The 111,204-nt window shown below is 38.9% G+C and overlaps 3 protein-coding genes across 9 annotated transcripts in view; 2 read left to right on the top strand and 1 right to left on the bottom strand.

The window, feature by feature from the left end:
* Window positions 1-7,809: 7,809 nt before the first annotated feature.
* Window positions 7,810-61,442, top strand: LOC308257801 (uncharacterized protein; the record flags this gene model as incomplete). Its single annotated transcript, XM_080687867.1, is given in 21 exon segments — window positions 7,810-7,917; window positions 8,751-8,868; window positions 10,946-11,144; window positions 13,369-13,478; window positions 16,260-16,396; window positions 18,116-18,262; window positions 19,952-20,023; window positions 20,592-20,663; window positions 24,158-24,383; window positions 25,065-25,148; window positions 41,331-41,405; window positions 41,408-41,467; window positions 41,470-41,588; window positions 44,144-44,261; window positions 49,452-49,650; window positions 50,513-50,622; window positions 53,536-53,672; window positions 53,812-53,958; window positions 55,255-55,326; window positions 56,462-56,533; window positions 61,173-61,442. Coding segments are annotated over 21 exon segments (2,652 nt in total).
* Window positions 61,443-63,659: 2,217 nt separating this feature from the next.
* Window positions 63,660-79,870, bottom strand: ANKRD22 (ankyrin repeat domain 22). 2 transcript variants are annotated; one of them, XM_080643107.1, is made up of 6 exons: window positions 79,499-79,870; window positions 71,076-71,267; window positions 67,613-67,720; window positions 67,211-67,288; window positions 64,871-64,969; window positions 63,660-64,630 (listed from the first exon to the last, which is right to left on the bottom strand). In XM_080643107.1, exons 1-6 carry the CDS (start codon window positions 79,517-79,519, stop codon window positions 64,553-64,555), a joined length of 576 nt encoding a protein of 191 aa, XP_080499233.1. In that variant the 5' UTR covers window positions 79,520-79,870; the 3' UTR covers window positions 63,660-64,552. The 2 variants fall into 2 exon arrangements, with proteins under 2 accessions (XP_080499233.1, XP_080499232.1); XM_080643106.1 differs by having other exon boundaries at window positions 79,740-79,839.
* A 26,813-nt stretch (window positions 79,871-106,683) lies between these two features.
* STAMBPL1 (STAM binding protein like 1) overlaps window positions 106,684-111,204 on the top strand; it is a 45,566-nt gene continuing 41,045 nt past the window's right edge. The window contains exons 1-2 of one of the 6 annotated variants that reach the window (XM_080687724.1): window positions 106,684-106,792; window positions 106,918-107,116. The gene's annotated coding sequence lies outside the window, so the exon portion shown is untranslated. Of the gene's footprint in view, window positions 107,117-111,204 lie in introns of all 6 variants that reach the window. The other 5 variants (XM_080687723.1, XM_080687721.1, XM_080687722.1 and 2 more) reach the window with 5 other exon arrangements.

Genomic DNA, 111,204 nt, shown 5'->3' with positions numbered 1-111,204 from the left:
ATCCTTTCTTTATAGATCAGGAAACTAAAGTTTGGAAATATTGGGCAATTTGCCACAAAATAACAGTTCTCTAATCTCTGAAATCTTGACTTTAGATACCAAGCTCTTAATCTTTATGCTATAATATTGTATCTATTATGAACTAGCTGGACATTCAGAAAACAAAGAGTAATAAGATTCCTGCCCAAGTGGAACTTACAGACTAATGAAAAAGGCAGACACTCTACAGCTGCTTCCTCACAGAGTTAAATCTTTAACTGTAATTGTGCCGAATCCACCGATATGAAGTGCATCCTCATCAGGGTGGACAGAAAAGTCTTCTCTGAGGAAATGAATTTTTGGCTGAGATCTGTAAAATCTGACAGATATTACAGGCAGGGGAATAGCTCAGGTGGCAAGGAGCTAGGCTTACTGAAGAGAATTTAATAAACACAGGGCCCTAACTGGTTTGGCTCAGTAGGGGGAGGGAGGGGGTCCCAGGTTCGATTCCGGTCAAGGGCATGTACCTTGGTTGCGGGCACATCCCCAGTAGGGGGTGTGCAGGAGACAGCTGATCGATGTTTCTCTCTCATCAATGTTTCTAACTCTCTATCCCTCTCCCTTCCTCTCTGTAAAAAATCAATAAAATATATATATATATATATATATATATATATATATATATATATTTTTATTAAACATATTTTATTGATATTTTACAGAGAGGAAGGGAGAGGGATAGAGAGCTAGAAACATCGATGAGAGAGAAACATCGATCAGCTGCCTCCTGCACACCTCCCACTGGGGATGTGCCAGCAACCCAGGTACATGCCCTTGACCGGAATCGAACCCGGGACCCCTGAGTCTGCAGGCCGACGCTGTATCCACTGAGCCAAACCGGTTTTGGCAATAAAATATATTTTTAAAAAATTAAAGAAACACAGGGAGCCAGGGAGTGATGAGCTTGATGAGGTAGGCAGAGCCTGGTTTGTAGGCCTCCCTAACCACTCACAGCATTTTGAATGCAAAGCCATTAAAGAGTTTTAATCTCAAGAGTGCTTAAAACTGAATTAAGTCAGATATGTGATTTAAAACAATGATAATATGTGCCTTGTTGAGAATAAATGAGATGGGTACAGGAAATCTAGTTCGAAGGTTGCTGTGGTTCAGCTAGAGATGAAGGCAGTTTAGGCGATTTGGAACCACAAAGCCAGCCATGGATGTTTTCTCAGTTCTACATTAAGGACTCAGTCCTCTTAGAGACCAGTGATGAATTTGTGCTGATACCCATAGTCTCAAGAAAGTCGCTATGTTAATTATACACGTATGGAACCATAATTGCGTATTCAACCAACACTTAGATCCAGGAAGCTGTCCAACTTGTTAATGATTTTAAATGCTAACATAATCATTTTGGTGACATTTTCTCTATCAGAAAATTTTAAATCATTAAGGAAAACTTTTAAATGATAGTTGGCATTTGTTGTTGGAGTAGAGTCAATATAATAATCTTTTCTTCTAGATTTGCTGACCTTGAGATCATTGATGGATATTGTGCTTTTGAAAAAAGATTGTAGCTAACTAGTTGTACCCCTGTGTTTTTTGCTAAGTAGATATACAGAAAGCTCAATAGAGGAACAGAGGCCAAGCACTTTCGAAGATATGTTTGATGATTCAGGTAGTAGGAAGTTTGGTAGGCAGAGATATTCAATTCAGGTCAAATGTATGATATAAAGTATGTCTTTGGGGTGAGTACTATATGAAGAAATAATCTGGTTGAAGAAATGTTTTAGAAAAAAAATCAAGACTGATAGTACAGCCACTAGTCAAATGTAGCTATCAAGCACTTAAAATGTGATTAGTCTTAATGAGTATGCTGTAAGTATATCATAATCATCATATTTCAAAGACTTAGTACAAAAAAAGGAAAGTCTCTCAATAATAATATTGATTACATGTTGAAATGATAATATTTTGAATTTATTAGTTTAAATGAAATATAATAAAAATTGATTTTACTTGTTTCTTTATACTTTTAAAAATGTGGCAATAAGTAAATTATATATGTAGTTCACATTATATTTTTATTGGACAGCACTGGTATAGAGAACCAAGAGTAAGGTTATTATTGCCTAAGAAATCTGTTTTTTGTAGAAAAACTTGAATAATTCTTCATTTATAAATTTTGTTTTAATGTATGAAGAAATAAGAGAATATAGAGTGTATGGAAGATCAGGTTGTGCCATAGTAGTCAAGTTTGAAGATAATTAGAAGGCTGAACAGCAGAAAAACAATTATTGAATAGTAATTTTTGGTATTGTATTACTGTACAATGCAATGTAAGAATAATATTAAGCCTATTCCAATGAAATACAAAAACAAAATAAGATTGATTTTTCCTATGAATTTACTTTCCTCTATTAAATTTACATTAAAAAGTATTAAGAAATAATGTCCTTGGAAACATACAGAAGAGCAAATGTCCATTAGAATTTATGGCCAAGCTGGTAACAAACATTATTACTATTCTTCAGCAATTAAGCAATTACTCTATTTGTAGAGTTGTTCATTCATTCGTTTATTAATTCACTCAGCAAACAGTTTTAACATTGATAAGGAGAGAGATAAAATCAAGATACTGTGATACTAAAAAAAAAAAAGCCATCTACCCATTTTCAGGCATGCTGGGAAGATTTGAAGGTGATTTAACAGTAACTTAACAATGCAGACAATTAACTCTGGAAAGAAACGGGAGCATATATCAAAACAGCCATTGTTACCTCTTTACACATTCCAATCACCCGGTATTTACCTTTGCAAATTGATAAGACTGTATCTCAGATTAGATCCAACTTGAATTTCTGGCTGTGTACTGCATGTGGTTTTTCAAAAAAGAATCCCTGTTTGAATATACCTCCTACAGGAATTCAAATACAAAATGCTCTAGCAAATACCATGCCACCCATTAAGTAAGCAGTTAGGCAGGTAAACCGGCTTGGAGGAATGGATGGTATAAATTTCCTCCCATTGGATGGTATGGTCCTTCCTCTTCATGCTCACAAAGCTTTGACCTTTGCCACTGGTCATGTCCTGATCCTGCCGCTCCAGGTTGTGGATGTCATCACAAGCAATAACCAGCACTCTTGGTAATAACTTCTCTTTAAATGTAAGTGATCTTTCTTTTGAGCATTTTGGTTTGGTGTAGATAAATATTCAATTAGTTTATTACGGCCTCTTTTCAAAAACTTTCAATATTTCACTCATTTATGATAGATAGAATTTTTTGTCATTTCTCTCTTCTACTTCTTTATCATAGCTGTACTCTATTTGAAGATGGGTCTAGTATAGTGGAGCAGAAACTGAGATGCATTGATACCAACCCTAAAGAGAACATGCTCCACTCCAATAGATAATCTCAAAAACAACACTGTTTCTTATAGATATCATGAACATTGAAAACTTTGCTTTATGGGTAAAGAAATAAAAATTTGAAATATAACTTAAAGTGCCTTTCCTAATGCCAAAATGTGCTAATCAATCATTTTACACACATACACACACACACTTATGGCTTTATTGCATCCTATTTGAATTTTAGGATGCATAAAGAATTAGATAAGTTATCTAGTTAGCTGGCAACAAATTCTGTGGTCCTGTTCATACAAAGTCTTTTCCTCCAAGGCAAAATTTGTCTCAATTTGTAAGGTTTCAAATTATTCCTTTTTCCAAATACTTAATTAGTGTCTATTTTGTTGGTTATGCCTAATTTTTTTTTAAAACTTTGAGTGGTGTGCAAGGGAAAATTATGCCCCCTTTGAAATAGTCATGTGTTAATAAAAGGCAGTCTTTGGGGGAAAAGAAGCAAACAAACAGACAAAAAGATGATACTTAATACCAAATATATTTTGAATTAGAACATTGGAAGAAAAATAAGAACTACTTTCACAGATAGATACCAAGTTCAAAGATCTATGTTCAACCATGTATTTTCAGCCATCTTGATAATTAACTGGGCAGCCATCATTAAACAATTGCTGAGGCTGTGATATGATCCTTGGGTCAAGATATCAGAAATACCACAGGACTTCTGAAAGGCTGCCCCTTAATCTACATTTTGGCCAACATTCTTTTCCAGCTCTAATACCATCTAACTTTATGAAAAACAAACAACAACAAAAACAAAGCAAAAAACAACAACACACACATGGGAAATTTGAGCTTCTAGAGAGTAGGAGCCATCATTTGATATTTCACAAAGCCAAGGAAGAAGTTTTAATGTATTTCGTTTTAATTCATTTCAGTATATTAAATCATTACTAAAGTAGCAAGCTTACATTGTAAGAAGAATGTGAAAACATTGTGGAAAAATAAGCTTTATTTATTTGATATGGCCTTGTATCTGTCAAATAAAAGAATTGGAAGAATTCTCCAGATTACTTAAATAATCCTCAGGTAATCTTCAGAGTTGAGGAAGGAATATAAAGAGGCAATAGTGTTGAAATTCTTCTGAGATTTAAGCTGATCTACAATTTGTAAAAACCTGAGCAGTTTAACTATATTCATGCTATTTCCACATTAAGTCATAGCAACAAATCAACATTAGTAATAATAATAATAATAATGTGCTTCCTAGAACTCTGCAAAGAATCCATTGAAGTTTTGTTGGAAAGGGTCATTTTAGAGTTATAACCCATGAGAGATTCCCGACAAGTCTACACATTTCTGCCATTGTACTGTCCACAATGGCAAAGCATGGTTGAGTCCTTCATCAAATACTGAGTATGGGCTGGTACATAATCTTTCCACTTAGTCCATAATCTTTCACACCACATTTGTTTAAATGGCATAAAATTTCTCACACAGTGGAACAGATCTTAGGATTTGGACAAATATTAATAATATCTTTGTTTTTTTAAAGTACTTGAGAATGAGTCCAAACTAATAAAATTGAAACTCCTGTATCATGCTCAGTAGCAACTTAAGCCTTCTTCTTGTTGGAAAATGAACAAAATGTAATGATTGTGTGGACAATACAGGCATGCAAAGTGAAGTAAAAAATTAAATCACATACCCCTCCATTATCTAGTATTTCAGGTGGGGCATAAAGCTAAATGGCCTTTATTCTCCTCAGGTCTCCAACTCTACCTGTTTAAGGCAGAGTCTAACTGGTTTGTAGGTTAGCTCCCACAGTGGTCACTGCCAAGACTGGCAACAGGTTGAATCCCTTCAGCAATCTGGGTCTGTTTTCTCTGCCACACTGCTAGTTCCAAACTTTTCCTGGACTCAAGAGTTAGGAGTCAGGATGGCCTCACCTTGTCAGTTTAGGTATAATCAATCACATCCCTGCACACTAGATCAGTTATTTCAACTTTTTCATCTCATGGCACACATAAACTAATTACTAAAATTCTGCGACACACCCAAAAATATATTTTTGCCAATCTGACAAAAAATAAGTATAATTTTTATTTATTTACAAAAAATGTATTAGTAATAACCTGTTCTTTCTGCTTCAGAGTGACTAAAAACTCAGGTGCCTATACATATATACTATATGGATCTCTAGTACCAAGAATTAACCAGTCAGAGACAACCTTATTATGTGATGTGACCAATAAGATGCAACTCTGTTAAATGTCCTAAATATTTATGGTTCAAGATAGGGCATTCATACCAGATGGCTATTGTTGTGTACATGGCTGTTGTCTTTTTTTAATTTGACAGTGTATGAAAAGTGAGGTCAGTGTCCTGACTGACTAGTGAGATATTGTGTGTTTTAAAAATTCTTAAGGCACACAAGTTGAAAATCGCTGCACTAGATGGTTGACATCAGTACTGTCGCATACAGTTGACCCTTGAACAATAAGGGAGTTAAGGGTGCTGAACTCTTACCTAGTCAAAAATCTATCACTTGACTCCCCAAAAACTTAACTACTAATAGCCTACTGATGGCAGGAAACCTTACCGATAACATAAACATTGATTAGTACATATTTTGCACATTAGAGGCATTATATACTATATTTTTACTATAAAGTAAGCTAGAGAAAAGAAAATGTTATTAAGAAAGAGAAAATGCATTTACAATATTTATTGAAAAATATCCGCATATAGGTGGACCCACCCAATTCAAACCCATGTTGTTCACGGGTCAACTATACATTGCGTCATTTGATCCTCACAGTAATGCTGTGGGGTTGAGGAGGTAGTTATTATTATGTCTGATTTTATGTATTAGGATCCTGAATACATTTTACTTCCCCATTTGACTCATTGGTTTCAAAATGTTGCTGAACCCTCCCAACAGCGATAGACACTCAATGGAAACATGAGGATTCAGTCAAACTGGTTATTTGGCATCATATAGACCATTATTTCCCAATCCACAAGTGCATTGTGGCATTTGGTGAGTTGGGAAGACGCCCTGGGTGTGTATCATAGTCCAAGGTTTCTCCATTTCCCCGTGTTTCCTGTCTCTCATCTGTTTGGCTTCTAACTATCAGTGCAATCATATCTCATTCTTCAGCCTGATGTCACATGCCGAAGATCAGAAGTTCCTAATCCATAGGAGGCCTCAGCAGCAGGTAAAATCAAGATTTATCACAACCAGGAGGCAGTTGGCTTGAAAATCAGGTTTTGTAAGGGCTCTTCAGTGAGGCTGTCTGCGTTCTTGTAGTTCTGTCACCTGTTGGCCCTGTGACCTTGGGCAGATCTTAAACTTCTTTCAGCCTTTGTTTTTTTCATTGATAAAATGAGGATAACAGTAGTTACCTCATGGAGTTTCTTTGAGGTTTAAATAACAAATGAGAAGTGATTAGAACAGTGCCTGGCACAAGCCAAACATTCAATAGATATTAGCTATTATAATTTCAAAAATGTTTTAAATTATATACCATTTAGAGATATAAAATTGTTTTAACCAGATAGCAAGTGTATGGAAAGTTATTTAATTTCAAAAGTAAATTCTAAATTTCTAGAAGTCGGTCATTAATTTGTTATAGCCAAGGCTCTCTGCTATTTCTCTCTCACTCATTCTTACATTAAGTGGTAAAAGCGCTTACACTGTACTTAGTGTTTTAGATGTCACTTAATCCTCTCTCTAACCCTGTAATCTTCCTTATAATCATGTAACATTATTATCCTCACTCTATCATCAAGGAAACCAAGAGAAAAAACCACTAAAAATAACTTGCCCAAGGTTAGGAATCTTGTGTGTCGTGAGACTGGACTTCCATCTCAAGCCATTGAAGTTCTCATATAATGAGTGCTTACACTGAGATGATGTTGTCCTACTTTGAAAAGACATGATTTAAGCAATGCCAAGAGGATAAATTGCACATTTATTTAAAGGTTGCCGTTGGGTGTCCACAGAAAAATAGTCACACCAGTAGAAACTTATTGCCAGCTTGTTTGGTTGGAGCTTCAGTTCTTGATGGCTTTGTGGAATGTTGCCAGACTATAGGTTATCTCCACTTTTAGATTTGCCAGGGTGTAGAAATATGTCCTCTGAGTCTCTAGGTGTTCTGGCAAATCGCAGGTAAGCAAAGACTTAAAATAATTGAAAATTTTTTCATTAAAATAAAAGATAAAAATAAGTCTTCACACTAGACTAAATTCATTTTATTTTCAGAAGTGGGCTATTTCAAGGTAGTTTTTGTGTGAAAAAATTAGTTTGATAATGCTCAGAGTTAGGTCACTGTACTTGTTCTCTTCCACACTTTCTCAGGATGTTAGTCACATTTTTATTAGGACACTATTTTCATTTCATTAATCAACTCTGATGTATAAAATTAATCTGTAATTATTAAATGTTTTATATCAGGCATTCCAATGATGTGGCTGTTTTTAACAACAACCTGTTTGATCTGTGGAACTTTAAATGCTAATAAACTCTTTAATTTGGAAAAAGAAGCGAATCCTGAAGTGTGGATGAATACTGTAAGTCATGAAAAATTCCAAAGAACACCAAATAAAGCAGATAATAGGTTATGAAATTATTAAAAGTCCTGCTAGAGCTGAAAATCTATGATAAGAAAACAGAGAAAACAGGCTATTTTTAAAATATATTTTTTTATTAATTTCAGAGAGGAATGGAGAGGGAAAGAAATAGAAACATCAATGATGAGAGCAGATCATTGATCTGCTGCCCCCTTCATGGCCCCTACTGGGGACCAAGCCTGCAACCCGGGCAGGTGCCCTTGACTGGAATTGAACTCAGGACCCTTCAGTCCACAGGCTGATACTCTATCCACTGAGCCAAACCAGCTAGGGCTAAAACAGGTGATTTTTAATATTTCTCCAAAAGTCAAGCTAGGTTGGTCTGCTCTTTTGGCTGAATAAATAATACTTTCTAGTCATGCAAAGCAGAACTGTATTTTTACAGACAACTTATATTTTTAATAATATTAAGAATTTATATTTTAAGCCACCTGGATGATATTTATAACTGCCCTCTATTGGGCTATGATCTTATTATCTTTAAACCAAGAAGGATCTCAAAGACAATTGACTTGAGAATATAGTTTGTCAAAAGAATGGATCAATGCTAAATATTATCTCCCCCCACTAAAGAAATGTCAATAGTAGACATTTTCTAATATTCTGCTTATTTTTTATCAATACTTTATTTAATAAATTAATTTTACAGTTACCTGGGGCTACAGGTTACAGATAATTCACCCTGATAAGCTTACAACAGATACATTGTTCTAGTTTCTTTTGATACCCATTCTAGAACATGTTTAGCTAATGCCTGTGTTTTCACTGGCCAGAGTGAAGTCATCGCCTATAATGGCTACCCCAGTGAAGAGTATGAAGTTGTCACTCAAGATGGGTACATCCTCAGCATCAACAGAATTCCTCACGGGCGAAGGGATACTAGGAGTGCAGGTACAAGTTGTGCCCCTCCCGATAAGGATTGGATATGACTAAAATTCAGTGCTGGCTTTTCTTTAAGAGAGTGGCTGATATATCAAGCATGTTTTGAATTTTGCATTAGTCTTTAAATGATTAGCAGGGAGTCTCATTCTTTCTAATTCTCAGAAGACTGCCAAGAACCTGAAAATACAAAGGGCGAGACTGATCTTGACAGCAACTAGGCTTGCCTGTTAGGGTGTAAAGGCAAAGGTGGATCCTGCATTTTGTAAGCTCATTACTGATTTTCCAGGTGATAAACTCCTGTATTCCAAGAAAGTGGATTTCTTCAGTGTTGGAGAGGGATTTGCTGGGTTGTATAAAGTTGGTTGTGGGGTGCCCCAAAAAAGTATCTCTGGCCCTCACTAGAATCAACAGACCACCCTCTTCATGATAAAAGTTCAACTTAAATGATTGGCATTTCTGAAACTTCTTCCAGGAAAGAAAACTTTAACATTCACACATGCTCTGATCTAAGAGACTGATGGTTTGTGGAATGAAAGAGCATGGTGTTAATATGGCCTCGTTCTAGAATGAGGAGCCAGCTCTGCACAAGCAGAGGGGGAGCCAGAACTGCAAAACCTCTGAAGAGGGAGAGAGAAGAGCAAGCAAAATCTCTGCAAAGCCTCAGTGACCTCTCTGCATCAGCTCTCCCACCGTACACATTTAAGAGCAGCTATAATCATGTTGTTCGATACTTTCTCCCTCTCAGAAAGAAATTTGTAATTCAAGAGTTTTTTTTAAAGTGGGGGGAGTGTTATGTGAGTGGGATTACCTGACAAAACATGAGACACCTAAAGTTGAATTTCATAAACAACAAGCAGGCTTTCTTATATGTCTCACTTGAGTATATAGAACTCAGATGGAAAAGTTATTCATTGTTTTATTCAAATTTAATAGGGCCCCCGGGTCTTTTTCTTTATCATTTTTGTTTGTTTGTTTGTTTGTTTTTTGCTAAATCTGGCAACCAAATCTCCCTCAGGAGTGGGGAAGAGGGGACTATGAAATACAAAAGGAGAAAACTTTTTCAAGGAAAGGTTTTGCTTCAGGAGGGAGAATTTGGGAAGATTTGGAATTAAACGTCATTTATCAGGCATATCGTTCCTAGCAAACCTATGAGGTCAATACTATTAATCATTATTTTACCGATGATGAAACTAAGGCAAGCATGATATGAAATAGACTTGAAGTCACACAAATAGCAAGTGACAGAACCAGGATCCAACCCCAGGCCACCTGACTCCAGAGCCCGTGCTCCTAACAATTAAATTATAGCGCTTTTGGAAACATTTCACCCTGGTCCTTCTCATCTCCCCCAATGAATACTCTATGCATTGGGAATTTGAGAGTTGGCAGAGGGGTGTTGAGCTGATTTTACTATTATAATTTTCAAATGTTCTCCTGCAGGAGGAGGCTGGGTGTTTGGTTAGAAGCTTGGTGAGAAATTAGTGATTGTCTATTTACACTCACCCCCTCTTCCTCCCTAAAGGAAGGACTGGAAGAGGCATAGGACTCCATTAAGTGTCATCACTTCCATGTCACTGTAAGCCATACCCAGAAGATATGTAAATATGAAATCATAGAGCATAGCAGTTACAAGCACATGCTTTGGCATGAAACAGAACCCAGCTTGAGTCCTGACACAGTACCTTGTTAGCTGGGTGACCCCTTGGGAAAGTTACTTAATTATCTTAAGTCTTAGTTTCCACACCTGTGCAATGAGAATCCTCAAAATAGTAACTAATTTATAGAGTTATTGTAAGAATTTAATAGGCTCAAGCATGTCAGTCAATGGCCATAACACCAGGTACAAAGTATTGCTCAAGAAATTTGCTCTGTGATCATAAAGTTCTACACTAATGACAGGGAAAAAGTGAATAGTGTTTTTGCTTTTTGCTTTTTCTGGTGTGGTGTGTGTATGTGTGTGTATGTGTGTGTGTGTGTGTGTACGCATGCACATTTCTATCATGTTCCTGAGATGCTCTATTTATCATAAAGTATTTTCTCATTATCTACCTATCACTGTTCTCTCTCTTTCCCTCCCTCACTTCAGGTCCCCGGCCAGTAGTGTACATGCAGCATGCCCTGTTTATAGACAATTCCTCCTGGCTTAAGAATTATGCCAATGGAAGCCTTGGATTCATTCTCGCAGATGCAGGTTATGATGTCTGGATGGGGAACAGTCGAGGAAACCTTTGGTCAAGAAAACACAAAACACTGCCAGTGACTGAAGAAGAATACTGGGCCTTTAGGTAAACTGTGTCAAGTTTGAGACAATTTTGAATATAATAGTGTGAATGATATTAATAATAATCTATGATCTTTGAAGCCACAGTTCCTTGTAGTTCCTACTAACATCTCAAAAGTCAGAAACAGCAAGAAGCTTTGATTTCCACTGTTTCTCCCATAGTCAAATTACATCATTTTAACAAAATTACTTTAACATCCAATGCTATACATTAAAAGTACAGGAATTCTTATGACCAATGTATGCAGTCAATCCATATTTATTTAGTGCCTAATATAGGCTCTAAGCATTCAAAAGGGAACAATGCCCCTGACCTCACAAATCTTCTATTCATTCTAGTGCTGCTAATACAAGTCCTTTCTCTTGGACAGCCAATCAGTTTCACAATGATGTGTATCAGTACTAGATTATTTTTAGAGGAACTACGGTTGAATTTTATAGAATACTATTTTTTTGTTTTGTTTTTAAATATATTTTTATGAATTTCTGAGAAGGAAGAGAGAGAGAAAGAGAAACATCAATGATAACAGAGAATCATTGATTGACTGCCTTCTGCCCTACCTTGACTGGGGATTGGGCCCACAACCCAGGCATGTGCCCTGACCACCAGGAATTGAACTGTGACCCCCAGGTTCATAGGTTGATTTTCAATCACTGAGCCATGCAGGCCAGGCTAGAATACCATTTTAGAAAATTCTAATTTGAGATCTTTAAAACTTTGTTAATGGGCAATAGAGAAGAATCTTTTGATATGCTGAGTGTTTCTTTTAGTGAAAGTGTTTCTGGGGTCACCAGAGGACAAGCTGGTGCCACAGTAGGCTTTCTTCATGGGCCTAAGCTCACTGTCATATGCAAAGTAATGAAATACTCAGAATCCACTGGCAGGTTGAGAAGAAAGTAAGGATAGAATAAATTGTTAGAGTCAGAGTTTTCAAGCAGTGTGGCGAACATTGGGAAATATTTTGTGTCACTGGTCCTTGGCTGGGAGCTAGGATCTTGTTTACTGTAAGGTATCACAACTCCCATACTTGGGAGTATCAACCTAGATATTTCCTCACATGTTGTCTATTAAAACAGTCCTCTAAATCATGGAGTACATGACTCAACTAAATGTTATATACCAATTATTCTCCTGTATCAATACTAGCTGAACTGGTACTGTAAGATTTTGGTATATGTTGAATATACACTGAGTGACCAGATTATTATGATCTCTGAACGCATAATATCTGGCCACTCAGTGTGTGTGTGTGTGTGTGTGTGTGTGTGTGTATATATATATATATATATATATATATATATATATATATATATATATAGAAGATTTGTGAGGTCAGGGGCATTGTTCCCTTTTGAATGCTTAGAGCCTATATTAGGCACTAAATAAATATGGATTGACTGCATACATTGGTCATAAGAATTCCTGTACTTTTAATGTATATATGTATATATATATTAGAGGCCCAGTGCATGAATTCATTGTGCATGGGTGGGGTCCGGCTAGCCTGGCCAGGGGGAGGGGACATGGGCGGTTGGCCAGCCTGCCTGCTGGTTGAACTCCTGGTTGAGGGGACAATTTGCATATTAGCCTTTTATTATATAGGATATACAGTGAGTGGCCAGATTATTATGTGTTCAGAGATCATAATCATCTGGCCACTCAGTGTATATTTCTTTATATGACAGAAATGTTAATAACAGCAACAACTATTTGTAGCCAGAGTCATTTCTTTAATACTATCCAACCTTATGACTTCCTTATAGCAAGTGCTATCATGTTCATTTCACAGATAAGAAAACTCAAGCTTAGAGAATTTATGTAACTGATCAAAAGCTAGTACATGCGAGAATCGTGATTTACAACCAATTCTGTTTCCAAAGTGGGGCATTCAAATGGCCCTGAGAGTCTTAAGTTCCCTGGGGGAGTCCAAAGGAGTGGCATGCAAACTAGATTGGGGGGTGGCGGAAGGGAAGTGAAGCAAATACAATGGAAGAGAGTGAAGAGGAGAAATGATAAGACTGAACTTCAGATACTATACACAAGTCTTGAAATCATTCCTGTTATTAGAAAGTAACCCATGTGAATGCAGTAAACTAAAGCTACACTAGCCTACATGTAACTGGATAAATAATGAAATATACACCAAATAAGTGTAAAAAATGTGATCAAATGATCCGAGTTTCAAACTTAGTTGGGAGTATTTATAAGACCCTGTTTTATTTTGCAGTTTTGATGAAATGGCCAAATATGATCTCCCGAGCATAATAGACTTCATTGTAAATAAAACTGGGCAGGAGAAGTTGTATTTTGTTGGACATTCACTTGGCACTACAATAGGTATGTTTACAAAGGTCAATGTTTTACAAGGGTCAGAGTCTTGTAAGAGTTCACCTTTAAACTGGAACAGAGTCACTGCCATTAATAATGTCTTTAATTCTCTGTCCTGTTCTTAGCACATAATTCCAGTGACCTAAATGGCTATAAACCTGAATTTCAGAGAGTGTACGTAGGCCAGATCTTTCCTTCATTTCTGATCATAACTACATATTTGTAATGGTGATGTAATTTCCCAGAATAACATGTACCCCAAATCCAAAGAAATATCCAAAGAATAAGTTTCTAGACTCCCTCTGAGCTGAAAATGTAAAGCCTAATGACATAAAATAATCCCTGAAGAATATAATCATACCTTCCTCACAACCCACATGGGATTTTTAAAAATAAATAAAAGGGAGGAGCTTATATTTATATTTGAACAAATTAAAAAGATATGATCATTTTTTGAGTTGGAACATGAAAGCTTACTATAATAAATCAAGGGGGCTTATCTATTTAGTGTATAATATAATATGGAATATCAATTAAATGTAAGAACTATGTAGAATGTTTTTTAAAAGTCCCTGCTCTTTGAAAACATACTTTTTAATCATTTCCTATCTTTTTTGGGGGTGGGGAGGGGGATCAATAATCTAGTTCCAAATAAAAATGTAGAGGGATCAATATAGTTAAAAATGTGAATTTGCTAGTGATCTTCCACTGAAGTTTTCTATTTTAAGAGATCAAGTTACATTAAAACTATTTAAGTATAGGTGAAACTGTGCAAGAAACAGTAAACATTCTTACAGTAGTCTCCATTATTATCAACAGAAAATATATATTTATCAGTGCTTTATATTGATCAGCAGCTTACAAGCTTAGAACAGGCAGTGAGCATCAGAGGGCATTCTACAGGGGTATCAAAGAACTAATCAGAGACTCGCTTCTCCCCCCGCCCCAAAAAAAGCAACAACTGCCAGTAACAAGTAAATAATTATACTATCAAAGCTAACATTTATTAAGCATTTACTAGGTTTAGGACGCTGTGTTTAGGAACTTCCCCAAAATCTCTCTCTTTAAAACTTTCTATTATTATTTCTATCTCCCAGAAGAGGAAACATAAATTCAAAGAGATTAAGTGGATTGCTCGGGGCCTCTGAGCACGTAAGAGGCAGAACACAGATTCAAACCAGTCAGTTAGACTTCATCCATGAGGTGCTAGGCTTTGAGTGAGTCTGGAAAAGTGCGTAGGACTTTCATAGGATATGCTCTTCTATGTGCTCTTCAAAGAAAACAGAAAATTTGATCATCTGTCATCTGCATTGCATTCAGGGCATAAAATTTTTTAGTGAGTATTATTTGCATACTGGGCAGAGCAATTTTTATTTGTGGGAAGGCCCGCTGTTTGCAAGGCACTTAGCTACCAAGGCCCCAACTCATCTATAATAATAAAAGGGTAATATGCTAATTAGACCAGATGTCTTCCAGACATCATTCAGAGGTCCTTCCTGACCAAGCCGGGGCAGAGGGAAGACAGCCAGTCCCGGGTGCCAGCGGGAAGCCGATGCCGGCAGCTGGGGGAAGGAAAGCTTACTCTTGCACGAATCAAATTTTTGTGCATCGGGCATCTAGTTAAGTGATGATAAGGCTCCCGAGTCAGTATGGCCAACAAAAAAACCTACAGAAATCTTCTAGGGGGAAGTATTATGGCTGTTTCAGAGTCTTTGTATCAACTGATACAAAGTCAGCTCTTTTTTTTTTTTTTTTTTTTTTTTTTTGTCCAGGACAGTTTCAATAAGAATCAGGGGGGAATAAAAAAGCTTCTGCTATGGAAACACACATACACACACACACACACACACACACACACAAAATGGAGGGGGGCCAAGAAGGCACCTTGAAGAACAAAAATACACAGAAACTCCACAGAGCTTCATATATATGATTGATTTTTTACAGAGAGGAAGGAAGAGAGATAGAGAGCTAGAAACATGGATCAGTTGCTTCCTGCACACCCCCTACTGGGGAGGTGCCCGCAACCAAGGTACATGCCCTTGACCGGAATCGAACCTGGGACCTTTCAGTCCACAGGCCAACGCTCTATCCACTGAGCCAAACCGGTCAAGGCCACAGAGCTTCTTCTGTGTAGTGCTGATCTCCTCATCCTCACAGGGCTAGCAATGGGTGCAGTGCTATTACTTAAAGATCAGAGCAAATGGACACACCTGGTTCTTCCTGGGACCACAGTGGACCGAGGAAAATCCCCTTCTCTCTTGAAAGCAGGAAACAAATTCTGGAGGGTTGGTAAGCATCTGGTGAAGCAGTGGGAGCAATGAAATCTCATTCCATTGTGAGAAAGAAAAACTGGAATAACTCGATGATACTGCTTAGAAAGGCCTTCTTCATGAGTCACCTCCCAGGAACTGATTCTTTACTTCTGGAAGCTGTGGACTCATTCTAGCACCTCAGTGTTGGGGCAAAATGACAATATTGCCAGCAGTTCCTCCAGGCTTTGAAAGTGAGGTTGTCCATAGTCACTTGCCAGTAGCAGCTTATCCCTCACTTTCCCCAACCCAGTTACACTGTCCAGGATTTAAAAAAAAAAAGATAAAGAAAAAAGGAGAATGAGAGCAGAGAGGACTGAAGGCAGATTCTCTTTGCAGAATAACTCGGAAGAGTCTCTCAATTCATTCCCAAGATCATGGCAATAGAAGGATAAAAATGATGAGTCCCTACTTTTCTTTATAGAGACATTGTGTGTTTCTCATTTTTACAAGAGTGTCTTGTCTCTTGTTCTCTCAGGGTTTGCAGCCTTTTCCACCATGCCTGAAGTGGCTCGGAGAATCAAAATGAATTTTGCCTTGAGTCCTGTGGCCTCATTCAAATATCCCAAGGGTATTTTTACCAGTTTTTTTCTACTTCCAAGTTCTGCAATCAAGGTAGGCTCCTCATTTCACCAAAATGTATTTGAGGGTCTCATTTTGGATCATAGACCTCATTATTTTAAAGTCTGTGATGAAGTAAAAGTAGGAAGTTTAGATGAAATCTGTGGAAACCAGAATCTGCAACCAAGTACTTATTTGTGTGTATGTAAGTCTGTGCCACACTATCTACAGCTGTCATATACAAGTTACTTTACTCAGTCATTAACAGACCTGACTATATATATCAGAACTGCTAGCTGTGCTGAGTGCTATGTCAACTTAAAGTCCATTCATGTTTTCTTGTTCCACTGGGCAGGTCAATGGACTTGCAATGTCCAAATGAAAGACATTTTTCTAGTTTCATATGGTCACTGACATCCTGACTTCGATGTGAAACGTGAATAAAATAATCCTTCCTATATGGCAACTTGTTCTAATTTACTAAAACTATGATTATAAAGCCTAATTGTCTCACAACTCAATTATTTCTTCAAATATTTATTGGTTATTTTCCAAGGATTGGAAAAGCAGTTTGATTGCTAATTGTGAATTTGGAATTTTATCCATTGAAATTATTTTTCTATTTGCTTTTTGTCTCTTTGAAAAGGTCACTGGCACAATGAACATAGTATTTTACCAAGATTGCACCTTAAATTTGAGGTGAAGGATAAAATCAATTTTGGTCAAAGTGAAGTCAAGGAGACCAATCAGGGTATCTCAGTAATTCATATATAAGAGGAGGCCCTGGTTTATGGTGGAGTAATAGATATGGAAAACCATTGTTTGTTGAGCTAAGACAAGGAAGAATTTTCATAGGGCCTAATGATTGGTTTGATAATAGTTTGATTGTATTATCTACTTGAGCTCAAGTGATGTAACTTCCCTTATGTGTGGTTGATAGTTCTACTGCAAAGTGTATTGATATCAGTGTTGGATATTTCCTACATTTGGACAGATTGAGCAGACAAATTTGTTAAAATCAGAGATAGACACATCTATCACCAGTTTTGCATATCTATTGCTTTGCCTACAAAGATTGGATCTGAGGCAAATATTGTCCCTGGCTTATCTATTTCATATCCCCTACTGTCGAGTTTCCTGCCACTGTACGTCCCATTCCCTGACCTCACCTGCCACTTGATAATATCTGTTGCCCAGAGAAGCTCCAGTCCTCTCATCAGAGATTCCCCACTCAATCTTATTTTCCCAAGCCCTAGACGTTTTAACATGCCACCTCCCTTTCTGTCCAGTGGCACCCTTTCTTTGGTACACCATTCTCTACTTTTCAGCATAAGAGTTAGCTAATCTGGGACACTCCTAGAAAAACAATGTGCACATGGGTAATAGGGAAAATCCTACTTTTCCTTCTTATTCAAGGCAATATTTAACCTTAAGAAGAAATATTCTGCCTTCCTTGCCAATTAATGAGATATTAAAAATGAAGTCAATTACTGATTTACAGACTACAATGAGAGAATACAGAGAAGCTTCACCATGAAGAAGCGAATTTGGGGTTGAGGGTCCTTACTGCAATCTCCTTATAAATTACATCTGGTGATCCATCTGTGTGCAGATGGATTCATAAGTATCGTAGTTCCTTTGCCAGAATGACTTGGTCTCCTTGACTGCAACAGCAAATAATTGATCCTCAAGAATCCTTAGTTCTGGGATGATGAGAAAGACAAAAAGTTTGAAAACAATTCTTAAAAGAATCTTTTTTTTTAATTTTTACAGAAATTGTTTGGTACCAAAGGTGTCTTTTTAGCAAGTAAATCAGAGAAGCCAGCTTTTGTCACAATCTGCAACAATAAAATATTATGGGTGCTATGTCGTGAAGTAATGGGCTTATGGGCAGGATTCATCAGGAACAATCTGAATATGGTATGTATAAGGATTATAGGACCATTGGATGTTTTGAGAAATTCCAGCTTTCCTTTGATTTAGTTTGATGTATCTATTACTCTGCATAAATTAATATGGAATTCTAAGCCCTTAAATTCAGAGATTTGCTATGCATAGATTAGGAATTCAATAGACCATGAATGTCAAGACTGGGAAAAAGAATAAATAGGCGGCTTCAACCTTCCATCCCTGATCAAGCTTAGGAAAAAGAATGTTCCACAATAGGTAGTTAGTTTCACATGTTCATAATCAGCCACCACTTACTACAGTGAGTTTGATCTTACAATTAATATAGTGCATTAAAAATAAAATCCTAGAATAAAACTGAAACTCATAGACACAGACAGACAACAAACAGCATGATGGTTACCAGAGGGAAGGGGGAAGGAGGGGTAGTAAAGGGTAAAGGGGGTCAAATATATGGTGACAAAAGATGATTTGACTTTGGGTGGTGGGCACACAATGCAACATACAGGTCATGTATCCTAGAAATGTACATTTGAAACCTATTTGACCCTATTACCCAATATCACGTCAATAAATTTAATAAACATTTTAAAAATAAAAATAAAATTCTCGAAAAGAAGTGAAGCACATATAAGCATTGAACTTATTTTGTGTGTGCCCTCACATGTTGGATGACTCTGGCTTCAAGTAAAACTCATCACTTGACTTAGAACTTAAAAGACAGAATGGAATGGAAAAGGAATCCCTTTTCTATGAAGAAGCAGCAGTCCTGTTTCATCAACTTTTTGTTGCCTGTTATTGAGAATTCAAGGAGGAGGAGGAGTTGGCATCTGCAGAGGAGTGTGGTTGGATAGTTATCTCTGTCATATTCCGACAGCAGCCAAATGAGACTGTGACAGTAAAGCTAGTCCCAAACACTTGTCTATCAACCCACCCTACTCCTATTTGTTAAGAAGCTAAGTTGTGTTAGACCAAAAACCATGAGGAACCATTGTTCAAAGCCTACTTATTCAAAAGTAAAGATTTTTAATAGTTCCCTTGATTAGTTTTATGATATTCTCAGATATAAAATTATGATTACTATTGTATCTCTATAATGTCATCTTTATCATGTTTACAAAGATTGAAGTACAGTGCACATAGAAATGATTGTTTATTAGCTTTTCTTTTATAATATTTTATTTTATCTTCACAAGAGCCCACCAAATTGGTAGCATGATTTTCATTATCTTCATTTAGTAGATGACAATACAGAAACTCAGAGATGTTAAGTAACTTGCCCAAAGTCGCAAAGATTATAATTAACAGAGTTAGATGCTGAAGTCCAGGTGTTTTTGATCTACTGATCTGCAATAGCGTGTCTAGGCACATGCACCTACCACCACTTCCATTTGCACATTGCACCTTTCCTCCGTGATGTCCATTCTTGCCTCTTCTACTTCAAAGTAAACAAATTATCTTATACTTTCAGAGCTGATGCACGTTTGCTCTCAAGCAACCTATGCCACTGATCAGCCCATAGTTCACTCATGTTCAAGTGCCTGACAAAAATTCAGACTTATCTAGATGATTCACATAGATATTTTCAAAACCCCCAGTATTTGTTTACTAAGTTTTAGCTGAACTGTTTTTTGTGTTTGAAAGGCATAGTTTATTTCTGTGGGTGATTCTTGCTGTAACATGTGGTTTATTTGCCTTCAGAGTCGGATGGATGTGTACATGTCACACTCTCCCACTGGATCGTCAATACAGAACATCCTGCACATAAAGCAGGTAGTGACTCTGTCATGGAAAACCATTCTCCTCCCTATTTTCATTATATGTGAAAGGACAGAGTTAACAGGCCTCCTCTAAGAACCTTACCAGCTGGCTTCCATTTTGTCCTTGTCACCATCTTAAATGGTCTGATTTCCCTGGGTTTTAAGAGAAATGACAAAATATGGTGCAGAACAAGTAGGTAATATAAATAATTCCCATCTTAAATCAGAGCTTGTAAGAGAGGCCCTGAGCTAAAGCAAGAAGTAAGCTGGGAAAATCTCAGGAATCTGAGCCTTCCTGGGAGAGAGAAACATGACTTCTCCCTAATGAGTTTTGGTTTTCCATTAGCTTATCCTACAAACCACGGGAGATCACCTCTCTCTCTCTCTCTCTCTCTCTCTCTCTCTCTCTCTCTCGTCCTTGTTTTTCACAGTAAATATCTATTTCCATCTTTTTACTGGTCTGGAAGCCTTATTTTCTTTCCAGTGTACAGTGTTTTTCTAAGATTTGCTGTTAACATTAATGATTTTTATTCTGAATATTATATTACAAAAAAAAACCTACACACACACATTTATTTCAGCTTTACCGATCTGATGAATTCAGAGCTTATGACTGGGGAAGTGAAGCTGAGAACATGCGTCACTACAATCAGGTGAGTTATTCAGAACGCCCCCAGAAGGGTGGTTTTGAGACATTGTAAAAATAAATTAATTGAGAGTGAAAAGAATCCTGCCTGGCAATTGATGGTATTCACATGAATAGATAGAGCTTTTTGAAAATTTTGTGATTTTAATATGTATTCATTGTGAAAAATCTAGGAAAAAATTGAAGCATATGCTAAGGAAATTAAATAATTTATAATCCCTCCACCCAGAGATAACTAGATATATCAATATTTTGTTGCATTCATTCCAGTCTTCTCAGCATCACTGATCTTATACAACTTTTAGTATTTCTTTTATTTATGGTTATAGCAAGACATAACCAATGTTACTGAGGTGTTTTTTTTTTTTAACATAATCTTAATGGCTGCATAATAGTGAAAATTGTTTTTACAAAAATCTACACAAATTTACAGAGTAAATGAATACACATTTCTTGATACTAACAGCAAGAATTGGGATACAACATGAACATTAAAAGAGTATTATCCACCATGAAGCCTTGTCTTAAGGTATCTTTCTTCTTCTAACTTTACACATCCAAATTTATAAATTCCTTTAGCCCTCCTATGCTTTAACCAATGTTGTTGCCATCATTTCTTTTCTCAAAGTCAGGGGCTGGGCTTCTCTGTTTGAACTAAATCCATTAAATTAAAATTTCCCAATGTTTTCCAAGACTGACATATTTAAAGCTATTCTGAGTGCAAACCCACATTAATTAGGTTGTTTCTGAGCATCAAAACAGTCAATCAGACCAGTTATTTCTCAATAATATATTGAATTGTTAGAGAAATGATTCTCCTAGCTTTTAAGACAACTATAAGAGCTATGCACATTTTTATTATTTTTATCTGCTTGATTATGGTGTTATTTACATACAGTAAAATTCACTGATTTTACAAGTGCAATTCAATGAACTTTGACAAATATATTCATTTGTGTAACCACAGCACAATCAAGATACTATAGAACATTTCCATTACCCAAAAACTTTTCTCCTACCACTCAAACTATGTATATTCACAAATGCTTAGAAAAGGGTCAGAAAAAAAACTACCTAACAAATGTTAAAGTTATTATCCTCAGAGAGGGGAGGAAAGAAAGGGTGAAGTTAATGGACATGATGGAGTAAAGGGGGCTCTATTTTGGATTTTACATACTTCTGCTGTCATCCATTATTTTTATTAATCGGGTTATATATTGTTTATTTTTTAATATCTATTTTTATTGATTTCAGAGAGGAAGTGAGAGGGAGAGAGAGATAGAAACATCAGTTATGAGAGAATCATTGATTGGCTGCCTCTTTCATGCACCCCACTCGGGATCAGGCCTACAACCTGAGCATGTGCCCTGATTGGGAATCTAACTGTGACCTCCTGGTTCATAGGTCGATGCTCAACCACTGAGTCATGCCAGGCGGGTTATATTGTTTACTTTTAAAAGAAAGTGGAACAAAATATATCACAAGTTCTTTTTTTCAGCTTTATTAAGTTCTTTTTTTCAGCTTTATTAATGTAAAATCAGCAAATGAAATTTTAAGACTGAAGTGTACAACGTGATAAGTATGTGATAGTGTAAATGTCCTTAGAATTTATCCAGGCTGATCCTCTTTCATTTGTGTGTGATTTTAGATCATTTTGAAATAGGAATTTTAGGGGTAAATAGGACAGGTTTAGGAAATTTTAGAAATTTTGGAAACTAAGGGGACCATGGAGGAAGCACAGGGTTGCAGAGCAGCAGAAGGTATATTTCCATAGAATGAGGAAGCTGGGAACAGCAAAAAGGTCTATATTTATAAAATAAAGAGAAGGAAGCCCTTCATCCAGAAGCAGAAGAAGAAAGCCCAGTGGGAATAGGAAAACAATAAGGAAGGGAAGGGGGCGGATTTCACATGTCCCATGTGAGGTTCAACCTTTGAGCCCAGGAGTTATTATAGTAACCAGTCTAGGGGAACAGTGGCCAATCAGAGGGGATACCAAGGCACCAGGATCTGCAGCCTTCATAAGCCATAGGGAAAAGGAACTCAGTGGGACCCTTTCCCCTTCCCTACGTCGGAGTCCATTCTGTGGGACTCTTTCCCCCTCCCCATGTGGGAGTCTGTACTTGTTCTTCAATAAATCTCCACCTTTGCTATACCACTTTCTGTCCATGGATTCATCCTTCGATTCCGGTGGACAAAGAATCTGGGTTCCAGTCCAAAAATTCCGTTTCAATTTGAAGTCAATTTTTATTACATTCTAATTTCATCAGTTTGCCCTCTTAAGTTTCCAGCACAGTCTCTGTGCCTACTCTATGTTTTTTCAAGAATAAGAGGATTAACCCATGTAAGCCCCATGAGGGTAGGGATTACCTTCTCTTTTGTTCACCAATGTTTTCTCACCTAGCAGAGTACCTGACGTTTACGGGGCCCTCAATATTTATTTGTTGCATGAATAAATTTTCTTAACCTCCCTCTTACCACCTGAAAATATTTCTGTCCCCTTGATTCTAGCCTTCTTTTCTCTCTCAGAAAATGAAGATCCTCTTATTTTCCAAGTTCACCTGCATGTGCCCTTGACCCTCATCTCTTTTCATCGCTTCTTCACTCTTACTCCTTTTATTCTCTTAAAGGGGCTCCTGTACCTCATGAAAAACAAACAGTTACTATAGTTTCCTTGCAACTTACTCCCCTAACTTGGACTTTGTGATGCAATGATCTCTGATTTTTTTTTTTCTTTCCCTTTATGTTTGCTCTCTTTGTCCTCTACACTGGCCACTCTCTGTTTCCCCAAGATTCTTAACATCACTATACTAGTATCTCTCTTCCTTGAAGAATTTAGCCCTCTCCAGAACTTTAACTATCTCCATCCATATTGCTTGACTAGAGTTTTTCAGGAACTATCCTTTCTTCAAGTCATTTCACAAACTCATGTTCATACAGCCCTCTTAAGACAGAGCTCTGAGAAATGAACCTGCTTTGTCCCCAGAACTTCTGAAACATGTCCAAATACCCTAGCCTGGCATTTAGAGCTTGACTGTCTGTCTCCAATCTTATATCCTACAATATTCTTTCAAATATTTTCTTCTCTGGGTATACACTGGACAGCTTGCCATTCCTGACCATGGCATACAGGCTCTTCCTGCCTCCTAGGAAGCCCTCCTTCCTATCTGTCAAATTCCAACCATCACTCAAGAGTCATCTCAAATGACTTCTTTGTATATGAAGCCTCCAACTGGAAATAACTTCTTTGTCTTCACTTTGATTGTCTTTACAGTGTTTTATAGCATTTAACATACCCTATTTTGCATACAGATGTTTGTTTGGTTATCTTGCCTTGTTTCTTCAAACTCCTGAAGATAAGAAGCATTGCATGTTTCCTTCCTAATTCCCTCAGTGAACAATTGACTTGGTAGATACTGATTTGGTAGCTTCTCTACTTATTTGAATTCAGTTGTTTCTGTGAGGAGCTTCCTCTCATGAATGTCCTTTCTTTCTCCCCCATAGAGTCGTCCCCCACTGTATGACTTGACTGCCATGACAGTGCCTACTGCTATTTGGGTTGGTGGAAATGATGTCCTTGTAACAATCCAGGATGTGGCCAGGATACTCCCCCAAATCAGGAATCTCCATTACTTCCAGCTATTGCCAGATTGGAACCACGTTGATTTCATCTGGGGCCTTGATGCTCCTGAACGGGTGTACAGTAAAATCCTAGATTTGATGAAGACATGTTCCTAACTACAATACATCCACTTTTTCATTAAAGCTTGCTTTCAACCCCAGGAGGCTTTGGGAAAAAGAATAAACAGCAGTGAGGTCTATTCCAGCATCCTCCACATTGTTGATGTTGCTGAATGTTCCCTTGTCAAGGAGTCTCAAGGAGAACATCCCCCAATCAATGATATCCCACAGATTTTCCACTAGTGATTTTCATTCTTCATGAACAGGGAGGAAGATCTTTCTTTCTGTCTTGCTGATTCACCCACATACAGAACCAAACAAGAGACAGAAAGGAAAATTCCTCAAGACAAGCCTCATGTAGTGCTAAGCATGGAGCAGAATGATCACTAAACATCCCCATTCTTCCCTAATTGTAAGTAGGTTGGTGTTCTCCCAAACTGTAGTAATTCACATTCCTTACTTACCTGTGCCATGTCTGCATGCCACCTATGATACTGCTTATTTACAAGTCTCAAACTCAATTTGCTTATTTATATTTTAAAAAAACCTTTTTGGAGCTACTATAAATGGCAGGAAAAGGTACTATTTACCTTAACTTGAAGATAAACATAAACTGTAACAATGAAAAGCAGATAATTGATAATAAAATTCCTAGATGCCATGACTAGTCAAGACCCCAGAGTTTTAGAACTGCCTTCTTTTTGTTAAACGCGTCCTCTTGATTTGAAAGGGAGATTGGCAAGTGCTAGAAACAAAGACATAAACCAGAGTTCGGCTTTCTCCTTGCGCTCAGAAGGTTTAAAGAAATTTGCCAGTGAGTTTTTGGTAGGATGTATCATGGCCCCCCAAAGATGTCCATGTCCTAATTCAAGAAACTAACCCTAACCCTTATATAACAAAAGAGACGTTGCAGATGTGACTAAGTTAAGGTAGTTACGAAACCTAAGGTGAGAAGTGGGCTCAAAGTAATTACAGGGGTCCCCATAAGAGGGAGGCAGGAAAGTCAAAAGTCAGAAAATATGACAATGAAACAACAAGAAGCTGGAGTGATGCACTGAGTCAAGGAATGCAGGCCGCCTCTGGAATCTGGAAAAGGGGAGGAAACAGATTCTCCCAGAAGTTTCCATAAAGAATGCAACCCTACACCTTGATCTTAGGTTTCTGATCTTCAGAACTGTAAGAGAATAAACTTATATGATTTTTAATCCACTAAGTTTCTGGTAATTTGTTACAGCAGCCATAGCAAACTAGTACAGGGACTAACTCTCATACTATGTGATTCAATGCTATTTAACATCATACTTGTGTATCAGCTAAAATATCTCCTAGCCCCTGTGGTGCATAGCCTACACTTGGGGAAACATTGGCCAACAAACTCACAAGGTCATCATGGAAAATGGTATACCCACACACTAAAGCAACTGCAGAAGGGTTTAGGCCTGAGGCAGTGAAGCTGGTTGCTAAGCTGATGGTTGATTATAGGGGAAGCTCTGTGTGGTCAGTGTCCTGCTTCCTCCTCCACCTTGACCTCCCTTTATACTGTGGCATCCGAGCTGAGACACCATTCCTGAATCAGCCCTCCTTCCGCAAATGGACTCTGTGCTGAGGTAGGTCATAGCTATGGTTCTTTCTGCTCTTAAATTTCAGTGCCTTTCCTTCAAATTAAAATAGGCTTGGGAATATTTTCTTACATTAAAAAAGATTTATTTTGTTTTTGTTCACTTTAGAAAATAGAGAAACTGACAAAGAAAATGAATGAGCAATATCATCACCATTAAAAGGAAACTACTTGGTTAATATTTTAATAGATTTCTCTGGTCCATTTCTGTTTATGTCCATTTATAACTTTAAAATATTCAATAAATGCTATTTAGTAACCTTCATTTTCCCCATTAAAATATATTATGAATACTGTTGCATTACCTACCACAAATGTCTAGATTTGTATTGAGTGAATATATTTGTAATGAGTGAATAGTGCTCTGTTGTAAGAATGAACTAGAATTTATCAAACCACTTCATTCACATGACTGTTCCTATCGTTTCCAATTTTTCACTCTGGTCCTTTTGTTCACCACAGATGGCTCCTAGAAATAAGTTTCTGAATTTATATTTATTTTTCATACATATTTCCAAATTTCCCATCAGAGAGTTTACATTGAAAAAAAAAAGGACATTTTTAAAAGGAATTAATTGCAAACTTGAGTGAATAAAAAATGAGAGAAATAAGTGGTAACCTTTTTTGGGAAAAAAGCAAGAAGAATCTTTTTATTTTATATTTCATGTGATAAGCAAGAGAATATGCCTGCCTTCCCCTTGACTTGCTCATCTGTTGGAGAAAGAAGAGGCATAAAGAGATAGTCTGGAATCAGACTAACTTCTTAAAGGCAGGGGAAAGTAAGAAAATTTTTTCTGAGGGGTATTTAGATGAATGTATCAACTCCTGTGCAGAAAGCTGTAGCAAGTGAACATTCCTCATTATGGTGAAGTGTGAAAGGTCTGTTTCAGACTTTGCCTACTTCAGTAAAAATCTCATGGTACACACTCAGTCAATGATAGATTTGATGGTTTAATCAATAAAGACCACCACATTGTATAACCTAAGAAAATTTCTGCTTTGGTTGTCTACACAGCTTGTTAGATGGAAAACTCCAAATAACTCACTTGCTAAGTGTTGTCATGGCAAAAACCACGACAGCCAGAGTGGCTGACTGAGCACTGGGCTACGCAGCTTTACCTAAACCTCACCTGCAAACTGGTAACTGCTAACAAGGGTAACCTGTTGCCAGAATCGCCTGTATACCTTACTAGTCTAACTGAAATCTGAGGTAGAAAATTTCCAGGGAATTCGCTCTATTTTCAGCCTTCTCCACCTCCAGCCTACAAACTGACGTTAGTCCTAGTAATTAGGATGATGTCAATACAGCAACAACATATTAAGTAGCTTCTGGATGCCAGGCACGATGCTGTGCACCTCACACATGTATTAGACTTCAAAACAATGTTGCAAGGAAGGTGTTGTTTATTAATAATAATAACAACATATAGGTAAGAAAAGGAAAAATCAGAAAAGTATCCAAGCCCCCACAGCTGGTGAGAAACATAGTTGGGATTTGTGCCCAAGTCTGTCAGATTCCACTGTTCCCTACTGTCTCTTGTAGGTGGACTCCATTCTAGGTGTCGCCTGTGACTTGAAGCTTCATGGTATTTCCAGACTCCATAACCAAACTGGCAAAACCTCATGCTTGCCCCTTGAATTGACCCCGGATAATTTTTTAAAGAAACAATGACAGCTAGAGTCTTTTATGATCCTGAATTACTCCAGCTTTTATTACTTAACTAGAGGCCCAGTGCACGAAATTCGTGCACAGGGGTGGGGGAGGGCAGTGTCCCTCAGCCCAGCCTGCTCCCTCTCCAATCTGGGATCCCTCTCACAATCCAGGACTGCTGGCTCCCAACTGCTCGCCTGCTTGCCTTCCTGATTGCCGCTAACCACTTCTGACTGCCAGCCTGATCACCCCCTAACCACTCCCCTGCCAGCCTGATTGATGCCTAACTGCTCCCCTGCCAGCCTGTTTGCCCCTAACTGCCTTCCCCTGCAGGCCTGGTCACCCCTAACTGCCCTCCCCTGCAGGCCTGGTACCCCCCAACTGCACTCCCCTGCAGGCCTGGGTCCCTCCCAACTGCCCTTCCCTGCAGACCCAGTCACCCCCAACTTTCCTCCTCTGCCGGCCGGGTCACCCCTAACTGCCCTCCCCAGCAGGCTTGATCGCCCCCAACTGCCCACCCTTGCAGGCCTGCCTGGTCCCTCCCAACTGCCCTCCCCTGCTGGCCTGATCACCCACAACTGCCCTCCCCTGCTGGCCATCTTGTGGTGGCCATCTTGTGTCCACATGGGGGCAGGATCTTTGACCAGATGGGGGCAGCCATCTTGTGTGTTGGAGTGATGGTCAATCTGCATATTACTCTTTTATTAGATAGGATAGAGGCCTGGTGCATGGGTGGGGGCCAGCTGGTTTGCCCTGAAGGGTGTTCTGGATCAGGGTGGGGGTTCCCTTGGGGTGTGGGGCACCCTGGGCGAGGGTCCTGTGGTGGTTTGCAGGCCAGCCATGCCCCCTGGTGACCCAAGCAGAGGCCCTGGGATCTGGGATTTAATTATCTTCTACAATTGAAACTTTGTAGCCTGGAGTGGAGCCAAGCCTTCTGCTTGCTCAGTGGCAGCAGCCATTTCTGTTGGGATTTATGTATCTTCTATAATTGAAACTTTGTAGCCTTAAGCAGAGACCAAAGCAGGCCAGGGCTGCAGAAGCTTGGCTTCCTCCATCGCCGCGGGCAACCCTAGCCTCCTGCTCTCTCCAGCTCCGTGGCTGCCGCCATTTCTGTTGGGCTTTATTTATCTTCTATAATTGAAACTTTGTAGCATTGAGTGGAGGCCTGGGCCGGCAAGGGCAGGCGGAAAGCTTGGCTTCCTCCATTGCCAGGGAAACCCAAGCCTCCCTCCTGCTCTCTGTGGCTGCAGTCATCTTGGTTGAGTTTATTTGCATATTCCCTCCTGATTGGCTGGTGGGCGTGGCTGATGGGCATGGCTGGTGGGCGTGGCAGAGGTACGGTCAATTTGCATATTACTCTTTTATTAGCTAGGACTAGAGGCCTGGTGCATGAAATTCATGCATGGGTAGGGTCCCTAGGCCTGGCTAGTGATCAGGGCCGATTGGGGCCTTCCTTCCCCCGGCTGCCAGCTGCCGGCCAGGGCCTTCCTTCATTCTGCGCCGCCCCCTGGTAGTCAGTACACACCATAGTGAGCAGTCGAACTCCCGGTTGTTCAAACTCCCGAGGGAACAATTTGCATATTAGCCTTTTATTCTATAGGATATTACAGATTTGAAAGAGGCGGGGGGGGGGGGGGGGAACGCTTTTCTTCTATGTCTTTAAGGACATTGTTTATAAAGTTTCAGGATTTTTTGTTGTTTTGATCTATTTTATTTCGTGTGTATTAATGAGTAATAGTAGTTTGCATGTTCCCTGTTGGAGAGATTTACCAGGCTTATTGCAGACAATTGAATAAACAGTTCAGGGCAGAAAGCCTTGGGGAAGATCTTCTGGAAATAATATATCATATGACAATATTAGCGACAGCACTAGGTAGGTTACCTGCCACTATGTTCTAAAAATAAAGAGAATCCCAAAAGCAAGAATGCATAGGAAGGAGAAGCAAATTCTGAATACAGAGACACTTGCCATTTAATTCTTTTACTGGTGAAAACATTAATACTGATCGCTACCGACAACAAATAATCAATTTGAACCACGCTTTGATCGTAAAACGTCCAGAATGGGCCAGAAGACACGGCACAGTAATTTTGCTTCATGATGATGCACCATCACACACTTCAAAACCAGTTAAAGACACATTAAAAGAACTTGCCTGGGAAGTATTTACCCACCGCTGTATTCACTGCCGTATTCACCAGATTACGAAATTCGAATTATTAACCGGTTAATACTTAATCCGCATATTTAACTGGTTAATAGTTAATCCATATTATTAAACGGTTAATATGGATTTTGTAATCAAAGAAAACACGATAATTTCAAGAGAAACATCAAAAGTGCTTTATTCAAAGTAATGTCCATCACATTTCCCCCATCTTTCGGGTAATTTGTGGATACCGTCCCAATAGAACTTTTCTTGTTTTGAGGCAAACTATTCAGAGACCCAATTTTCCACTTCTTCGTACATTTTGAAGTGCTGCTCAGAAAGGGTGTGTGCCATCGATTGGAACAAGTGGTAATCTGAGGAAGCAATACAACAAAATAGCATACATATCAAATCGCATATATATCAACATATGTGTAACTCCATCTACTGAAAAAAAATCTGCATTATTAACCGGTACATCTAGTAAAGGGGGACAGTGGTTATTGCTAAGATGTCCCCTGGATACTAATGAGGTGATAGAAGGGCCTCCCTCTTGAGTCTACATTTTCTTTTCATTCCACACTGCCCCTATTTGCCTTAGCCCTCATCATGCTGAAACTGGTCTTAAACATTTGGGCAAGTTGTTTCTTTCTTCTTGGTCTGCTTGGGTTTTTTTCATTATTATTACCATTGACAGACCAGTTTATATTAGTTTCAGGTGTACAACACAGTCATTAGACATTTATATAACTTACAAAATGATCACCCAGATAAGTATAGTCCCCATCTAACACCATACATAGTTATTAAAATATTATTGACTGTATTCCCTATGTTGTACTTTATATCCCCATGACTATTCTGTGACTACCAATTTGTGATTCTCAATCCTTCCCCTTTTTCACCCATCCCCAACCCCCTCCCATCTAACAACCATAAAATTATTCTCTGTACTTATAGTTTGTTTTTCTTTTGTTTGTTCATTTATTTTCTTTTTTAGATTCACATGTAAGTGAAATCATATGTTATTTGTCTTTCTCTGTCTGACTTATTTCACTCAGCATTATACCCTGTAGGTTCATCCATGTTGTAAATGGCAAGATTTCTTTTTTTATGGCTAAGTAATATTCCATTGTATAAATACCACAGCTTTTTCACCCACTCATCAATCAGTGGACACTTAGGTTGCTTCTGTATCTTGGCCATTGTAAATAATGTTACGATGAACATAGGGGTGCACAGGTCTTTTTGAATTAGTATTTTGCCTGTTTTATCTGTAAAATAAACCAGCTTACCTGCTAGGTCTTTATTAACCTCAATATGCTATCCTCTGATAAATTTGATCGCTTCCCAAATCAGAGTTGAAAAACCATGCACTTCTGCACCCTACTAGCCAGGGAAATTCCAGTCTCGCCCTTTTCATGTCTTTGGTGACCCCTCCCATGGTTTAGCTCCCCTCTCCCTTTGTAAGTATTTTTGGTGCTTTATGCTGCTCTCAGACCCTAAACCCTAAATTGAATCCACCCAAGCCTGACTCTCCCCTTAGGTGCTCCAAGACTAAAGTAAACCCCAGCCATTTCTCTATCATGTTCATCGAAATTTTCAAAATCTTAAAGGGTAACAACATAAGTAGATATTTTCTAATTTTTTAAAGGAACCCAGATATAATGTCCGAGGAGAGAGAGATTATAGAAACCATCTTGCTTAGTGATTTAAAAACATTTTTAGAAGCAAAAAATATTTTCCAAAATAAATTACACAAGGCTACAAAAAGATAAGAAAAATCAGTAGTAGATAGCTAGTATGTATGTATAATATAACATCCAACTTTATAACCTTCACCCATTATAAAGTTACTTTGGTGATCCCCAGACTTAGAAATGATTATAAGCCACAGTACTCTGTTTGTATCAGTCTTGGCTTACACATTAGTGCTCTCTATATATTTTTGGCTCTATGATATGATAAAATCTGCACAGAAAAGCAGTTGAAGTCATAATTGTTTTTGAACAATTTCAGTTCTGTTCAATTATACAAGATAGCATAGGAAGTTTTACTCTAAGGTTCCAGCACAAGTTAATAGATATAGTCACTGATATTGTAAAATTTGATATATAACATTATACATTTGAGATTACATGTGAAGCAAAGTTAGTTACATAGGCAAAATTTCATTTGAAAACAAAATGTAATCCATACATTGGCAGATGCCTTGAAATCCTTCTGAAGAAACCAGGTTTCCACAAAACACTGTTTGAAAACTATCCATCTAGTTTTAACTGGATTTGATAGATTCCAAAGCCTAGATGGGGAAAGTGACCGCCCTAAAGTCATACAAGTTGCTACCAAAGGACCCCAGGCCCTCACTCCTACTCTAGTGCTCTTTCAATGTCACTTGCATACTTCATTCACCAAGTTCTTATTTTTTATTACTGGAGCTTCAGGCCTTATGACAAAACAAAGAAAAAATATTTTCATAATTAGGGGAAGAAAAATGTTTGGGAACAAAAGAACTGACTTAAGTAGCTCCTAAATTACTTATCTACCTTCCTGAATAAATTAATCCTACTTCTGATGGCTATCAGGTTTATTTATCTGCATAAATTTACTCACAAGTCTAAGACCATTTTAAGTTCAATATTTATATTTCTTATTCTGCTGGTTTACAGCAGGTTGAAAAAATGCTAAGACCCTCCTTTTCCTAATGCTATTCTCAAATTGCCCTAAGCCTGCAATCACTAGCCCAGACCCCTTGCTCCAGAAACCATGAACCAGTTAGGCTTCAGAAGGAGTTGAGAGTCAATACTCAATCCAGGGCTATTTGGAGACAGAGGAAACTTTGCTGTCCTAATCTTCCTTTTTGAGTAATGTGTACATGGAAACAAACCCTTCCTTTAGCCACCATCCCATTTCCAGCCATGTTTCACATCACCCAGAGGACAGATTGACTGCATACAGATGTCACTAATTCCCTAGGGTCAAGAGGGGCCTCAGAGACAGACACTCTGATTTCTGCTCCTCCCTTTCTTTTACCAAAACGCACTCCAGTAGGAACTATGTCTAACAAGCTCTTTGATTTTTTTTTGTGGGGGGGAGAGACTAATCCTTTCATCACAAATATCTTCCTTCATGATTTGCAAATATTTTATTTTGTCAATTCACTTCAAATTTTCTTTTTTTTTTTTTTTTGGCACATCCTTTGGGAAACTATTTTGATGATAACTATAATGAAGCTATGGAAAGCTGAAACACTGGGAGTGCCAAGATAGAAAGACTCCATAATAACCATTTTGCTTTCTAACTATTAAGGGTACTTAAGAAAATTATTTTGCTGCCATTGAAGCAATTATGGAAGTTCAGGCCCTTTACTGCTGTTCTCGTGCCTCTGTTATCTCTGGATTGAGTGACCTGGATGCTAAACAACTCAATAAACCATGGAACGTTCTACTTGTCAGAGTATTTGCAAAAGGCCTCCATGAGTAGCATTAGGTGATTCATGGCATTTGCCACTTGGCATCATTCCGACCAAATCCATGTGATCTTATTCTCTAAGTCTTTGCTGTATTTGTTTGTTAAATGTAGCCCATTTTTATGAAGCTTAATAAAACAAAGTGCATGTTTAAGTCCACTTTGAGATGAAAGAAAACTGAGCTAACATAAACCATCATTAGCAATTAGAAATGAGTAACCTAAATGTTTGTCTCTTCAATCCATAGTTTCTCCTTACACAATTTTAAAGCCTCATAGAGGTTGTAGTTACTATAAATCATCATTTTACTACATTTTTTATGCTGGTGGATACAGGGAAAACTTTAACCCTAAAAAAATAGTTTTATTTCACTGTCTGCGACCAAATTCCTCTCTGAGGAAGGAGATGGAGCAATTTGCCTCACAGGGATTAGAGCTTCTCTCCCTGCAGGCAGGATGTCTGAGTGCAGCATACAGCAACCCCCAACTCCTGCTCTTCCTTAGAACCATGTGGTTCACCTGATAAAAATACAAAGTCCTGGGACCCAAACCTGGAGACTCTGCCTCAGATGTTCAGGGTGTGAACTGAAATCAGCATCATCAGTCAGATGATTCTCAGTCTGTTTTTCTTAAACATGAGAGGTAAAGTCAAGGTGAAAAACTTCATCACTACCTGTTCTTATTAAAGTCAGTGCCGTGAAAATAAAAAACACAGTTAGGATATGCATTTGTTGTCCAGAGGATGAATGTGTTCTGCAGCTGATGAGAATAAAATATTGCATTTGTGGAGAACAGGGAGCATCTCATAGAAATGACAATGAGTCACATTTTTCTCACCTGGAAAACAGACAGCTACTAAATCAATGATGACAAGCTCATATGCAAAACAACTTTTGAAGAATTTATCAACAGTTAACAAAAACTCAATAATTTTCAATACTGACTTTTAAAAAAACACGGTTCATATACCTTTTCTAAGGAGCATTTGTTTTTCAGACATATATTCATATACTGTGATGACTCTAGGCCAAGATTTCTCAACTTCAGCATTATTGACATTTTGGGTCAGTAAATTCTTTTGGGGGAGTCTGTACTATGTATTGTATGTAGGATGTTTAGCAGCATCCCTGGCTTCTGCCACTAGAGTTCAGGAGCACTCCTTAGTGGTGACAACCAAAAATGCCAGAAGTTCCCTGGGAGACTGTCACTCCCAGTTGAGAAGCACACTCAAGAAAAATCATGTAAGCTCTCATGGACTTCAGAATTTTGTAACATAAGATGCAAAAGGAAAGATAGCATTCATAGCAGTGGAATCAGAAAAGACTATATAATAAGTGATACTGGCAAAACTAAATAACTGCTTAGAAAAAATAACCCAGATTCAATATCTACCCATACCAAAAAATAAATTTTAAATGGTCCAGAGTTCTAAATGAAAAAATTAAGAAAATAAAGGATATATTTTTATAAGCTGGGGTAAAGAAATCTATCTAAACAAATCAGAAAACCCAGAAACCAAGTATGAAAATTTCAAGAGCCTTAACTCCACAACATTTTAACACTTCTTTATGATGAATTGAATAGAAAAGATCAATGAAACTAAGAACCCATTTTTTAAAAAATATTTTTTATGTATTTCGGAGAGGAAGGAGAGGGAGAGAGATATAGAAACATCAATGATGAGAGAGAATCACTGATTGGCTGCCTCCTGCACGTTCCACACTGAGGATTGAGCCCGCAACTCAGGCATATGCCCTGACTGGAAATCGAACAATGACCTCCTGGTACATAGGTCAATGTTCACCCACTGAGCCACTACAGCGGGCTGTTTATTGATTTCAGAGAGAGAGGAAGAGACAGAAAAAGATGAGAGAAGAGAGAGAGAGAGAGAGAGAGAGAGAGAGAGAGAGAGAGAGAGAGAGAGAGAGAGATTAAAGAAAAACATTGATCTGTTGCCTCCCATAGGTGCCCCGACTGGGAATTGAACTCACAACCTAGGTGTGTGCCCTAGGAATCAACTCACAATCTATTGAACCTATTGGTGCACAGAACCATACTCCAACCAACTGAGCCAGGACAGAACTCATTTTTAAAAAATATAAGCAAAATTAATGAAACTTTAACTAAGGAAAAAAGAGAGATGGCTCAAATAAAATCAGAAATTAAATAGGAAACATTACAACTGATACTGTAGAAATATAAGAAACTACTATAGACAATAATATTTCAACAAATTGGATAATCAAATTGAATTCTCTCTAAGTTTCAGGGGTTTTTTGCTTTACTTTCATTTTTTTTTTAACTCGTGTTACTGTGTGTTTTTTTTTAACGTTTGTTTTGTTCTGTTTTGTTTGTTTGCTTTAACTGTTTCCATTTTTATAGTATTTACTAGAGGCCCGGTGCATAAAATTCGTGCACAGAGGGGTGTGTCCCTCAGCCCAGCCTGCACCCTCTCCAATCTGGGACCCCTTGAGGGATGTCCGACTGCCCGTTTAGGCCCAATCCCAGTAGGATCGGACCTAAACGGGCAGTCGGACATCCCTCTCACAATCCAGGACTGCTGGCTCCCAATTGCTCACCTGCCTGCCTTCCTGATTGTCCCGAACCGCTTCTGCCTGCCAGCCTGATCACCCCCTAACCACTCCCCTGCCAGCCTGATTGATACCTAACTGCTCCCCTGCCAGCCTGATTGCCCCTAACTGCCCTCCCCTGCCAACCCGGTCACCCCCAACTGCCTTCCCCTGCAGGCCTGGTCCTCTCCAACTGCCCTCCGCTGCAGGCCTGGTCACCCCTAACTGCCCTCCCCTGCAGGCCTGGTTCCCCCCAACTGCTCTCCCCTGCAGGCCTGGGTCCCCCCCAACTGCTCTTCCCTGCAGGCTTGATTGCCCACAACTGACCTCCCTTGAAGGCCTGGTCCCTCCCAACTGCCCTCCCCTGCTGGCCTGATCACCCACAACTGCCCTCCCTTGCAGGCCTGGTTCCTCCCAACTACTCTCCCCTGCTGGCCATCTTGTGGTGGCCATCTTGTATCCACATGGGGGCAGCCATCTTTGACCACATGGGGGCAGCGATCTTGTGTGTTAGAGTGATAGTCAATTTGCATATTACTCTTTTATTAGATAGGATAGAGGCCTGGTGCACTGGTGGGGGCTGGCTGGTTTGCCCTGAAGGGTGTCTCGGATCAAGGTGGGGGTTCCCTTGGGGTGTGGGGCGGCCTGGGCGAGGGACCTGTGGTGGTTTGCAGGCCAGCCACACCCCCGGTGACCCAAGCATAGGTTGGAAGCAGGTATCTGGGATTTATTTATCTTCTATAATTGAAACTTTGTAGCCTTGAGCGGAGTCCAGGGCAGGCCAGGGCAGGAGAAGCTTGGCTTCCTCCATCACCAGGGGCAACCCAAGCCTCTGGCTTGCTCCAGCTCCATGGCTGCCGCCATCTTGGTTGGGTTAATTTGCATACTCACTCCTGATTGGCTGGTGGGCGTAGCTTGTGGATGTAGCAGAGGTATGGTCAATTTGCATGTTTCTCTTTTATTAGCTAGGATACTATAATGGATAAATTTTTAGAAACATCTGAAGTCAATGAAATAGTACTGTATATTCTTAAATTTTTCTACAATTTCCATGGTAAGTTTACAATATGAATATTTATGTTTTAGAAATTAACTCATCTAAAAAAATTATGAATTCTATAATCCCAGCAACCTCAATATTGTTCAATTGTTATTTTACTTTCCCTCTTGCCTAAGCATAAACATACGTACATTCTGTTATCTTGTTTTGTAATCATGTTTAAAATATTAAAGATGATAACAATAACAACAACAACAAAACATTTTAAAAGGTCACAGAGATCCTTGATAGAAATCTCTGAAGAGCCCTAGCTGGTTTGGCTCAGTGGACAGAGAATTGGCCTGCAGACTGAAGGGTCCCAGGTTCAATTCTGGTCAAGGGCATGTACCTTGGTTGTAAGTTCCTCCCTGGCCCAGGCCCTGGTCAAGGCATGTGCAGGAGGCAGCCAGTCAATGTGTTTCTCTCACAACGATATTTCTTCCTGTCTTTCCCTCTCTCTTCCACTCTCTCTAAAAATCAATGGAAAAATATCCTCGGGTGAGGATTATTAAAAAGAAAAGAAAAGGAAAGAAAAATCTCTGAAGAAAAAATAGCTTTTTCACCCATCTCCCCAATCCTATCTGGCAACTGTCAAAATGTTCTCTGTATCTGAGTCTATTTTGTTCTACCTGCTCATTTATTTTGTTTTTTAGTTTCAATTATTGATAGATATGTATTTATTGCCATTTTATTGCTCATATTTTTCCTCCTCCTCTTCCTTCTCCCCCTCCTCCTCCTCCTCCTCCTCCTCCTCCTCCTCCTCCTCCTCCTTCTTCTTCTTCTTCTTCTTCTTCTCCTCCTCCTCCTTCTTCTTCTAGAAAGTCTTTAACATTTCATGTAATACTGGTTCATGTAACTCCTTTAGCTTTTCTTTTTGTGTCTGGGAAGCTCTTCATCTATCCTTTGATTCTAAATGACACCTTTGGTTGTAGGTTCTTGCTTTTCATCACTTAGAATATTTCTTGCCACTCCCTTCTGGCCTGCAAAGTTTCTGTTGAGAAATTAGCTGACAGTCTGATGGGAACTCCCTTGTAGGTAACTGCTTTTCTCTTGCTGCTTTTAAGATTCTCTCTTTGTTTTTAACCTTTGGGACTTTAATTATGATGAGTCCTGATGTGGGCTTCTTTGGGTTCATCTTGGTTGGGACTCTCAGAATCTCCTGGATTTGTATGTCTATTTCCTTCACCACGTTAGGAAAGGTTTCTGTCATTATTTTATCAAATATGTTTTTGCTTTCTTTCTTCTCCTTTCATCCGGCATCTGCATGATGCAAATATTGAAACACCTGAAGTTGTCCCAGAGGCTTCCTATACTATCTTCATTTTGGGGGGAATCATTTTTCTTTTTTCTGTTCTAATGGGTGTTTTTGCTTGCTTATATTCCCAATTGCTGATTTGATTTTCTGCTTCATCTACTCTACTGTCGATACCCTGTAAATTATTCTTCATTTCAGTTAGTGTATCCCTCAGTTCTGACTGGTTCTTTTTTATGGTTTCTGTCCCTTTTATATGCTGTTGAAGTTCCTACTAAGTTCCTTGAAGTTCTCACTAAGTTGCTTGAACATCCTTATAACCACTGTTTTGAATTCTGTATCTGGTAGTTTGCTTGCCTTCATTTCATTTAGTTCTTTTTTTCTGGAGATTTCTCCTGTTCTTTCATTTAGGTTCTTTTTCTTTGTCTCTACATTTTGGCTGCTTCCCTATGTTTGTTTCTGTGTATTAGGTAGAGCTGCTACATCTCTCGGATGTGGTAGAGTGGCCTTGGGTAGTAGATGTCCTATAGGGTCCAGTGGCACAGCCTTCCCATTCACACAAGCACAGCACTCCAGGTTCACCTCTCTGTGGGCTATATGCACTGTCCTGTTGTAGTTGAGTCTTGATTGCTTTTTGCAGCACTGAGAGAGATTGACTCCCAGGCCAATCAACTGTGAGGACCTGCTGCAACGACAGCAGAGGAGCTGCTGTGCAGGAGCTAGCCATACAGATCAGGATTTACTTCAGTGGGGCTTTGGTGCTTGCCAAATCTGCCCCTTGAGTGTGTCACTCACGGAGGTGGTAGTGTTGTAATCTGGTATCATCTGAAGCTGTCCACTGGGTGGACTGACTCTAGGGCTTTCTGGGAGGTGTAAGGTCAGCCCCTGCCTCTGTTCTGCCTGGGGCCATCTGGTACAAGCTACAGAGTGATATGCAGATGGCTTCTACTTTTGCTGGGCTGGGAGGTTCCCAGGAAAGGCAAATCAAGGCCAACTGCTGTTAATGTCGGGCCTGGGTCCACTTTGCAAGAGGTAGGGGGGACACCGAGTCCAGATGCTGCTTGTTTGGGAGATTTTAGGAAAGTCCAAAGCATGAGGCAAGAGAGACCATTCATATGGAAAAACCTGTGCAAACAGTTTGCTTGAGCCTACAAGTTGGGTGGAGAAAGGTCTCAGAGAATCCCCAGGGCTGGGCAAACAATGTGAACCAGATTGATGGAAACTTAAGTGTGGTACTCATCTGTTGGCTCTTTGGGTGTGTCTCAGAAAAGGAACAATGGCCTCTGCCAGCACTTTTTTCTAGCAGGAAGCTGACCCCAGCTTTCACCCTGATCCCAGACAATTCAGTTGCTCCCCATATGTCCCTTTCAAGCCTCTGCCCCAGCCCTGGAGCTCAGAGGGAGTGAGTCTGAGTAAGTCTGTGCCTTGGTCCTTTAATAGGAACTGCCTGGAACTCCAGGGGCCCTCTGTCTCCCTCAGTCTCAATCCCAGCTGGTTTTTATAGCCATAAAACTGGGGGACTTCTCTTCCTGGCCCTGGAATCCTGGGCTGAAGAGGTCTAGTGTGGAGCTGGGATCCCTCACTCCTCAAAGGTGACCTCTGCAGGTGAGATATCCCTCCTAATTTTTATCTGCCATATGTGGGTATAGAATCAGCCATTTCCTTGTCTCTACCCCTCCTACTAGTCTCAATGTGCCTTCTTCTTTAAATCCCTAGTTATAGGATTTTCATTCAGCTAGATTTCAGGTGGTTCTGAATCATGGTTGTTCTGTAGTTTAGGTTTAATTTTGATGTCAAAAATTATTTTAAAATTTAAATCCAGGAGAAAACTTTTAAAGAGACAATTCACAGAGATTTGTGTAATTGCTTTTGATAGTATGTGGGGTTTTGTCCTTGCATGGGGCAGAGGATATTGAAACATTATCTTTTTCCCATGTGGTAATAATAATAAACAGTTGATTAAAATGCCTGAATTTTATTTCTGGCCTTGCCACTACCTAGTAAAGTAATGTTGGGCAAGTTATTTAACATGTCTTCATATTTCTAAAAGATGCAAGAGCCAAATGAGATTTTCTTTCCTCCTGGCTATATAACATTTTAAAATCCTAAAATGTCAACAGTAGGCACCAAAGCTCTTTGCTACAAAGCTCTTTGCTACAAATAGAACTTCAGAGTGTGCTCAATGGGTACTAGGACATGGGTCTCTTGGGTGTTAGACAAATGCTCCCTCTGCTCCTCTAATTAGGTCAACTCACTCCTCCTTAGCATGCATCAGATCAACAAGGTGGCAATGTTAAAATTATTCCAGATGAGATCTGCAGGCTTACCTCATACAGGTTCAGCCAGACCAGAGTGGGTGAGGCTGAGACTGTGGGCAGATACTTTCTCATAGACTCATCATTCCTGTTCCAGCTTTGGCTCCTTCACCAACCACATTCTAAAAGTCTGCAAATTAGTGTGACTGCTATTAGCTCAGTCCCAAAGAGTTGCTGTAAAAGTAAAGAAATACTTTACTTTAAATGATGGTTTTCTTAAATTTTAACACATTCTTTACTTAAAATGACAAAATTCTATTCTCCCGGCCTGCTTAAGTATTAGTAGTCTAAGGAATTGATAACATTGCCACACAGAGAAAATGACTAGGTTGCAACTCATTTTAGTTATTGCTGAGTTTCAAATTAATCTCTCAGCAATTAACTAGTGATTACAACTTAAAATAAAAATTTTGTACATATCTATTTAGTTGAGTTAGATAGAAATGGCCTTAACATGTAAGATTCATTTTCTTCCAATCAATGTTCTCTCCCATCACTAAAAATAGAAAATGTCCTAAAATTTTTTGACATATTAAATAAAAATATTTATTACTACATTGATCTTCAATCAAAGGATAGCAATTATTAAAGCCTTAGAATGTGATTATAGGAATTTATAATATTTTCTGTAGACTGTATCTTTCTACCTATTGAAGAAAGAAAAACTAAGAAAAAAGAAAAAGATGCTCCCTATGGTCCTTATTACCTGACGGTGAAGAACAGGGATTTTATGGGCTGTATCCTATGCACATAACTCCAGGTTGCGTCAAAGAAAGTTCTACACGCCTTCTACACCAATTAAGGGATTGGTGACTGCAAATTGTGTGAGGGAGTGGGAGGAGCCAGATGGTATTGGGACATCCTAGACAATGTTTCCATTCCGGCTTTGTGTTCTTTCATTCCTATCAACTGAGCTTATTTAATTTGCTCCAGAATTTTGGGAAGGAATTACAGCTGGAAAATATGTGTTTTTAAACCTGCAGATCCTTCTGACTTTAGAATTAGTTGTTTATTGCCAGGAAAGCATAAAGGCAGATGTTGGACCATGTCAAAAATCTTGTCAAGAGAATGGTTGTTTCACACAGAACTGAGATGTGGCTTCTGATGCTGGTGGTGTATTTGTTCCAAAGAAATGTGAATTCAGTACGTATGCCAACTAAAGATGTGGACCCCGAAGCGTTCATGAACATTGTAAGTTTGGATTTTCCATAATGTTTTAGGGGGAATGGAGTGCCTTACATGTTACTGTTTACATCTGTGTATTATCTGCATTTTGTGCTATATTTATATATGGTGGTGATTTTTGCTAGCAGAGTAATCATAAATTGGCATATTGTACTGTAAAGTACTAAACTGCTAAACTGGGTGTGAGTAGACTGGGTTCTCGTCAAACAAATTCAATAAACTTGGGTGGGTGACTTAGTCCTTTTGGACTTGAAACACAATTTAACTTTCTCTTGAATTCTTAGATTCATTCTATGAGCAGAGAAATCGTTGCAGTATCTTAGGCCAAGCCCAGATCTTCCGTAATTTTCATTTTGTCTGTGTTTTAAATTCTTTTTCTACTTTCATTAGTACTAAATGAGCATTGGCAACTATAATACTGTATTATAAAAGTATTATCCCTCACTTCTTACTATTAGGGCACCCACTTCTAGTGGCACCCTTCACCATTCTAATATATTCTTGTTATCCTGTTGACAGACAATAAATAAATGAACCCTAATGATTGCTAGAGAAGGCCTCCTGTGAGTAAAATTCATGAATGATGTGGTATCCCAGATATTTTTTTTGTATGTGTGCCTACTTTCAAATTCTTAGTTGAGTTTTAACATTGTCTGCCATATGGTAACACTTATCCCATAGAAGATATTGTAATAAAACCTGCAGAAATGCTAATTTCACTTAATCTTCACTGACCTTCCAGTAGATATTAACATCCCTATTTTTCAAATCAAGGAACTGAGATTGAGGAAGTTAAGCAACTTAAATTAGGCCATATTATCAGTAGGTGGTAGAGCTATAATTTATAAGCAGGCCTACCCAAACACATAATTGTAACCAGTATGCAATAAACTCTCCTGAGTGAGCAGTAGAGGCTACCTCTGGGTGAGTGAGATGATTGTGTGTAGTATTCACAATCCATAAGTTTCTCATAGATTTAACATGTTTAAATACATATTTAAGACCCTTTTTACAGAAGCCTCCTTTGAATGGAGGTCATAGAAATCTTTTGAATCTACATGATGCCAAATATCAGGTTTCTTTTGATCATTCCAAAGATTGACTGTCTTTTGGTGATTTGTCCAGAGAGTTAGCAAATTGGTGTAGGTCCTTAGGAGCCATCTTCTGGCCCTGAGAAGGTCCCACAAAAATTCCTCTGGGTTACTGGGTAGAATGAATCTCTTTAGCTATCGGCAGGGCAATCTCCCTGAGCCTCACCCACTGTGTGTGCACAGCCCCTGCACACTGTTGGAGCTTCAGGAGCCCTAAGACTAATGCTCTGGCATTGAGCAGTTATGCATAGAGAGGCAAAGTAAAATAGGAAATTCAAATGATTGCCAGTATAAAGTAAATGAAATAGATTAATGTGGTTCAGAGTCTGAATGGGTTTGACGCTAGACTGATTTATATGCTTATAATCTATCCTATATTTTGGTATAAAATTGACTTTATTTATGTATTTTCTTAGTGTTAACTGAACACTTATTAGGCCCTTGATACTGTGCTATACACAGAGATTACAGAGAGATCTAAGAATATCAAAGCCCTTACTTCATGAAGCTTACAATCCAAGCAGGGAAGGGAGACACTCCATTACTAATTACAAGAATAGTGAAATCAAAAAAGAAAACATTGCCTAACCTAGGCAATTTAGGAAAGTTTTTCTAAATAAGAAGCTGCAGAGATCTAAAGTATTCTCACTGCTCTTGCCCGTTGTCGTCATCTAGAGAAGTAGGGAGTTATTTCTAAGAGCTGCTGCTTTAAAAGGAATGAAAAAGGAGAATGTCAGGTACCAAATGTCCACTGTAGTATATAAGGCCAACGGGCATCATAGTTAAGAGAAAAACCCTACAGTCCCATTGCTTGAGTTTTAGTCCTGGCCCTAACACTAAAACTCAAACTAGCTATATGATTTTAAGAAGTTTATTTAACCTATCCCTATGCTTCAGTTTATTCGTTTGTGAATTAGGTATACCAATGATTTCTACTCCACGGAATTATTGCAAGAAATGTAAAAAGATCATGTACGTATAACACTAACTGAGTTACCTGGCATATAGTAGATGAGCACTGGCAACTATAATAACGAAACATCACTCCCACCCTTTCAAGTATCTCCTATTTATCTTTCAGATTTCAGGTTAAAACCATTTTTTCCCCCAGTCTGTGGTTTTAAAGATGAAAAGAAACTGAGGAAATGCATGGCCCAGGTGTTCTCATAAGACAAGTGCCTCACTGACTGCATTAGAATTATCTGATCCCTAACCCAAAGCCAGCCTGGGAACCTGCAGGTTTAAGTGCCCCAGCCGATTCTGATGCACACCCAGGTTTTGTAATCAGTGTTCTGGTCCGGAAAGAACTGCAGAGCACTGGCCAATATTTCTGAGATAACATGATTAGCTCAAGTAAAGGAGTTTTATGTTTATGCCTTTCAGCATCAAGAAATCGACTTTTTACTCTGGGGTAATTGAGAATATAGCCTTACAGAAGAGAACTCAAAAGAAATTGTGCTTTTTCTGTAGAGTGAAATCATCCAACACCAAGGCTATCCCTGTGCGGAGTATGAAGTCACAACAGAAGATGGGTATATCCTTTCTGTTAACAGAATTCCTCAAGGCCTAGTGCAACCTAAGAAGACAGGTATGGTTTACCCTATGTCACCCCAGCATGGCAGTGTTCCCTACAGTAATGATTTCCTTGTAATATGAGTTTGTAAAAGGGAGTCCGGGTTATTGGTACTGACTGGGCCCATTGTTCAGGCCAAAATATGACTTTAGTTTCCCCATAATCTCCATCACCACCACCCCATCTTCGATTATCCCAAATAAACATAGTGTTTACTTTTCAAAAAAAGAAAAACACTTCAAGAAAAGTCTATTTCTTGATCTCTTCTAGCAGTTAACATATTTCCAACCCCCTCCTAGATATTCTAGAATATCCATTAATTTCTCTTGAAAAGACCAGACCAACGCCCCCTGAACACTCTTTATTCCTCAACCAAATAGCATTTTAAATATCTAAGATGTCGCCCAGATTTTCACTGAGTTCTTTTTAAGAATCAGGCACTTTATGTACATTTTACATTTTTGGTACATGTCCCTTTTTTTGCATAGGGATTTTCAGCAATTGCTGGCTTTTAAAAATTCACCTTCATTACTCATTAAAATGTGCCCATCATTCATCTCTATTTGGCTCTTTTCTTTTTAATATTATAGCTCTATGTTTATGGCAGCAGCCACACTATCATGAGTCCAGATGATGTAACTTCTCCTTGTGTTCTTTTCTGTAGGCCAGGTAAAATGCTAAGTGCTTTGTTTGCATTGGTCTTATGTAGCTTTCACAATCATTCTAAGAAATTGTCACTCACATAGGGGTTAAGTAATTTGCCCAAACCATCTATGCTAGTACTTGCTATTATGTTGCAAAACCTGAACTCAAATAAAAATCTGTTGACACCATTGCTCATGTTCTTAACTAGGACCAGAAAAAGCTGGGCCAACCCTGCTGGCCTTTGGTTGTAAAGAAACTTCGGGTTCTGTTTTATTCTAATTCACACTTGTGCAGCCTTTTGTAAAGCAGCTTTTAGAAAAAGTACCAGCTGCACAGCTGTACGTCCAGCATGTTCTCACCTCAGTGCCTTTGAACTTACAGTTCTCCCTGTGGAACCCTATTTCATCGGATATCGCCAGGTTTGTACTGGCCCTTCTTTCAGACCCTAGTCACCTGACCACCCTAGTCAATACAGCAATCCCTTGCCACCTATTGAGGGCTAGCCCCTTATCCTGCTTAAATTTTCGTATAGCACTTAACACCGCCTGATATGCAGATATTTGCTTATTTACCTATCTCCCCCCAAACAGAATATAAACTCATCGGGAGCAGGAACTTTATCCACTTTGTTTAAGGTTATCACCAGTGCCTAAGAGAATGCTAACCACATTGTAGGTGCCAATAAGTATACCTGTGGAATGAATAAATTGATTTTATATAAATCAATGAATAACCTGGAGACACAGATAAGTTTTCACTAACCCCACAAATCCTTGAGGGTAAGCAAGGCACCGCTGTGCCAAGCCATCAGGTGACTGTGGCAGATCCTAAACTCGCGGGAGACGCCTGCAGCTCCCATTCATGGCAACTTGTTTTCTTGCCTCGTGTTCATTCACGTTGTTCATTCATGGCCTAAGGAAGAGCTTGGTGCTCAAGGTGTCAGCCTTTTTGGTCCAGTTGCTGCAGAATACTCCCCTCTAGTGGCTGATGTTGTTCCTGCGGCTTCCATTGGCCTCTAAACGGAGGCCTTAAAGGAAAGCAAGATTTCTCAACATCTCTTCAAAAAGAAGGCCAATGAAATTCATACTGAAAACAACTGAAAGATGTCCATAAGCTTGTGACAAAAGCCTTTTAAAAACCTTCCTTCATTGTTTGCTTCAAATATTTACATCAAAAAAGAAAATAGGCTGGGCCATCCTAAAAAAATGACAGCTTTTTAAAAAGTAGCTTTTATACATTCACCTATTGGCTATAATTTAAATGAAAATTCATGACTCCAGGGAATGTTTGAAATGATGCCCATCATTTATAAGTCAGTTCTCTCACTAGATGAACCACGAGTACAAACTTCTGCCAGTAGGGCCAACCTGGCCCCAGCCATGGGAAATGTCCTAAAGATTTCAAAGGACAGCATTGATCCTCCTTGGTTTGATCTCATCATATTGAGGTCACCTCCTTGAGGGCTAGAGGATGAACTCAATGACCAGACATAAAAGGAAAACGTGAAATAACTCCATCTCATTCTCCTGGCTCTGTACTAGGCCCTCATGTTCTTTCCCCAGAAGAATGAAATGAGGCAAATGGAATTCATAATGTTTGTTGTAAAAGGCCTCTGTCTATAGAGAGACTGCACTTGGAATCAGTTCAATAATAACAGGATCTACCATCCGATGAGGTCAGGTGGCATGCTGACTGCTTAATGCACAGTATCACAGTGAACCCTCAACACAGTGAGGTAGACGTTGTATTGTTATGTTAACTAGGACACTGAAGCGCTGAGAATAACTGCCTGTGAAAATTATAGCACTAATAACAACAGCAGCAAAGCTTCTCTTATCTTCCTCTATGGTGCGGATATTACATTCAATCTGATCTAATTCTTCTAAGCCCCATTAAGAGCATGATGTTTGCCTTGAAAGATGCAGCATTTGATTATCTTTCAGTATAACTTTCTAATGTAAAAAATAATGTTTATCTTAATTTATTTAACGTGTTAGAATTTTAATGCCTTAATCCTTAATCTCCTACTGATATTCTTATACATTGTAAATTTTAATATAATTTCAAATTTACAGAAAGTTTTCAAAAATTGTACAAGGAATTACCATATACCCTTTACCCTGATTTACCAATTGTGAATTACATTTTGCCGCCACATACTTCCTTTCTGTCAAATATCTTTGACACTAAATTTGAGACATCATGCCTATTACTCCCTAAATATTTCTTAATATTGGGGAGGGAAAAATAACATTTCTCCTACTCATTTTAGGTTCTATTAGCCTAACGTAAGACTGATGAACAAGAGAAAAACAAGTGGAAGTTTATTAGCAGGGGTATCCCACATACATATGGGAGCACTCAGCAATGAGTAACTCAAAAGAGTGGTTAGATTTTGGGGGTCTATATACCTAACTCAGTAGGGGAAAGGGAGAGGGATAAAGAGCACTTGTGGAAAAGCAAATTAATTTTTGGTAAGATAAATGATCCTTGGGAAAATAGATGGCAGATAAGATAGCATGTGAAAATGTTTGTCCGATTGTAGTGCTAATTTCTCCTTTCCTAAAAAGAGAAGGTTAGAGTTGCTTCAGGGCAGGGAATTTATGACAATTGAATTCTTTTGAGAGGCTCTGTTTTTAGGCAGAGAAGGAATTTCAGTAACTCAAATGCCTTCAGCACAAAATAATTCCTATTCCAAAGTGACATATTGGGGGGGGGGTTAAGGAAAATATCCTGATCCCCCTCACTCATGCATTTATTAAAATTAGGAAACTAACACTGAATGATATTAGTATCTAATCCATAGTCCATGTTCAAATTTTGTCAATTGTACCAAAGTCATTTCTATCCTCCCCTTTCCCAATCCAGTATCATCCACTATATTTAGTTGTCTTTTTGTCTCCTTTCTAAACTGAAAAAAATACCTCAGGTTTTCTTTGGTATTTTTGACCTTGACATTTTTGAAGAGTTTTGAACATTCCCTGGAATCATGAATTTTCATTTAAATTATAGCCGATAGGTGAATGTGTAAGAGATACTTTCAGGATATGTAAATATCCTGTATCTCTTCAAACTTTATTCACTAATTTTAGCATCCATTGATGATTTTATAATGCCATCAATCTTTCTATATTTATTGAAATTATATTGTAAATAAGAGCCTTTACTTCTCCCCTAATTCTTTGTTTATTCATTTCATTGATATCAATATTGAGTCATGCATACTCCATTTATATAATAGGATATAATTTATTACTATCATTTATTTTGATGCTCAAATTTCCCCATATTTAAACATTGGGAGATCCTTTATGCTGGCTTGTGGGTTCTTTAGACATGAAACACCCATAACCATTAAACCATTACATATATAGAATATGCATATATTTGTATATATTAATATTAGAATATAAATAATTATAAATAACATATACTTATATACAGTACAATATTAATACATTAGGATATATAATATATTTATGTTATATATGTGTATATTTATATGTGTGTATAATTAATGTCATAATATCAATAATTATATCTAGTATTTATATAATTATTTTTTTAATATATTTTATTTATTTTTTACAGAGAGGAAGGGAGAGGGATAGAGAGTTAGAAACATCGATGAGAGGGAAACATCGATCAGCTGCCTCCTGCACATCCCCTACTGGGGATGTGCCCGCAACCAAGGTACATGTCGAACAGGCGACCTTTCAGTCCTCAGGCCGACGCTCTATCCACTGAGCCAAACCGGCTAGGGCTATATAATTATTTTATTATAACATTAATATATATATACATATGTAATTATATATAATTATACATTTGTTATATTATACATTATATAACATAGTAACATATAATGTATGCATAGTATAAATACATAACCTAATTTTTAATTTTTATTAATTTATAATAGTTATGATTATTATATATAATTATCTTAATCATTATATTATACCAGCTCCTGGAGCACTTCAGTATCCTCTCAGGTGCCCAGACAAGTCTAGTAATAATAACTATACAAAAACAACAATGGAAAAGCATTGGCCTGCGGACCGAAGGGTCCCAGGTTCAATTCTAGTCAAGGGCACATACCTCGTTGCAGGCTCCACCCTGGACCAGGCCTTGGTCGGGGCTCATGCAGGAGGCAACCAATCAATGTGGTTCTCTCACATCAATATTTCTCTGTGTTTCCCTCTCTCTTCCACTCTCTAAAAATCAATGGAAAATTATCCTTGGGTGAGGATTAAAAACAAACAAAAACCCACAAACAAAAACAACAGTGGGAGATGAGCTTTGATTCTTTGTCTGTGCCATACACTGTGCCATCTGCTCCTTTTGCACAATTTCATTTAATCATAACAAAAATTCTTCTTTTCTGATGAGGAAATCAAGACACATAAAGGTTAAGTAACTGACCAAGATAATCAAGCTAGCAAGCAGCTGAATCAACAATTAAACACAGGTTTGTCTCACTTGAAAGCCTTTGCACAGTAGGGGATAACAAGAAGGTAGAGAACATTTCCCACAGTTGAAATTCTCTTTTTTTTGTAGGTTCCAGGCCTGTGGTGTTACTGCAGCATGGCCTGCTTGGAGATGCTAGCAACTGGATTTCCAACCTGCCCAACAACAGCCTGGGCTTCATTCTGGCAGATGCTGGTTTCGACGTGTGGCTGGGGAACAGCAGGGGAAACACCTGGTCTCGGAAACACAAGACCCTCTCCATAGACCAAGATGAGTTCTGGGCTTTCAGGTAGATGAAAATCTTGAGAGAGGAGGTGAACATGGATGTCTTTAGAAGAACTGGGTAAAAAAATTATAACTTCCAGTATTTGGAAAATTTACTTTGGTTGACTCATCAATATCCTAATATGATAGCCCTCAATTGTCTTAATTGACTAGTGATTCTTTGGGGAAAGTAGTGGGGAAAATTATGTTCCTTAAGAAGATTGGATCTGGTGAATGGGGTGAGAATGGTGGGTGGTGTCAGGTGATCGAGACTAGCATGAAAGAAGTGTATGTCCATTTCCTTATAGATGGATGTCCTGGGACTAACTCTTCTGTGAGTTATGACAAGGAATAGTAGCCCCAGGAGGAGATGAGATCAGACAACATTAAAGATATAAGGAAACTATTAAGTCTTAGGGACTATCAATTCAACTAACACATTTCTTATACTCTTACAAAAGATTTTTAGTATTTTTATTTAAATTACCTATGGACATTCAACCTGCTTTTTATCTGTTTCATCAGAGAAGGGCCCATAGCATCTTTAATACTTTTCACATAAGTGAATCTGCATGACCATCTGCTGTTCTCCTAACAGAACAACAGGACACCTCTCCTAGGGAGGCAGGTCTTGTGCTCAGTAAATATTCATTGAAGATTATTATTGCTCTGTAACATCTGTAGAAAATAGCAGTTTGCTGACAACCTGTGATTTCTGAGGCACCCAGGCATCACAGGTTTGAAACAAGTCCAGACTGAGTGTTGTGAGGGACACAGTAACAAGTTCTTGGGACTGACAACTCAGGGGTTTGTTTATAAACTCCGGGGCTGTTTTTGTTTGTTTCTGATTATAACTTTTCATATAACTTTGTCTTTTCCTCTTATAGTTATGATGAGATGGCTAGGTTTGACCTTCCTGCAGTCATAAACTTTATTTTGCAGAAAACGGGCCAGGAAAAGATCTATTATGTCGGCTATTCACAGGGCACCACTATGGGTAGGTTCAAAGGAAAGCAGGTTTGTATACTCCGAAGAAATGTGAGCATATGGTATACAGCTATGCCTGGGATCAGTCATCTCATACTTCACTCATCTGGCCTTATTCTCTTCAGTGACTCTAAGAGCGACAGGAAATGAGTATGAAATTGAGGGAGGCTTCAGGCAGAGTAAGTAGAGTAGGAGTCAGACAAATAGGTATTCAAATGTTGGCTCTACCACCTCTTAGGTAAATGTCACTGAGCAAATTATTTAATCCCTCTGGCCTCAGTTTCCTTATCTATAAAATGGGGATAATAGCTCCCTCTTAGGGGTGTTAGAGGTGATTGATATAAGCTCTGTGAAGCAAGGCTTTCGTCTAAAACAGCTGTGAGAGCAGTTCCTGGCCCATAGTGTGCACTCAGTAAAAGCACTGAACAGATGAGACATAGTTTCCAGTGCCTGGCACATAACAGGCAATCAACAGACACTAAGCATTGTCATCATACTATACACAGAACTGCTGCAGGAGTTTACTCCAGTCTCTCTCTCTCTCTCTCTCTCTCTCTTCTAATGACAATGTCTGCAATTACGTGCTGGTGTCCTTTTGTTTTTGATGAATTTGTGAGAAACCTTAACTCATGGCCCCAGAGGATACATATGGGAGTGGAGGCTGGCTATTCTGGCCCTTCATTAGACCAAAGTCAACAGGAAAAAAATGGGGTTGGCTTAGATTACAATGAAGGAAGATCAGCAGAGGCAGAGTGTGTGCCATGGGAAGAAGGCTGAGAAGGGCTCTGAGGGGGCTGAGAAGGGCTCTGAGCTAAAGGCACTCTAGAGGCAGCCATGCATCACCCGTGCAAGGGATTCTGAGAGAGGTGAACACTCAATGGAAACTCAGGGCGCACATTCAGTTGGTTCATTTTAACTGATACTCTAGTGCAGTGGTTGGCAAACCGCGGCTCGCGAGCCACATGCGGCTCTTTGGCCCCTTGAGTGTGGCTCTTCCACAAAATACCACGTGCAGGCGCGCACGTACAGTGAGATTGAAACTTCATGGCCCACGCGCAGAAGTGGGTTTTCGGCTCTCAAAAGAAATTTCAATCATTGTACTGTTGATATTTGGCTCTGTTGACTAATGAGTTTGCAGACCACTGCTCTAGTGAATAAAAAGGGACTGATTTTCACATTGTACTTTCTGGATTTTTCAATCACATTAGCTGATCCTAAGGATGCTATGTCTTACCACGTACTTCACAGAAAGGTAAAATGTTATGCCTGTTCCTACTCTCATTTCCAGGGGTCTTAAAACATTTTCCCTATACTTAATTGTTCAACGTGACATGAAGACAAAGGTGCTAATGATGAGGTTAAATGCTACTCTGAGAAGAAGGAGGTGGCCAAACAAGCATAGGACGATTCTATTAGTCAACCATGGAGCTATTAATACGGAAAACTCGAACTTGCTTTACATAAAGAGAGGAATTGATGGGAGAAGTTATCTAGAGTTCCCAAATCTTGACATTTGAGGAATTAAGTCTATATAGTCAGAATTAAGCTGGAATATAGGAATGTATTCGAAAGCATTTTCAACCCAGTCCTACTGATGGTCCATTTGGGAGAGCAAGAGCTAATACCAGGTCACTCTTCTGCCCGCCTTTGCATGTGGCTGGCAAACTAATCATGTAAAGAGAACAGAAGGGAAGGAATCAGTCTTTCTTAATACTCACTCACCTCCTGGGAACTAGACAGAAGTCATGTGATTTTACATTGTTTTTTCTACCCAATCTCCTTCCCCACAACCTGCAAACATCAGCCTAGACAGAGAGTGTACATGCTCTTTTGAAATAGACACATAGTATTTCAAATATAGTGACCATGCCCTGAATTTATATAATAGCCTTTTTCTCCCAAAAGTTCCACAGAGATTAGCCCTATGCAGTGGTAATGTGGGAAATTTGGCTCTATTTTATAAGTATAGAAACTGAGGCACAGAGTGACTTAACTAGTGTTCCATACCAAGTTTATGGCAAAAATAAGAGTTGGAATCCAGTTCACTAGACACTTGTCTACTACATTACATTACAATTTGGGTTCCAGAACAATTAGGGAGTCACAAAACCCCAGCAAAACCTTGCTATACCCATTATTTTATAGAACATGCTTTTTATCAATAAACAAGGCATTTTTTTTCTTATTTTTTTTCACTGTAGAGGTTTGAATTAAATGAAGTAAGAACCATGAAAATCATAAGCAAAGTGTCTAGCATATAGTTACCTCCCTCTCTCTCTCTCTCTCTCTTTCTCTCTAAATTATTATGAGTGGCCAGATTATTATGATCTCTGAATGCATAATAAATAATAATCTGGCCACTCAGTGTGTGTGTGTGTGTGTGTGTGTGTGTGTGTGTGTGTGTGTGTGTGTATTAGAGGCCCGGTGCATGAATTTGTGCATGGGTGGGGTCTGGCCAGCCTGGCCAGGGGGAGGGGACATGGGCAGTTGGCTGGCCTGCCTGCTGGTCGAACTCATGGTCGAGGGGACGATTTGCATATTAGCCTTTTATTATATAAGATATACACTGAGTGGCCAGATTATTATGCGTTCAGAGATCATAATAATCTGGCCACCCAGTGTGTGTGTGTGAGTGTGTGTGTGTGTGTGTATTTTTTTTCACAAAGTCCACATTATTATACTCAATAATTAAATTCACCAGTTCAATGAGAACCTACTACTGGACATCAAATAAGCTAGATGTCAGAAGGAACACAAAGGCGTTTTTCCTGCTGTCGTTATTTCCCCCTCAATGAACTTATAATTTCATGGGAGTTAAGACACAATCACAAGTAATTACTGAAATATCTTGAGAAAAGTAAATATGCATTTTATGAGTTCAGGGATATTCAGTATCCACGCTGATATATTGCTTCTCTTGCAGGCTTTATTGCATTTTCCACCATGCCAGAGCTGGCTCAGAAAATAAAACTGTATTTTGCTTTAGCACCCATAGCTACTATTAAACATGCAAGAAGCCCTGGGACCAAATTTTTGTTGCTGCCAGACATGATGATCAAGGTATGTGGCTCCTCAGAAAATTTCTTGTCTATATAGAAGCGTCTTCCCACCCAGTAAGGTAAGATTTACCCTTTTCAATTAAACGCACTTATTTTTTACTATGATGTAATGACTACTATTTTGTTTCCTATTTTTACAGGGATTGTTTGGCAGGAAAGAATTCCTGTACCAGACCAGATTCCTCCGCCAGTTTTATATTTACCTTTGTGGTCAGATGATTATTGATCAGATTTGTAGCAGCATCATTTTACTTCTGGGAGGCTTTAACACAAAAAACATGAACATTGTAAGTGAAAACCTAGTACACTCTCAGTTTCCCAAAGCAAAGCTAGAAGTTATTAGTCTCACTCCTTGAAGATGAGCTATTGCCAGTAAAGACTTAGATAAATGTAATCTTAGTAATTCAGTTTTCTCCAAATACACTAATATGTGGGAAATGCTTTAACATGGGTTGAGGTCAGGTTTAACATAAGGACATTGCCAGATATAAACTTCACAGATTATAGATGGAAGTGATATGAAAGCAGCTTTATGCATTGAATTAGCAGATTTTTTAAAAAAAAGTGATTAGAACCCACTTCTCAAAAGAGAGAATCGCCATGCAGTATCTACCTCTTCTTTTCTACTTGAGTCCTTCTGGTCCTTTGATAAGATGTCTGGGAGTTTCAGTTTGGCTTAGGTAGAGCTACGAGTTGGAAGGTGACGTAGTGTGGGTTCCCAGGAAGCATACACTGAGATGGAGATTAGTGGGTAGAGTGATTTTGGGTTCAGTGTTTGGGATAATACCTAGAGAAGGGAGTGAAACAGGATTGGGTAGATGGAAGAAAGAAAGAAAGAAAAAAAAGCTGTGATATACTTTTAATGGGAACTTCTGGTGATCCTACAGGGATTTGTGAAGATGGGATGACCCTTCAGAGCTCTCCCAAGTGGGGTGAGAGGGCTGAGTGTTTATACCCCCATATCAGCCAGTCATTTAATGCAGATGACACCAATACTGGGTGATGCATTGGGCAATACAGCTCTCTGCACCTGGGACAACCCCCCAAGGAGGCCTCACGGTAGAGGTCTACCAGCTGGCAGCTGGAAGAACACATCTTTAATTCCTGAAGTCTTTTTATTCTTTGTTTAATATAATATGATTAATAGCTACCATTTAATAAACATTTATTATGTGCCAGGCTAACAATCCTAAGAGACAGATATTATCAATTTCCCACTATGCAGATTAGTATCCTGGGATTTGGTGGATTAAATAATTCCCATATCCACCTAAAAATTAAATGGCAGAGCTAGAATTTGAATATAGGCCTGTTCTAGAGTCTTCATCCTTAATTACTGCAGTAATATTTTTTAAATGAGTTCAGATATCTACTGAGAAGCCATCCTCAGATGAAAAATATAGATGCTCAGGAATACATTTAGTGGCATGTTTATTTATGTGCATATTACTGTTTCATGGATAAGTGCTGATAATTTAATGATGGTCCCATTTCTTAGTCTGACACCTGGAGATTTGATCTTGACAAAGTGCATGTCTTATGAGTTTTTCCATGTCCCACAAACCACTCCTGCTTTGTTACAGAGCCGAGCAAATGTGTATGTCGCTCATTCTCCTGCTGGAACATCTGTGCAAAATATCCTTCACTGGAGCCAGGTAGGAATGATGTTGAATTTGTCGTTTTCCCTAAGTAAGTATCTGTGGGAAAGAGTGCCCTTTTGATAAACCAGGGGTTATTTCATATTTGTTATGAGATGAAATGTAATCTAGAGCATTGAAACTTTTCTGGAGATGGGAGGGAAGGATTGGCCCATGGACATCTTTAGTGGACCTTAAAACTGTGAGGTCAGATGGTCCAATTGAGACCTTTCTGTCTCTTACCACCTCAAAATGAGGCTGGAGAAGATAATTAGAGGCTCCTCCAGGAGCAGGTCAAATAGTAACAAAAGTGTAAGGCAGGAACTAATCACCCAAAGAGGCTTCACAGGAGGAAAAGACTAACCTGCAACACAGGAGGGCAAGTCTTGATCACCAGTCACATGAACTAAAGAAGGCAGAGCTGCAGTAAGACATTCAGAATGGATTCAAGGACAATGTGCATGCGAATTATTCTTTCACCAATGAAGAAGCACTGAACCTAATAATATTGCTCATTGTAGATGATACTATGGAGTGATCCTGATTGATTGTGGAAATAAGGATGGATATAAGGACAGAGCTAGAGCATAACTTGGATTCTCATGTATTAAAAATACCACTTTGTTAAAAAAAAAAGGGGGGGGCTCTTAACTCAAGCAGAGAGTTTTAAGAGTAGTGATGGCATCTATATATCATAAATATTGGCCCTATCTGCTTTCTGTAGCAACTTAGAGTCTAGTGAAATTGTTCTTGTACAGTTGTTGTTATATTTGCGAGAGAGGGAGAGAGACATTTGATAATTAAAACTAAAGAATTCTGAATTGTATTGTCGGTCACCTTGTCGCAGTCACCAGGGAGAGCTTTCCCCTTGTAGCCTACAGCGTTGTACAGATACCATCCATGTAGGCTTCTATGGGGATGCACCTCCTGGAGTTGTATGACATGGTGGCCAAGTATGTCTGCAGTACATACATTTTCTCCCGAAAGGGTCTTCCTCTTGCCTTTGTACTTCCCTGAAGATTATCCTAACGCTGAACAGTCTCTGCTCTCTGCTTCCCCCACAATTGCAGACTTGGGAGCACATTTCCACCCCTCCTCCCACTCTTTTCCAGCTATACATTTGAATGCCATGTACATTTTTGTTCCCTTTTAGGCAGCGAATTCTGGGGAACTCCGGGCTTTTGACTGGGGGAGCGAGACTAAAAATCTGGAGAAAGGCAATCAGGTAAGAAAACCAATACCACCCTTTATAAGTGCACGCCCGGGAAGGTCTAATGGCAGTTTACTGTAGAGATGGGGATAAAATACGAGTATGGGCATGGAAAATGAAAGTTGGGGGTTGACTCCATTTGAAATGGGGACGTTCACAGCTTGGCCACAAGGCCTGCTGCCTTCACAATGCAGTAGGAAAACTTCTTTGAGAGGCTGCTTCCATGAAGGGGGCCCTGGGCTTTGTAGGAGCAAGGCGGAGTGGGTTTAGTGAAGGGAAGAGTGTGACCTCTGGTGGCTACTACTACAAGAATCCTTTTTTGATAAGAAACCCAAAAATCACCAATGAAGATGGCAGGAGTGAGGTTGTTTTTATAGTATAATACAAAGACCATTTATCTGTGGTTGCCAGAGACAGGGGTGAGGGGTTGGGTGGGAAATGGGTAAAGGGGGTCAAAAGGTACAAACTTCAGTTATCCTATCTAATAAAGAGAAAATAAGCTAATTGACTGTCATGCCCTTACAAAGATGGTGGCACCCACAGCCAATAAAGAGGGAATATGCTAATTAACTGCCACTCCCTCAAAGATGGCAGCACCCATAGCCACAAGATGGGATCTCACAGTCCCCTCAGCCCTGCCAGGGTGGCAGAAGAGCGACAAGGCCAGGCCCACCCCCAGGCGGGTCCGGCCACTCCACACACCTGCCTCAGGAGTCCCCTAGTCCCCTCAGCCTCCCAGCCACCCAGGGCCGGCCCAAGGTGCAGGCAAGCCTCGGATGGCAGCTGCTCAACAGCCCAGGGCCAGCCCGAGGCACAGGTAACCAGGGCCGGGCCGTGGCTTGCACTGCCGGCAGTGGCAGCAGCAGAGGTGTGATGGGCCTTCCCCTGATCGCCGGGTCGCCTCCCATCCCTGAGGGCTCCCGGACTGTGAGAGGGGGCAGGCCAGGCTGAGGGTCGCCCCCATTCAGTGCATGAATTTTCATGCACCGGGCCTCTAGTAATATAAATAAGTCAGAAGGTATAATGAAAGTTGCTGAGAGTAGATCTTAAAAGTTCTTATTAGAAGCAAAAATACTTGTAACTATGTGTTATGATGGATGTTAATTAAACTTACTGTGATAACCATTTCACAATATAATACAATCTTATAACTCAATTTAAAAACCTTGCTGCATAAAGAAAAAGAGCATTAATTGGTGAATGAGGATTACTGGGTTAGTCTTGCCTCTTCACTATAAACTTGTGTGATCGTGGCTAGGCCGCTTTGATTCTTCAGGCCTCAGGATTTTTATCTTTAAACATTGGACTAGATCATTCTTAAGCATTCACCCTGGTCACACATATAATGATTCTGTAATTTGCAAGTAAAAACATTTTCTTTCTATTTTAAAAATACTTTTATTGATTTAAGAGACAAAGAAAGAGAGAGAGACATTAATGATGAGAGAGAATCACTGATCGGCTGCTTCCTGCACACCCCACACTGGGGATTGAGACTGTAACCCAGGCATGTGCCCTGACTGGGAATCGAACCATGACCTCCTGGTTCATAGGTCAATGCTCAACCACTGAGCCAAGCCAGCCAGGCAGTAAAAAATATTTTTAAAATGCTATCATCTAAGAAATGTGTAGTCAATTATCTAAGAAATGTGTAGTCAATACTATAGAATAAAATTAAAAACAAATGTTGTGTAGAATCAGAAGTAGATTTTATACTCTTCTGAGCATAAAATCTTCACTGAGGATTATTAGTAGCTTGTGTGTGAATGTAAACAAACATTGACCATACAAATTTAAAGCTGGAGGGAGCTGAATAGACATAGGCAAATTTTTGAGAGTACCATATCATATGTAATATCCATTACTGTACATCAAACTAGATATAAAAGGCTAGGAAATTGGACAGACTGTGCAATGCCCATGAATAGCAAACTATTTATCAAAGGTCTGCTCCTTTTTTTAATTTTAGCTCCATCTTCACCGTTTCCTAAAGTATGTCTTTAGAGAAAGCATTCCAGTTCCAAAGTAGTTTTAAGTTTTCACACTTAATGTCATGAGTTCTAGAAAAATCACTTGTGCAAAGTAGGCACCAGAAAATGGTCTGGTGGTGGGAAGGAAGATAAAACACACACACACACACACACACACACACACACACACACACACACAAATGGTGTTGTAGAATCACAGAACCTTAGCAATGGACCTGAATTCAATTCAGTCTTTTCACCTATAATATGATTTTAAAAATATATTACTGGCTCCATAGAATGTTCCAACCTTTCATATCTAAGTTAGGCTATAAAAGGTGTTTCTGATAATCAAATTCTGAGGTTTTGTTTGGGAAGTTTTCCCATACCAACAAGCAATTCCCTGAACACCAGCAAGATGTCCTACAGTTCTACCCAGTGCTGGGATAGAATCAGATCCTATGGCTTAAGAGCCTGTGAGACTGCCTCGCTCCCACTTCCGATGCCAATCACAAATCCAGGTTGTTACCTGGACTTCTGACCAACTGGCTATAAATCAGAGGTTTCCATGACAACTCCCTCTGGCTCAATTAATTTGCTAGATTGGCTTACAGAACTCAGAAAAACATTTTACTTACTAGATCATCAGTTTATTATGAAAAGCCAGTTGGAAAAGATGCATAGGGCAAGGTATATGGGAAGGCACATAGAACTTCTATGCCCTCTCCAAGCGCACAGTTCTCCCCACATTTCCACTTGTTCACCAAGCTGGAAGCTTTCTAAACCCTGTCCTTTCTGAGTTCTTATGGAGGCTTCATTACATAGGTATGATTGATTAAAACATTAGCTATTGGCGATTGAACCCAAGAGGTGTGAAACTGAAAGTCCCAGCCCTCTAATAACATTCTTGATTCCACTGGCTAAGAGCCTTCCTCTGGTTCCAAGTCACCTCATTAACATAATGAAAGACACCTTTATGGCTCTCATCCCTAATTCCAAGGGTGTTTTGGGGCCTGGGCTGTGGTGGTGACTGAAACAATAGAAATTTATTCTTTCCCAGTTCTGGAGGTCGGAAGTCTAAAGTCAGGGTTTGGACAGGGTTGGTTCTTTGGAGACAGCAAATCTGCCCCATGCCTCATGCCTCCCTCCTAGCTTCTGGTGCTTGCTTATAGTTCATGGTGTTCCTTGGTTTGTAGATGCATCACTCCATTCTCTCAACCTCTGCCTACATCTTCACAGGGTTTTCTCCTCTCCTGACCTTTTCTTCAAAGATTACTTGCCATTTGATTTAGGCCTATCCCAGTGGTCGGCATACTGTAGCTCGCGAGCCACATGCTGCTCTTTGGCCCCTTGAGTGTTCTGACGCCACTTCTTCAAAATAGACTCGCCCAGGCCGAAAACCGACTTCTACGCATGGGCCACGAAGTTTCAATCGCACTGTACGTGCGCACCCGCACATGGTATTTTGTGGAAGAGTCACACTCAAGAGGCCAAAGAGCCCCAAGTGGCTCGAAAGCTGCGGTTTGCCGACCACTGGCCTACCCTAATTAGGTATAATCTGATCTCAGGATCCTTAACTAAAGATTTTAGGACTCTGTGCCAGAAATGGGGATGAAACCAAATATATATTTGTTATTATACATTACAGCATCGCAGGCTATAACTCCAAATGTTTAAAAAGTCACAAAATGGCACAAGGACAGCCTGGATTGGAACCTCAGCCCCAGGGTGGATTTTCCAAGTAAGAAATGGGCCCCAACATGCCTGTGGAAAGTTCTGGTGCTGATTAGGGCTGAGTCAGCCAATCTGATTCCGTAGCACTGCTTGAATAAGAGAAGTAAGTTCTCAAGGGCTAAGACTCCTAGACACCCTTCTTTGGATGATGGGGCACTAGAGCAGAGATCTAATTTATACCTTCCCTTGGTTCAAACTACCTGTGTTCCAGTGCCATTGACTTCCCATGTTTTTGGAGACAATCAAGCTGGGCCTGCTTTCTTTTCTTAATACATTTTGTTATTGATTTCAGAGAGGAAGGGAGAGGGAGAGAGAGATAGAAACATCAATGATGAGAGAGAATCATTGACTGGCTGCCTCCTGCACGCCCCCTATTGGGGATCAAGCCCACAATGTGCCATGACCAGAATCAAACCCAGGACCCTACAGTCCATAGGCTGACACTCTATCCACCGAGTTAAACCAGCTAGGGCTGGGCCTGCTTTAAGGGCTTTCTATAATCATAGAAAATATCTGTGCAGCCCCAGAACAGAGTCCTTCCAGTAGGTTCCATTCTCTTGACTTTCTCTGTAGAATATCTCTAACTCTGGCCTCATGAAACATTTGTGAAGTTATCTTTTAAAGGTAATTTATGCTTAAAATATTTATTAATAGGAAGAAAAATAATTAAAAAGTAATGCTTAAAGTGCTAGGCAATTTACATGTTTTCTCGTTAACCTAGTAAGTGATTACAGATATCCCCATTTCACAGATAAAGAAACTGAGGTTCAGTAATTTTACCTTCAAGTAGTTGCTGGAACAGAAACTCTAAATGCAGATCTGCTTGGCTCCAATGCCTGTGCACTTTTTTTTTTTTATCACAACACATATTTAGAATGTTTATTTGGAATGTAAATTATGAGTTTGGAAGTCCAAATGTGATCTACAGCTAACAACTTTTCTTTTTCTAGCCAACTCCTGTAAGGTACAAAGTTGGAGACATGACGGTCCCTATAGCAATGTGGACTGGAGGTCAGGACTGGCTTTCAAATCCAGATGATGTGAAAACACTGCTCTCCGAAGTGAACAACCTCATCTACCATAAGAACATTCCTGAATGGGCGCACATAGACTTCATCTGGGGGTTGGATGCTCCTCATCGTCTGTACAATGAAATCATACACATGATGCAAGAGGAGGAGACCAGCCTTTCCCAGGGAACGTGTGGGCTCAGACTGTGAAGCATCTGATACTGACAAGTCATAGGAAAAACCTTGTGGACAATGGGGCTGGGGTCCATAAACAGAAGATTTTAAGTATTTCAGGAATTGAAAACCTATCCTATCAGTAGAATGGAAGAGGAGAGGGGGAGGAGGGAGGAAGTTTACTATATATTCCTTCAGGTTTCCTGTATTTGGCACTAAAACTGACATTAACTTTTTTTTTTTTTTAGTTAATTAAACTGCTCATTGGCTGAACATAGGTTTCATGTGCTATTATATAGTCTATTATCTTGAAGGGCAGGCTTTATTCAAGAGCTAGAAATTATCAAAACATTCTCTATGTCATTTAGGTAAACTTCCCTAAAACATATACTTATTTTTCTACAAGCCATATTTGGGGAATAAACTGAAAAATTGGGATGAAAGAGAGGTCTTGAATCTCTGGATCATTGTTGACTTTAACAAAATAAATTAGACATTTTCATCTTATTGCCATAGAGACACAACACTACCTCAGAAAGCCAAGCTGCTTTAACAATAAATAAATAAATAAATCCCAAACCGAAAAATCAATGTACAGTGTGGATAAAATATATTTTAAGCATCTTCAAAAGGGCCAAGTTGTATAGTTGAGTCTCAGATGTCATGCTTTTGTAGAATTTTTATGAGTTTTCCAATAAATGCATTATGCACTGCGTAAAGCATGTATGTGTATTTTAGTGCCTAAATTCTAGTACAAGCTTGTTTGAGGGTTGCAGAAGACCTTTTGATTAGAAATGTATGACCCAGCTTTCTGCCTCCAGAAATGAAAAGCTGGGAAGAAAATTTTATAATGTCAGCAACATAATAAAACAAATTGTCATGTATTTCATTCTTTGATCTTGACAAAGTTACTGTTAGACATTTCCTTGCTCATTAAAAAAAATCTGGTTATTTCTTTTAAAAATTGTTTGCTTCTCACACGGTTTAAAATATGACAGATATAAAGTATATGAGTAATAGTACAATTTTGCAAAACTCTGGAACCAATAGCTCAATTTTTAAAAATATTTTTTTTATTGATTTCACAGAGGAAGGAAGAGGGAGAGATAGAAACATCAATGATGAGAGAGAATCATTAATCAGCTGCCTCCTGCATGCCTCCTACTGGGGATCTAGCTGCAACCAGGGCATGTGTTCTGACCAGGAATTGAACCATGATCTCCTGGTTCATAGGTTGATGCTAACCTCTGAACCACACTGAATGGGCCCCATAGCACAATTTGAAAACTTCTGAATTGAAGGTATACTGGTGTGTGTGTCAAAGGTAACTGATGTGTGAAGTTCACGATTTAAAAATATTCTAGAATCACCTGCTCACTCAGTACAGTGTGAATAGATCTTAAATAATTTATTAAGATACATTTAAGGGCTTTAGAATCCATATCTACACAGTACTACTTTTCTCACAATAATATGTGCCTTAAGGCCCTATACATAGTTCAGTAAATATGCCTGGATTTGATATTTATTAGAACTTTGTTCTGTTCAAGGATGGCAAATCTTTCATTCTTAGACATATTTGTTACCATATACTGTGTGGCTTAGTTTATGTCTAAAGACATTCATGATTCAATAAATCATTCATTTGTAAAATTTAATCATTTTAAAAAATACGTTTCTTTTCATTCTGCCTTGTTGACAAAGGACTTGGACAGATATTTTGCTATTCTGTCTCTCATATGAATTCTATCTCTAATCCAGATACTACCTAATCCTATAGCTCTTTTTTTTTTAATTTAAATTCTTTATTGTTTAAAGTATTACGTAAGTCTCCTTTTTCCCCCATTGACCACTCCCCAGTCGCCTCCATACCCCAGCACATGCCCTCATCCCCCGCCCCCATCTGTGTCAATTGGTTATGCTCATATGCATGCATACAAGTCCTTTGGTTGATCTCTTACCCCCTTACCCCCACCTTCTTTCTTAGGTTGCACAGTCTGTTCGATGCTTCCATGACTCTGGTTCTATTTTTGTCAGTTTATGTTGTTCATTATATTCCATAAATGAGTGGTATCATGTAATATTTCTCTTTCTCTGACTGATAGCTCTATTTCTTGTATAGAAACACTTTATCTAGATAAACTATAGTAATATTTTAAATTTTATCAATAAAAATAAAGAGAACTGGCAAGTTTAGTAGCTGCCTTGCATTCGCAAGAGAATCAAAGATCTTTTTAAACAAACATCTTTTTTAAAAAATATATTTTTATTGATTTCAGAGAGAAAGGGAGAGGGAGAGAGAGATAGAAGATCGATGATGAGAATCATTGATTGGCTGCCTTCTGCACGCCCCCTTCTGGGGAATGAGCCAGCAACCTGGGCATGTGCTCTGACCAGGAATTGAACAGTGATCTCCTGGTTCATAGGTGGATGCTCAACCACTGAGCCACGCCAGCCGGGCTAAACAAACATCTTGATAGTTACATAGTCTTGGTCAAAATCAAGATAGCCTTTATTTGTAAACCGATAGCAAAATGTTTAGCAGTGTGTTGGTAAACTGGTTCTCGAGAAAGAAAAAAATAAAGGCCTGATTTTAGCATTTGCCAATTTTGGTGGTGTAAAACTGCCACCACTGACAACTGATAAATGTTTTTGCTGAAGTTGTTTTGCCAAAGGAACATCCACATGTGAACCTCTAAACCCACACACATACATACACCATTCTATACAAATGTACATACTTCCACCCCTCTTACTACTTAAAGGGGCCCGAGAGGAACAGTGTCTCCTGGGGCATGAGATGGACAGGACAGCCTCCATCAGATCACACAGGTAAGAAGAGAGATCACTGTCCGAGATAACGCGGATCCTCTACTTCAGGAGAGACTGATTTTGAAGCATCACATTTTGACTGAAGTGGAGAATTCAACAGCTTTAGTGTCTCCCCTGGAAGGATTGGGGCCATGGTGAAGTCCATTGAGCAAAAACATGACTACAGAGCTCTTCAAAAACATTATCCATGGCAACCATCATCATCACCATAAAATGGCTGCATCCAGTTGAGTGGCCCACAGACCAATAGTCCAAGATGCAGACAGAATCCAGTCCTTTAACTGTTTCTACTTCACCATCTGAGGCCACCAGTGTTATGATGCTTTCCTTAGCATTAATTCAATCTGGGAAAATTTTAATCTTCGTGCAATATCCAGGGAACTCTCACCATTCTGAGGAGAAAAGAAAAGATCCTTTCTTAAGAGTCCAGCCAACAGTTTAGACTGATTGACTCTCAGGCTTGGCAAAGACTTTAAGTGTTATTCAGATTTAACAGTAATAGGATAACTTAATTTTTAACAGGATGATTAATTTTGTTGTTTACAGCAGAAGCCATTAACTTAATTCCACACAAGGCTGAAGTTAGAAGATCATGAGCTGGGGAACTTCAGGCCACGGGGCCAGTTTCTTACCTTATTTCTTATCGTGGGGTCTGCCTGGGCTGCAAGGAGCAGAGGGATAAGAGTCTGGTTTTTCATTTCGCAGGCGTAATACAATGCCGTGCAGCCATACTGAAATACAAAGGACCAACACTGCAGCTCACCCATCAGACTCTACAGACCGCAGCATGAGGCTTCTGAGAAAGCTTAGCAAGCGCTCTTCACATTTCATAGTACACAACTAAGCAAAACAGTTTGCAACCATCTACGTGCAATGGTATTTCTTGCTCTTAAAGTCTTTTCTGCCCCAATATGTACATTATTGATGTTCTATAAGCCACCAATACCTTCCTTTCTCATTTTCTGTTCAAACTGAAAAAAATGCAACTTATAAAAGGCGAATGCTGAATTATCCCAAAATTTCTTGGGATATTTTCTGTACATCTGGCCAATCAGCATTGTGATCATGTGACTATCTCTTCCCTGAGAGTCTCCATATGGGCCACTTTGCAGATATCATCCTCTATGGTTTTTTATTTTAAAAAATCCCACAGTCTGTGGCCTTTGCTCATATTTCTACAGCTCACCTGCAAGACCAGTGCAGTTTGACATAGAAATCTCCCATACTTGATTGGTTGTAGATTATATTATGTATTATAAATTAATGGATCTACCTCGTTGGCACTAATTTAAAACACTAACTTCAGATTAAAAGAAATGTATAGCTGGGGCATTTGTGCTAAAACTTTTTGCCTTTCAAAGCCAAACAACCATGGTTTTGGTAAGTGAAGAAATAATATCCTTGACTATCAAGTTTATCAGGATTAACTTTGGATCTTTTTCCCTAGAAACTCCTCTAAGATCATAGGAAATAATACTGTGAGCTCATATTTTTTTTATCAAGTGATGGCATGAAGTATACAAGATCTGGCTCTGAATTTTTCCATGTGAAATAAAGAAAGTCTAAAAGACACAATACACTGCATTACTTGGAGTTGGAAATTGGATCTTAATATACAAGTGGTTTTTTAAAAATGTAAATGGTAAAATATGTACGTGTATGTGCATATATGTATGAGCATGCACAGGAATATAATTCTCTATCTAGAGATAGAGACAGGCATAGATAACTAGAGAGAAATTTTGTTCACGAGCAAAATTTTAAACATTTTTAATTACCTTTTACTTAATTTTAATGACCTCTTAATATATTTCAAAGTTATCTAATAAAATGATGATTCACAGTAGTAGTCCATCCAAATTAATCAAAAAATTATATTTGAAATAAAAGGAAAAGCATACATTTCATCAACTTTCTCTCTCTCACACACACACACACAGAGAGAGAGAGAGAGAGAGAGAGAGAGAGAGAGAGAGAATGAGAACTACTTCCATTTAAACATGATACCTATAAAACCCAAACTAAAATTATGTAAATGATTAATAGAAACAGGGATGGGGACATTTTATATATCACAGAACATAGAATGGTAGTATATACAGATGTGTACAACATAAATTAGGGATCATAAACAGAATATTGGTTATTTTTCAATCCACTTTTGACTGGCCTACTTTTTCAGTAAAGAACTAGAAATAAAAAATGTCATTCAATCAATATAAGCAAATAAAACTCCTTACAAATAATTTTTTGACACACTTCTGATCATGTAAGGGAGGAAGATGAGTTCAAGGGTGCAGCTGTAAAAGGTGAAAGCAAAACCTATTATTAGGGGGAAGTTAGCTGAGGCTGCTCCTGTTGTAATCACTGCTCTTATCATCATTTGGATTTTTCCTTGCCCCTTGCCCTTAGTTTTCTTTAGCTCACAGGTGGGGACTCTCTTTCCTGATTGGGATCTTGGCTTCAGTAGTAGCTGCTAACGTTCATTGAGCACGTACCATGTGTAAGTGCTTTACATGAATCAGTCTGTAACTTATCTATATGCTCATGTTACAGAGAAGGGAACAGAATGTCCAGGAAGTTTATAACTTGCCAAAATGCACACAGGTAAAAAGTGGCAAGCCTGGGTTTACATGAAGGCATTCTGACTCCAGCCTCTTAGCTACCAAGCAGGAATTTTGTTATTAGAGCCTTCATCTTCCTTAACTTCTCACAAATGGTAGAGCAGCTTTTTTTTAAATGTTCTGTATTCAATAAAGATGTTACTCCCACGAGTTTAGTGGCAGTATATAAACAACCTCAAGATCACCTAGCTAGCAGTGAAAAAAAAAAAAAAAGAAGAAATGCAAAAGTGTCAAGGAAAATAAAGCAGGCAACTTAATATATGACAACTACACTACCTACAAATACCATTTTGAATATTATTTCACATTTTGAATATTATTTCACGGTGACTAAAAATACAAACTTACACAGTCTGCAGCATTAACATCCACGCCAGCATCAAGGAGCATTCGGACAAGAGTCTCATTCTGCTTTGTCTTGGATACCTATGACAAATGGCAAGTACAAGAGGTTTGTTTACAAAGTTTTTCTTCATCTTATGTCTGGATTATTTCAATTAATAGGCTTCATTTTAATCCCAATACCCCCTATATGCTCCTGTACCATTGATTAATTTATTTGGCTACCTTTCTTCTTGCTTTATTCTTTAATCACAGCATCGCATGTATGTTGGAAATGTCACTTATAGAATACAAGCCAAGAGCTTATTCTGTTACTATTCCTTTACTTCTCACTGGCCCAGCAAACCTTGATGGGTCATGCTACTGATTTCCTACTCATTGACTCTTTGCTCTCACAAGTGTACTCACCATGAGGAAATATCCAATGAGCAGGACAGGCATTAAGAGGATAATGAGTAGATAATCAAAGAAGGTAAATCTTTTCTTCACAGCATAATGCAAGCAGGTTCTCTCTTTCTAAAAATTAAGAGGAAAAAAAAAACTCTTCATGAATAAATATGTCATTTTAAATGTCCTGTTTTCAGATTACCCTATCAAAAATTAGCTTGTGTTTTTCGTTCTTATGATATCTGGGCCACCTTTATTCTGTTGAGTATATCTGATGAATAAACCCAGGTTTCCATTGATTAGAATATTGGACAGAGTACTAGTACAGTCTAAGGAAAAAGCTGGGGGAGGACCACAGAAAAAGGACAGGTGAAATGTACATTTTATAAATCATCAAAATATGGATTTTCATACTCATTTTAGTTTTTTGGAGAAAATACATTCAGATACAAACATAAGACTAAATTCAATATGGAAATCCTAATCACCAATAGAATACATACAGTTATTCATTTTGTGGTTTGTTAATGAACAAATCTTAACCACATGGCAATTTTTCTGTTTCTACATGCATACAGGCAGTGCTAGAATAAATAACTCAATTTAATTCTTCAAGTACATAAATATTTATCAGGTGATAAGCGTAAGTTTCTAGGGATTGTGAGGAATGTAAAGCCTCGGGCCTCATAATCATCTAAGGGAGATAGAAACATGGCCACATAAGTACAATGCAGAATAGGCTGTTGTGATTGGAAAATCAACCAAATCAATGAGAAGAGAGGGAAAGCCAGAGAGAAAAAGAGAGGTTAACTTCCACTTGGGGGAGGCACTGTTCTTAAATAACACTTTTTGTTTTTCTAACATAAAAGTATGTGTGTTCTCTGTAAAAGTTTTGTAAACGAGGCAAGAAGATAGTAATAGAATGAAGTAAAGTCACCCATTACCAAACAGCCCAGAGATAATTGTTGACATTCTGCTGTATTTCCTTCCCATCTTTTAAAATGCATACAGGTGGATTTTTTAAATGTAAGTTCATACAGCATCTGCAGCATTTTATATGCTTTTTTTCAATTAACGTTTAGAAATGTGCATCTTCCCATGCCATTTAATGTTTTCAAACATATGACTGTAAAGGCTTTTTGGCTTTTAATTGAATAGAACTACTCTAATTTATTTAGCTAAACCCTACTCATTGGGCATTTGAGTCTTTAACTTTTGATTTTTATAAAAATAAGACTACTTGAACATCCTCAGTCACAAACATTTGTCAACATTTCTAAATTTATCTTTAGCATAAGTTTCTAAAAATGTGATACCTGGCATAAAAGGCATTAGTGCTTTTCATATTGTGCTACTAAATTGTGCTCCAGTAAAATGATAATGATTTAAGCTTTCTTCCTGATCAACACTTGATTTTCGTTTCTAATCTGGGTCAATTTCACAGGCCAAAGTACATCTATATCTGTATCTATATCTGTATCTGTATCTGTATCTGTATCTGTATCTATCTTTACTCTTTAATTTGCTTTCCATAGAATGGATGTTCTCTATTAAGCATATGAATCTATATCACCAGAAGAGCTTTTGTTAATTTTTTAAGGCCTTTATTTGGTACTTCTGAAAATAACTCATATAGATAAAGAAACGAGAAAGCACTGGTTCAAATTGTTAATGTACAGAAATTAGCATCTGGGAAAAATGAAAAAGATTAAACACTTAAAATGCATGAAAGTATTTTAAAAATAGAAAATGCAAACCAAACACTTATTCTGATAAAATCCCTATTAATCGAAGGTATCCACTAAAGTCCTTTCCACGATATTTATAAACAAGAGGATCCCAGGAGGCTGGCTCAGGTTCTCTGTGAAATGGGAAAAAAAAAAGGTGCCTCCTCAGCCCCATCCCTGAGTTGGCAAACATCTCCCTTCCTCAGCTTCCTAATAGTAAATCTCCTGAGAGAGGATGTGACTCATTGACATCTGTCTTCACCAACCCCTCTCACAACTCCACACACCTGGTTCTTCACCTGGGAGAGCATGTCATACTCTACTAAGCTGCAGATCGGTTAGATTTAGCACTGACATGATTTTGAAACCAAACCAAACAAACAAACAAAATAATAAGCACAAATAAGAAAGTCCAGTAATGATTTTTTTCTGATAATGCATTATTACTCCAAATGGCTGATCTTTAAACTGACTTAGAAGGGGCAAGTGGGGCCCTACAGACTGTTTTCCCTCATTGAATATACATGAGTGGATATAGGGCATTCATAATTACTACAAACAATGACTTTTTATGTTTACTCAGTGGACTTTAAAGGCTGCCTTTACTATAATGCAGACACTGAAACCTCCAAAGAGGCTCTCAAAGGATATTCACAGCCTTAGACACACATTCTGCTCTTCCTTCACTGAAGACTCCACGTCAGCTAATACTGCATCTTCCAGGCCTTTCTATGTGGCTTCCAGTAACCTCTGAGCTTATTTGTCTTTGGCAAATTTTTCACTAGCGTTCTTCTATTCTATATGCAAATTATAGGATCTTCTGGAGATCAGTACACTGACATAGAAAGTAACAACCCAATGAAACTAATGAAATATTGACCAGGTCAATATCCCCCCCTTCCAGAAAATTTTTCCCATTACCCCCTGTAATAGTGAGGAGGCGGAGTTGGGATAGAAGGAGGGACAAGGAAAAACATGGGGAGGAGAAAGAAAAGAAAGGAAGCTCTAGCCAGACATATGAGTGAACCATTCTCTTCCTTTTCAGAAGTTCTAAGGACATAATTAACCACAAAATATGCCTGATAATTGAATTTTATTTCACTTTCTAGTCTAATAAAATATCCTCAGTATGTGTCAGTCTCTCTAAAGCAGTGGTTCCCAACCTTTCTTTGGCCATGCCCCACCTAAACATCTCTGAAATCCTGATGTCCTCTCTGTGACATATAATTCTTATTATTCAAAAAGTGAGCTCCTATTCCTGTGGAGGAAGCCTAGAAGGCCATTAACTTGGTCTAAACAAACTTCCAAAGAACATGACATCCATGAAAGAAAAATTAAAGAATGAAAGAACAGTTGAAGGACTGAGGAAGAAATCACTAAGAAATTGTTAAAAATATATAATAATATGAAGTGATATGAAAAAATAGCCAATGAAGTTTCAAAACATATAATAGAGAACTAAAATGCATAAATATGTCACAACATATATTTATATACTGCATATGAGGACCCTCGAATCATAAGAAATGCAAAAAATTCACTGTTAATAACTCATTCTCGAATCGCCCCCCTTAAAAGTCAAATTACCCCCCTGTGAAGCGTGTGCCCCTCATTGGGAACCACTGCTCTAAAGTAAGGTAAAAAAGAAATTGTTGGTGTCAGGAGCTAAAAGCATCAGAAAATGACATTCACTGCTTCCATCCATGCTAAGAGTAAGTACCATGGTCAACTACTTTCTCCATGCGTCATGGCCTCACCTGGTTTTTGAGGTTCACATCAGCATTTCTCCTTAAAAGGAAGGAAACGATTCTCAGGTGCCCTCTCCTGCAGGCGCAGATCAGGGGAGTGTCTCCATTAAAGCCATCTTGAATGTTGATGTACTTGGTGTCCTCCCTCACCCACCGCCACACTTGACCAAAGTCGTTCTGATAGGCTGCCTGGCAGATAGGCTGAGGAGAGATTAAAAAAAAAAACAGATTTTGAAATATAAGTATAATTAAACCACAGATTTCCTAAATTGCATGGCACACAGAAATGTGAAAACTTTTGTAACCCCCCCCCCCAAAAAAAATGGAAAGATTTGGCAATAGTGGTACACATTCCCACAGGATATCGTGTAAAGCCTCCTCTACTTGGGCTCCTCAAAATTCTTACTGAGACTTAAACTAAAGCAAGAAAAGGAAAAGAAAACAGAAAATCGAGTAGTTAAGTGCTGGTTGGCAAGCTAGGAATGAAAAAGAGAAGGGGGGCTGTCCCTTTGGGTTGAAGGAATAGTATGAATTCTGTTGGCCTCAAAAGTTCATAAAACTTGGAGGAACTCGGGCTGTAGAGGAAACCAGTGAGAATTTGGAAACTTACCATGATAATTCCATCCCCAAACACAATCGGAACCCTCCTGCCCAACCTCACTGCCAAAGCACTAGTTCAGATCATAATTCTCACCAGATCTATTGCAAACTTGGTCGTTAACTGGCCTTAGTTCTTAGCCTCACACATTCAGCTCCAACCTATCCTCCAAAAACAGCAAATCTTACAAGGTTCTTTAGGGACTCAACGTTTGTTCTAGACATACAAGTGATTTGTTGGATGGATTGAAAAACCGCTGAAAAGATTCTATGCTGTTATAAATTCTCAGTCTCCACTAGGGGGCAGTTCAGTGTCATAAAAGCACTGACCATTCAGAGATCAATTTTTATAGAGTGAGAAGGCAGAAGACAGAATACAAAGGCCTGCATACATGGTCTATGAAGAATTAGAGGATGTGATTGGAGAGGAATTTGTGGTAAATTTGGCAGTGGAAGCTAAGAGGGAACTTGCAAGTGGACAGGAGTAGCAGAATCTGGCCATCATTCTGCACATTTGTAGGCAAAGTGGTGTTGTCGACTGGTTATAAGTACAGGCTCTAGAAGCAAATTTCTGAGTTCCAATTTCAATTTGGCCATGTAATAGTTATTTGGACAATTTACTTAAACTTCCTATGTTCAGTTTCCTTATGAATTTAATAGTTACATCTTCTTTATCGGGTAATAGAAAGTTTTAAAGGTGATTGTGTAGATGAAGCACTTCACTCAGATCTGACTCAATAAACGCTCAATTAATGTTAGCCACACTAATAATTATTAAAACACAAGAACCCAGTGATGATGGCAGGGGTGGTTATGAAAGAGTAGATAATTGCCCAAAGAGAATGAAGAGGTGATAATCTAGAGAACAAAAATGGATGCATGTGCCTTACTAAACAGAATGACAACTCTGGATCTAAGGCCAAAGCCAGGGAAGAAGAACAGAAATTTGGAGTAGAGAGAACTTTACATTTGTTGATATTTTTGCCATAAAGGCTGAGGTTTTATCTTCATTCTTTACTAGTATGCTAATATGTACTTATCATAAAATAAATAAACATAGACAACTCTGTAAAAAGCAATTATGTTTACATAGATGAATGGGTTAATAACTTAGGAGAGAAAATTGTGACAAAGGTGGAAGAGGCTCTTTAGCATGATGGGGAATATTTAGGACAATCATAATGAAAGTGTCTACATGAGATACATAAAAATATAAAATTGTTTGAAGCATCAGGTTGTAGAAACACATTAAGAAGCTACAGTGGGCTAAGCCTGCAGTATAGGTCTGTTATACATTAAAGCTATTTCCTTTTTGAAATATGACTTAGTACCACATTATAATTTGTAAAATCACTTATAATATACAAGGGAAGACTTAAAACACCAGTTGGGGTGGAAGTCCCTGTGTGCTCTTTTTGAATACAGAATGCCAAAAATTTGCTAGACGTAGAGAGAGAAAGAGCTGGTGAGACTGTGAAGGGAGGCAATCCTTTTTCCAATTAGCTTGCATTCCCTTTTCCTATATCATAGAATGAACATCATGTTGAACATTATCTCACTCAAGCTCTCTTGTGTTAGAACTATTAGAACAGGATCTTACCCAGCTCTCTTGTTAGAACTACTGAAACTATAACTTAGAGAGGTTAAATGATTTCCCCAAAGTCCCACAGACTTCCTAGCACAGTTAGAACTAAATTCTAGATTTTCTTAATTTCTAATCCAATAGCCTTCCCATTAGTCACATCTCTATTCTGTCTTCCCTGAGTTCTCCTCAACTCTAGCAGCTCTCCCGATAAGCCCTGCTCAACCTAAATTGCACTCTCTGGACACTGTATATTTCAAAACAATACCTCTCTTCTTTGACTATGTTCCTTTTTCTTATAGTAGCATCTGAAAAATAGATCCATTCCCAAAGATTGATATTAAGGGTGTATGTGTGCATGTGCACGTACATGTAAGTTATGTGTGTTTCATGTATGCATATGCATGTTGGGTGTTGTACGGGATATCCCTCTGCTCATAATAACCATATCATTAGACCTTCTCAAAGTTTGAAAGGATACATCATTATGATATGATTTTCAATATATTCTTGTTAAAGCCTGTATCCCCAGCTGACAGAGTCAAGCATCTACAGAAGATTCTATAGGTCTGCTAAGCACACATTCCTAAACTCTTTGAGTTAAGTTCTTACACCTCTTCCCTTTTTCCAGTTTTTGCCATACTTTGCAGCACATTTGCAGAATAGGAGTAGAATGTACCTCATTGAAACCTGGATTTAGTTTACCCCATTCTTTTCCCTAAGGGAAAAGATCAGTAGTATATCCTAGTAGAGAGGAATACTGGAAGAATGGTAGTAGTTAAGACCAACTCCTTTTTGGAGTATGACACCACTGTTGAGACAGCAAGTAGCAGAAGAACTTAGTATGCTCATCAGTCATGTAAGCAGAATTCTTCTGAATATATATTTCTGAAAATAGTTCACATATCCCAGCCCCTGATCTCTAGCCAGTAAGTACTTTTTAGCTGCATAACCCTGGGCAAGCTACTTAAACTATCTTTGCCTCATTTTTTTTTTCATTTGTAAAATAAGGACAATAATAGTAACCAACTTATATGGTTGTTGTATGAATTGTGTTAATACATATAAAGTGTATAGAACATGGCCAGGTATATAATGTCCTCATTACATGTTTGTAACATACCAACATGTTGTAAATAATATGAACATAAATATGTGTGATAAGGGTTTAAATGAATCAACCCTGTTTAAAAGTCCAGCTTACACTGCTGAGGTTGATTATTCCAAGCCAGGTTCTCTCACTGAGCTCCAAGCATATCCTGTATTGCAGATGTTAGGCCCAACTCTGGGATGCTCCCTCGTTCTCTCCATCTTTTTCAAAATATATTTTTATTGATTTCAAATAGGAAGGGAGAGGGAGACAACAACCTCAGTGATGAGAGAATTATTGATCAGCTGCTTCCTACATACCCCACACTGGGGATCGAGCCTACAACCCAGGTATGTGTTCTGACAGGAAATTGAACCGTGACCTCCAGGTTCATAGGTCAATGCTCAACCACTGAGCCAGGCAGGCCTGCCTCTCCTTCTTTCTTAAAAACATTGGAAACAGTATAAATGCCAATTGGTGGATGAATGGCTAAAAAAATGCAGTGCACACACACACACACACACACACACACACACACTGGAATAATAGTCATCCATAAAAAGAAGGGAATCTTTCCACTTATGACAACATGGCTGGACATTGAGGGCATTATGCTAAGTGCAATAAGTCAGACAGGAAAAGATAAATATTGTGTGATCTCATCTATATATGGAATATGAAAACAAAACAAACAAACAAAAAACTGGAGCACATGAATATGAAGAACAGATTGGTGGTTATCTGAGGTCAAAGGTACAAGTTTCTAGTTATAAAATGAATAAGTCCTGAGGATGTAATGTACAGCATGGTGAATATAGTTTAAAACACGGAATTGTATATTTGAAAGCTGATAGGAGGATGGATCTTGAAAATTCTTGTCATAAGAAAAAAAATTGTAACTATGTATGGTGATGGATGTTAACTGGACGTATTATGTTGATGATTTTGCAACATATACAAATATTGAATCATTACATCGTATTCCCAAAATTAATCTAGGTCAATTATACCTCAATTTAAAAAATATTATCATCATGTATATATATCATATATATAACATATATATATGATATGCATATATGTATATCATCACTATTAGCAATTCAAGGTTCTGAAGGGTAGCAGAATATTCAATTCAAAATACAACTCTCAGCATAAAGATTATTTTGAACTAAAGGCAATTGAGAAGAAGCTGATACAAGAAAAGCTCTCCACTCTACCCCCATTTAGCTAAAAGCAGGACATAAATTTGTGAAGGTGTTCCCCCATTCCCTCTTTAAGAAGAAGGCAAAAGTAACTCTTGTTAGCCCAGAGAAGGCGCCATCTACATAATAAAATTTACCAAGTAGCCCTTATCTTCCATTAGTTCCATTATCTTCCCTATGTATTGGCCTTCCCATAACTCGCCACTCCCAGAAACTCAGTCTGTTTCCTTTGTCTTGCCACTAAAAATTTATTATTTCGTTAAGATGCTATATGAGCCCAAGTTCTAACCACACGTTGAGTTACTCATCTCGTATGAATGCATGATGCAGGTGTTCATAAACTCCTGTTTGTTTTTCTGCTGTCAGTCTATTTAACAGGGCCCCAGCCAATGCACCTAAGATGAGTAAAGCAAAAAAGCATTTTTCCTCCCCTACAGCTTTAAAAAAAAAAAAAAACACGATAAGTCTGTGTGTCCAATCTCAAAGGGCTTCTCACACTCCAAGTGGGAAGTTGAACTTGTTAGAGAGTGGGAATTTTGGAGCATGCTTACTACTACCATTCCAGAGAGGCCGTGGACTATGCCCCAGATAGAGTTGTCAGTGCTGACACCAGGCCAGGCCTTGAGATACGGTCTCATGGCCCCTTCCCAGCACATAGGCCTTCTTTCATAGAACACTGTCAGCTTTCTGAAGAACAGGATGACCCTGTGAATAACATGGTCGTCAATGGCATGACTCTGACGTTGCTTGGGAAAAACTGTTTTGTCTTAAATTGCCTGCTCTTCAAAAACAGGATGTGGTTAATGTGCTTAAAAGTGGTCCTGCACAAAGGGTCGGGGCTGATCTCTGGACTCCCTGTGTGGAGAAAGGCAGAGCAGTCGCCGGCTAATAAAGGCTCCCCAAATTTTAATTTGGTCTGGACTCCAGTGGTCATTCACTCGCGTTTGCTCCACAACAAACTTTACAAAAAGTTTAAATAAAAGTAGATGTGTCAGGGCAGTACAGAACCAGGGAATGGGGCAGGACTGGACGTTTCTTGCCTTGTTCTTATTTAATGGTTCACATTCTTTATAGGAAATGCAGTGTGACTGGTACAGGGTGAATGAGAGACTGGCACATGCACATGAGAAGGCAATGTTTAAATATTTGAGAGATTACTCCAGAGCTTCTCAACCTTTTTAAAATTATGGATGGGAGAGTGTCACAGAGGGTTCACCCCAGACCTTCTGGATCAGAATACCGGAAGGAGAGGCTAAACTTGTTCATTTTCCTTTTTCCATTCACATGTAACTCCCAAATGCAACTGGAACAAGCAACCTAAGTTTTCTTCCAATCTAAAAGAACCCATTTCCCTTCAGCATTTTTCATCCATCACTGAAGTCAGATTCTAATTCTGGACATTTAACAGCATGATGTTAATCCAGATATCAAGAAGTTGATATCTTGGGATACTGAGGATTTTCTGAATCTTTGGCAGAATCACTGTAGCTCTCAAATCCATTGCTCTGGGATACTGTGAAATCTGTCAACTGAAAATGAGAAATGTCTAAACCCATCAGCCAAAATGAGAAGTCTCTGTGGGATTTCAGTGAGAGCACCTCTCACACTAGTGGAATATCTCCTGGTTTCAGGGCTGCTGGAGAGTAACAAGACAGCAGAGCAAACACACCCAAACACAGACATTCCACAAACAGCATCCCGCCACAGCTGTCATGCTGGGAGATTAGACATTTACTCTGAAACCTGCTACTCTAAGTAGTTTTGCAAGTGCCTTTACCTACCCTCATTTATAGCTATTTTTACCTAAAAACAGGAAGAAGGAGGAGGAGGAGGAGGAGGAGGAAGAGGAGGAGGAGGAGGAGGAGAAGAAGGAGGAGGAGGAGGAGGAGAAATTGATATTAAGGGGAATCCTGAAAATTGAAAAATTATTTTCCAAAAAGGAAAACAATTTTTTCCTGGGAATGACTGAATTGGCAGGTGTTTCACGTTTTTAAAGTAGACAGTGTACAGCCTTAAATGGGAGAGCCTAAAATCCACTTCCACTTGTTAAATTGAGATGCACGGCAAGATTTATTTTAGTACTACCTTAGACTGTTTTGGGCTCAATATTAATTATGAACTTTGATTAGTTACCTATGACCATTTAGGTAAATTAGGGTTTTCTCTCCCTCACTCTGTGCGTGTGTGTGTGGCTGTTGTATTTGTTTTAAAATATCGTAGTAAATTCCAAGCTGCTTTGTCCTCAATAGATCTGAAAAGTGAAGCATATATTCCACTTCTGGGCATATTCTCACTGATACCTATACGCGATTCAACATGCCCTGCTGTGCCTTGCCTTGACTCACCCACTTGCCAAATCAACACACAATCAATAAACAACTGCACTGCTCATGCAGAGTTCTTTTTTTAAATGTAATTATTTCCAGGGCCTAGATGACAGTTAACTCTCCACTGGCTATGCACAGGGTGGTATGTGGACCAACAAAAGCCTCAGTGAGCTGATATGTATAATCTTAGGTCCCACGGGCCTCACCCAGAGGCGCAGAATAAGAATGTGCATTTAGCCAAAACCAGTTTGGCTCAGAGGATAGAGCGTCAGCCTGCGGACTGAAAGGTCCCAGGTTCGATTCCGGTCAAGGGCATGTAACTTGGTTGCGGGCACATCCCCAGTAGGAGGTGTGCAAGAGGCAACTGATCGATGTTTCTCTCTCATCGATGTTTCTGACTATCTATCCCTCTTCCTTTCTCTCTGTAAAAAATCAATAAAATATATTTTAAAAAAAAGAATGTGCATTTAAAACAAAATCTTGAGGTGATCGGTGCACATTAAAATTTGAAAAGTACTAGCCTAGATCACTGTGGTAGTAAACTGATCGCCTACATCAGTATCACCTGGATGCGCTTGTAAAAGTAGGTTTCTGACACCACGGACAGGGAAACACACTCTGTGGGGAGGAGGCACTTGAAACTGCATTTTAAACCATTTTCTCCCACTGACATTAAGCAATCTAAAGCATGAGATACTTGAGTGTTTACAAGTGTTGTCCTTTTCGCCAGACCAAAGTCACTGGGCAAGACATACCTAGAATTATAAACTAATCAAAGAACACGTTGACTATAGAAAAGTAAACACACACACACACACACACATACACACACACACACACAACTGGCATTAGAAGTAACTGCAAATGGGGAGAAACTGCCTTTAGAAGAACCACCCAATGAGGTTCTGTTGAGCATCTGTAATGAAATGCAGACTAACTGGTTGGTAGCAAATAGTGAATAATAATGCCATCGCGTCTCTGGTACTTGTTGAAGCATTACTCACTTGCACTCCTTTGAAATGTAGTTAAAAATTAATTTGATTCTAATAGGCTACTTTCAATACAGGAAAAAGCATTTTTTGGATCCATCAGATGTGAAAAGAAAGAACTAAAAAAGTATATTTGAAAATATACTGTTTTTTATTTCTCTTCTATACAGAGAAAGTCTTCATTAACAATTACTAGAGGTGAATTTCCTTTCAAATACCAAGCTGAAAGGCAGTACACTGTATATGCATTTCCATAAGAGAACCAGACTACCTTTTGTATGTTTAAGAAAATCCAGTTAGGTACAATTTTCACTTTTCCTCAGGATGTTTGATGTCACAATAGGACAACTCAAACTCCATTTTGCAAGGTCCAAATTACCCCTGCAAACGTGTGTATTCACGAAATGTATGTTGTATTCCTCTTTACTTATATGTAGCTAACATTTTAGAATTGCAAGAACAGTTTGCCCTAAAATATTTAAAGTATCAGAAAGATGAACACACAGGACTTCGTTTTGACTCGATGCGCTCACAGAAAGTTCAACAGAAGATAAGGAGACAGATTAACAGGGACAGGAAGTTACATTCGAAAAACATGAGCAGTTTTTAACACCTTTGGAGTCTTATTTTCAGAAAGATTACCTCAGAGTATAGGATCCCCATGCTGATCTCTCACAGACTTACTTCACCCCCACAGCTTCTCGAATCTTCTGTAGGTATTCCTGATTAAAATCCAAATGCTTCCCAGCAAAGAGAAAGGTCCCAGAAGTCCAGGTCAGTGGCAAACCCTTTCTTTCCACACCTGTGAGTGCATTTCCAGCGACACAGACAGCAACACCACCTTCTAGGGGGCCCAACCCAATGAAACAAAGGCATTAGTTACCCGGTAATGACCCACGCTGTGCATCATCTAAAGTTACAAGCCTGAGAAACCGGTTTCTGAGTCACATCTGCTCTGCCCGGGTAACAAGTGGGAAGAAAGAAGCAAATTGAGGAGGGAAGCAAGCTTCTCACATTGGCAGGAAGGACATGGAGTTCAAAATAGGGTACTGTGTTGAGGACATTTCCTCAATGAAATCTAGTTTTCAGAGGCTATTGCGAAAGGCTAGAGACCGGCAAACTCGCTTGTTAGAACCATAAGTCTGCCATAGGCCTTGACTTTCATGAAAAAGCATCTTCAAAACTCTGGCTATGGTTTATTTGCTCTCTTTAAGTACAGAGGAGTTTACTTTTTCTTGATGTTGTTGATTAATATAAGCTACTTAAAATAATATATTAAGGTCAATTTATAAGCTATTGTACACATATTATTTTATTTGCTTGATATACATAAATTATTATTATTTTATATTTCTATAAAAATATATTATTTTCTATACATAAATGTGTCCATAATCACTTTCAAGGGGATCTTTTGAGTCAAGTTTCAACTCAAATTGAAAACACTAAACTCTTTGAAGAATCAATCCATTAACATCCTAGTTAATTAAATTATTGTAAAAGGTTTAAATTACATTTATAGCATTACTATATTTAAGTTTTGTTTTTAAGCACTTCAATTCTAAGCCTAACAGGGAATATTTTCCCAGCTAATTAAATGGTCTTATAAATCTAGTAAATTATACTAACACTAGAGGCCCGGTGCACGAAATTCGTGCATGGGGCGGGCGGCGGGGGGGGGGGGGGGCACGTCCCTCAGCCCAGCCTGCAATGATACAAGTGTTCCATGCCTGAGGGACTCCGGCAGGGCTGAGAGGACTGGGCACCACCATCTGTGGCTATGGGCACTGCCATCTTTGTGGCGGAGTGATGGTCAATTTGAATATTCCCTCTTTATTAGATAGGATAACAAATATTAAGTTGTCTTAAACATTTTAATGCTGTTCATAAATTTAGCCAAATTATTTTATAATATTCAATTTAAAAATTGTAAGTCTAAAATTAATTACTCTGTTATACATTTTAAATGGAATTACCAGGTCACTTGGTCAAACATGGTAACATGCCAAATCCCTTAAACATTGTAAACATTTTCTATATTAATATCAGATACACATTTTCTCTGAACTTAACTCAGTCATCACAAAATGTTAAACTTTCCCAGGTTTAAAATACCCACACACACCCATGAAAGAAACAGTTCAGTCATTCCAAGCAAATTGATGTGGTTGATGCAATTAGTTAAGGTTCTTTAGTGGCCAAGATCAAGGACCAGGATTCTAATCCTGAGCCTATTCAGGGAAATTCTTCCTCCGCCACTGATCACGTGTGAATCATCTCTATTATTGTTAGAACAAGAATTACCTACTTTACTATGGACTTGGACTTGGGGCCAACCTGGTAGGAGTTTAAGAGTTTGGTAGTCTGATGGAAACGGAAGTCTGTAATATCCTCGAAGATTGCAGTTGACTTCCTCATTGGCTTGCTTTTCTTTGAATTTCTTTAGTTTCTTAAAACATTTAAGTGTCTTTTCCATAGACTTAAACATTGTTATTTCAATCAGGTCCATCACTTTCTTATGCAAATCTTTCATAACCCCTTTTAGTTTCTTTTGTAACCTCTTTTAACTAGCGTGTGCGGCAGAACTCCTCGCTCTCACAACCTCTCTGCTAAGGTTGCTGCTAACTTCCTTCTCCAAGCTCTTTCTCTCTGACGGAACTCAGGTTTCTTTAATTTCCTATCAGGACCACAACTCACCTAATTGGATTCGACATCTCTCTCTTCGCTGAATCTTGAAGGTTAGCAAAATATGCCATTCAAAAAAGGCCTTTTTGGTATAAAGATTACGTTGAATTGGTTATTTTTGAAAAATTGTAGACACACAAGAGAGTCTCTGAAAATAGAGTGAAATTCAACCTGTTGTAAGGGATATTTAAATTTATAAAAGATATCTCCATGTGTAAAGGCGTCTCCTGTCTGTACCAGGAGGAGAAGGGTGACTCAAAATCTCTGGAAACTCTTATGATATGGTTGTATTTATCCCAGTTATTAATTAACTGGAAAGGAACAAAGGAGGGTCAAATAAATGTATGCACGATGAGTTCTGGGTGACTGGGTCACACCTGGGAACAGGTCATTGCTCAGAGTAGGCATGGTGACTGCAAGCATGGGAAGATATGAGACACATCGGCTCCTGAGCAAAGGAGCTCCCCCTCTCTCTCTTACTGCTCGCACCTGACTCCTGGCTTGTGGAGCTCTTACACTCTGCACTGGCCCACATGGCCCACCGCCACGTGGGCCCCACACATAATGGACTACTGAACTGGAACTAATCTGATGCTGTACTGAACTCAGCTCCACCATGGAAGAGAAACTCTGGACGCTGGCTTTGCTTTTAGGTCTGCTGAAGCCCTAGCTGTTCCTTTTCCAGGACAGGTTTAAGGGAAATGGGACTTTAGAAACCCAGGGATGTAATTCCACTGAAATAAAGCTTTCTCCCACATTTCATCTTCCTGTGGGGGCCTCCAGGAAATGCTTATTTCAGTGGCACCTCAAGAACCCCACTCCCACTAGCAACAGAGTGAGGCAATCCATGAAATTCTCCAATAACATTATCAGTAGAGAAGCCATAGACCCTGCATAACAAACTTGATCCTTATTTGCTGTACTTTTCCTAGTAACCTCCATAACTGCCCCTCCCCAACATCTTTCTTTTTTCTTTAGCTCAAAATGGTATTTCAAGTGGTGGCTTTGGCCACTTCAGGGAGTTTTACTCAGTTTTCCTGGGTATCTCCCATGTATACATGAGTTATACATGTTATTCAACTTTTGTTTGTTTTTCTCTTGTTAATCTTTCTTTTATTATGGGATGGGGAACCTCAATCAAGAGCCTCAAAGGGCATAGGAAAAATTATCTTTTGTCCCCTACAATGTGGTTCTAAAAGCACAATGCTCATTATGATTATGAAAGGTGAACTCTTTCAATGTAGGGTTGACTCTAAAAACAAACCAATCAAAAAACAATTGACTCATTGCAATTGGTAAAACCCTAATATTTAACTCTAAACCAGTGAGTCCTTACCCAGAGATGATTTTGCCCCCCAGCTAGGGCTGCCAGATTCAGCAAATAAAAATACAAGATGTTCAGTTAAATTTGAATTTTAAATAAATTTCTGAAATATTGCATGGGATATACTTATAGTAAAAAATTATGTGTTGTTTGACTGAAATTAAAAATATTTGGCAATGTCCGGAGACATTTCTGACTGCCACAACTTGCATCTAGGAAGTAGAAGCCAAAGATGCTGCAAAACATCCTGCAGTGTACAGACAGCCTCTCGCAGCAAAGACTTATTCTGCCCAAAATAGTGCTGCAGCAGAGAAACCACAGTCTGGGCCAACAGTACAATTAAAGGTGAAGGAAGAGAACTTGATAAATTCATAGTGTTAGAATAAAATATGTTTGCAGAGGAGGGAAAAAAACCTTTCTGACTACCCTTCTAGGTTCTTGGCCGGGGCTCTGTAACAAAAGACGGGTTGAGTGCGGGGCCTAAGGTTTCGCAGGCCTACTCTTTATTGGTGAATTTAAAACATAACAGTGGGGATTTTAAGTGCAGGAAGAGAAAAAAAACAAGTTGCCCAAATGGTCAGTTATTGAACTCAGACAAGATCCTTAAACATCGGAGCCTCAGTGAGGTGAGGCAGGCTGGCTCTTTATCTGGTTACGTGGCTGGCAATGTGGTTATTCCAGATGGCCATCTCTGAAGTAAATGTCCCTTTGAAGTGAAGCCTCAGCAATCAAAGCTTAAGTCAGGTACTTGCATTCCCAAAAAGAAAGAGAAAAAGAAAAAGTAGAACTTTCAGGACTTACACTGCCCACGCCTGCTTCCTTGGTTCCTTTTTTAACACACTGCAAATCTCCCTCTTGCCCAAACATCCCTTGGGGAGAGCTCTCCACTGCTTGTGAAATATTGTACTGCCCAACTCATGGATTGCTTTTCCTTGAATAAAGGACATCAAATTCATTACTAAGTTGTTTTATTTTTATCACTTGACAGCTATTATCTTTAGGGTCTAAACACATATCTCTATATTTTGTTCTGTGATGCTACACCAGTAGCCTGTAAGCTAAATCTCCCCTCACCCCCCACTGGCCTCTTGTTAGGTTCTCTCATAAGGAAGCACTCAAGGGAGGCCTCAAGGCTGAGGCCTGAGAAAGAAACCTACTCATTTCCACAGGTGTGCTGATCCTATCAGCATAAGCTTAGACTCCAGACGCAGCAATTGGTCTGCTTTTGTTTTTGTTTTCCCCACTACCAGAACCAGCCTAATCATATCCTTCAGAGGCACTGTCAGCAGCTGTCTCCTTCCCACAATGCAACTTGATGCAAACCCTCTGCTGACCTCCTGAAGTAGCAGCAAGCAGACAATGGCTGCCTTCAAGGCCTGGGTCCCAAGAATTTCAGGGTCCTTCCGCAAGCTCTTAGATTCTGATAACCCCAACCTCTGCTCTGTGTTCCCCAGTCCAAGAGGTGGCAGCTGCTCTAGCAATTCTCCCTTTTACCTTGGTTTTCCCTCTTTGTCTATTCAGCCCTTCAGTACCCACATAACCAATTCCTTAAATTAAATTCTTTGTTAAAATAACTAGTACAAAAAAAAAAATACCTAGTATGGTTTTTGTTATTGGACCCTGACTGAGATAATACTCCAGAGATGTTTAGAAGCTATAAATAGCAGAAATTCTCAATCTGATATAAGATATGTGGGAAATGGCAAATGGGGGATAACATGCATGTGGGATATTTGGTGGATTTTTGATAGCTTTGTCAACCAAAATTAATTTTAGACTGTAATAAAGAATAAAAGTATATATTTGAGCAAAATGAGCTACAGCCAGGGAGACACCAATTCAGGTAACAGTATAAATTGTGTTCCATCAACAAAAGAGAGGTCAACTTTTATAGAGAATTTTTCCATCTACAGTTCCCATTTTAGTCCATTTTATATTAATGAGATTTCTAAATTGTATAGTTTTGTTAGGTCTAAATTGTACAGTTATGGTGGGCAGCATAGTTGCAAATGATGGTATAATACGCATAGTTCTGAGTGGATGGGGTAGGTCTTGGTCCATTGGTTGAAAGATGAAACCAGGGCTTCACCGCAGTGGTTGACGCAGGGTAAATAAGTGGGCATAGTGCGGGAAGCCGAGAGTTCAGCCTGAGGTTCATCCCTGTATACAGAGCATGTGAGGAGCCATTGTCAGCAAAAGGCTACTAGCCTCTTCTTATTCATACAATTTGGGCCTTTGGTTTACCATGGAGAGTCCATTTCAGCAGGTAAACTCCTTGTCAGGGTTCACATCAAATGACTCTTTTTTTCTTAGGGTCCACACCTTGCACCAAAACACAGAACACTGGAAAAGAAGTAAGACTAGGAGAGGGTTGATGAGAGATTATCTGTTCTGGTCTGCATAAATTATGTTTAGGGACACATCTGTAACACAACTATGTGGAGATATCCAACAGGAAGGTTGTTATATGGTTCTGGAATTTAAAGTAAAAGTTGTAAAGATTTTGAGAGTCGTTAGCATATAGACCAGTAGTCTTTAATGTAAAAAATGAGACAGTTTAGATACCTTATTAAAGTTTTCTATTTTCTTCTACAACCTGTATCAACTTCTTTTTTAAAAAAATATATTTTTTATTGATTTCAGAGAAGAAGGGAGCAGGAGAGAGATGGAAACATCAATGTGAGAAAGAATCATTGATCAACTGCCTCCTGCACACACCACACTGGGGATTGAGCCTACAACCCGGGCATATGCTCTGACCGGGAATCAAACCGTGACCTCCTGGTTCATAGGTTAATGCGCAACCACTGAGCAACACTGCTGGGCTGTATCAACTTCTTTTTTTTAATATATATTTTTAAATATATTTTTATTGATTTCAGAGAGAAAGGGAAAAGGATTGGGAGAGGGAAACATCAATGATGAGAGAATCATTGATCGGCTGCCAGCTGCACGCCCCCTACTGGGGATGGAGCCCACAACCCAGCCATGTGCCTTTGACTGGAATCGAACCTGGGACCCTTCAGTCCGTAGGCCGATGCTCTATCCACTGAGCAAAACCAATTAGGGTTGTATCAACTTCTTGATTGCATAGGGTTATTACTTCTCTAAATAACACAAGGACTTCTTTTTTCATTTTATACCTTTAATTGCTATCTCATCCAATAAGTATTTTTGCTAATCAGAATATTTGTGTTTCTGAGTTTTATACATTGGAGTCCTATTGTCTCTCTTTCTGTAACTCTCTGGCATGTGAATTCTTCTTATATCATTTGTTCACTTAAAATTAAGCCCATCATTCAGAGGTTAAATTGCAATCATAATTATTATATTTTGTATTAATATATGAGATCTTTATTCTCAAGACATAAAACATCTTGTCAAATTTGAAATGAATTTTGAATTTCTAGTAAATAAGACATTTATGGTAATGGAGGAGGAAATGGGGTCAGCCAACCCTTAAAATTAAAAATGTATCTATATATATATATATATATATATATATATATATATATGGCACTGTACGTTTAAATTTAAAATAGGTCATTTAATTGTTTAGCACTTATGCAACACTTAATTCCATGGTGTGTTCCATTTCTGTGTCATCCTTCATGTACTTGCAGAATTAGTTATCATGCTGCTTTAATGGAAACACAGGGGACACTGAATATCATGCTCACAGTCTCAGAGTCATTGAAATGCTATGATTTATGTTTTCTAATTTTTTAAGATACTTTATTGTATCTGAGGCAAGGGAGTTTATTTATATTTCTTAGTAAAAACAGAAACGATAACTAGGAAGTAGCTATATTTACTGACAAGTCCTGTTACATTGGATGACTGTTTCGGAATAGAGCCACCTACTTCTGCAAATTGTCCACTGTCTCTTCTCTCCAGTGACTCAGGAATCTGCTGGGTCACTTACCTTGTAAGCCTCTTTCGATTTTGCAATAAAACCAGTTTCACAGTATGAGACAAGCTACATCTTCAGAGTATGTTTACTACTCTGACCTAGGACACAGGATGCCATCTATTTTACACCTTGAACTACAATTTTCTTTTACTCCCGGTGCCTTTAAAGGTTAAAGAGAGATGATTTATGTCTACTTCCTTGTGGGGCTTAAATGTTCATGGCATTACATTTCGCTCCAAGCCTATGAAATACAGTCTCAAGTTTGTATATAGTCTCAAGGTTTTGTTTGTTTGTTTTGTTCTATTTTATAATAAGGGTTTTTTTTGTTTCTGTTTGTTTGTTTGTTTTTTAATTAAGGTGTTGTTAAGTTCACAGCTGTCAGTCTTTGGGTGGCCAGATTCCAATACTTCCTCTTTGGAAATTGATTAGCTTTCCCAGTTCTTGGTAATGCCCAGACCTTTTCAGCCAACCAATCATCATAGAATAAGGCAGGGTCCAAGGCTATAGTACCATATACCACTTTATCAAATCAAAACATTCCTTCTTTTTTTCCTATCAATCTCCACTCCACCAAAACAAGTGAACAGAATGATTTACTGATCTGAAATAAACCATTCCATCATGTTGATGTTTTAAAATCACTTTGAGAGTAGTAAGAGTGGCAGCATATAAAGTCTTAAAAACCATAAGCCAGTGCTACATTCATAACCAACCAGTTTAAAAGGCATTTAGCACTCTAACTTATTGAATTTTTCTTCCATGTTCTTAGCTTCCTTTCCCCATCCCCATTTGACATTCCTTCCTCCCACAATATGTGATGAGCCAGCTGTGTGATGCAGTATTTTAAAAAACTAATGAAACTGTGACACATAGGAATTCTACATGGTTTTTAGAGTCTAAGAAACATCACACAAATTATAAATGGTTTGAGACTATTTTAAAAGGTTTTGAACAAACCCAATATTGATCAAATTCCTCAGGTTTTCACCTTCCTTGGGATATACCAGAACCCCTGAGATCTGGCTTACAATAATCACTCAATGCATTTAGCATCATCTTTGTCATCAATATATAATGTGCCTACTAAAGACTTGGGAGCTGGCTAAAATGTAAATTTCCCACAAGCATATCAGAGGTAACAAATCAGAATCTCTAGGTGAGTACCTGGGAATATGAATTTTAATAAGCATTCCAGATGAGTCTGAAGCTGGGGGTCAGTGGTCAATTTGAGAGAAGGTGATGTTCTATCTAATTCAGAAGCTTGAAGATGAAATAGCAGAGTGATACCTGTAGCATTCTCTCCGGCTTCAAATGCACATTTACACTTATATTTAAATGTGTTTGATTTGAGGCTCTAAAAATTCTTCACATAAAATTAATGAATGTCCAGCTGGTGTGACTCCGTGGTTGAGCATCGACCCATGCACCCAAAAGGTCACCAGTTTGATTCCTGGTCAGGCCACATGCCTGGGATTCAGGCTCCATCCTCAGCAGGGAGCATACAAGAAGTAAGGGAAAGATGTTGATGCTTCTCTCTCATCAATCTTTCTCTCTCTCTCCCTCTCCCTTCCTCTTTCTCTAAAAATCAATTAAAAACACATATTTCAAATTATCTGAAGCTGTATGGTGAATCATACTACTTACCATAGTGCCTCTGCTCTCTCAACAGCTACACCCATTTCTCAGTGGGCATTCTGGGGGCTAAGGCTGCTTGCTCATTTCTAGTCCAGGCATAAAGCCTTAAAAAAGCCTTTATGGTAAATAACTCATGAAATAAGAATAGGTTCATGTATGTGTCTACATTTCTGGTACCAGAATTTTAAGCAACTAAATTCCCTGGACACTAGATCTTTCTTCCTTGACCATCAATATTTTGTTGTTTTTCTTATTAACTCATGCATCCTCAGTGAGGATAGTATCACTTCCCATCTCTCAGCTCCCCAATCTCCCCACCCACCCTTGCTCCACACCCCTGCCCTCCCAAAGACAAAATTGCTGCTCAGAGGGAGAAAAAAACCTTACAATTTTTATGGCTATAGTACAGATACAAATACAGAACATATGCAGTATAACTGTGGCATTAAAATTTCATGGAGGAGGGGCAATTGGGGGGAAAATGGTCTACAAAGTTTCCTTAAAAAGAGACAATGAAAAAAAGTTTTTCAACCTTGATTTTCTATTTTTTAAAATAAACAACTTTTAAATTCAGAAAATAGAGAAGAAACAAATTCCCAAAACTCTTGCCACACACATGTGGCATTATCAAGCCCATAGTGCTTATTGTGTCAAAGCCCTTATCAAACCAACTCAAAAAGAGTGGAAGCTTTTTCTAGAAATAAATGATAAGATTTATTTAAGGTTTTTGGAGTTTGCAAATTGGGAACACAGCTAGGCAAACACCCAGCAGTGTTCCAAAAAAGAAAGAAAAGTTCCAAGTTCTTACAGTAAAAAATACATTCTTCAGAGGTATCGGTCATGCACTCAGTCCTAGGATTGGTCCAGGAGGGTTATCAGTCAGATGTCAGGTAGACAAAATGATGGATGCCAGGTGGTCCAGAAGATGGGTGCCAGAGGGTCAGGTCAGGTCAGATCCTGGCGATCTGGATAATGGCTATCAGGTAGATGTCTACGTGAGTCTTTCAGGAAGTAATCAGGTGAGTGTTTAGGGGATAATTAGAGAGTAACCCAGAGGACTGGAAAGTTCAAAAAAGGCTTAAGTTCCCAGGCTAGTTAGAATAAAAAAGGATTTTGCCAAAACCGGTTTGGCTCAGTGGATAGAGCGTCAGCCTGCGGACTGAAAGGTCCCGGGTTCGATTCCGGTCAAGGGCATGTAACTTGGTTGCGGGCACATCCCCAGTAGGAGGTGTGCAGGAGGCAGCTGATTGATGTTTCTCTCTCATCGATGTTTCTGACTATCTATCCCTCTTTCTTCCTCTCTGTAAAAAATCAATAAAATATATTTAAAAAAAAAAAAGAATAAAAAAGGATTTTTTTCCGTATGCCTCAACTTTCATAATGTTAATAATATTAGCAGCTTGGTTAAAATGACTCCATTTTACATATTCCATATCTTCACTCTTTCCTCACCCTTTACATGTATTAATTTTAATATGATATGGCTAACAATCCTATGACTTAATAGATTTAACAGATGAGGAAGCTGAGGCACGAGGCAGTAAATAACTTGCTCAGAGTAACGCAATTTTGGGTAGAGGAACACACTGACCCTGAATGTTCTTTCCAGCTTCCGATTCTCTGATTCTTTAGGCCAAGAGCTGGGTTATTTATGGGTTGTAGTCAGGACATTAAATGTGGGGTCAAATATGCTTGTTTGAGTGACTGGTGATAACACATTTGCATCAAGGCCCTGGTGATCAAGAGATCCAAGAAGACATTTGGACTGCCCTTTTGATGAATCTCATCTCCTTCCAACTCTATTCATCTCTGCTTTCAACAGCTCTTTTTGCATCTTAGTGTAGGTGGAGCCTCATCAATGTCATGCAGTTACTAATAGTGTGAGGATGGAATGAGCTATCTCTTGTCAGTGGTACAGCATAGAGGGTAAGAGCACATGCTCTGGACTCAGAGTTGGATCTACTTGCTATAAAAACTTGGACAAGTTACTTGCATTTATTAATTTAGTCAACATAAATTGAGTACCTACTATGTGCAAGGCACTATTTTAAATGCTACGAATACACCAGCAAATAAGACTGACAATGTTTCTGGCCTCATGGCATTTATATACTATGCCTCCATTTTCTTACCTATAAAATGGAGATTTTAACAGTTCATAGCTCAGAGGATTGTTTTGGGATTAAATATAGCATCACGTATATAAATAACAGCCCAGTACAAAAACTCAGCAAATATTACCTATTATCAATAATGCTATTCAACCTAGTCTACTTAGAAATATGCCAAAGGAACTGTGATTTGTAATTGTCTTGCTTGTCTTATCTTATTTGAATATATTTTATAGTAGCCATTTCAATAGAAAAAAATCTTAAAAATGAAATTCAATATTTTCCTATATTATGTTTAAACTATTAAATAGAAAACAGAAACCATAGCAAAATTTTCCATATTTATCTGCGACTATTTTATATCTCCAAGGAGAATATAAGAAAAAAGTGCTATTTTTTCAACCGAGGTCACCTATACTTTAATGAGTATCTCAGAAACTGTAAAATAGAGAGAATGCAAAACCATTCCCTAAAGAAATTTACCGTGTGGCCAAATTAGTGAGTTGCATTCCCCATGCATGACCTTTTAAACTTGGTTTGAACCTAATATTGACTTTTAGTTTATAATTCTGACCATTAGGGGACCATATTCAGGAATTTTGAAAGTCACTCAGGAAGAGACCAAGCATGGGAAAAAGAAAGAGCTATCGGACAAAGAAGGTGGTGACTTAGTTGGTACTAAGAAATATGACACTTCCCTATGCATACATTCGGCCCACAAACTCAGTTAACCACACAAAAAGATTGATGATTTAAGATGGAAGATTCCACATATCATCAAAAGCTTGAAATTTAACCCCAGTGTAGGGGAGTATAAATTGGCATACCCACCCTGAAAAATTGGAAGTTTTCTACCAAAATTCTGCATATGATTATCCTATGACCAAGAAATTCTACTCTTAGGTATAAACTGAATCAAAATGCAAATACTAAAGACATACAAAAATGTTCAAGCAGAATTATTTTTCAATAGATAAATTCCAACCCAAATTCCATCCACTGTAGAATGGATAAATTTAATATGTTAATATAATATAATACTGCACAACAATAAAAATGAACTATTATTATCTTCAAAAATATGAATAAATTGTACAAACAATGTTGAGCAAAGAAGTCAGACACAAGGAGTATAAATTTAAAATTCCATTTCTCTAAAGTTCCAAAGAGAAAACTAATATACTTTCTGATGTTAGAATCAGAGTAGTGGTAACCTTTGGGTAAGAGAAGGAGATAGTAATTGGGAGTGCACTTGAGAGAGTCCCTGGGGTATTGGCAATGTTGTATTTCTTGACCTGGGTTATAATTTCACAGTTATATTCACTTTAGGATAATTAACTGCGTTATGATTGCACTTATTCCTACATGTATGTTACTCAAAAGTAACATGCGCGCATGCGCGCGCGCGCACACACACACACACACACACACACACACACACACAGGTCAAGGCTTCTACAGGATGAATGGACTTAAGCCTCTAACAAATACAATTTTTTAGGATCCCCTCTCCCACAGTTGCTTCTTCTTCAGTCCCACCATCTCACCATTTTAGAGAATCTTCCCATTGTTAGTTTTGCTCTTTTCATTGTTATCCCAGGTGGTGGTAACTGAGTCCTACCTATGCCTATTGCAGGCATTGGACATCTAGCACAGGCCTCATCCCAGCCCTGAATTATCTGTGCCCCTATAGAAAACCATCTTATTTGAGAAATCTGGAATCTGGCAATATCTTTTTTTCCTGGAAGAATTCTGGTGTATTCTGACTTGCCCTCCTATCATCAGGCCATAGACACACACAACAACAACAACACACAGAAAAAATAAAATAAAACCCCAGCTCATCCAATGTAGTTAGAAGAAAGCAGAAGTGTAATTACACTTAGAGTGCCATCTGCTGTATTTTTTTGCCAAGTGCCTTAAACACCTCTGCTAAGAGCCATATAATGTAAAACCTTTATCTGAGGCATATTACAGACCTCTTTCTTGGGATTTAACCTTTAACAGAGTCCTAAGAATTTCTGTTAGGTATCAATTTGAGAAATATAGAATAACTACTGTTGTAGTGGGCATTTGTCTATGTTTTTGCCTGTGGTCCTGAACAAGCTATGTTTGGTAACTTCCCCACTATAGAAACTGTGGAAAAACAAATATTGGATTTCCCAAATTCCTTTTCTCCTCAGACGTGGGCACATGAAGGAGGGTCTACCAATTAGGAGCATCTGTCACCTGAGCTAACAATTGGAGACTCAGGAGAGAAAAAACTGAGACTGGCAGTTTATTCTAATGACTTGTGTCCTGTTTTTATGGACAACAATGGGAATAGTTCTAGAAGCAATGTATAAAAACTGAGGGTCTGAGATTTTGCCCTACTTGCAAGCTAACAAGTTCACCTCCCACAGTTTCATGGATGCAGGTAGAAGACACTTGGGTGAAAGACAAAAAACTCTGCTACTCATGGCACATCAAGCTGCATGACATCAGTGTGTGCACCAGTTCCCTTTGTCCCTAATTCTCAAAGGACAGTGCAAATGGGCCCGGGTAGCTGCCTAAACACACAATGGTTGTGTTACAGGAGAGGAACTCTTCATGGCCTGCTGGTAGAAGGGCAAGTCAGGGCACACCAGAATTCTTCCAGGAAAAGAAGAAAGATATTGCCAGATTCCAGTTTTTTCTATCCTATTTGTCTGGATTCTTTATAATGGCAATAAGCATATCTGCCCTTGACTCTAGAGGGAAATACTATCTCTACCTCCCAAGGCTTCTGCTCTGCAAATATTCTTGAAAGATAGTCTGGAGCAAAGCCTGTCAATGCTTCTGCTTGCAAGGCATGCAGAAATGCAAGATGTCAGTGGAGAACTGTCTCCTAAATACAGCATTCAATGACCAGCATTGATGGAATTGGAGGCATCAGGTTCAGTGACTCAAAGGCTCTATGGTGCCAGTAGGGTCTTCACCAGCCCAGTTCTGCAGTGTTATTTTCAGCATTGGCCCTGGCTGCATTGTCTCTAAACCTAATTCTTTGACCCATCTGGAGTTATTGAGCTCTGGTCCATATTTTCTGTGTGGTTCTTCTCACTGACACCTATCAACCCTGACTGATACACTAAAGATAAGTGAGGATTCACCTCCCACAATGTCATGGGTGTGGGAAGAATTTCATTTTCCAGTGAAGAGTGGAATGAAATGCCTATAAATACCCATTCCTTGTCCTTTATTTTGGTTGGTTCATTTAGTCTCTTAGATGTTGGATACATCATCTGCCTTCTCATCCACCTAAGCCAGGTACGAGATCTCTTCTGGGTTCAGTCATAAAGAAAAGGAATCACCCAAAGGTCCTATGCTGGAGGTAAAATCCCAAGATAGAGTTTCTGAAAGTGTTGGATCCCTGGCCTGCAAGTTGCTAGAGCCCTGAAGATTTTGTCTTAATCTGAGATTAAAAAAACAAACAAACAAACAAAAGAAAAACACCCACAAAACAACCCAAACAAACAAGAACAACTGTTTCATGAGGACCATTGATTAATTTAATCATTTGTTGGTAACATACTCCAGAACCACACTTCCTAGGGTGGCGTTTCACAATTCTTGCAAGATATAATTTTTGTTCATTGATTGCTGGATAATGGCATGACTTTTACTGCTTCTTGGTTAGTATACACTTTCATTACTGAGAATCATTTAAAAAATGTTATTTTTGAAGGATTGACTCGCAAACAAGTCACAATTTACCATTACTATTTTAGAAGTCTGGACATTGAGGCTTAGAAAGGTTCAGTAACTTACCTAAGGACAAAGAGCTTGCAAGTGACAGAAACAGCACTCTAGTAGAATCTACGTCAGTGAGAGGCATTTATATGTCATCTAAATCTGTTAAGCTGACATAGTTTGAAAAAAATTATATTGTAGGAATATATTTAAAGATGTGGGAAAATGTTCACCATACAATAGAAAAAGAGGATGATTATTAAGAGCATATGAATTCTAATACTAATTTGGTAAAATAAATATATAGAGTGACATATAAAGTGTGTGTGTGGTTGTGTTTGAATATATAGATGAATCTAAGAGCAAATATACCAAAGCATTGGTTCTTTCCATGTCTAAAATCATAGATAATTTTTATTTTCCTTTTAAAATCTCTATTTTAGAAATATTCTGGTTTTATAATAATAAGGAAATAGTTGGCTGTTTGCCCCAAAAGTTGGTTGGGTAATTGGTTAAAGGGTATATATTAGGGTTCTCCTGAAAAACAGAACAAGTAGGGTAAATACAGACATATATATATATATATATATATATATATATATATATATATATATAATGAGGATTTGGCTCACATGAATATGGAGGCTGAGAAGTCCCATGATCTGCCATCTGCAAGCTGGAGGCCCTGGAAAGCTGAGGTGTACATGCAGTCTAAGCCTAAAGGCCAGAGGGCCAGGAGGGCTTATGTTTGAGGGCAGGAGAAGATGGGTGTTCTAGTTTAAGCAGAGAGCAAATTCTTCCTTCTTCCACCATTTTGTTCTATTCAACCCTCAACAACTTGGATGATGCCCACTTACAGTTGTGAGAGTGATCTTTACTTAGTCTAATGCAAATGCTAATCTCTTCCAGAAATGTCTTCATGGACATGTGGACATAATGTTTTCCCAACTATCTGGGCACCCCTTAGCCCAGTCAACCTGACACATAAAATTAAGCATCACAAACAATAACTTACAAAGCCTGCAGTGAGAGGGCAAGACTATTTGTATCATCATGAAGAGGGTGGTGTACAAAGCAGATGTGGATACCAACTGTTTCTAAGCCAAGCTTCAGGGTCTCATCCAAAATTTACCTTAGCTTTTCTCATCTGAAGTCTCACCTGAGGGCCTATAGCTTTTATAAAACTTTCAGGAGAATCAGATCTGTCTCCTAAAACAAAGGCTTTAACCTGCATCCCCCACCCTCACCCTGCAGCATCAGATATTATCTCTACCCTTTAATGACAGATTTTTTTTTTTTGCAGTGAACAGGTAGACCAAAAACAAACTAACAAAAATCCCAAAACAACAACAATAAAAACATATTGGGCTTAAACCTATTTTACCACCTTATGCCCAGATGCTTGCTTCGAGTCCTCTCCTCTTTAAATTGCCTTGAATGCAGTAGTCTGATTTTCCTTTCAAATAGTGTAAGAGGTGAGATGTATCAATTTTATTACTTTAAAATTTTTTATTATATAAATAATAGACATTCTTTTCAGAAAAATTGAAAAAATAGAAAAATACAATTAGAAAAAATACCAAAATAGAAGAAACTAAAAAAAATCATGCATAAATCTATCCCCCATCATCCAAGAACTGCCAGAATTCAGATCATTCTCTAGGCACTGATAGAATGTCAGAGTAAGTTATTTCTATTGCAACAGCTTCCTTAGGCCAAGTCAATCTAGATTTTAATCAAGCTAAATCAGATCTTAATGAGACATTTGCTGTCAAATGAATTTTGTCTCCTTATCCTAGCCTGCATTGCAAATGTCTCTTTTTGGCTCTGATATCAGGGCTGGAAGAGTAACCAAATGCTTACAAATGCACACCATTTTCTAGGATAGTTAGCTTGGATATTTACATGCTAAATGGCCTGTAAGTACATAGACAGACTCTGCTTCCTCCCTCCCCCTACTTCAACCCCACCTCCCGACACATATAGCTTCTTATTACTATCTGGCTAATGAACTCACAGGATAGCTCAAGAATCTCTCTCCATCTTACTGGGCCCATCTGACTGGCCTGCTAATGGAGAATTCACTTTCACCACTAATGGTAACGATGACTGTTGACTACCCCCATCATGCTAAGCACTTTAGTATACCAACTCAATAAATATTTATGAACTCACTTTGAAGTATTATTATCCCTGTTTTATAGATGAGGAAACTAAAATTTGGAGAAATTAATTTATTGTATCAAAGGTCACACAGCTGCAAAGTAGCAGAACTAAGATTCAAACCCAGGTCTTGCTGATTCCAAAGTCCGTTCACTTAACTATTGTAGTAATCAGCCTCACTTTCTACAGACATGGCTCATGCTCATGGTTCTAATGATATAAGGAGAGAAGAAAACACTGGACCAAGATAGTCTACACGGTCATCCGCTGAAATCTTACCTCCCTAAAGATCCCACCTTGTAACCTAAACATCAGTACTCTGTGGTCACAATTGCTACTTGGTTGAGTATAGATGTCTGTTAAATTATTATAGTTGGAACATAGCTCTTGTCTCCCAGAAGTCCCTCTACCTGATATGATCCTATATAATAAAGAGCTAATATTCAAATTGTTGTCACACCCTCATGCCTTCGTGCCTTCACGCCCTCACACCAGGGCCGGAGGACCTGAGGCCAGGTGGGGGGACCTGAGGCCGCGCCCCCCACCCCGGCACTAGGGCTGGGGGACCTGAGGCCATGCTCCCCGCCAGGTGGGGCTTGACAGGGGACCTGAGGCTGCACCTCCCGCCCAGTGCTAGGCCGGGGAACCTGAGGCTGTGCCCCTCACCCTGTGGGGCTTGATGGGGGTGGGGCTGGCTGGGTCTGGGTCTCATGTGATTTCAAGGTGAATGCAGGTAGGCGGGGACTTGACTCTGGGTCCTGTGGCATGCCCCAGACTCTGACAGGAGGGAGATTTTCATATACATTTTACTAATTTTCTTTCATCTCTAACACTTCTATTATAGAGAAAGGGCAAATAGTAATATTAAAATATTTCCTCTAATTAATTCCCTTTTGATGTGCATGAATTTCGTGCACCAGGCCACTAGTTTCACATAAAAGAACTTCATTTTGGGATGCATACCATACATTTTTGACTCTGTACTTTTCTTTTCACCCTTTTCTTCTTCCTCAGATGATTGGTGGCAACAAGAACACATGTTCATATATTTCTCAGTCTTCCACTCTTTTCTTGGACTTGAAAAGGTAGCAGTAGGAGACAGGAAGAGGCTTCTTGCTAATTCCTAGTCTCCCTTTCCTTGTAGGGAATCTGACAATGTGAGAATAGGTCATTGGGAAGACTCTAGGAGGCTATGTAATATACATAATAAAGAGAAAAGTCTTGGAGTAGAAGAGGAACACAAAAACCTTGGCGTAACTGCAACTTATAAAATACTAAAAATAAGGGAGAAAAATGAACATTGCGAAACAATTCCTTTGGCATCTTTGTGACACACGGCCATGTTTTAAATCGCTATCTAAAGTTTGGATACCTAATGACTATTTCTTTGAAAGCAAAAGTGTGCTAAGAAAGAGTTACAAGATAGCAGAACATGATTCAAGTTTGGTCCTCTTCCTTCTGAAAATGAATCTTCTCACTTGCTTTATTGAGCCCATCCTGTCCTGTCTCCTTCAGGATTTTACTCTCTTCATTATCTCTTCCCATATTCCACGGATCTCCATCTCATTCTTTCTACCAGGTCCTTCCCTCTGCTTCCCTTCATAGAGGAAGAGACTCTTAGACCCTAGGACACCCTGATTGCCAATCTAGTACTTGCTTTCCTATGGGATAACTGTCCCATTCCTTTCCCGGCACCCACTCCATGCCCTGTCACCTGGTTATGTGCCCACTCCATGACCAGTGATTGTAAAGGGTAAAATCAACCTATCTTATTTTAAACTTTTTCTTGCCATCTCTGTAGCATGTGGCCCTGTGCATCATCCTTCCTTCTGGAGATCCACTCTTCCCCATGGTTCAGGCCTGTGGTACCTTCTCACCATGCTGTATCACCTCATTTTCTCACAGGACCTATCTCATTGGATTGTGTGGACTAAGTGAGAAGATGCAAGCAAATTGCTCAGCATAGGTCCTTCCATAGGTAGGAGTCAATAAAGCTTAGCAGTTTTATAATAATATTACCCACACTGAGTCACACCTGGCTCACTTACCTCTAAGATCATTCTTCCCTGGTTTCCTTCTGCTACCCCAGTACATGTGGACATTTGTTGAGGTTCTATTTTTGGTGCTCAGGCCTTCCCCATTCACTGTCCTTGATACTTTCATCCATTCTCTAGGTTTTACTTATAACAGCTCAGTAGATGACCCCTAAATCTATACCACAAGGTTAAATTCTTGGGATTACTAGTCATTCCCACTTGGCTATTCTACATTCATATCAAATACATCACCATCTTATTATAGCCTATATTATATATTTGCTCTTTTTTTCATTTCTAGTAATAATAACACCACTCTTTTTGTAGTCCAGGCTAAAAAACTTCCATGCACCCCTTCCTGTCCTAGACATAGTGCTAGATGGTTTATAGATATGATTTCATTTAATCTTCATAAGAGTTCTGTTGTATTTACTCATAAGGAACTGAGGCTTAGAGAAATTTATCATCTTGCTTTTGAAGTCCAATCTGTCCAACTAAAAGTACCCACTTTTTGTTCCCTGCTACTTACTACCCAACTTTCACAAATTCACTTATCCCTTTGTAATATGTACCAGAGGCCCACTTGTTTCTTTGTGGCATTAGAGTTTCACTTTTAATTGTGACCCTTATTGTTATGTGTGTTGCAGATTTGCAGTCTTCTCCCTTCCATTCTTTTCAGTGCCCCACTTCTAGAAACACAATCCTTTATCCTTTGGCTTCAAATATGGCCTTCCTGTTTTACAAGGTTGTTAAGAGAACCAACAGACATTATGCCCAGGAAAGTATTGCATACTCAGTAAAGGCAAATCAAATAGTAACAGCTGGTGGCAAGCTAGCAAGTTTCCTGACTATATTGGAACAGATTCAGTGACCTTCACTACCACTTTCCAGATCTCAATTTCTTCTTCTCTAAAGTAAAGAGATTGGACTAAATGATATCTGTTGTACCTTCTGATTCTAAAACTTGAAGACTCTGATTGTTCAGAACATACCCCATTTTCCACCTCAAGTAATGATAAAGATTATTCTAATCTAAACACACACACACACACACACACACACACACACACACACACACACACGCTATTAAGTCAGAGTTCAGAGAAAGGCAATGTCAACAACCACTTAGAATATCCCCCTTCCCTTTTTGGAGGGGACGGGATCTCTTTATGTTTATTTGAGTCTCTGAAAACATTAGCAATGTGTTAATGCAGAGTGATCTATAATGGCAAAATTTGTTATGTAATTGGAGAAACTGGATAAATCAATATGTACAATGACAGATTCAAGATTAATTAGTTCCTTGGAATACAAAGAATCTGTTGTTTCCAAGAGACTTGTATGAAACTATGGTTTCATTCAAGGTCTATTTTGTACCTATTTTCAAATGGCAAATAACTAGCTATGGATTGAATTGGGTTCCCTCCCATCCCATAAATTCAAATGTTGACCTCTAATACTCAATGTGACTCTTTGTGAAGACAGGACTTTGAGGAGTAACTGAGGTTAAATTATAACCTCTTTCTTATAAAAAGAGGAAGAGAGAGGTATCTTTTTCCTTCCCTCTTCCTCATAGGAGTACACAGTGAGAAGGTGGGCGTCTGCAAGTCAGGAAGAGAGCTCTCACCAGGCACCGAATCAGCCAGCACCTTGATCGTGGACTTCCAGTGTCCAGAATTGTGAGTAAAAATTCTGCTGTTTAAGCCACCAGCCCACGGTGTTCTTTCATGGCAGCCTGAGCAGACTAAGATATAAGTGTTATCACATTGTGAGCCTCCAGCAGCACATGCCTAAATATATATTTAGAGACCTGCTATTTTTACTATTTGTCCTTGGAAAAGGTCATGTCTTTGCATATACAGCCATAGATAAATGTAAGAGTTGTATTTTAAGAGAGTATAATTCACTCCAGTAAAAACCTCAGTGTGCACATTTTTTTTCTATAAACAGACGATAGATTTTTTTTCTGCTGACCAAAGAAATTTTAAATTGTAATAACCAATATAATGCCATCTTGTGTGTTTTGCACTTTGTCTTTTACAAGAAAGCTGCCCAAACCTCCTGAATAGCTGTTAAATAATAGCTAAAGCCTACAGAAGGATTTCTATTGCTTGAAGCAGCCTCAGGGGAAACTGGACTGTCACAGGATCTGTTTTGACAATGAAGGTCAGACCCTGTTCTATCACCTCCCTCCCACTCGCAGACGCCCTCCACGTTTCTATCCTTCCAAACACATCCTTTGTATCTGTAAATAAGCTGGAAAAAAAAAGTCTTTAGAGAAAAATCCGACACAACAAACACTACAGGCATACCTTGGAGATAGTGTGAGTTCAGTTCTAGACCACCGCAATAAATTGTATATCACAATAAAGCGAGTCACACAGATTTTGTGGTTTCTTGGTCCATGTGAAAGTTATGTTTTCACTATACTATAGTCTATTAAGTGTGCACTAACATAACATATATAAAAACCTTAATTAAAAAGACTTTCTTGATTAAAAATGCTAACCACCATCTGAGCCTTCAGTGAGTCATGATCTTTTGCAGGTAGAGGGTCTTGCCTTGATGTTGATGAAAATGCAATGCCTGCAAAGCACAAGCAAGTGAAGAAATACCAGTATTCGTATGCGTTCCACACTTACCAGCTAAGGTCTTATGTACCGAAGCCAAGGGGTCGAATAATATCCGCTGAAGAGAGAATGTATGTTTGCATCAAATGTCTGCCTGGGTATTGAAATGTTCCATAGCAGTAAATTTTATATCTGCAAAGCACATACTGGTTTTCAAAATGCTTTCACCCTCATTAGCTCCATAACTACCTTAAGAATGATCTAGAGCCATCATTCACGTTTTCTGTGAAAAAACTAGGCTCAAGGACAAGAGGCCCAGGCCAGATTCTAAATGGTAGGAGAAGACAAGGTCCCAGGAATTCTGAAACCTCGAGGGGACTGCCTATGGGGACATAATGGACATAAAATTCTCCAAGCCCAAAGGAACTAACAGGAAGGGAGCACCAAAACATATTACCTGAGAGGGGAGTCAAACGTGCCTGCAGTTTCCATTTTTGAAGCAGCTGTTTCCTGCACTTAGTGACCTGGGCAAGTTGCTATAGTTACGATGTAATTCCTCCCATGAAAAATAGATTATTCAGAGCGTATTAGCTCCTTAATAGCATAGACCAGTGGTTTTCAAATATTTTGGCCTCGGGATTTCTTTACATTCTTAATAATGATGGTAAACACTATAGAGGACTCTAGGATGCTTTTGTTTATATGAGGTACATCTATTCGTTTTTACTGTACCTGTTAAATAAAATAGAAGTTTAAAAATGTTTTATTAATTTATTTAAAATAACAAGCCAATTACATTGTATTATATTTTATTACAATGAAACTATATTTTCCAAAACCAAACAAAAATTGGCATTGTTTTTTACTTTTACAAATATCTACCACATCTGCCTTAAAAGAAGGTGTCTGCATTCCAGCTGTGGCAACATCACACACAGAGCTCTGGAAAACTCCATGCGAGAATGAGGGTAAAAAAGTCAAATAGGGACTTATGTTTTTATGAAAATAGTTTTGATCTTGCAGACTGTTTGAAAACCTTTGGTATAAACAATAACAAAACCCAGAATTTTAAGAATACATGTTTTTGGGAATATGACTTCTGAGATAAATGATTTTAAGTACATAATAATTAATCAATAGAATCAATTGCATATCTCAGTTCTTTTCTTTCTCTTGACTTTCAAGATAATTCAGAGCCAGGAAATTCTAACTCTGTGAAACAAAGAACAAGGCATCCAGCGCATCTGGTCTCAGAAGAGACCCCCAGTGAGTGCGGCTATTGCTAATGCCAAACAACTATAGGAGTACATGGATGTAATCTTAGTTTCCTGATTAATGTAAACCCACCCTGCATGTTTGCTCTTTGTGCTGTCAGTTCCAACAAATGCGATTCAACGAGGATGGGGACAGACTGACATATTAGAGACTATTTCAAACTCTTGGACTTTTGGGTGACTCAGAGAGAGTGATAATCTTCCATTTGATGGCTAATCAGGATCAAAAAGGAGCCTCTTTGTCTTGAACACCAACACCCTTAGGCTCCTCCACCTCAGAACAGATTTATCTCCGATGTTGTGAGACAGGAAACAACCTGAGTGCTGGCTCCACGTTACTCATCCAGTGAGAAAAGTATTAATGCTTTGCCACTTGACACGGTTGGGAAATACTCAAATGCAGCATTACTTAATAAAGCAATTCAGAATGTGAATTGCTGGTCTTATCTATGCCATAAACTAAGCAAATGACAGAGGAGTCACCAGTCAGCTTTATGAAATAGTGTGACCTCCCTTCCTTCCTTTATTCTTTCCTCAAGTATTTATCATGTACCTGTTATGAATGAGGCACTGTGATACATACAACTTCAAATTACTTGGCTACCAATTCTGTTTATTTTTAATTACTACATATTATTGTTTCTAAATAAGAGGAAAAGCATGCCCATGAAGGAAAATTAAAATTATAGTAAAATATAAAGAAGGCAAATATAATTACCCATAACTAATCTCTTTTGGGTAATTCTAATAAACTCTCCTATGTTTGTTTCACATTGTATAATAAGCAGCTTTAATTTTACTTAAAACTAATCATAAACATAATTTTAATGTCCAAAGTTGGTGATAAGTATCTCAATGAAACAATCTTATGTCTTATTACAGATTTCCATAGGAGAAATTGCTTCCTGGGAGTAGAATTACTGGGAAAAAGAATTGTGTACATTTTACAGCTTCTTTTAACATACTGACAAATACATGCCCTGCAGTGTATCAAAATTACACCACCAGATGAGGGGACTCATTTCATTGTGAGGGGCAGCAGAGCATATTTTGGGCAGCACCCCAAAATATGCCTTTTGGAATATTGATTATTTTGAGCTGGTTATTTTTAAAAAACAAAAGATTTTTTTAAAATGTTTGACACCCCCCACCCCCACCTAAAATAATTGAGATAGAAAACATGCTTCAGTAGGGGAACGTTAGCATATTCACCTTAGCATCTACAAAGTGTGGCAGATGGTGAGAAGCTTAGCAAAGTCTATAAAATTCCCGTCTGTGTCCCATTGTTTCTGGGTGGCCTGGCAAGAATTTGTGTACCACACATTTGCTCTTTCTCATCCACCTGTGAGTTGCCTACCTTCCCTTTGAAATCCCAGATCCCTGTCTCCCTCTTCTTAATCCAGAATGGCATCTAAGCCTCAACTGGCCAATATGTTCTCAGATGCCATATCCTTAGGGAACCTCTGTATGTACATCAAAATAAATTTGTTAATTTTCTCCTGTTAATCTGTTTTATGTTAATTTGATTATTAATCCAGCCAGAAGAATTTAGAAAAAAAATTTTTTTTCCTAGTCCTCAACTTCATCCTCACCAGCATTGAGGGCAATGCTTATTTATATGCAATCTTTGCTTATAAGCTTGGTAAGAACAAAAATCCTATCTTTAAAAATATTGCATTTTGGGTAAGTATTGAAATAGATTTTTTTTTTAACTTTAGAGAGAGGATGGGGAGAGAGAGAGAGAGAGAGAGAGAGAGAGAGAGAGAGAGAGAGAGAGAAGGAAACATCAATGTGAGAAAGACTTAGGTCCTTTGCCCATTTTTTCCCTATCTTTATTGGGTTTTAATTTCTTTTCTTTTTAAATTTAATTTATTGGGGTGACATTGGTTTGCAAAAAATAGAGTTTTTCAAATGTACAGCTCAATAAAACATCATCTGCAGTCTGCATTGTGTGCCCATCACCCTAAGCAAAGTCTCTTTCTGTCCCATTTTCCCCTCCATGGCCCACCTCCACCCAGCCCCCTTTCCCTCTGGCTATCACCAACCACACTGTTGTTTGTGTCTATGTGTTATGTAACTATGCATATATGAGTTATGTATATATGTTCTTTCATCCAGTTCCCTAACCCCCTCCTCTCTGACAGGTGTCAGTCTGTTCCATGTATCCATGTCTCTGTTTCTATTTTGTTCATTAAGTTCCACATATAAGTGAGATCATATGGTGTTTGTCTTTTTCTGACTAGCTTATTTTGTTTATTGTTTTCATGTTGAGTTGTATGAGTTCTTTATAAATTTTGGATATTAACCCCTTATCAGATGTATCATTGGTGGATATCTTTTCCATTCTGTAGGTTGTCCTTTTGTTTGTTAATAGTTTCCTTTGCTGTGAAAAAACTTTTTAGTTTGATGTAGTCCCATTTGTCTATTTTTCTTGTTTCCCTTCCTTCTATATAGCTAAGAGAAATGTCAGAGATTTTACTGCCTATGTTTTCTTCTAGGAGTTTTATGGTTTTGAGTCTTACATTTAATCCATTTTGAATTTATTCTTACATATGATGTAAGGTGATCTAGTTTCATTTCTTGCATGTATGTTTCCAGTTTTTTCAACACCATTTGTTGAATAGACTTTCTTTACCCCATTATATGTTCTTTATTGCCCATAAAGACATGGGTTTATTTCTGGGCTCTTTATTCTGAACCATTGATCTGTATGTCTGGTTTTATGCCAGTACCATAAAAGAGCAGCTTGACTACAGTGGCTCCATCTTCTTTCTTCACTCCGGTCCTCAGATTCTAGGCCGCAAGACCATGATCAGTTACCACTATAAATATTTATGTGGAATTCTTTTGTTTCGGAATACTTTTTAGGAATCTGGGTAATCGTGACTGTAGGTCATGAGATTATCTAGTTCAGATCTGCAAACACAAATGTCCATCAGATCCTCAAATGCCAGTGGGGGTGGGGCATATAGCAGTGGTGGGGACTGTGGAAAACTGAAATGCATCTTCCCAGTCTGAAGAGGGCACCTACTACTTGGCTCTGGTTGATGGTTGCTAGAACCTTCCATGGACCAAAGGTTGCCAGTTCTTCTAACTTTTCAGAACATGCCAAAAGTCTGAATTTTTGTGAAATTTTCTGATTTAAGCATTTGGAACCAAATTCAAAATGAGAAAAACAGCCGAAACCGGTTTGGCTCAGTGGATAGAGCGTCGGCCTGCGGACTAAAGGGTCCCGGGTTCGATTCCGGTCAAGGGCATGTACCTTGGTTGCGGGCACATCCCCAGTGGGGGGTGTGCAGGAGGCAGCTGATCAATGTTTCTCTCTCATCGATGTTTCTAGCTCTCTATCCCTCTCCCTTCCTCTCTGTAAAATATCAATAAAATATATTTTAAAAAAACAAAACAAAAAAAAATGAGAAAAACAACGACACCATCGCTTCTTAAAAACCAAGGCTGCAGGCTGCCTCCAAGAGTCAAAACTCTTTATTTTAAAAACCAGTGCAGGAAGGTAAGGTCTAAAAAGTTGAAAGGCCTGAGGCTAAAACAGGTCAGTCAGTGATGGAGCCAGAGCTAGACGTTTGATCGCCAAGGGAAAATTGGATGAGGAAAAACACACCCCACTTCCCCTCTCTGCTTCTGCCCTTGCTTTTCTCACTTGCAAGTTACCTCCCAACCAAACTCAGCAAAGGTGGAAAAGTACCTGCTTCATCCAGCAGCAGCAGTGTTTGTAAAACATTTATAAATTAATAGAATCTTTCTAGCCAATAAATGTAGCTTTAGGTGTCAGATCAGATTTTAAATATTAACTTCTGTGTCTCTGTCATGGAAAAAATAAGAACTACTTATATGGGCTGTGGAAAGGATGAAATAAGATTTCAATGTGTGCAGTGTCTGGCACAATACCAGGACCATACTAAAGACCCTGCACTTGGTAATTGTAATAATATCCAGATGATGTCATAATAGTTTGCATTATCCATGGGGTTGGGGTGGGGTGGGGAAGAAGATAAAGTATTTCATGGTGGGGGCAGGTTATGGATAAATCTCAAGATGAAATTCCTAATAGGAGGTATAGGTGGGATTTTCTTTTAAAACCCCATTTTTGCCTGACTCCAGTGGAGTTCATGATCAAATCCATCTGCATCACAGTGTGTACACTGCAGACTTAAAAGGCACCCATTCCTGTCCACTTTGGCTAAATGAATGGTGGAGCAAAATGAGAGTCCAGGTGGTTCTGGGCCAAGAAGGGGACTTGCTGGGTTTCAGAAGAGAAAGTCGCACGCATTCGTTTTCCTCTCGCTCTAGGGCAACCGCAGGGACCTGCTTCCACCTGCGAGCTTTTTCTGCAGAATGCGGGAGGCCGCAGTCGCGGAAAAGGGGGCGGAGGCAGAGGCGGAGGCGGCACCCAGGGGCCGGGGCAGGGGAGGCCGGGACCATCGCAGCGACAATTTCTTTTCCTGCTGCAGGGGTGGCTGCAGCACGTTCGGATCCGCCCTGCCTGCGCGTGGCTTTACTAGGTCTCTGATCGCCCCCCACCCCCCACCCCCGTGCTGCGGGGCCCGGCTGCGAAGGGGAGGAGGAAGAGGAGAACAACGCACGCTGCCAGAGCGAGGGAAACTAACAAAGCTCCATCGGTTCACAGAGAGGGGTGGACGCACCGCCGAGGCCAGCGAGCTGGCGCCTCCACTCCGGGGGCCATAGCGCCGGGCTGCAGTGCCTTCTAGCAAAAGCCAGCGCGGCCGGGCTGCAGCGGCCAGACGGATGCCAAGGCCACAGGACAGGCGCGGGGGCAGCCGCTGCAGTCGCCGCCCCACGCGGGCTCCGGACATGCAGGGTTGCTGGTGAGTAGGCGCGCGCGCTGGAAGCGTGAGTGTGAGTGCGCACCAGCACGAGCGAGGGTACCCGACGGGTCCATGTGCACCGTGGCCTGGCGCGCCCCTGTCCCTCTTCCGATGGCGGCGTCGGGTCTGGGGTTTGTTCCGCGGGAAGAAAATGTTTTTTACTGGTTCTTCACTTCCTTCAAGTGCCCCGATTGTCCGCCTGCGTCTGCGCTGCTTCTGTGCGCCCCCAGCCGGCTCCTAGGGGTTCCTTTCACCTTGATGGGGAAGGCAGGAAGCTGTGGCTCTGGGTGGCAGGGCGGGACTCTGGCAGTGACCTATAAGCGTGTTTCTGGTTCCGAGTTGGAGAGGGTGTCGACACTGAAAGAGATCAGCGCCCTGTCTTTGGGGGTGCGTGGTGTGGAGAGGGGAGGGCGAGGGTTGGAAGAGCAGACCTTTGCCCCAGCAGGACATGTGGCATGCCTCTAGATGACGTTTACTTTTGTGACGTTTATTAGCGTAAACTGTCTTAAGACAGTTAGTAATTCACGAGTAATTTACGTCTTAACTGAATATCTTTAATGAAATGCACCAAGAAGTATAATGTCACTAGAACAATTTTCCAGAACTCTCTAAAACAACCCACACTGCTGATATCCAAGAGCCTAAGGTGAAATTAAAAATACTACAAAACCTATATAATTTTATTAACCAATGCCACCCCAATAAACTTAATTTTAAATTGCATATGTAATAGGTAATTCAAGAAACAGAAGTTGATCTAGAAGATGTGAGAGGGGCTCTTAAGTGTTTGAGTGCCTTGGGGATGGAGTGGCTTTCTGGAAATCAGGTGGTTAGGAAAACAGACATCTTTCAAACTAAGCTCCACTGAGCACAGTGATTTACAAACATCCTGTTAGTCACTAAGGAGAAAATGAAGCCCTAGGTTTTAGGGAGTTTCTGAAATTATAATGAATATGAGTAAGATGCTGATTTATGATTTCATGTTCTAGGCCCTATCAATGGTAATAAATACAGCAGATTTGTTCCAGCAGATAAATTACACCAGAATTTTTTTTTAAGATTTTTTATTGATTTTTAGAGAGGAAGAATGAGTGAAGGAGAGAGAGAAACATCCATGTGAGAGCAGAATATTGATTGGCCGCCTCCTGCATGCCCTCTACTGGGTTTCTAGCCTGAAACCCCCACTTGTGCCCTGCCCAGGAATCAAATCGTCAACCTTTTGGTGCACTCGACGACACCCAATCAACTAAGCCACACTGGCCAGGGCTACACCTGAATTTTTCACTTCTGTGTGAAGTTTTTGTTCATAGTTTTCTATAATGGTTTTATAGAGATTAAGCCACTGGGTTTTATTTTTTCCCAGACCTTGTTTCAATGGACAATCTTATTTATGTTTGTGGAATGGATGCTCAATTAAATCTCAAAAATGTACTCTATAACTGTATTATAGTAGCATTTTGTAGCTATAAATAATCAATTTTTTAAAAAATTCAAGTTAATGCCTTTGAGAAATAGACTCCTCCTGTTTACTACTGGCTCCATTACAGCTTCTTTTCTCAAAGCCATGAAATGTTACTGGAATCTACCTGGAAAATGAACTGGCTGCTTCTTTTCAGTTCAAGCATATATCCAGCACATTGTTGGTCGCTTGGGAATCTAGCTGGAATTTATGTATCAGTTGATTCTTGGGAATTTTAAAAAGAAACTTGTTTTTTGTGTGTGTTTGTTTAAATAAAACAAGCACCATTTAAATGACCACGCAGAGAATCCTAGTTTTTTACCCATATTGTGGTCTTGAGGGCCAGTTCTTGCCTACTTTTGCCTTGTTTCATAGGACTGATTGCCAGTGGGAAGCTTAGAGAGAGACATTGAGGGGAGCGGTATTCCCGAGGAGGTTTGCTCCTGGAGAGGAGAATGTCTCTGGGGTGGGTTCCTGAGAAGGGCTGATAAAAATAGTTAAAGAACTGTTAGTAATAGTTCCTTTTTTTATTATTATTTAGCATCTAGGACTTAACTAAACCGGTTTGATCATACTCCTCCTTCAAGGACTCTTCCCAATTCTACTCACAGCATCAATCCAGGGAATGAGGTTGCTTTTCACTGAGAAGAAAAGTCTAGTGATTCTTGTTCAACATATGAGGGCTAGAAGAAACATGTAGATGCTGCCCAGGAAATGTCAGGTGCCTTCCGGGAGGACACATTTACACATTAGAGACATTTTAATCCACTGGATTTGGGATTCTGTCTAAAGCTAGCATTTTTTCTCAACCCTGTGAAAGATTTATAAGTAACTTCAAATGACTCCAACTCCTCAAAAAGTGACTCATAGTCATCCCTGAAAATATTAGACTCAGCTTTCTGTCCCTTTGGGCTAATGGATCACAGATGCTCAATAAATGTTTGTTAAATGAAAAACAAGTTTGGAATGTCTTTACTTCCCAACTTAACTAGTTCACATCTAGTATTGATTGTTTTTAGCCATAACTTTCTATGAACCTTTCATCAAATTGAAGCTCATGCATATATTCAACTAAGATTAACTTCCTCCATTAAGGAACAATAACCATCCCTTCGAAATAAAAACAAACAAACAAACAAAAAGCACTGTATTGGCACCTGTTGACTTGCTCATTCCGTGAACATGTGAATTGTCCAGTGGGATGTGTGAGTTTACATTAAAAAAATCCTGAGTGGACATCAGAATGTTCAACCCAGGAATAATCTGGATGTGCCTTTTGTCACAAATTATTTGCATTTCTAAGCAAATCACATGAGTTTCTAGTACAATCCAGCATCTCCTCATGCTAAATGGAAAAGCTAATGAAACCTTTGGCAAATGGCTAAGACTTCACAGCACATACATAGCATCTGATTTTCTTTCTAAATTTTAAATTAATCCGTGTTGTGTTTGTCCATTGATTTGGCTGATTTAGGAACTAATTAAGACTGGTGGTTACTTAGTAACTTACGTTTATTAGAAGCAGCTCCTTTGTATACGCACAGTAATTCAAGTTTTAATTGCTCTAGTTAGCCTTTTAAAGTCCTCTTGGAAATGGTTGCATTGTATGATCTTGGATATTAAGAGTACTATGCTTTTTTTTTTTTTTAATAGTTCTGACTTTCCATTCCAAGTCATTAGAAATTTAGCCTATGATTCATGTCCTAATTTCAGGACTAAAGATTAAAAAGCTGTCTGAAGTTTGCCTGGATATTAACATGATCATGCATATTAATAATGCACATTTTCTGTCTGACATTCTTCTGTTCATGTCCTCCAATCAAGCTTGTTTTATTCCGAATAAAAATTAAATGAGATCCTTAAACATTTAATTTTTTTCTAATAGGCTATGTCCAAAATAAATACAATAAAAAATTGCTATCACTGTGTTGAAGTAATACAAATACTGATGTCCTCTGCGTAATGAAACATGGCCATTCTTATCAGGTATTTACTTGATTAGTAGGAACTTGAACAAGGGTTAAAGGCCTGTTCCTTTCATGCCTTACTAAGGCCTGTGAAAGCCAGGGAGTGGAATTTTGATTAGATAAGGTGGACAGTTCAAGGCTGGTTCCTTGAAAGGATTAAGTGATGAAAGCATCTTTTTGGAAGAATATTTTGGCCCTTGGGTGGGGAGTGGATTAGTGGAAGGAGGGAGTGGAGGTGTTAATCTGGTATCAGAGAATGATAGTCAGATTTTTAATCCAAAGGCTGCAATGGAGAAGCGAAAACTTAAGATAGTCAGACATCAGAAGTCTTTGTTTTATGTGCAAGAGGGATAGTAAACCTATGGCACAAGGGTCATCATTCACATTCCACATTCATGGAACATCACCCACATTCTTTTCTGCTGAGCCCTAGTGTAACCTCAGAATCTTGCAAACATTTGACAGATATTTAGTAATAAATATTAGTTCTTGAACATGTGCTATACGCCAGGCACTGTGCAAAGGCTTAACACATCATCTCAAGGATGATGGCATATTTAGGAACATGAATTCTTTTTGCCATTTACTAGTTGTGTGTCCTTGGGCAAGTTACTAACTCCTCTGAGCCTCAGTTTCCTCATCTTTTAACTGCGATATTAATT

Source organism: Plecotus auritus (assembly GCF_963455305.1).
Source record: "Plecotus auritus genome assembly, chromosome: 9".
Lineage (NCBI taxonomy): Eukaryota > Metazoa > Chordata > Mammalia > Chiroptera > Vespertilionidae > Plecotus > Plecotus auritus.
Note: the sequence above shows the minus strand (reverse complement) of the source record. Positions and strands in the feature narration are given on the sequence as shown.

Bases quoted from the DNA above. Each gene is read 5' to 3' on its own strand.
- ANKRD22 (XM_080643106.1), bottom strand. From the start codon at position 79,766: ATGATGCACAGCGTGGGTCATTACCGG. The intron at 71,268-79,739 runs GTAACTAATGCC...ATCTCTCCTCAG, and splicing joins ACAGCGTGGGTCATTACCGG to CCTATCTGCCAGGCAGCCTA. The intron at 64,970-67,210 runs GTAAGTTTGTAT...TTTGTATTTCAG, and splicing joins ATGTTAATGCTGCAGACTGT to TATGGCTGCACGGCATTGTA.